Source organism: Schistocerca americana, chromosome 7 (genome assembly GCF_021461395.2).
Source record: "Schistocerca americana isolate TAMUIC-IGC-003095 chromosome 7, iqSchAmer2.1, whole genome shotgun sequence".
Classification (NCBI taxonomy): domain Eukaryota; kingdom Metazoa; phylum Arthropoda; class Insecta; order Orthoptera; family Acrididae; genus Schistocerca; species Schistocerca americana.
This window is the reverse complement of record NC_060125.1, coordinates 4,509,525-4,653,703: the sequence shown is the minus strand read 5'-3', so window position 1 is coordinate 4,653,703 and position 144,179 is coordinate 4,509,525.

Sequence of the window (144,179 nt, the reverse complement as noted above, 5' to 3'; positions counted from 1 at the left end):
GACAGTAAGAAGATACAGTTTTGTTGTACTTAAGTGGGCATTGTGCCTTTTGTAATTAATTCCGATGCAATTTCTGTGTTTCATCGTCAATAAGAAGGTCAGAGGGATACAGTAAACCTGAAGTATAGCATCGGAATCCATAACTAGTGCCACAGGAATGGTTCAAAACATAGTCAGTGAGAAGAGTCAGTCTTCTTGTCCTTAAGTCGGCATTGTGCCTTTTGTACTCAATTCCGATGCAATTTCTGTGTATCATCGTCAATATGAAGGTCCAAGGGATACAGTAAACCTGGAGTGAAGCATCGGAATCTATAACTAGTGTCACAGGAATGGTTCAAAATATAGACAGTAAGAAGATACAGTCTTCTTGTACTTAAGTCGGCATTGTGCCTTATGTATTTAATTCCGATGCAATTTCTGTGTTTCATCGTCAATAAGAAGGTCCAAGGGTTACAGTAAACCTGAAGTGAAGCTTCGGAATCTATAACTAGTGCCACAGGAATGGCTCAAAACATAGTCCGTAAGAAGAGTCAGTCTTCTTGTACTTAAGTCGGCATTATGCCTTTTCTATTTAATTCCGATGCAATTTCTGTGTTTCATCGTCAATAACAAGGTCCAAGGGATACAGTAAACCTGGAGTGAAGCATCGGAATCTATAACTAGTGTCAATGGAATGGTTCAAAACATAGACAGTAACAAGAGTCAGTCTTCTTGTACTTATGTCGGCATTGTGCCTTTTGTATTTAATTCCGGTGCAATTTCTGTGTTTCATCGTCAATAAGAAGGTCCAAGGGTTACAGTAAACCTGAAGTGAAGCATCGGATTCTATAACTAGTGTCACAGGAATGGTTCAAAACATAGACAGTAAGAAGATACAGTCTTCTTGTACTTAAGTCGGCATTGTGCCATCTGTATTTAATTCCGATGCAATTTCTGTGTTTCATCGTCAATAAGAAGGTCCAAGGGTTACAGTAAACCTGAAGTGAAGCATCGGAATCCATAACTAGTGTCACAGGAATGGTTCAAAACATAGTCCGTAAGAAGAGTCAGTCTTCTTGTACTTATGTCGGCATTGTGCCTTTTGTATTTAATTCCGATGCAATTTCTGTGTATCATCGTCAATATGAAGGTCCAAGGGATACAGAAAACCTGGAGTGAAGCATCGGAATCTATAACTAGTGTCACAGGAATGGTTCAAAATATAGACAGTAAGAAGATACAGTCTTCTTGTACTTAAGTCGGCATTGTGCCTTATGTATTTAATTCCGATGCAATTTCTGTGTTTCATCGTCAATAAGAAGGTCCAAGGGTTACAGTAAACCTGAAGTGAAGCTTCGGAATCTATAACTAGTGCCACAGGAATGGCTCAAAACATAGTCCGTAAGAAGAGTCAGTCTTCTTGTACTTAAGTCGGCATTATGCTTTTTCTATTTGATTCCGATGCAATTTCTGTGTTTCATCGTCAATAACAAGGTCCAAGGGATACAGTAAACCTGGAGTGAAGCATCGGAATCTATAACTAGTGTCAATGGAATGGTTCAAAACATAGACAGTAAGAAGAGTCAGTCTTCTTGTACTTATGTCGGCATTGTGCCTTTTGTATTTAATTCCGGTGCAATTTCTGTGTTTCATCGTCAATAAGAAGGTCCAAGGGTTACAGTAAACCTGAAGTGAAGCATCGGATTCTATAACTAGTGTCACAGGAATGGTTCAAAACATAGACAGTAAGAAGATACAGTCTTCTTGTACTTAAGTCGGCATTGTGCCATCTGTATTTAATTCCGATGCAATTTCTGTGTTTCATCGTCAATAAGAAGGTCCAAGGGTTACAGTAAACCTGAAGTGAAGCATCGGAATCCATAACTAGTGTCACAGGAATGGTTCAAAACATAGTCAGTAAGAAGAGTCGGTCTTCATGTACTTATGTCGCATTGTGCCTTTTGTATCTAATTCCGATGCAATATCTGTGTTTCATCGTCAATAAGAAGGTCCAAGGGATACAGTAAACCTGGAGTGAAGCATCGGAATCTATGACTAGTGTCACAGGAATGGTTCAAAACATAGTCAGTAAGAAAAGTGAGTCTTCTTGTACTTAAGTCGGCATTGTGCCTTTTGTATCTAATTCCGATGCAATATCTGTGTTTCATCGTCAATAAGAAGGTCCAAGGGATACAGTAAACATGAAGTGAAGCATCGGGACCTATAACTAGTGTCACAGGAATGGTTCAAAACATAGTCAGTAAGAAGAGTCAGTCTTCTTGTCCTTAAGGCGGCCTTGTGCCTTTTGTATTTAATTCCGATGCAATATCTGTGTTTCATCGTCAATAAGAAGGTCCAAGGGATGCAGTAAACCTGGCGTGAAGCATCGGAATCTATAACTAGTGTCAATGGAATGGTTCAAAACATAGTCAGTAAGAAGAGTCAGTCTTCTTGTCCTTAAGGCGGCCTTGTGCCTTTTGTATTTAATTCCGATGCAATTTCTGTGTTTTATCGTCAATAAGATGGTCAGAGGTATACAGTAAATCTGAAGTGAAGCATCGGAATCTATAACTAGTGCCACAGGAATGGTTCAAAACATAGTCAGTGAGAAGAGTCAGTCTTCTTGTCCTTAAGTCGGCATTGCGCCTTTTGTATTTAATTCCGATGCAATATCTGTGTTTCATCGTCAATACGAAGGTCCAAGGGTTACAGTAACCCTGAAGTGAAGCATCGGAATCTATAACTAGTGTCACAGGAATGGTTCAAAACTTAGTCAGTAAGAAGAGTCGGTCTTTATGTACTTAAGTTGGCATTGGCCTTTTGTATTTAATTCCGGCGCAATTTCTGTGTTTCATCGTCAATAAGAAGGTCAGAGGGATACAGTAAACCTGAAGTGAAGCATCGGAATATATAACTAGTGTCACAGGAATGGTTCAAAACATAGTCAGTAAGAAGAGTCGGTCTTCATGTACTTAAGTCGGCATTGGCTTTTTGTATTTAATTCCGGTGCAATTTCTGTGTTTCATCGTCAATAAGAAGGTCAGAGGGATACAGTAAACCTGAAGTGAAGCATCCGAATCTATAACTAGTGTCACAAGAATGGTTCAAATATAGTCAGTAAGAAGAGTCTGTCTTCTTGTCCTTAAGTCGGCATTGTGCTTTTTGTATTTAATTCCGATACATTTTCTGTGTTTCATCGTCAATACGAAGGTCCAAGGGATACAGTAAACCGGGAGTGAAGCATCGGAATCTATAACTAGTGTCAATGGAATGGATCAAAACATAGACAGTAAGAAGAGTCAGTCTTCTTGTACTTAAGTCGGCATTGTGCCTTTTGTATTTAATTCCGTTGCAATTTCTGTGTTTCATCGTCAATAAGAAGGTCAGAGGGATACAGTAAACCTGAAGTAAAGCATCGGAATCTATAACAAGTGTCACAGGAATGGTTCAAAATATAGACAGTAAGAAGATACAGTCTCCTTGTACTTAAGTCGGCATTGTGCCTTTTGTATTTAATTCCGATGCAATTTCTGTGTTTCATCGTCAATAAGAAGGTCCAAGAGTTACAGTAAACCTGAAGTGAAGCATCGGAATCTATAACTAGTGTCACAGGTAATGGTTCAAAACATAGTCAGTAAGAAGAGTCGGTCTTCATATACTTAAGTCGGCATTGGCCTTTTGTATTTAATTCCGGTGCAATTTCTGTGTTTCATCGTCAATAAGAAGGTCCAAGGGATACAGTAAACCTGAAGAGAAGCATCGGAATCTATAACTAGTGTCACAGGAATGGTTCAAAACTTAGACAGGAAGAAGAGTCAGTCTTCTTGTACTTGAGTCGGCATTGTGCCTTTTGTATTAAATTTCGATGCAATTTCAGTGTTTCATCGTCAACAAGAAGGTCCTAGGGACACAGTAAACCTGACGTCAAGCATCGGAATTTATAACTAGTGTCACAGGAATGGTTCAAACATAGACAGTAAGAAGAGTCAGTCTTCTTGCACTTAAGTCAGCATTGTGCCTTTTCGATTTAATTCCGATGCAATTTCTGGGTCTCATCGTCAATAAGAAGGTCAGAGCGATACAGTAAACCTGAAGTGAAGCATCGGAATCTATAACTAGTGTCACAGGAATGGTTCAAAACATAGTCAGTAAGAAAAGTGAGTCTTCTTGTACTTAAGTCGGCATTGTGCCTTTTCTATTTAATTCCGATGCAATTTCAGTGTTTCATCGTCTATAATAAGGTCCAAGGTATACAGTAAATCTGGAGTGAAGCATCGGAATCTATAACTAATGTCAATGGAATGGTTCAAAACAATGACAGTAATAAGAGTCAGTCTTCTTGTACTTAAGTCGGCATTGTGGCTTTTGTATTTAATTCCGGTGCAATTTCTGTGTTCATCGTTAATAAGAAGATCAGAGGGATACAATAAACCTGAAGTGAAGCATATGAACCTATAACTAGTGTCACAGGAATGGTTCAAAACATAGTCAGTAAGAAGAGTCAGTCTTCTTGTCCTTAAGGCGGCCTTGTGCCTTTTGTATTTAATTCCGATGCAATTTCTGTGTTTCATCGTCAATAAGAAGGTCCAAGGGATACAGTAAACCTGGAGTGAAGCATCGGAATCTACAAGTAGTGTCACAGGAATGGTTCAAACATAGACAGTACTTAAGTCGGCATTGTGCCTTTTGTATTTAATTCCGAAACAATTTCTGTGTTTCATCGTCAATAAGAAGGTCCAAGGGATACAGTAAACCTGAGGTGAAGCATCGGAACCTATAACTAGTGTCACAGGGGAGGTTCAAACATAGTCAGTGAGAAGAGTCGGTCTTCATGTACTTATGTCGCATTGTGCCTTTTGTATCTAATTCCGATGCAATATCTGTGTTTCATCGTCAATAAGAAGGTCCAAGGGATACAGTAAACATGAAAGTGAAGCATCGGGACCTATAACTAGTGTCACAGGAATGGTTCAAAACATAGTCAGTAAGAAGAGTCAGTCTTCTTGTCCTTAAGGCGGCCTTGTGCCTTTTGTATTTAATTCCGATGCAATATCTGCGTTTCATCGTCAATAAGAAGGTCCAAGGGATGCAGTAAACCTGGCGTGAAGCATCGGAATCTATAACTAGTGTCAATGGAATGGTTCAAAACATAGTCAGTAAGAAGAGTCAGTCTTCTTGTCCTTAAGGCGGCCTTGTGCCTTTTGTATTTAATTCCGATGCAATTTCTGTGTTTTATCGTCAATAAGAAGGTCAGAGGTATACAGTAAATCTGAAGTGAAGCATCGGAATCTATAACTAGTGCCACAGGAATGGTTCAAAACATAGTCAGTGAGAAGAGTCAGTCTTCTTGTCCTTAAGTCGGCATTGCGCCTTTTGTATTTAATTCCGATGCAATATCTGTGTTTCATCGTCAATACGAAGGTCCAAGGGTTACAGTAACCCTGAAGTGAAGCATCGGAATCTATAACTAGTGTCACAGGAATGGTTCAAAACTTAGTCAGTAAGAAGAGTCGGTCTTTATGTACTTAAGTCGGCATTGGCCTTTTGTATTTAATTCCGGTGCAATTTCTGTGTTTCATCGTCAATAAGAAGGTCAGAGGGATACAGTAAACCTGAAGTGAAGCATCGGAATCTATAACTAGTGTCACAGGAATGGTTGAAAACATAGTCAGCAAAAAGAGTCGGTCTTCATGTACTTAAGTCGGCATTGGCTTTTTGTATTTAATTCCGGTGCAATTTCTGTGTTTCATCGTCAATAAGAAGGTCAGAGGGATACAGTACACCTGAAGTGAAGCATCCGAATCTATAACTAGTGTCACAAGAATGGTTCAAAACATAGTCAGTAAGAAGAGTCTGTCTTCTTGTCCTTAAGTCGGCATTGTGCTTTTTGTATTTAATTCCTATACATTTTCTGTGTTTCATCGTCAATACGAAGGTCCAAGGGATACAGTAAACCTGGAGTGAAGCATCGGAATCTATAACTAGTGTCAATGGAATGGATCAAAACATAGACAGTAAGAAGAGTCAGTCTTCTTGTACTTAAGTCGGCATTGTGCCTTTTGTATTTAATTCCGTTGCAATTTCTGTGTTTCATCGTCAATAAGAAGGTCAGAGGGATACAGTAAACCTGAAGTAAAGCATCGGAATCTATAACAAGTGTCACAGGAATGGTTCAAAATATAGACAGTAAGAAGATACAGTCTCCTTGTACTTAAGTCGGCATTGTGCCTTTTGTATTTAATTCCGATGCAATTTCTGTGTTTCATCGTCAATAAGAAGGTCCAAGAGTTACAGTAAACCTGAAGTGAAGCATCGGAATCTATAACTAGTGTCACAGGTAATGGTTCAAAACATAGTCAGTAAGAAGAGTCGGTCTTCATGTACTTAAGTCGGCATTGGCCTTTTGTATTTAATTCCGGTGCAATTTCTGTGTTTCATCGTCAATAAGAAGGTCCAAGGGATACAGTAAACCTGAAGAGAAGCATCGGAATCTATAACTAGTGTCACAGGAATGGTTCATAACTTAGACAGGAAGAAGAGTCAGTCTTCTTGTACTTGAGTCGGCATTGTGCCTTTTGTATTAAATTTCGATGCAATTTCAGTGTTTCATCGTCAACAAGAAGGTCCTAGGGACACAGTAAACCTGACGTCAAGCATCGGAATTTATAACTAGTGTCACAGGAATGGTTCAAACATAGACAGTAAGAAGAGTCAGTCTTCTTGCACTTAAGTCAGCATTGTGCCTTTTCGATTTAGTTCCGATGCAATTTCTGGGTCTCATCGTCAATAAGAAGGTCAGAGCGATACAGTAAACCTGAAGTGAAGCATCGGAATCTATAACTAGTGTCACAGGAATGGTTCAAAACATAGTCAGTAAGAAAAGTGAGTCTTCTTGTACTTAAGTCGGCATTGTGCCTTTTCTATTTAATTCCGATGCAATTTCAGTGTTTCATCGTCTATAATAAGGTCCAAGGTATACAGTAAACCTGGAGTGAAGCATCGGAATCTATAACTAATGTCAATGGAATGGTTCAAAACAATGACAGTAATAAGAGTCAGTCTTCTTGTACTTAAGTCGGCATTGTGGCTTTTGTATTTAATTCCGGTGCAATTTCTGTGTTCATCGTTAATAAGAAGATCAGAGGGATACAATAAACCTGAAGTGAAGCATATGAACCTATAACTAGTGTCACAGGAATGGTTCAAAACATAGTCAGTAAGAAGAGTCAGTCTTCTTGTCCTTAAGGCGGCCTTGTGCCTTTTGTATTTAATTCCGATGCAATTTCTGTGTTTCATCGTCAATAAGAAGGTCCAAGGGATACAGTAAACCTGGAGTCAAGCATCGGAATCTACAAGTAGTGTCACAGGAATGGTTCAAACATAGACAGTACTTAAGTCGGCATTGTGCCTTTTGTATTTAATTCCGAAACAATTTCTGTGTTTCATCGTCAATAAGAAGGTCCAAGGGATACAGTAAACCTGAGGTGAAGCATCGGAACCTATAACTAGTGTCACAGGGGAGGTTCAAACATAGTCAGTGAGAAGAGTCGGTCTTCATGTACTTATGTCGCATTGTGCCTTTTGTATCAAATTCCGATGCAATATCTGTGTTTCATCGTCAATAAGAATGTCCAAGGGATACAGTAAACATGAAGTGAAGCATCGGGACCTATAACTAGTGTCACAGGAATGGTTCAAAACATAGTCAGTAAGAAGAGTCAGTCTTCTTGTCCTTAAGGCGGCCTTGTGCCTTTTGTATTTAATTCCGATGCAATTTCTGTGTTTTATCGTCAATAAGAAGGTCAGAGGTATACAGTAAATCTGAAGTGAAGCATCGGAATCTATAACTAGTGCCACAGGAATGGTTCAAAACATAGTCAGTGAGAAGAGTCAGTCTTCTTGTCCTTAAGTCGGCATTGCGCCTTTTGTATTTAATTCCGATGCAATATCTGTGTTTCATCGTCAATACGAAGGTCCAAGGGTTACAGTAACCCTGAAGTGAAGCATCGGAATCTATAACTAGTGTCACAGGAATGGTTCAAAACTTAGTCAGTAAGAAGAGTCGGTCTTTATGTACTTAAGTCGGCATTGGCCTTTTGTATTTAATTCCGGTGCAATTTCTGTGTTTCATCGTCAATAAGAAGGTCAGAGGGATACAGTAAACCTGAAGTGAAGCATCGGAATCTATAACTAGTGTCACAGGAATGGTTCAAAACATAGTCAGTAAGAAGAGTCGGTCTTCATGTACTTAAGTCGGCATTGGCTTTTTGTATTTAATTCCGGTGCAATTTCTGTGTTTCATCGTCAATAAGAAGGTCAGAGGGATACAGTACACCTGAAGTGAAGCATCCGAATCTATAACTAGTGTCACAAGAATGGTTCAAAACATAGTCAGTAAGAAGAGTCTGTCTTCTTGTCCTTAAGTCGGCATTGTGCTTTTTGTATTTAATTCCGATACATTTTCTGTGTTTCATCGTCAATACGAAGGTCCAAGGGATACAGTAAACCTGGAGTGAAGCATCGGAATCTATAACTAGTGTCAATGGAATGGATCAAAACATAGACAGTAAGAAGAGTAAGTCTTCTTGTACTTAAGTCGGCATTGTGCCTTTTGTATTTAATTCCGTTGCAATTTCTGTGTTTCATCGTCAATAAGAAGGTCAGAGGGATACAGTAAACCTGAAGTAAAGCATCGGAATCTATAACAAGTGTCACAGGAATGGTTCAAAATATAGACAGTAAGAAGATACAGTCTTCTTGTACTTAAGTCGGCATTGTGCCTTTTGTATTTAATTCCGATGCAATTTCTGTGTTTCATCGTCAATAAGAAGGTCCAAGAGTTACAGTAAACCTGAAGTGAAGCATCGGAATCTATAACTAGTGTCACAGGAATGGTTCAAAACATAGTCAGTAAGAAGAGTCGGTCTTCATGTACTTAAGTCGGCATTGGCCTTTTGTATTTAATTCCGGTGCAATTTCTGTGTTTCATCGTCAATAAGAAGGTCCAAGGGATACAGTAAACCTGAAGTGAATCATCGGAATCTATAACTAGTGTCACAGGAATGGTTCAAAACTTAGACAGGAAGAAGAGTCAGTCTTCTTGTACTTGAGTCGGCATTGTGCCTTTTGTATTAAATTTCGATGCAATTTCAGTGTTTCATCGTCAACAAGAAGGTCCTAGGGACACAGTAAACCTGACGTCAAGCATCGGAATTTATAACTAGTGTCACAGGAATGGTTCAAACATAGACAGTAAGAAGAGTCAGTCTTCTTGCACTTAAGTCAGCATTGTGCCTTTTCGATTTAATTCCGATGCAATTTCTGGGTCTCATCGTCAATAAGAAGGTCAGAGCGATACAGTAAACCTGAAGTGAAGCATCGGAAACTATAACTAGTGTCACAGGAATGGTTCAAAACATAGTCAGAAAGAGGAGTCAGTCTTCTTGTCCTTAAGTCTTCATTGTGCCTTTTGTATTTAATTCCGATGCAATTTCTGTGTTTCATCGTCAATAAGAAGGTCCAAGGAATAATGTAAACCTGGAGTGTAGCATCGGAATCTATAACTAGTTTCACAGGAATGGTTCAAAACATAGACAGTACTTAAGTCGGCATTGTGCCTCTTGTATTTCCGAAACAATTTCTGTGTTTCATCGTCAATAAGAAGGTCCAAGGGATACAGTAAACCTGAGGTGAAGCATCGGAATCTATAACTAGTGTCACAGGAATGGTTCAAACATAGTCAGTAAGAAGAGCCGGTCTTCATGTACTTATGTCGCATTGTGCCTTTTGTATTTAATTCCGATGCAATATCTGTGTTTCATCGTCAATAAGAAGGTCCAAGGGATACAGTAAACATGAAGCGAAGCATCGGAACCTATAACTGGTGTCACAGGAATGGTTCAAAACATAGTCACTAAGAAGAGTCAGTCTTCTTGTACTTAAGTCGGCATTTTGCCTAATCTATTTAATTCCAATGCAATTTCAGTGTTTCATCGTCAATGAGAAGGTCCAAGGGATGCAGTAAACCTGGCGTGAAGCATCGGAATCTATAACTAGTGTCAATGGAATGGTTCAAACATAGACAGTAAGAAGAGTCAGTCTTCTTGTACTTAAGTCGGAATTGTGCCTTTTGTATTTCATTCCGGTGCAATTTCTGTGTTTCATCGTCAATAAGAAGGTCAGAGGTATACAGCAAACCTGAAGTGAAGCATCGGAATCTATAACTAGTGTCACAGAAATGGTTCAAAACATAGTCAGTAAGAAGAGTCTGTCTTCTTGTCCTTATGTCGGCATTGTGCCTTTTGTATTTAATTCCGATGGAATTTCTGTGTCTCATCAACAATAAGAAGGTCCAAGGGATACAGTAAACCTGAAGTGAAGCATCGGAATCTATAACTAGTGTTACAGGAACGGTTCAAAACATAGTCAGTTTGAAGAGTCGGTCTTCATGTACCTAAGTCGGCATTGTGCCTTTTGTATTTAATTCCGGTGCAATTTCTGTGTTTCATCGTCAGTAAGAAGGTCAGAGGGATACAGTAAACCTAATGTGAAGCATCGGAATCTATAACTAGTGTCACAGGAATGGTTCAAATCATAGTCAGTAAGAAGAGTGAGTCTTCTTGTACTTAATTCGGCATTGTGTTTTTTCAATTTAATTCCGATGCAATTTCAGTGTTTCATCGTCTATAATAAGGTACAAGGTATATAGTAAACCTGGAGTGAAGCATCGGAATCTATAACTAGTGTCAATATAATGGTAAAAACATAGACAGTAAGAAGAGTCAATCTTCTTGTACTTAAGTCGGCATTGTGGCTTTTGTATTTAATTCCGGTGCAATTTCTGTGTTCATCGTCAATAAGAAGATCAGAGGGACACAATAAACCTGAAGTGAAGCATCGGAATCTATAACTAGTGTCACAGGAATGGTTCAGAACATAGTCAGTACGAAGAGTCAGTCTTCTTGTCCTTAAGGCGGCCTTGTGCCTTTTGTATTTAATTCCGATGCAATTTCAGTGTTTCATCGTCAATAAGAAGGTCCAAGGGATACAGTAAACCTGGAGTGAAGCATCGGAATCTACATGTAGTGTCACAGGAATGGTTCAAAACATAGACAGTACTTAAGTCGGTATTGTGCCTTTTGTATTTCAGAAACAATTTCTGTGTTTCATCGTCAATAAGAAGGTCCAAGGGATACAGTAAACCTGAGGTGAAGCATCGGAATCTATAACTAGTGTCACAGGAATGGTTCAAACATAGTCAGTAAGAAGTGTCGGTCTTCTTGTCCTTAAGTCGGCATTATGCTTTTTGTATTTAATTCCGATGCATTTTCTGTGTTACATTGTCAATTCGAAGGTCCAAGGGATACAGTAAACATGGAGTGAAGCATCGGAAACTATAACTAGTGTCACAGGAATGGTTCAAAACATAGTCAGAAAGAAGAGTCAGTCTTCTTGTCCTTAAGTCTTCATTGTGCCTTTTGTATTTAATTCCGATGCAATTTCTGTGTTTCATCGTCAATAAGAAGGTCCAAGGGATACTATAAACCTGGAGTGTAGCATCGGAATCTATAACTAGTGTCACAGGAATGGTTCAAAACATAGTCAGTAAGAAGAGTGAGTCTTCTTGTACTTAATTCGGCATTGTGCCTTTTCTATTTAATTCCGATGCAATTTCAGTGTTTCATCGTCTATAATAAGGTACAAGGAATACAGCAAACCTGGAGTGAAGCATCGGAATCTATAACTAGTGTCAATGGAATGGTAAAAACATAGACAGTAAGAAGAGTCAATCTTCTTGTACTTAAGTCGGCATTGTGGCTTTTGTATCTAATTCCGGTGCAATTTCTGTGTTCATCGTCAATAAGAAGATCAGAGGGATACAATAAACCTGAAGTGAAGCATCGGAATCTATAACTAGTGTCACAGGAATGGTTCAAAACATAGTCAGTACGAAGAGTCAGTCTTCTTGTCCTTAAGGCGGCCTTGTGCCTTTTGTATTTAATTCCGATGCAATTTCAGTGTTTCATCGTCAATAAGAAGGTCCAAGGGATACAGTAAACCTGGAGTGAAGCATCGGAATCTACAAGTAGTGTCACAGGAATGGTTCAAAGCATAGGCAGTAAGAAGAGTCGGTCTTCATGTACTTATGTCGCATTGTGCCTTTTGTATTTAATTCCGATGCAATATCTGTGTTTCATCGTCAATTAGAAGGTCAGAGGGATACAGTAATCCTGATGTGAAGCATCGGAATCCATAACTAGTGTCACAGGAATGGTTCAAATCATAGTCAGTAAGAAGAGTCAGTCTTCTTGTCCTTAAGTCGGCATTGTGCCTTTTGTATTTAATTCCGATGCAATTTCTGTGTTTAATCGTCAATAAGAAGGTCCTAGGGATACAGTCAAACTGGAGTGAAGAATCGGAATCTATAACTAGTGACACAGGAATGGTTCAAAACGTAGACAGTAAGAAGAGTCAGTATTCTTGTACTTAAGTCGGCATTGTGGCTTTTGTATTTAATTCCGATGCAATTTCTGCGTTTTATCGTCACTAAGAAGCTCCAAGGGATACAGTAAACCTGAAGTGAAGCATTGGAATCTATAACTAGTGTCACAGGAATGGTTCAAAACATAGTCAGTAAGAAGAGTCGGTCTTCATGTACTTAAGTGGGCATTGGCCTTTTGTATTTAATTCCGGTGCAATTTCTGTGTTTCATCGTCAATAAGAAGGTCAGAGGGATACAGTAAACCTGAAGTGAAGCATCCGAATCTGTAACTAGATTCACAGGAATGGTTCAAAACATAGTCAGTAAGAGGAGTCAGTTTCCTTGTCCTTAAGTCGGCATTGTGCTTTTTGTATTTAATTCCGATGCAATTTCTGTGTTTCATCGTCAATAAGAAGTTCCAAGGGATACAGTAAACCTGGAATTAAGCATCGGAATCTATAACTAGTGTCACAGGAATGGTTCAAAACATAGACAGTAAGAAGAGTCAGTATTCTTGTACTTAAGTCGGCATTGTGGCTTTTGTATTTAATTCCGGTGCAATTTCTGTGTTCATCGTCAATAAGAAGATCAGAGGGATACAATAAACCTGAAGTGAAGCATCGGAATCTATAACTAGTGTCACAGGAATGGTTCAAAACATAGTCAGTAAGAAGAGTCAGTCTTCTTGTCCTTAAGGCGGCCTTGTGCCTTTTGTATTTAATTCCGATGCAATTTCTGTAATTCATCGTCAATAAGAAGGTCCAAGGGATAAAGTAAACCTGGAGTGAAGCATCGGAATCTACAAGTAGTGTCACAGGAATGGTTCAAACATAGACAGTACTTAAGTCGGCATTGTGCCTTTTGAATTTTCTTCCGAAACAATTTCTGTGTTTCATCGTCAATAAGAAGGCCCAAGGGATACAGTAAACCTGAGGTGAAGCATCGGAATCTATAACTAGTGTCACAGGAATGGTTCAAACATAGTCAGTAAGAAGAGTCGGTCTTCTTGTCCTTAAGTCGGCATTATGCTTTTTGTATTTAATTCCGATGCATTTTCTGTGTTTCATCGTCAATACGAAGGTCCAAGGGATGCAGTAAACCTGGAGTGAAGCATCGGAATTTATAAGTAGTGTCAATGGAATGGTTCAAAACAAAGACAGTAAGAAGAGTCAGTCTTCTTGTACTTAAGTCGGCACTTTGCCTAACCTATTTAATTCCATAGCAATTTCAGTGTTTCATCGTCAATCAGGAGGTCCAAGGGATGCAGTAAACTTGGCGTGAAGCATCGGAATCTATAACTAGTGTCAGTGGAATGGTTCAAAACATAGACAGTAAGAAGAATCAGTCTTCTTGTACTTAAGTCGGAATTGTGCCTTTTGTATTTCATTCCGGTGCAATTTCTGTGTTTCATCGTCAATAAGAAGGTCAGAGGTATACAGTAAAAATGAAGTGAAGCATCGGAATCTACAACTAGTGTCACAGGAATGGTTCAAAACAAAGTCAGTAAGAAGAGTCTGTCTTCTTGTCCTTATGTCGGCATTGTGCCTTTAGTATTTAATTCCGATGCAATTTCTGTGTCTCATCGACAATAAGAAGATACAAGGGATACAGTAAACCTGGAGTGAATCATCGGAATCTATAACTAGTGTCACAGAAATGGTTCAAAACATAGACAGTAAGAAGAGCCAGTCTGCTTGTACTTGAGTAGGCATTGTGCCTTTTTTATTTAATTCCGATGCAATTTCTGTGTTTCATCGTCAATAAGAAGGTCCAAGGGATACAGTAAACCTGAAGTGAAGCATCGGAATCTATAACTAGTGTTACAGGAACGGTTTAAAACATAGTCAGTTTGAAGAGTCGGTCTTCATGTACTTAAGTCGGCATTGTGCCTTTTGTATTTAATACCGATGCAATTTCTGTGTTTCATCGTCAATAAGAAGGTCCAAGGGATACAGTAAACCTGGAGTGAAGCATTGGAATCTACAAGTAGTGTCACAGGAATGGTTCAAAACATAGACAGTACTTAAGTCGGCATTGTGCCTTTTGTATTTCCGAAACAATTTCTGTGTTTCATCGTCAATAAGAAGGTCCAAGGGATACAGTAAACCTGAGGTGAAGCATCGGAATCTATAACTAGTGTCACAGGAATGGTTCAAACATAGTCAGTAAGAAGAGCCGGTCTTCATGTACTTAAGTCGGCATTGTGCCTTTTGTATTTAATTCCGATGCAATATCTGTGTTTCATCGTCAATAAGAAGGTTCAAGGGATACAGTAAACATGAAGCGAAGCATTGGAACCTATAACCGGTGTCACAGGAATGGTTCAAAACTTAGTCACTAAGAAGAGTCAGTCTTCTTGTACTTAAGTCGGCATTTTGCCTAATCTATTTAATTCCAATGCAATTTCAGTGTTTCATCGTCAATAAGAAGGTCCAAGGGATGCAGTAAACCTGGCGTGAAGCATCGGAATCTATAACTAGTGTCAATGGAATGGTTCAAAACATAGACAGTAAGAAGAGTCAGTCTTCTTGTACTTAAGTCGGAATTGTGCCTTTTGTATTTCATTCCGGTGCAATTTCTGTGTTTCATCGTCAATAAGAAGGTCAGAGGTATACAGTAAACCTGAAGTGAAGCATCGGAATCTATAACTAGTGTCAATGGAATGGTTCAAAACATAGACAGTAAGAAGAGTCAGTCTTTTTGTACTTAAGTCGGAATTGTGCCTTTAGTATTTCATTCCGGTGCAATTTCAGTGTTTCATCGACAATAAGAAGGTCCAAGGGATGCAGTAAACCTGGCGTGAAGCATCGGAATCTATAACTAGTGTCAATGGAATGGTTCAAAACATAGTCAGTAAGAAGAGTCTGTCTTCTTGTCCTTATGTCGGCATTGTGCATTTTGTATTTAATTCCGATGCAATTTCTGTGTCTCATCAACAATAAGAAGGTCCAAGGGATACAGTAAACCTGGAGTGAATCATCGGAATCTATAACTAGTGTCACACAAATGGTTCAAAACATAGACAGTAAGAAGAGCCAGTCTGCTTTTACTTGAGTCGGCATTGTGCCTTTTTTATTTAATTCCGATGCAATTTCTGTGTTTCATCGTCAATAAGAAGGTCAGAGGGATACAGTAAACCTAATGTGGAGCATCGGAATCTATAACTAGTGTCACAGGAATGGTTCACAACATAGTCAGTAAGCAGAGTCGGTCTTCATGTACTTAAGTCGGCATTGTGCCTTTTGTATTTAATTCAGGTGCAATTTCTGTGTTTCATCGTCAATAAGAAGGTCAGAGGTATACAGTAAACCTGAAGTGAAGCATCGGAATCTATAACTAGTGTCACAGGAATGGTTCAAAACTTAGTCAGTAAGAAGAGTCAGTCTTCTTGTCCTTAAGTCGGCATTGTGCCATTTGGATTTAATTCCGATGCAATTTCTGTGTTTTATCGTCAATAAGAAGGTCCTAGGGATACAGTCAACCTGGAGTGAAGAATCGGAATCTATAACTAGTGTCACAGGAATGGTTCAAAACGTAGACAGTAAGAAGATACAGTTTTGTTGTACTTAAGTCGGCATTGTGCCTTTTGTATTTAATTCCGATGCAATTTCTGTGTTTCATCGTCAATAAGAAGGTCCATGGGATACAGTAAACCTGAAGTCAGGCATTGGAATCTATAACTATTGTCACATTAATGGTTCAATACATGGTCAGTAAGAAGTGTCAGTCTTCTTGTACCTAAGTCGGCATTGTGCCTTTTGTATTTAATTCCGATGCAATTTCTGTGCTTCATTGTCAATACGAAGGTCAAAGGGATACAGTAAACCTGAAGTAAAGTATCGGAATCTATAACTAATGTCACAGGAATGGTTCAAAAAATAGTCAGTAAGAAGTGTCGGTGTTCATGTACTTAAGTCGGCATTGGCCTTTTGTATTTAATTCCGATGCAATTTCAGTGTTTCATCGTCAATAAGAAGGTCCAAGGGATACAGTAAAGCTGGAGTGATGCATCGGAATCTATATCTAGTGTCACAGGAATAGTTCAAAACATAGACAGTAAGAAGATACAGTCTCCTAGTACTTAAGTCGGCATTGTGGCTTTTGTATTTAATTCCGATGCAATTTCTGTGTTTCATCGTCGATAAGAAGTTCCAAGGGATACAGTAAACCTGGAGTGAAGCATCGGAATCTACAAGTAGTGTCACAGGAATGGTTCAAACATAGACAGTACTTAAGTCGGCATTGTGCCTTTTGTATTTAATTCCGAAACAATTTCTGTGTTTCATCGTCAATAAGAAGGTCCATGGGATACAGTAAACCTGAGGTGAAGCATCGGAATCTATAACTAGTGTCACAGGAATGGTTCAAACATAGTCAGTAAGAAGAGTCGGTCTTCTTGTCCTTAAGTCGGCATTATGCTTTTTGTAATTAAATCCGATGCATTTTCTGTGTTTCATCGTCAATACGAAGGTCCAAGGGATACTGTAAACCTGGAGTGAAGCATCGGAATCTATAACTAGTGTCACAGGAATGGTTCAAAACATAGTCAGTAAGAAGAGTCAGTTTTCTTGTCCTTAAGGTGGCCTTGTGCCTTTTGTATTTAATTCCGATGCAATTTCTGTGTTTCATCGTCAATAAGAAGTTCCAAGGGATACAGTAAACCAGGAGTGAAGCATCGGAATCTACAAGTAGTGTCACAGGAATGGTTCAAACATAGACAGTACTTAAGTCGGCATTGTGCCTTTTGTATTTAATTCCGAAACAATTTCTGTGTTTCATCGTCAATAAGAAGGTCCATGGGATACAGTAAACCTGAGGTGAAGCATCGGAATCTGTAACTAGTGTCAATGGAATGGTTCAAAACATAGACAGTAAGAAGAGTCAGTCTTCTTGTACTTAAGTCGGAATTGTGCCTTTTGTATTTCATTCCGGTGCAATTTCTGTGTTTCATCGTCAATTAGGGGGTCAGAGGTATACATTAAACCTGAAGTGAAGCATCGGAATCTATAACTAGTGTCACAGGAATGGTTCAAAACATAGTCAGTAAGAAGAGTCTGTCTTCTTGTCCTTATGTCGGCATTGTGCCTTTTGTATTTAATTCCGATGGAATTTCTGTGTCTCATCAACAATAAGAAGGTCCAAGGGATACAGTAAACCTGAAGTGAAGCATCGGAATCTATAACTAGTGTTACAGGAACGGTTCAAAACATAGTCAGTTTGAAGAGTCGGTCTTCATGTACTTAAGTCGGCATTGTGCCTTTTGTATTTAATTCCGGTGCAATTTCTGTGTTTCATCGTCAGTAAGAAGGTCAGAGGGATACAGTAAACCTAATGTGAAGCATCGGAATCTATAACTAGTGTCACAGGAATGGTTCAAATCATAGTCAGTAAGAAGAGTGAGTCTTCTTGTACTTAATTCGGCATTGTGCCTTTTCTATTTAATTCCGATGCAATTTAAGTGTTTCATCGTCTATAATAAGGTACAAGGTATATCGTAAACCTAGAGTGAAGCATCGGAATCTATAACTAGTGTCAATGGAATGGTAAAAACATAGACAGTAAGAAGAGTCAATCTTCTTGTACTTAAGTCGGCATTGTGGCTTTTGTATTTAATTCCGGTGCAATTTCTGTGTTCATCGTCAATAAGAAGATCAGAGGGATACAATAAACCTGAAGTGAAGCATCGGAATCTATAACTAGTGTCACAGGAATGGTTCAGAACTCAGTCAGTATGAAGAGTCAGTCTTCTTGTCCATAAGGCGGCCTTGTGCCTTTTGTATTTAATTCCGATGCAATTTCAGTGTTTCATCGACAATAAGAAGGTCCAAGGGATACAGTAAACCTGGAGTGAAGCATCGGAATCTACAAGTAGTGTCACAGGAATGGTTCAAAACATAGACAGTACTTAAGTCGGCATTGTGCCTTTTGTATTTCAGAAACAATTTCTGTGTTTCATCGTCAATAAGAAGGTCCAAGGGATACAGTAAACCTGAGGTGAAGCATCGGAATCTATAACTAGTGTCACAGGAATGGTTTAAACATAGTCAGTAAGAAGAGTCGGTCTTCTTGTCCTTAAGTCGGCATTATGCTTTTTGTATTTAATTCCGATGCATTTTCTGTGTTTCATCGTCAATACGAAGGTCCAAGGGATACAGTAAACCTTGAGTGAAGCATCGGAATCTATAACTAGTGTCACAGGAATGGTTCAAAACATAGTCAGAAAGAAGAGTCAGTCTTCTTGTCCTTAAGTCTTCATTGTGCCTTTTGTATTTAATTCCGATGCAATTTCTGTGTTTCATCGTCAATTAGAAGGTCAGAGGGATACAGTAATCCTGATGTGAAGCATCGGAATCCATAACTAGTGTCACAGGAATGGTTCAAATCATTGTCAGTAAGAAGAGTCAGTCTTCTTGTCCTTAAGTCGGCATTGTGCCTTTTGTATTTAATTCCGATGCAATTTCTGTGTTTAATCGTCAATAAGAAGGTCCTAGGGATACAGTCAACCTGGAGTGAAGAATCGGAATCTATAACTAGTGTCACAGGAATGGTTCAAAACGTAGACAGTAAGAAGAGTCAGTATTCTCGTACTTAAGTCGGCATTGTGGCTTTTGTATTTAATTCCGATGCAATTTCTGTGTTTTATCGTCACTAAGAAGGTCCAAGGGATACAGTAAACCTGAAGTGAAGCATTGGAATCTATAACTAGTGTCACAGGAATGGTTCAAAACATAGTCAGTAAGAAGAGTCGGTCTTCATGTACTTAAGTGGGCATTGGCCTTTTGTATTTAATTCCGGTGCAATTTCTGTGTTTCATCGTCAATAAGAAGGTCAGAGGGATACAGTAAACCTGAAGTGAAGCATCCGAATCTGTAACTAGATTCACAGGAATGGTTCAAAACATAGTCAGTAAGAGGAGTCAGTTTTCTTGTCCTTAAGTCGGCATTGTGCTTTTTGTATTTAATTCCGATGCAATTTCTGTGTTTCATCGTCAATAAGAAGTTCCAAGGGATACAGTAAACCTGGAATTAAGCATCGGAATCTATAACTAGTGTCACAGGAATGGTTCAAAACATAGACAGTAAGAAGAGTCAGTATTCTTGTACTTAAGTCGGCATTGTGGCTTTTGTATTTAATTCCGATGCAATTTCTGTGTTTTATCGTCACTAAGAAGGTCCAAGGGATAAAGTAAACCTGGAGTGAAGCATCGGAATCTACAAGTAGTGTCACAGGAATGGTTCAAACATAGACAGTACTTAAGTCGGCATTGTGCCTTTTGTATTTAATTCCGAAACAATTTCTGTGTTTCATCGTCAATAAGTAGGCCCAAGGGATACAGTAAACCTGAGGTGAAGCATCGGAATCTATAACTAGTGTCACAGGAATGGTTCAAACATAGTCAGTAAGAAGAGTCGGTCTTCTTGTCCTTAAGTCGGCATTATGCTTTTTGTATTTAATTCCGATGCATTTTCTGTGTTTCATCGTCAATACGAAGGTCCAAGGGATACAGTAAACCTGGAGTGAAGCATCGGAATTTATAAGTAGTGTCAATGGAATGGTTCAAAACAAAGACAGTAAGAAGAGTCAGTCTTCTTGTACTTAAGTCGGCATTTTGCCTAACCTATTTAATTCCAATGCAATTTCAGTGTTTCATCGTCAATCAGGAGGTCCAAGGGATGCAGTAAACTTGGCGTGAAGCATCGGAATCTATAACTAGTGTCAGTGGAATGGTTCAAAACATAGACAGTAAGAAGAATCAGTCTTCTTGTACTTAAGTCGGAATTGTGCCTTTTGTATTTCATTCCGCTGCAATTTCTGTGTTTCATCGTCAATAAGAAGGTCAGAGGTATACAGTAAAAATGAAGTGAAGCATCGGAATCTACAACTAGTGTCCCAGGAATGGTTCAAAACATAGTCAGTACTTAAGTCGGCATTGTGCCTTTTGTATTTCCGAAACAATTTCTGTGTTTCATCGTCAATAGGAAGGTCCAAGGGATACAGTAAACCTGAGGTGAAGCATCGGAATCTATAACTAGTGTCACAGGAATGGTTCAAACATAGTCAGTACGAAGAGCCGGTCTTCATGTACTTATGTCGCATTGTGCCTTTTGTATTTAATTCCGATGCAATATCTGTGTTTCATCGTCAATAAGAAGATTCAAGGGATACAGTAAACATGAAGCGAAGCATCGGAACCTATAAGCGGTGTCACAGGAATGGTTCAAAACATAGTCACTAAGAAGAGTCAGTCTTCTTGTACTTAAGTCGGCATTTTGCCTAATGTATTTAATTCCAATGCAATTTCAGTGTTTCATCGTCAATAAGAAGGTCCAAGGGATGCAGTAAACCTGGCGTGAAGCATCGGAATCTATAACTAGTGTCAATGGAATGGTTCAAAACATAGACAGTAAGAAGAGTCAGTCTTCTTGTACTTAAGTCGGAATTGTGCCTTTTGTATTTCATTCCGGTGCAATTTCTGTGTTTCATCGTCAATAAGAAGGTCAGAGGTATACAGTAAACCTGAAGTGAAGCATCGGAATCTATAACTAGTGTCACAGGAATGGTTCAAAACATAGTCAGTAAGCAGAGTCGGTCTTCATGTACTTAAGTCGGCATTGTGCCTTTTGTATTTAATTCAGGTGCAATTTCTGTGTTTCATCGTCAATTAGAAGGTCAGAGGGATACAGTAATCCTGATGTGAAGTATCGGAATCCATAACTAGTGTCACAGGAATGGTTCAAAACATAGTCAGTAAGAAGAGTCAGTCTTCTTGTCCTTAAGTCGGCATTGTGCCATTTGGATTTAATTCCGATGCAATTTCTGTGTTTAATCGTCAATAAGAAGGTCCTAGGGATACAGTCAACCTGGAGTGAAATATCGGAATCTATAACTAGTGTCACAGGAATGGTTCAAAACGTAGACAGTAAGAAGATACAGTTTTGTTGTACTTAAGTCGGCATTGTGCCTTTTGTATTTAATTCCGATGCAATTTCTGTGTTTCATCGTCAATAAGAAGGTCCATGGGATATAGTAAACCTGAAGTCAGGCATCGGAATCTATAACTAGTGTCACATTAATGGTTCAATACATGGTCAGTAAGAAGAGTCAGTCTTCTTGTACCTAAGTCGGCATTGTGCCTTTTGTATTTAATTCCGATGCAATTTCTGTGCTTCATTGTCAATACGAAGGTCCAAGGGATACAGTAAACCTGAAGTAAAGTATCGGAATCTATAACTAGTGTCACAGGAATGGTTCAAAACATAGTCAGTAAGAAGTGTCGGTGTTCATGTACTTAAGTCGGCATTGGCCTTTTGTATTTAATTCCGATGCAATTTCAGTGTTTCATCGTCAATAAGAAGGTCCAAGGGATACAGTAAAACTGGAGTGATGCATCGGAATCTATATCTAGTGTCACAGGAATGGTTCAAAACATAGACAGTAAGAAGATACAGTCTTCTAGTACTTAAGTCGGCATTGTGGCTTTTGTATTTAATTCCGATGCAATTTCTGTGTTTTATCGTCACTAAGAAGGTCCAAGGGATACAGTAAACCTGAAGTGAAGCATTGGAATCTATAACTAGTGTCACAGGAATGGTTCAAAACATAGTCAGTAAGAAGAGTCGGTCTTCATGTACTTAAGTGGGCATTGGCCTTTTGTATTTAATTCCGGTGCAATTTCTGGGTTTCATCGTCAATAAAAAGGTCAGAGGGATACAGTAAACCTGAGGTGAAGCATCCGAATCTGTAACTAGATTCACAGGAATGGTTCAAAACTTAGTCAGTAAGAGGAGTCAGTTTTCTTGTCCTTAAGTCGGCATTGTGCTTTTTGTATTTAATTCCGATGCAATTTCTGTGTTTCATCGTCAATAAGAAGGTCCATGGGATACAGTAAACCTGAGGTGAAGCATCGGAATCTATAACTAGTGTCACAGGAATGGTTCAAACATAGTCAGTAAGAAGAGTCGGGCTTCTTGTCCTTAAGTCGGCATTATGCTTTTTGTAATTAAATCCGATGCATTTTCTGTGTTTCATCGTCAATACGAAGGTCCAAGGGATACAGTAAACCTGGAGTGAAGCATCGGAATCTATAACTAGTGTCATAGGAATGGTTCAAAACATAGTCAGAAAGAAGAGTCAGTCTTCTTGTCCTTAAGTCTTCATTGTGCCTTTTGTATTTCATTCCGATGCAATTTCTGTGTTTCATCGTCAATAAGAAGGTCCAAGGGATACTATAAACCTGGAGTGTAGCATCGGAATCTATAACCAGTGTCACAGGAATGGTTCAAAACATAGTCAGTAAGAAGAGTGAGACTTCTTGTACTTAATTCGGCATTGTGCCTTTTCTATTTAATTCCGATGCAATTTCAGTGTTTCATCGTCTATTATAAGGTACAAGGTATACAGTAAACCTGGAGTGAAGCATCGGAATCTATAACTAGTGTCAATGGAATGGTAAAAACATAGACAGTAAGAAGAGTCAGTCTTCTTGTACTTAAGTCGGCATTGTGGCTTTTGTATTTAATTCCGGTGCAATTTCTGTGTTCATCGTCAATAAGAAGATCAGAGGGATACAATAAACCTGAAGTGAAGCCTCGGAATCTATAACTAGTGTCACAGGAATGGTTCAAAACATAGTCAGTACGAAAAGTCAGTCTTCTTGTCCTTAAGGCGGCCTTGTGCCTTTTGTATTTAATTCCGATGCAATTTCAGTGTTTCATCGTCAATAAGAAGGTCCAAGGGATACAGTAAACCTGGAGTGAAGCATCGGAATCTACAAGTAGTGTCACAGGAATGGTTCAAAACATAGACAGTACTTAAGTCGGCATTGTGCCTTTTGTATTTCAGAAACAATTTCTGTGTTTCATCGTCAATAAGAAGGTCCAAGGGATACAGTAAACCTGAGGTGAAGCATCGGAAGCTATAACTAGTGTCACAGGAATGGTTCAAACATAGTCAGTAAGAAGAGTCGGTCTTCATGTACTTATGTCGCATTGTGCCTTTTTTATTTAATTCCGATGCAATATCTGTGTTTCATCGTCAATAAGAAGGTCCAAGGGATACAGTAAACCTGGAGTGAATCATCGTAATCTATAACTAGTGTCACAGAAACGGTTCAAAATATAGACAGTAAGAAGAGCCAGTCTGCTTGTACTTCAGTCGGCATTGTGCCTTTTTTATTTAATTCCGATGCAATTTCTGTGTTTCATCGTCAATAAGAAGGTCCAAGGGATACAGTAAACCTGAGGTGAAGCATCGGAATCTATAACTAGTGTCACAGGAATGGTTCAAACATAGTCAGTAAGAAGAGCCGGTCTTTATGTACTTATGTCGCATTGTGCCTTTTGTATTTAATTCCGATGCAATATCTGTGTTTCATCGTCAATAAGAAGGTCCAAGGGATACAGTAAATATGAAGCGAAGCATCGGAACCTATAACCGGTGTCACAGGAATGGTTCAAAACATAGTCACTAAGAAGAGTCAGTCTCCTTGTACTTAAGTCGGCATTTTGCCTAATCTATTTAATTCCAATGCAATTTCAGTGCTTCATCGTCAATAAGAAGGTCCAAGGGATGCAGTAAACCTGGCGTGAAGCATCGGAATCTATAACTAGTGTCAATGAAATGGTTCAAAACATAGACAGTAAGAAGAGTCAGTCTTCTTGTACTTAAGTCCGAATTGTGCCTTTTGTATTTCATTCCGGTGCAATTTCTGTGTTTCATCGTCAATAAGAAGGTCAGAGGTATACAGTAAACCTGAAGTGAAGCATCGGAATCTATATCTAGTGTCACAGGAATGGTTCAAAACATAGACAGTAAGAAGATACAGTCTTCTAGTACTTAAGTCGGCATTGTGGCTTTTGTATTTAATTCCGATGCAATTTCTGTGTTTTATCGTCACTAAGAAGGTCCAAGGGATACAGTAAACCTGAAGTGAAGCATTGGAATCTATAACTAGTGTCACAGGAATGGTTCAAAACATAGTCAGTAAGAAGAGTCGGTCTTCTTGTCCTTAAGTCGGCATTATGCTTTTTGTAATTAAATCCGATGCATTTTCTGTGTTTCATCGTCAATACGAAGGTCCAAGGGATACAGTAAACCTGGAGTGAAGCATCGGAATCTATAAATAGTGTCATAGGAATGGTTCAAAACATAGTCAGAAAGAAGAGTCAGTCTTCTTGTCCTTAAGTCTTCATTGTGCCTTTTGTATTTAATTCCGATGCAATTTCTGTGTTTCATCGTCAATAAGAAGGTCCAAGGGATACTATAAACCTGGAGTGTAGCATCGGAATCTATAACTAGTGTCACAGGAATGGTTCAAAACATAGTCAGTAAGAAGAGTGAGACTTCTTGTACTTAATTCGGCATTGTGCCTTTTCTATTTAATTCCGATGCAATTTCAGTGTTTCATCGTCTATTATAAGGTACAAGGTATACAGTAAACCTGGAGTGAAGCATCGGAATCTATAACTAGTGTCAATGGAATGGTAAAAACATAGACAGTAAGAAGAGTCAGTCTTCTTGTACTTAAGTCGGCATTGTGGCTTTTGTATTTAATTCCGGTGCAATTTCTGTGTTCATCGTCAATAAGAAGATCAGAGGGATACAATAAACCTGAAGTGAAGCATCGGAATCTATAACTAGTGTCACAGGAATGGTTCAAAACATAGTCAGTACGAAGAGTCAGTCTTCTTGTCCTTAAGGCGGCATCGTGCCTTTTGTATTTAATTCCGATGCAATTTCAGTGTTTCATCGTCAATAAGAAGGTCCAAGGGATACAGTAAACCTGAAGTGAAGCTTCGGAATCTATAACTAGTGTCACAGGAATGGTTCAAAACATAGACAGTAAGAAGAGTCAGTCTTCTTGTACTTATGTCGGCATTGTGCCTTTTCTATTTAATTCCGATGCAATTTCTGTGTTTCATCGTCAATAAGAAGGTCCAAGGGATACAGTAAACCTGAGGTGAAGCATCGGAATCTATAACTAGTGTCACAGGAATGGTTCAAACATAGTCAGTAAGAAGAGCCGGTCTTTATGTACTTATGTCGCATTGTGCCTTTTGTATTTAATTCCGATGCAATATCTGTGTTTCATCGTCAATAAGAAGGTCCAAGGGATACAGTAAATATGAAGCGAAGCATCGGAACCTATAACCGGTGTCACAGGAATGGTTCAAAACATAGTCACTAAGAAGAGTCAGTCTTCTTGTACTTAAGTCGGCATTTTGCCTAATCTATTTAATTCCAATGCAATTTCAGTGCTTCATCGTCAATAAGAAGGTCCAAGGGATGCAGTAAACCTGGCGTGAAGCATCGGAATCTATAACTAGTGTCAATGAAATGGTTCAAAACATAGACAGTAAGAAGAGTCAGTCTTCTTGTACTTAAGTCCGAATTGTGCCTTTTGTATTTCATTCCGGTGCAATTTCTGTGTTTCATCGTCAATAAGAAGGTCAGAGGTATACAGTAAACCTGAAGTGAAGCATCGGAATCTATAACTAGTGTCACAGGAATGGTTCAAAACATAGTCAGTAAGAAGAGTCTGTCTTCTTGTCCTTATGTCGGCATTGTGCATTTTGTATTTAATTCCGATGCAATTTCTGTGTCTCATCAACAATAAGAAGGTCCAAGAGATACAGTAAACCTGGAGTGAATCATCGGAATCTATAACTAGTGTCACAGAAATGGTTCAAAACATAGACAGTAAGAAGAGCCAGTCTGCTTGTACTTGAGTCGGCATTGTGACTTTTTTATTTAATTCCGATGCAATTTCTGTGTTTCATCGTCAATAAGAAGGTCCAAGGGATACAGTAAACCTGAAGTGATGCATCGGAATCTATAACTAGTGTTACAGGAACGGTTCAAAACATAGTCAGTTTGAAGAGTCGGTCTTCATGTACTTAAGTCGGCATTGTGCCTTTTGTATTTAATTCCGATGCAATTTCTGTGTTTCATCGTCAATAAGAAGGTCAGAGGGATACAGTAAACCTAATGTGAAGCATCGGAATCTATAACTAGTGTCACAGGAATGGTTCACAACATAGTCAGTAAGCAGAGTCGGTCTTCATGTACTTAAGTCGGCATTGTGCTTTTTGTATTTAATTCCGGTGCAATTTCTGTGTCTCATCGTCAATTAGAAGGTCAGAGGGATACAGTAATCCAGATGTGAAGCATCGGAATCCATAACTAGTGTCACAGGAATGGTTCAAAACATAGTCAGTAGGAAGAGTCAGTCTTCTTGTCCTTAAGTCGGCATTGTGCCATTTGGATTTAATTCCGATGCAATTTCTGTGTTTAATCGTCAATAAGAAGGTCCTAGGGATACAGTCAACCTGGAGTGAAGAATCGGAACCTATAACTAGTGTCACAGGAATGGTTCAAAACGTAGACAGTAAGAAGATACAGTTTTGTTGTACTTAAGTCGGCATTGTGCCTTTTGTATTTAATTCCGATGCAATTTCTGTATTTCATCGTCAATAAGAAGGTCCAAGGGATACAGTAAACCTGAAGTGAGGCATCGGAATCTATAACTAGTGTCACCGGAATGGTTCAAAAGATAGTCAGAAAGAAGAGTCAGTCTTCTTGTTCTTAGGTCGGCATTGTGCCTTTTGTATTTAATTCCGATGCAATTTCTGTGTTTCATCGTCAATAAGAAGGTCCATGGGATACAGTAAACCTGAAGTCATGCATCGGAATCTATAACTAGTGTCACATTAATGGTTCAATACATGGTCAGTAAGAAGAGTCAGTCTTCTTGTACCTAAGTCGGCATTGTGCCTTTTGTATTTTAATTCCGATGCAATTTCTGTACTTCATTGTCAATACGAAGGTCCAAGGGATAGAGTAAACCTGAAGTAAAGGATCGGAATCTATAACTAGTGTCACAGGAATGGTTCAAAACATAGTCAGTATCAAGTGTCGGTCTTCATGTACTTAAGTCGGCATTGGCCTTTTGTATTTAATTCTGATGCAATTTCAGTGTTTCATCGTCAATAAGAAGGTCCAAGGGATACAGTAAACCTGGAGTGAAGCATCGGAATCTACAAGTAGTGTCACAGGAATGGTTCAAACATAGACAGTACTTAAGTCGGCATTGTGCCTTTTGTATTTAATTCCGAAACAATTTCTGTGTTTCATCGTCAATAAGAAGGTCCACGGGATACAGTAAACCTGAGGTGAAGCATCGGAATCTATAACTAGTGTCACAGGAATGGTTTAAACATAGTCAGTAAGAAGAGTCGGTCTTCTTGTCCTTAAGTCGGCATTATGCTTTTTGTAATTAATTCCGATGCATTTTCTGTGTTTCATCGTCAATACGAAGGTCCAAGGGATACAGTTAACCTGGAGTGAAGCATCGGAATCTATAACTACTGTCAATGGAATGGTTCAAAACATAGACAGTAAGAAGAGTCAGTCTTCTTGTACTTAAGTCGGCATTGTGCCTTTTGTATTTAATTCCGGTGCAATGTGCTTCATCGTCAATAAGAAGGTCAGAGGGATGCAGTAAACCTGAAGTAAAGCATCGGAATCTATAACTAGTGCCACAGGAATGGTTCAAAACATAGACAGTCAGAAGAGTCAGTCTTCTTGTCCTTAAGTCGGCATTGTGCCTTTTGTATTTAATTCCGATGCAATTTCTGTGTTTCATCGTCAATATGAAGGTCCAAGGGATACAGTAAACCTGGAGTGAAGCATCGGAATCTATAACTAGTGTCACAGGAATGGTTCAAAATATAGACAGTAAGAAGATACAGTCTTCTTGTACTTAAGTCGGCATTGTGCCTTTTGTATTTAATTCCCATGCAATTTCTGTGTTTCATCGTCAATAAGAACGTCCAAGGGTTACAGTAAACCTGAAGTGAAGCATCAGAATCTATAACTAGTGTCACAGGAATGGTTCAAAACATAGTCAGTAAGAAGAGTCGGTCTTCATGTACTTAAGTCGGCATTGGCCTTTTGTATTTAATTCCGGTGCAATTTCTGTGTTTCATCGTCAATAAGAAGGTCCAAGGGATACAGTAAACCTGAAGTGAAGCATCGGAATCTATAACTAGTGTCACAGGAATGGTTCAAAAGCATAGACAGGAAGAAGAGTCAGTCTTCTTGTACTTGAGTCGGCATTGTGCCTTTTGTATTAAATTTCGATGCAATTTCAGTGTTTCATCGTCAACAAGAAGGTCCTAGGGACAGAGTAAACCTGACGTTAAGCATCGGAATTTATAACTAGTGTCACAGGAATGGTTCAAAACATAGACAGTAAGAAGAGTCAGTCTTCTTGTACTTAAATCGGCATTGTGCCTTTTCTATTTGATTCCGATGCAATATCTGTGTTTCATCGTCAATAAGAAGGGCAGAGCGATACAGTAAACCTGAAGTGAAGCATCGGAATCTATAACTAGTGTCACAGGAATGGTTCAAAACATAGTCAGAAAGAAGAGTCAGTCTTCTTGTCCTTAAGTCTTCATTGTGCCTTTTGTATTTAATTCCGATGCAATTTCTGTGTTTCATCGTCTATAAGAAGGTCCAAGGGATACTATAAACCTGGAGTGTAGCATCGGAATCTATAACTAGTGTCACGGGAATGGTTCAAAACATAGTCAGTAAGAAGAGTGAGTCTTCTTGTACTTAATTCGCCATTGTGCCTTTTCTACTTAATTCTGATGCAATTTCAGTGTTTCATCGTCTATAATAAGGTACAAGGTATACAGTAAACCTGGAGTGAAGCATCGGAATGTATAACTAGTGTCAATGGAATGGTAAAAACATAGACAGTAAGAAGAGTCAGTCTTCTTGTACTTAAGTCGGCATTGTGGCTTTTGTATTTAATTCCGGTGCAATTTCTGTGTTCATCGTCAATATGAAGGTCCAAGGGATACAGTAAACCTGGAGTGAAGCATCGGAATCTACAAGTAGTGTCACAGGAATGGTTCAAAACATAGACAGTACTTAAGTCGGCATTGTGCCTTTTGTATTTCAGAAACAATTTCTGTGTTTCATCGTCAATACGAAGGTCCAAGGGATACAGTAAACCTGAGGTGAAGCATCGGAATCTGTAACTAGTGTCACAGGAATGGTTCAAACATAGTCAGTAAGAAGAGTCGGTCTTCATGTACTTATGTCGCATTGTGCCTTTTGTATTTAATTCCGATGCAATATCTGAGTGTCATCGTCAATAAGAAGGTCCAAGGGATACAGTAAACATTAAGCGAAGCATCGGAACCTATAACTAGTGTCACAGGAATGGTTCAAAACATAGTCAGTAAGAAGAGTCAGTTTTCTTGTACTTAAGTCGGCATTTTGCCTAATCTATTTAATTCCAATGCAATTTCAGAGTTTCATCGTCAATATGGAAGTCCAAGGGATGCAGTAAACCTGGCGTGAATCATCGGAATCTATAACTAGTGTCAATGGAATGGTTCAAAACATAGACAGTTAGAAGAGTCAGTCTTCTTGTACTTAAGTCGGAATTGTGCCTTTTGTATTTCATTCCGGTGCAATTTCTGTGTTTCATCGTCAATAAGAAGGACAGAGGTATACAGTAAACCTGAAGTGAAGCATCGGAATCTATAACTAGTGTCACAGGAATGGTTCAGAACATAGTCAGTAAGAAGAGTCTGTCTTCTTGTCCTTATGTCGGCATTGTGCCTTTTGTATTTAATTCCGAAGCAATTTCTGTGTCTCATTAACAATGAGAAGGTCCAAGGGATACAGTAAACCTGGAGTGAATCATCGGAATCTATAACTAGTGTCACAGGAATGGTTCAAAACATAGACAGTAAGAAGAGCCAGTCTGCTTGTACTTGAGTCGGCATTGTGCCTCCTTTTATTTAATTCCGATGCAATTTCTGTGTTTCATCGTCAATAAGAAGGTCCAAGGGATACAGTAAACCTGAAGTGAAGCATCGGAATCTATAACTAGTGTTACAGGAACGGCTCAAAACATAGTCAGTTTGAAGAGTCGGTCTTCATGTACTTAAGTCGGCATTGTGCCTTTTGAATTTAATTCCGGTGCAATTTCTGTGTTTCATCGTCAATAAGAAGGTCAGAGGGATACAGTAAACCTAATGTGAAGCATCGGAATCTATAACTAGTGTCACAGGAATGGTTCACAACACAGTCAGTAAGCAGAGTCGGTCTTCATGTACTTAAGTCGGCATTGTGCCTTTTGTATTAAATTCCGGTGCAATTTCTGTGTTTCATCGTCAATTAGAAGGTCAGAGGGATACAGTAATCCTGAAGTGAAGCATCGGAATCCATAACTAGTGTCACAGGAGTGGTTCAAAACATTGTCAGTAAGAAGAGTCAGTCTTCTTGTCCTTAAGTCGGCATTGTGCCTTTTGTATTTAATTCCGATGCAATTTCTGTGTTTAATCGTTAATAAGAAGGTCCTAGGGATACAGTCAACCTGGAGTGAAGAATCGGAATCTATAACTAGTGTCACAGGAATGGTTCAAAACATAGTCAGTAAGAAGAGTCAGTCTTCTTGTACTTAAGTCGGCATTTTGCCTAATCTATTTAATTCCAATGCAATTTCAGTGTTTCATCGTCAATATGGAAGTCCAAAGGATGCAGTAAACCTGGCGTGAATCATCGGAATCTATAACTAGTGTCAATGGAATGGTTCAAAACATAGACAGTTAGAAGAGTCAGTCTTCTTGTACTTAAGTCGGAATTGTGCCTTTTGTATTTCATTCCGGTGCAATTTCTGTGTTTCATCGTCAATAAGAAGGACAGAGGTATACAGTAAACCTGAAGTGAAGCATCGGAATCTATAACTAGTGTCACAGGAATGGTTCAAAACATAGTCAGTAAGAAGAGTCTGTCTTCTTGTCCTTATGTCGGCATTGTGCCTTTTGTATTTAATTCCGAAGCAATTTCTGTGTCTCATTAACAATAAGAAGGTCCAAGGGATACAGTAAACCTGGAGTGAATTATCGGAATCTATAACTAGTGTCACAGGAATGGTTCAAAACATAGACAGTAAGAAGAGCCAGTCTGCTTGTACTTGAGTCGGCATTGTGCCTTCTTTTATTTAATTCCGATGCAATTTCTGTGTTTCATCGTCAATAAGAAGGTCCAAGGGATACAGTAAACCTGAAGTGAAGCATCGGAATCTATAACTAGTGTTACAGGAACGGCTCAAAACATAGTCAGTTTGAAGAGTCGGTCTTCATGTACTTAAGTCGGCATTGTGCCTTTTGTATTTAATTCCGGTGCAATTTCTGTGTTTCATCGTCAATAAGAAGGTCAGAGGGATACAGTAAACCTAATGTGAAGCATCGGAATCTATAACTAGTGTCACAGGAATGGTTCACAACACAGTCAGTAAGCAGAGTCGGTCTTCATGTACTTAAGTCGGCATTGTGCCTTTTGTATTAAATTCCGGTGCAATTTCTGTGTTTCATCGTCAATTAGAAGGTCAGAGGGATACAGTAATCCTGATGTGAAGCATCGGAATCCATAACTAGTGTCACAGGAGTGGTTCAAAACATTGTCAGTAAGAAGAGTCAGTCTTCTTGTCCTTAAGTCGGCATTGTGCCTTTTGTATTTAATTCCGATGCAATCTCTGTGTTTAATCGTTAATAAGAAGGTCCTAGGGATACAGTCAACCTGGAGTGAAGAATCGGAATCTATAACTAGTGTCACAGGAATGGTTCAAAACGTAGACAGTAAGAAGATACAGTTTTGTTGTACTTAAGTCGGCATTGTGCCTTTTGTATTTAATTCCGATGCAATTTCTGTGTTTCATCGTCAATAAGAAGGTCCAAGGGATACAGTAAACCTGAAGTGAGGCATCGGAATCTATAACTAGTGCCACAGGAATGGTTCAAAACATAGTCAGAAAGAAGAGTCAGTCTTCTTGTTCTTAAGTCGGCATTGTGCCTTTTGTATTTAATTCCGATGCAATTTCAGTGTTTCATCGTCAATAAGAAGGTCCAAGGGTACAGTAAACCTGAAGTGAAGCATCGCAATCTATAACTAGTGTCACAGGAATGGTTCAAAAGCATAGACAGGAAGAAGAGTCAGTCTTCTTGTACTTGAGTCGGCATCGTGCCTTTTGTATTAAATTTCGATGCAATTTCAGTGTTTCATCGTCAACAAGAAGGTCCTAGGGACACAGTAAACCTGACGTCAAGCATCGGAATTTATAACTAGTGTCACAGGAATGGTTCAAAACATAGACTGTAAGATGAGTCAGTCTTCTTGTACTTAAATCGGCATTGTGCCTTTTCTATTTAATTCCGATGCAATATCCGCGTTTCATCGTCAATAAGAAGGGCGGAGCGATACAGTAAACCTCAAGTGAAGCATCGGAATCTATAACTAGTGTCACAGGAATGGTTCAAAACATAGTCAGAAAGAAGGGTCAGTCTTCTTGTCCTTAAGTCTTCATTGTGCCTTTTGTATTTAATTCCGATGCAATTTCTGTGTTTCATCGTCAATAAGATGGTCCAAGGGATACTATAAACTTGGAGTGTAGCATCGGAATCTATAACTAGTTTCACAGGAATGGTTCAAAACATAGTCAGTAAGAAGAGTCTGTCTTCTTGTCCTTATGTCGGCATTGTGCCCTTTGTATTTAATTCCGAAGCAATTTCTGTGTTTCATCGTCAATAAGAAGGACAGAGGTATACAGTAAACCTGAAGTGAAGCATCGGAATCTATAACTAGTGTCACAGGAATGGTTCAAAACATAGTCAGTAAGAAGAGTCTGTCTTCTTGTCCTTATGTCGGCATTGTGCCTTTTGTATTTAATTCCGAAGCAATTTCTGTGTCTCATTAACAATAAGAAGGTCCAAGGGATACAGTAAACCTGGAGTGAATCATCGGAATCTATAACTAGTGTCACAGGAATGGTTCAAAACATAGACAGTAAGAAGAGCCAGTCTGCTTGTACTTGAGTCGGCATTGTGCCTTTTTTTATTTAATTCCGATGCAATTTCTGTGTTTCATCGTCAATAAGAAGGTCCAAGGGATACAGTAAACCTGAAGTGAAGCATCGGAATCTATAACTAGTGTTACAGGAACGGCTCAAAACATAGTCAGTTTGAAGAGTCGGTCTTCATGTACTTAAGTCGGCATTGTGCCTTTTGTATTTAATTCCGGTGCAATTTCTGTGTTTCATCGTCAATAAGAAGGTCAGAGGGATACAGTAAACCTAATGTGAAGCATCGGAATCTATAACTAGTGTCACAGGAATGGTTCAAAACACAGTCAGTAAGCAGAGTCGGTCTTCATGTACTTAAGTCGGCATTGTGCCTTTTGTATTTAATTCCGGTGCAATTTCTGTGTTTCATCGTCAATTAGAAGGTCAGAGGGATACAGTAATCCTGATGTGAAGCATCGGAATCCATAACTAGTGTCACAGGAGTGGTTCAAAACATTGTCAGTAAGAAGAGTCAGTCTTCTTGTCCTTAAGTCGGCATTGTGCCTTTTGTATTTAATTCCGATGCAATTTCTGTGTTTAATCGTTTATAAGAAGGTCCTAGGGATACAGTCAACCTGGAGTGAAGAATCGGAATCTATAACTAGTGTCACAGGAATGGTTCAAAACATAGTCAGAAAGAAGAGTCAGTCTTCTTGTCCTTAAGTCTTCATTGTGCCTTTTGTATTTAATTCCGATGCAATTTCTGTGTTTCATCGTCAATAAGATGGTCCAAGGGATACTATAAACTTGGAGTGTAGCATCGGAATCTATAACTAGTTTCACAGGAATGGTTCAAAACATAGTCAGTAAGAAGAGTCTGTCTTCTTGTCCTTATGTCGGCATTGTGCCTTTTGTATTTAATTCCGAAGCAATTTCTGTGTTTCATCGTCAATAAGAAGGACAGAGGTATACAGTAAACCTGAAGTGAAGCATCGGAATCTATAACTAGTGTCACAGGAATGGTTCAAAACATAGTCAGTAAGAAGAGTCTGTCTTCTTGTCCTTATGTCGGCATTGTGCCTTTTGTATTTAATTCCGAAGCAATTTCTGTGTCTCATTAACAATAAGAAGGTCCAAGGGATACAGTAAACCTGGAGTGAATCATCGGAATCTATAACTAGTGTCACAGGAATGGTTCAAAACATAGACAGTAAGAAGAGCCAGTCTGCTTGTACTTGAGTCGGCATTGTGCCTTTTTTTATTTAATTCCGATGCAATTTCTGTGTTTCATCGTCAATAAGAAGGTCCAAGGGATACAGTAAACCTGAAGTGAAGCATCGGAATCTATAACCAGTGTTACAGGAACGGCTCAAAACATAGTCAGTTTGAAGAGTCGGTCTTCATGTACTTAAGTCGGCATTGTGCCTTTTGTATTTAATTCCGGTGCAATTTCTGTGTTTCATCGTCAATAAGAAGGTCAGAGGGATACAGTAAACCTAATGTGAAGCATCGGAATCTATAACTAGTGTCACAGGAATGGTTCACAACACAGTCAGTAAGCAGAGTCGGTCTTCATGTACTTAAGTCGGCATTGTGCCTTTTGTATTTAATTCCGGTGCAATTTCTGTGTTTCATCGTCAATTAGAAGGTCAGAGGGATACAGTAATCCTGATGTGAAGCATCGGAATCCATAACTAGTGTCACAGGAGTGGTTCAAAACATTGTCAGTAAGAAGAGTCAGTCTTCTTGTCCTTAAGTCGGCATTGTGCCTTTTGTATTTAATTCCGATGCAATTTCTGTGTTTAATCGTTAATAAGAAGGTCCTAGGGATACAGTCAACCTGGAGTGAAGAATCGGAATCTATAACTAGTGTCACAGGAAAGGTTCAAAACGTAGACAGTTAGAAGATACAGTTTTGTTGTACTTAAGTCGGCATTGTGCCTTTTGTATTTAATTCCGATGCAATTTCTGTGTTTCATCGTCAATAAGAAGGTCCAAGGGATACAGTAAACCTGAAGTGAGGCATCGGAATCTATAACTAGTGTCACAGGAATGGTTCAAAACATAGTCAGAAAGAAGAGTCAGTCTTCTTGTTCTTAAGTCGGCATTGTGCCTTTTGTATTTAATTCCGATGCAATTTCTGTGTTTCATCGTCAATAAGAAGGTCCATGGGATACAGTAAATCTGAAGTCAAGCATCGGAATCTGTAACTAGTGTCACATTAATGGTTCAATACATGGTCAGTAAGAAGAGTCAGTCTTCTTGTACCTAAGTCGGCATTGTGCCTTTTATATTTAATTCCGATGCAATTTCTGTGCTTCGTCGTCAATAAGAAGGTCCAAGGGATACAGTAAACCTGAAGTAAAGCATCGGAATCTATAACTAGTGTCACGGGAATGGTTCAAAACATAGTCAGTAAGAAGTGTCGGTCTTCATGTACTTATGTCGGCATTGGCCTTTTGTATTTAATTCCGATGCAATTTCAGTGTTTCATCGTCAATAAGAAGGTCCAAGGGTACAGCAAACCTGAAGTGAAGCATCGGAATCTATGACTAGTGTCACAGGAATGGTTCAAAAGCATAGACAGGAAGAAGAGTCAGTCCTCTTGTACTTGAGTCGGCATTGTGCCTTTTGTATTAAATTTCGATGCAATTTCAGTGTTTCATCGTCAACAAGAAGGTCCTAGGGACACAGTAAACCTGACGGCAAGCATCGGAATTTATAACTAGTGTCACAGGAATGGTTCAAAACATAGACTGTAAGAAGAGTCAGTCTTCTTGTACTTAAATCGGCATTGTGCCTTTTCTATTTAATTCCGATGCAATATCCGCGTTTCATCGTCAATAAGAAGGGCGGAGCGATACAGTAAACCTGAAGTGAAGCATCGGAATCTATAACTAGTGTCACAGGAATGGTTCAAAACATAGTCAGAAAGAAGAGTCAGTCTTCTTGTCCTTAAGTCTTCATTGTGCCTTTTGTATTTAATTCCGATGCAATTTCTGTGTTTCATCGTCACTAAGATGGTCCAAGGGATACTATAAACTTGGAGTGTAGCATCGGAATCTATAACTAGTTTCACAGGAATGGTTCAAAACATAGTCAGTAAGAAGAGTGAGTCTTCTTGTACTTAATTCGCCATTGTGCCTTTTCTGCTTAATTCCGATGCAATTTCAGTGTTTCATCGTCTATAATAAGGTACAAGGTATACAGTAAACCTGGAGTGAAGCATCGGAATCTATAACTAGTGTCAATGGAATGGTAAAAACATAGACAGTAAGAAGAGTCAGTCTTCTTGTACTTAAGTCGGCATTGTGGCTTTTGTATTTAATTCCGGTGCAATTTCTGTGTTCATCGTCAATAAGAAGGTCCAAGGGATACAGTAAACCTGGAGTGAAGCATCGGAATCTACAAGTAGTGTCACAGGATTGGTTCAAAACATAGACAGTACTTAAGTCGGCATTGTGCCTTTTGTATTTCAGAAACAATTTCTGTGTTTCATCGTCAATACGAAGGTCCAAGGGATACAGTAAACCTGAGGTGAAGCATCGGAATCTATAACTAGTGTCACAGGAATGGTTCAAACATAGTCAGTAAGAAGAGTCGGTCTTCATGTACTTATGTCGCATTGTGCCATTTGTATTTAATTCCGATGCAATATCTGAGTGTCATCGTCAATAAGAAGGTCCAAGGGATACAGTAAACATGAAGCGAAGCATCGGAACCTATAACTAGTGTCACAGGAATGGTTCAAAACATATTCAGTAAGAAGAGTCAGTCTTCTTGTACTTAAGTCGGCATTTTGCCTAATCTATTTAATTCCAATGCAATTTCAGTGTTTCATCGTCAATAAGGAGGTCCAAGGGATGCAGTAAACCTGGCGTGAATCATCGGAATCTATAACTAGTGTCAATGGAATGGTTCAAAACATAGACCGTAAGAAGAGTCAGTCTTCTTGTACTTAAGTCGGATTTGTGCCTTTTGTATTTCATTCCGGTGCAATTTCTGTGTTTCATCGTCAATAAGAAGGACAGAGGTATACAGTAAACCTGAAGTGAAGCATCGGAATCAATAACTAGTGTCAAAGGAATGGTTCAAAGCATAGTCAGTAAGAAGAGTCTTTCTTCTTGTCCTTATGTCGGCATTGTGCCTTTTGTATTTAATTCCGATGCAATTTCTGTGTCTCATCGACAATAAGAAGGTCCAAGGGATACAGTAAACCTGGAGTGAATCATCGGAATCTATAACTAGTGTCACAGAAATGGTTCAAAACATAGACAGTAAGAAGAGCCAGTCTGCTTGTACTTGAGTCGGCATTGTGCCTTTTTTATTTAATTCCGATGCAATTTCTGTGTTTCATCGTCAATAAGAAGGTCCAAGGGATTCAGAAAACCTGAAGTGAAGCATCGGAATCTATAACTAGTGTTACAGGAACGGCTCAAAACATAGTCAGTTTGAAGAGTCGGTCTTCATGTACTTAAGTCGGCATTGTGCCTTTTGTATTTAATTCCGGTGCAATTTCTGTGTTTCATCGTCAATAAGAAGGTCAGAGGGATACAGTAAACCTAATGTGAAGCATCGGAATCTATAACTAGTGTCACAGGAATGGTTCACAACACAGTCAGTAAGCAGAGTCGGTCTTCATGTACTTAACTCGGCATTGTGCCTTTTTTATTTAATTCCGGTGCAATTTCTGTGTTTCATCGTCAATTAGGAGGTCAGAGGGATACAGTAATCCTGATGTGAAGCATCGGAATCCATAACTAGTGTCACAGGAGTGGTTGAAAACATAGTCAGTAAGAAGAGTCAGTCTTCTTGTCCTTAAGTCGGCATTGTGCCTTTTGTATTTAATTCCGATGCAATTTCTGTGTTTAATCGTTAATAAGAAGGTCCTAGGTATACAGTCAACCTGGAGTGAAGAATCGGAATCTATAACTAGTGTCACAGGAATGGTTCAAAACGTAGACAGTAAGAAGATACAGTTTTGTTGTACTTAAGTCGGCATTGTGCCTTTTGTATTTAATTCCGATGCAATTTCTGTATTTCATCGTCAATAAGAAGGTCCAAGGGATACAGTAAACCTGAAGTGAGGCATCGGAATCTATAACTAGTGTCACAGGAATGGTTCAAAACATAATCAGAAAGAAGAGTCAGTCTTCTTGTTCTTAAGTCGGCATCGTGCCTTTTGTATTTAATTCCGATGCAATTTCTGTGTTTCATCGTCAATAAGTAGGTCCATGGGATACAGTAAATCTGAAGTCAAGCAGCGGAATCTGTAACTAGTGTCACATTAATGGTTCAATACATGGTCAGTAAGAAGAGTCAGTCTTCTTGTACCTAAGTCGGCATTGAGCCTTTTATATTTAATTCCGATGCAATTTCTGTGCTTCGTCGTCAATAAGAAGGTCCAAGGGATACAGTAAACCTGAAGTAAAGCATCGGAATCTATAACTAGTGTCACGGGAATGGTTCAAAACATAGTCAGTAAGAAGTGTCGGTCTTCATGTACTTATGTCGGCATTGGCCTCTTGTATTTAATTCCGATGCAATTTCAGTGTTTCATCGTCAATAAGAAGGTCCAAGGGATACAGTAAATCTGGAGTGAAGCATCGGAATCTATAACTAGTGTCACAGGAATGGTTCAAAACATAGACAGTAAGAAGATACAGTCTTCTAGTACTTCAGTCGGCATTGTGGCTTTTGTATTTAATTCCGATGCAATTTCTGTGTTCCATCATCAATAAGAAGGTCCAAGGGATACAGTAAACCTGAAGTGAAGCATCGGAATCTATAACTAGTGTCACAGGAATGGTTCAAAACATAGTCAGTAAGAAGAGTTGGTCTTCGTGTACTTAAGTGGCCATTGGCCTTTTGTATTTAATTCCGGTGCAATTACTGTGTTTCACCGTTAATAAGAAGGTCAGAGGGATACAGAGAACCTGAAGTGAAGCATCCGAATCTGTAACTAGATTCACAGGAATGGTTCGAAACATAGTCAGTAAGAGGAGTCAGTTTTCTTGTCCTTAAGTCGGCATTGTGCTTTTTGTATTTAATTCCGATGCAATTTCTGTATTTCATCGTCAATAAGAAGTTCCAAGGGATACAGTAAACCTGGAATGAAGCATCGGAATCTGTAACTAGATTCACAGGAATGGTTCAAAACATAGTCAGTAAGAGGAGTCAGTTTTCTTGTCCTTCAGTCGGCATTGTGCTTTTTGTATTTAATTCCGTTGCAATTTCTGTGTTTCATCGTCAATAAGAAGTTCCAAGAGATACAGTTAACCGGTAATGAAGCATCGGAATCTATAACTAGTGTCACAGGAATGGTTCAAAACATAGACAGTAAGAAGATACAGTCTTCTTGTACTTAAGTCGGCATTGTGACTTTTGTATTTAATTCCGATGCAATTTCTGTGTTTTATCGTCAATTAGAAGGTCCAAGGGATACAGTAAACCTGAAGTGAAGCATCGGAATCTATAACTAGTGTCACTGGAATGGTTCAAACATAAACAGTAAGAAGAGTCAGTCTTTTTGTACTTAAGTCGGCATTGTGCCTTTTGTATTTAATTCCGATGCAATTTCTGCGTTTCATCGTCAATAAGAAGGTCAGAGGGATACAGTAACCCTGAAGTGAATCATCGGAATCTATAACTAGTGTCACAGAGATGGTTCAAAACATAGTCTGTAAGAAGAGTCAGTCTTCTTGTACTTAAGTCGGCATTGTGCCTTTTGTATTTAATTCCGATGATATTTCTGTGTTCCATCATCAATAAGAAGGTCCCAGGGATACAGTAACCCTGAAGTGAATCATCGGAATCTATAACTAGTGTCACAGAGATGGTTCAAAACATAGTCTGTGAGAAGAGTCAGTCTTCTTGTACTGAAGTCGGCAATGTGCCTTTTCTATTTAATTCCGGTGCAATTTCTGTGTTCATCGTCAATAAGAATATCAGAGGGATACAATAAAACTGAAGTGAAGCATCGGAATCTATAACTAGTGTCACAGGAATGGTTCAAAACATAGTCAGTAAGAAGAGTCAGTCTTCTTGTCCTTAAGTCGGCATTGTGCCTTTTGTATTTTATTCCGATGCAATTTCTGTGATTCATCGTCAATAAGAAGGTCCAAGGGATGCAGTAAACCTGAAGTGAAGCATCGGAATCTATAACTAGTGTCACAGGAAAGGTTCAAAGCAATGTCAGTAGGAAGAGTCAGACTTCTTGTCCTTAAGTCGGCATAATGCCTTTTGTATTTAATTCCGATGCAATTTTTGTGTTTCATCGTCAATAAGAAGGTCAGAGGGATACAGTAACCCTGAAGTGAAGCATCGGAATCTATAACTAGTGTCACAGAGATGGTTCAAAACATAGTCAGTAAGAAGAGTCAGCCTTCTTGTACTTAAGTCGGCATTGTGCCTTTTGTATTTAATTCCGATGATATTTCTGTGTTTCATCGTCAATAAGAAGGTCAGAGGAATACAGTAAACCTGAAGTGAAGCATAGGAATCTATAACTAGTGTCACAGGAATGGTTCAAAACATAGACAGGAAGAAGAGTCAGTCTTCTAGTACTTGAGTCGGCATTGTGCCATTTGTATTAAATTCCGATGAAATTTTTGTGTTTCATCGTCAACAAGAAGGTCCTAGGGACACAGTAAACCTGAAGTCAAGCATCGGAATTGATAACTAGTGTCACAGGAAAGGTTCAAAGCATAGTCAGTAAGAAGAGTCAGACTTCTAGTACTGAAGTCGGCATTGTGTTTTTTCTATTTAATTCCGATGCAATTTCTGTGTTTCATCGTCAATAAGAAGATCAGAGCGTACAGTAAACCTGAAGTGAAGCATCGGAATCTATAACTAGTGTCAATGGAATGGTTCAAAACACAGACAGTAAGAAGAGTCAGTCTTCTTGTACTTAAGTCGGCATTGTGGCTTTTGTATTTAATTCCGGTGCAATTTATGTGTTCATCGTCAATAAGAAGATCAGAGGGATACAATAAACCTGAAGTGAAGCATCGGAATCTATAACTAGTGTCACAGGAATGGTTCAAAACATAGTCAGTTAGAAGAGTCAGTCTTCTTGTCCTTAAGGCGGCCTTGTGCCCTTTGTATTGAATCCCGATGCAATTTCTGTGTTTCATCGTCAATAAGAAGGTCCAAGGGATGCAGTAAACCTGAAGTAAAGCATCGGAATCTATAACTAGTGTCACAGGAAAGGTTCAAAGCATAGTCAGTAGGAAGAGTCAGACTTCTTGTCCTTAAGTCGGCATAATGCCTTTTGTATTTAATTCCGATGCAATTTTTGTGTTTCATCGTCAATAAGAAGGTCCAAGGGATACTGTAAAGCTGGAGTGAAGCATCGGAATCCATAACTAGTGTCACAGGAATGGTTCAAAACATAGACAGTAAGAAGATACAGTCTTCTAGTACTTAAGTCGGCATTGTGGCTTTTGTATTTAATTCCGATGCAATTTCTGTGTTTCATCGTCAATAAGAAGGTCCAAGGGATACAGAAAACCTGAAGTGAAGCATCGGAATCTATAACTAGTGTCACAGGAATGGTTCAAAACATAGTCAGTAAGAAGAGTCGGTCTTCATGTACTTAAGTCGGCATTGGCCTTTTGTATTTCATTGCGGTGCAATTTCTGTGTTTCATCGTCAATAAGAAAATAAGAGGGATACAGTAAACCTGAAGTGAAGCATCCGAATCTGTAACTAGGTTCACAGGAATGGTTCAAAACATAGTCAGTAAGAGGAGTCAGTTTTCTTGTCCTTAAGTCGGCATTGTGCTTTTTGTATTTAATTCCGATGCAATTTCTGTGTTTCATCGTCAATAAGAAGTTCCAAGGGATACAGTAAACCTGGAATGAAGCATCGGAATCTATAACTAGTGTCACAGGAATGGTTCAAAACATAGACAGTAAGAAGAGTCAGTCTTCTTGTACTTAAGTCGGCATTGTGCTTTTGTATTTAATTCCGATGCAATTTCTGTGTTTCATCGTCAATAAGAAGGTCAGAGGGATACAGTAACCCTGAAGTGAAGCATCGGAATCTATAACTAGTGTCACAGAGATGGTTCAAAACATAGTCAGTAAGAAGAGTCAGCCTTCTTGTACTTAAGTCGGCATTGTGCCTTTTGTATTTAATTCCGATGATATTTCTGTGTTTCATCGTCAATAAGAAGGTCAGAGGAATACAGTAAACCTGAAGTGAAGCATAGGAATCTATAACTAGTGTCACAGGAATGGTTCAAAACACAGACAGGAAGAAGAGTCAGTCTTCTAGTACTTGAGTCGGCATTGTGCCATTTGTATTAAATTCCGATGAAATTTTTGTGTTTCATCGTCAACAAGAAGGTCCTAGGGACACAGTAAACCTGAAGTCAAGCATCGGAATTTATAACTAGTGTCACAGGAAAGGTTCAAAGCATAGTCAGTAAGAAGAGTCAGACTTCTTGTACTGAAGTCGGCATTGTGTTTTTTCTATTTAATTCCGATGCAATTTCTGTGTTTCTTCGTCAATAAGAAGATCAGAGCGTACAGTAAACCTGAAGTAAAGCATCGGAATCTATAACTAGTGTCAATGGAATGGTTCAAAACACAGACAGTAAGAAGAGTCAGTCTTCTTGTACTTAAGTCGGCATTGTGGCTTTTGTATTTAATTCCGGTGCAATTTATGTGTTCATCGTCAATAAGAAGATCAGAGGGATACAATAAACCTGAAGTGAAGCATCGGAATCTATAACTAGTGTCTTAGGAATGGTTCAAAACATAGTCAGTTAGAAGAGTCAGTCTTCTTGTCCTTAAGGCGGCCTTGTGCCCTTTGTATTGAATCCCGATGCAATTTCTGTGTTTCATCGTCAATAAGAAGGTCCAAGGGATGCAGTAAACCTGAAGTGAAGCATCGGAATCTATAACTAGTGTCACAGGAATGGTTCAAAGCATAGTCAGTAAGAAGAGTCAGACTTCTTGACCTTAAGTCGGCATAGTGCCTTTTGTATTTAATTCCGATGCAAATTCCAAGTTTCATCGTCAATAAGAAGGTATAATGGATACAGTAAAACTGGAGTGAAGCATCGGAAACTATAACTAGTGTCACAGGAATGGTTCAAACAAAGACAGTAAGAAGATACAGTCTTCTCGTACTTAAGTCGGCATTTTTACTTTTGTATTTAATGCCGATGCAATTTCTGTGTTTCACCGTTAATAAGTAGGTCCAAGGGATACAGTAAATCTGAAGTGAAGCAGCCGAATCTATAACTAGTGAAACAGAAATGGTTCAAAACATAAACAGTAAGAAGAGTCAGTCTTCTTGTACTTAAGTCGGCATTGTGCCTTTTCTATTTAATTTCGACGCAATTTCAGTGTTTCATCGTCAATAAGAAGGTCCATGGGATACAGTAAACCTGGAGTGAAGCATCGGAATCTATAACTAGTGTCAATGGAATGGTTCAAAACATAGACAGTGACAAGAGTCAGTCTTCGTGTACTTAAGTCGGCATTGTGCCTTTTGTATTTAATTCCGGTGCAATTTCTGTGTTTCATCGTCAATAAGAAGGTCAGATGGATACAGTAAACCTGAAGGAAAGCATCGGAATCTATAACTAGTGTCACATCAATGGTTCAAAGCATAGTCAGTAAGAAGAGTCAGTCATCTTGTACTGAAGTCGGCATTGTGCCTTTTGTATTTAATTTTGATGCTATTTCTGTTTTTCCTCGTCAATAAGAAGGTAAGAGGGATACAGTAAACCTGAAGTGAAGCACCGGAATCTAAATCTAGTGTCACAGGAAAGGTTCAAAACATAGACAGTAAGAAGAGTCAGTCTTCTTGTACATGAGTCGGCATTGTGCCTTTTCTTTTTAATTCCGATTCCATTTCTGTGTTTCGTCGTCAATAAGAAGGTCCAAGGGATACAGTAAACCTGAAGTGAAGCATCGGAATCTACAACTAGTGTCTCAGAAAAGGTTGAAAACATAGACAGTAAGAAGAGTCAGTCTTCTTGTACTTACGTCGGCATTGTGCCTTTTGTATTTAATTCCGATGCAATATCTGTGTTTCATCGTCAATAAGAAGGTCCAAGGGATACAGTAAACCTGAAGTGATGCATCTGAATCTATAACTAGTGTCACAGGAATGGTTCAAAAAATAGACAGTAGGAAGAGTCAGTCTTCTTGTACTTAAGACGGCATTTTGCCTTTTTTATTTAATTTTGATGCTATTTCTGTTTTTCGTCGTCAATAAGAAGGTAAGAGGGATACAGTAAACCTGATGTGAAGCACCGGAATCTATATCTAGTGTCACAGGAAAGGTTCAAAACATAGACAGTAAGAAGAGTCAGTCTTCCTGTACTTACGTCGGCATTGTGCCTTTTGTATTTAATTCCGATGCAATTTCTGTGTTTCATCGTCAATAAGAAGGTCAGAGGGATACAGTAAACCTGAAGTGATGCATCGGAATCTATAATTAGTCTCACAGAATGGTTCAAAACATACACAGCAAGAAAAGTCAGTCTTCTTGTACTTAAGTCGGCATTGTGCCTTTTGTATTTAATTCCGATGCAATATCTGTGTTTCATCGTCAATAACAAGGTTCAAGGGATACAGTAAACCAGACGTGAAGCATCGGAATCTATAACTAGTGTCACAGGTATGGTTCAAAACATAGACAGTAAGAAGAGTCAGTCATCTTGTACTTATGTCGGCATTGTGCCTTTTCTATTTAATTCCGCTGCAGTTTCTGTGTTTCGTCGTCAATAAGAAGGTCCAAGGGATACAGTAATCATGAAGTGAAGCATCGGTAAACTAAAACCGGTCTCACAGGAAAGGTTCAAAACATAGAGTGTAAGAAGAGCCAGTCATCTTGTATTTGAGTCAGCATTTTGCCTTTTGTATTTAATTCAGATGAAATTTATGTGTTTCATCGTCAATAAGAAGGTCAGAGGGATACAGTAAACCTGAAGTGAAGCATCGGAATCTATAACTAGTGTCACAGGAATGGTTAAAACGTAGGCAGTAGGAAGAGTCAGTTTTCTTGTGCTTAAGTCGGCATTGTGCCTTTTGTATTTAATCCCGATTCAATTTCTGTGTTTTGTCGTCAATAAGAAGGTCCAAGGGATACAGTAAACCCTAAGTGAAGCATCGGAATCTATAACTAGTGTCACAGGAATGGTTAAAACCATAGACAGTAAGAAGAATCTGTCTTCTTGTACCTAAGTCGGCATTGTGCCTTTTGTATTTAATTTCGATGCTATTTCTGTGTATCTTCGTCGATAAGAAGGTTCAAGGGATACAGTAAACCTGAAGTGAAGCATCGGAATCTGTAACTAGTGTCACAGGAATTGCTCAAAACATAGACAGTAAGAAGAGTCGGTCTTCTTGTACTTAAGTCGGCATTGTGCCTTTTGTATTTAATTCCGATGCAAATTCTGTGTTTCATCGTCGATAAGAAGGTCCAAAGGATACAGTAAACCTGAAGTGAAGCTTCGGAATCTATAACTGGTGTCACAGGAAAGGTTCAAAACATAGGCAGTAAGAAGAGTCAGTCTTCTTGTACATGAGCCGGCATTGTGCCTTTTCTATTTAATTCCGATTCAATTTCTGTGTTTCGTCGTCAATAAGAAGGTCCAAGGGATACACTAAACCTGAAGTGTAGCATCGGAATCTATAACTAGTGTCTCAGAAAAGGTTAAAACATAGACAGTAAGAAGAGTCAGTCTTCCTGTACTTACGTCAGCATTGTGCCTTTTGTATTTAATTCCGATGCAATTTCTGTGTTTCATCGTCAATAAGAAGGTCCAAGGGATACAGTAAACCTGAAGTGAAGCATCGGAATCTATAACTAGAGTCACAGGAATGGTTCAAAGCATAGTCAGGAGGAAGAGTCAGTATTCTTGTACTCAGGTTGGCATTGTGCCATTTCTATTTAATTCCGATACAATTTCTGTGTTTCGTCGTCAATAAGAAATTCAGAGGGATACAGTAAACCTGAAGTGATGCATCGGAATCTATAATTAGTCTCACAGAATGGTTCAAAACATACACAGCAAGAAGAGTCAGTCTTCTTGTACTTAAGTCGGCATTGTGCCTTTTGTATTTAATTCCGATGCAATTTCTGTGTTTCATCGTCAACAAGAAGGTCCAAGGGATACAGTAAACCGGAAGTGATGCATCGGAATCTATAACTAGTGTCACTGGAATGGTTCAAAGAATAGACAGTAGGAAGAGTCAGTCTTCTTGTACTTAAGTCGGCATTGTGCCTTTTGTATTTAATTCCGATGCAAATTCTGTGTTTCATCGTCGATAAGAAGGTCCAAAGGATACAGTAAACCTGAAGTGAAGCTTCGGAATCTATAACTGGTGTCACAGGAATGGTTCAAAACATAGACAGTAAGAAGAGTGAGTCTTCTTGTACTTAAGTCGGCATTGTGCCTTTCGCATTTAATTCCGATGCATTTTCTGTGTTTCTTCGTCAATAAGTGTGTCAGAGTGATACAGTAAACCTGATGTGAAGCATCGGAATCTATAACTAGTGTCACAGGAATGGTTCAAAACAAAGACAGTTGCAAGAGTCAGTCTTCTTGTACTTAAGTCGGCATTGTGCTTTTCTATTTAATTCCGGTGTAATTTCTGTGTTTCGTCGTCAATAAGAAGGTCCAAGGGATACAGTAAACCTGAAGTGAAGCATCGGAATCTAATACCGGTCTCACAGGAAAGGTTCAAATCATAGAGAGTAAGAAGTGGCAGTCATCTTGTATTTGTGTCATCATTATGCCTTTTGTATTTAATTCCAATGCAATTCTGTGTTTCATCGTCAATCAGAAGGTCAGAGGGATACAGTAAACCTGAAGTGAAGAATCGGAATCTGTAACTAGTGTCACAGGAATGGTTAAAACATAGACAGTAGGAAGAGTCAGTCTTCTTCTACTTAAGTCGGCATTGTGCCTTTTGTATTTAATTTCGATGCTATTTCTGTTTTTCGTCGTCAATAAGACGGTACGAGGGATACAGTAAACCTGAAGTGAAGCATCGGAATCTATATCTAGTGTCACAGGAAAGGTTCAAAACATAGACAGTAAGAAGAGTCAGTCTTTTTTTACCATGAGTCGGCATTGTGCATTTTGTATTTAATTCCGATGCAATTTCTGTGTTTCATCGTCAACAAGAAGGTCCAAGGGATACAGTAATCATATTGTGAAGCATCGGAATCAAAAACTGGTCTCACAGGAAATGTTCAAATCATAGTAAGTAAGAAGAGTCAGTCATCTTGTGCTTACGTCGGCATTGTGCCTTTTGTATTTAATTCCGATGCAATTTCTGTGTTTCGTCGTCAATAAGAGGGTCCAAGGGATACTGTAAGCCTGAAGTGAAACATCGGAATCTAAAACCAGTCTCACAGGAAAGGTTCAAAACATAGAGTGTAAGAGGAGCCAGTCATCTTGTATTTGAGTCGGCATTGTGCCTTTTGTATTTAGTTCCGAAGCAATTTCTGTGTTTCATCGTCAATAAGAAGGTCAGAGGGATACAGTAAACCTGAAGTGAAGCATCGGAATCTATAACTAGTGTCACAGGAATGGTTAAAACGTAGACAGTAGGATGAGTCAGTTTTCTTGTGCTTAAGTCGGCATTGTGCCTTTTGTATTAATCCCGATTCAATTTCTGTGTTTCGTCGTCAATAAGAAGGTCCAAGGGATACAGTAAACCTAAAGTGAAGCATCGGAATCTATAACTAGTGTCACAGGAATAGTTAAAAACATAGACAGTAAGAAGAATCTGTCTTCTTGTACCTAAGTCGGCATTGTGCCTTTTGTATTTAATTTCGATGCTATTTCTGTGTTTCTTCGTCGATAAGAAGGTTCAAGGGATACAGTAAACCTGAAGTGAAGCATCGGAATCTATAACTAGTGTCACAGGAATTGCTCAAAACATAGACAGTAAGAAGAGTCAGTCTTCTTGTACTTAAGTCGGCATTGTGCCTTTAGTATTTAATTCCGATGCAAATTCTGTGTTTCATCGTCGATAAACAGGTCAAAAGGATACAGTAAACCTGAAGTGATGCATCTGAATCTATAACTAGTGTCACAGGAATGGTTCAAAAAATAGACAGTAGGAAGAGTCAGTCTTCTTGTACTTAAGACGGCATTTTGCCTTTTTTGTTTACTATTGATGCTATTTCTGTTTTTCGTCGTCAATAAGAAGGTAAGAGGGATACAGTAAACCTGATGTGAAGCACCGGAATCTATATCTAGTGTCACAGGAAAGGTTCAAAACATAGACGGTAAGAAGAGTCAGTCTTCCTGTACTTACGTCGGCATTGTGCCTTTTGTATTTAATTCCGATGCAATTTCTGTGTTTCATCGTCAATAAGAAGGTCAGAGGGATACAGTAAACCTGAAGTGATGCATCGGAATCTATAATTAGTCTCACAGAATGGTTCAAAACATACACAGCAAGAAGAGTCAGTCTTCTTGTACTTAAGTCGGCATTGTGCCTTTTGTATTTAATTCCGATGCAATATCTGTGTTTCATCGTCAATAACAAGGTTCAAGGGATACAGTAAACCAGACGTGAAGCATCGGAATCTATAACTAGTGTCACAGGTATGGTTCAAAACATAGACAGTAAGAAGAGTCAGTCATCTTGTACTTATGTCGGCATTGTGCCTTTTCTATTTAATTCCGCTGCAATTTCTGTGTTTCGTCGTCAATAAGAAGGTCCAAGGGATACAGTAATCATGAAGTGAAGCATCGGTAAACTAAAACCGGTCTCACAGGAAAGGTTCAAAACATAGAGTGTAAGAAGAGCCAGTCATCTTGTATTTGAGTCAGCATTTTGCCTTTTGTATTTAATTCAGATGAAATTTATGTGTTTCATCGTCAATAAGAAGGTCAGAGGGATACAGCAAACCTGAAGTGAAGCATCGGAATCTATAACTAGTGTCACAGGAATGGTTAAAACGTAGACAGTAGGAAGAGTCAGTTTTCTTGTGCTTAAGTCGGCATTGTGCGTTTTGTATTTAATCCCGATTCAATTTCTGTGTTTTGTCGTCAATAAGAAGGTCCAAGGGATACAGTAAACCCTAAGTGAAGCATCGGAATCTATAACTAGTGTCACAGGAATGGTTAAAAAAATAGACAGTAAGAAGAATCTGTCTTCTTGTACCTAAGTCGGCATTGTGCCTTTTGTATTTAATTTCGATGCTATTTCTGTGTATCTTCGTCGATAAGAAGGTTCAAGGGATACAGTAAACCTGAAGTGAAGCATCGGAATCTATAACTAGTGTCACAGGAATTGCTCAAAACATAGACAGTAAGAAGAGTCGGTCTTCTTGTACTTATGTCGGCATTGTGCCTTTTGTATTTAATTCCGATGCAAATTCTGTGTTTCATCGTCGATAAGAAGGTCCAAAGGATACAGTAAACCTGAAGTGAAGCTTCGGAATCTATAACTGGTGTCACAGGAATGGTTCAAAACATAGACAGTAAGAAGAGTGAGTCTTCTTGTACTTAAGGCGGCATTGTGCCTTTCGTATTTAATTCCGATGCAATTTCTGTGTTTCTTCGTCAATAAGTGTGTCAGAGTGATACAGTATACCTGATGTGAAGCATCGGAATCTATAACTAGTGTCACAGGAATGGTTCAAAACATAGACAGTTGCAAGAGTCAGTCTTCTTGTACTTAAGTCGGCATTGTGCCTTTTGTATTTAATTCCGATGCAATTTCTGTGTTTCATCGTCAATAAGAAGGTCCAAGGGATACAGTAAACCTGAAGTGATGCATCGGAATCTATAACTAGTGTCACAGGAATGGTTCAAAAAATAGACAGTAGGAAGAGTCAGTCTTCTTGTACTTAAGACGGCATTGTGCCTTTTGTATTTAATTTTGATGCTATTTCTGTTTTTCGGCGTCAATAAGAATGTAAGAGGTATACAGTAAACCTGATGTGAAGCACCGGAATCTATATCTAGTGTCACAGGAAAGGTTCAAAACATAGGCAGTAAGAAGAGTCAGTCTTCTTGTACATGAGCCGGCATTGTGCCTTTTCTATTTAATTCCGATTCAATTTCTGTGTTTCGTCGTCAATAAGAATGTCCAAGGGATACACTAAACCTGAAGTGTAGCATCGGAATCTATAACTAGTGTCTCAGAAAAGGTTAAAACATAGACAGTAAGAAGAGTCAGTCTTCCTGTACTTACGTCAGCATTGTGCCTTTTGTATTTAATTCCGATGCAATTTCTGTGTTTCATCGTCAATAAGAAGGTCCAAGGGATACAGTAAACCTGAAGTGAAGCCTCGGAATCTATAACTAGAGTCACAGGAATGGTTCAAAGCATAGACAGGAGGAAGAGTCAGTCTTCTTGTACTCAGGTCGGCATTGTGCCATTTCTATTTAATTCCGATACAATTTCTGTGTTTCGTCGTCAATAAGAAGGTCAGAGGGATACAGTAAACCTGAAGTGATGCATCGGAATCTATAATTAGTCTCACAGAATGGTTCAAAACATACACAGCAAGAAGAGTCAGTCTTCTTGTACTTAAGTCGGCATTGTGCCTTTTGTATTTAATTCCGATGCAATTTCTGTGTTTCATCGTCAACAAGAAGGTCCAAGGGATACAGTAAACCGGAAGTGATGCATCGGAATCTATAACTAGTGTCACTGGAATGGTTCAAAGAATAGACAGTAGGAAGAGTCAGTCTTCTTGTACTTAAGTCGGCATTGTGCCTTTTGTATTTAATTCCGATGCAAATTCTGTGTTTCATCGTCGATAGGAAGGTCCAAAGGATACAGTAAACCTGGAGTGAAGCTTCGGAATCTATAACTGGTGTCACAGGAATGGTTCAAAACATAGACAGTAAGAAGAGTGAGTCATCTTGTACTTATGTCGGCATTGTGCCTTTCGCATTTAATTCCGATGCATTTTCTGTGTTTCTTCGTCAATAAGTGTGTCAGAGTGATACAGTAAACCTGATGTGAAGCATCGGAATCTATAACTAGTGTCACAGGAATGGTTCAAAACATAGCCAGTTGCAAGAGTCAGTCTTCTTGTACTTAAGTCGGCATTGTGCTTTTCTATTTAATTCCGGTGTAATTTCTGTGTTTCGTCGTCAATAAGAAGGTCCAAGGGATACAGTAAACCTGAAGTGAAGCATCGGAATCTAATACCGGTCTCACAGGAAAGGTTCAAAACATAGAGAGTAAGAAGAGGCGGTCATCTTGTATTTGTGTCATCATTATGCCTTTTGTATTTAATTCCGATGCAATTCTGTGTTTCATCATCAATCAGAAGGTCAGAGGGATACAGTAAACCTGAAGTGAAGCATCGGAATCTGTAACTAGTGTCACAGGAATGGTTAAAACATAGACAGTAGGAAGAGTCAGTCTTCTTGTACTTAAGTCGGCATTGTGCCTTTTGTATTTAATTTCGATGCTATTTCTGTTTTTCGTCGTCAATAAGACGGTACGAGGGATACAGTAAACCTGAAGTGAAGCATCGGAATCTATATCTAGTGTCACAGGAAAGGTTCAAAACATAGACAGTAAGAAGAGTCAGTCTTTTTTTTACATGAGTCGGCATTGTGCATTTTGTATTTAATTCCGATGCAATTTCTGTGTTTCATCGTCAACAAGAAGGTCCAAGGGATACAGTAATCATATTGTGAAGCATCGGAATCAAAAACTGGTCTCACAGGAAATGTTCAAATCATAGTAAGTAAGAAGAGTCAGTCATCTTGTGCTTACGTCGGCATTTTGCCTTTTGTATTTAATTCCGATGCAATTTCTGTGTTTCGTCGTCAATAAGAGATTCCAAGGGATACTGTAAGCCTGAAGTGAAACATCGGAATCTAAAACCAGTCTCACAGGAAAGGTTCAAAACATAGAGTGTAAGAGGAGCCAGTCATCTTGTATTTGAGTCGGCATTGTGCCTTTTGTATTTAATTCCGAAGCAATTTCTGTGTTTCATCGTCAATAAGAAGGTCAGAGGGATACAGTAAACCTGAAGTTAAGCATCGGAATCTATAACTAGTGTCACAGGAATGGTTAAAACGTAGACAGTAGGATGAGTCAGTTTTCTTGTGCTTAAGTCGGCATTGTGCCTTTTGTATTAATCCCGATTCAATTTCTGTGTTTCGTCGTCAATAAGAAGGTCCAAGGGATACAGTAAACCTAAAGTGAAGCATCGGAATCTATAACTAGTGTCACAGGAATGGTTAAAAACATAGACAGTAAGAAGAATCTGTCTTCTTGTACCTAAGTCGGCATTGTGCCTTTTGTATTTAATTTCGATGCTATTTCTGTGTTTCTTCGTCGATAAGAAGGTTCAAGGGATACAGTAAACCTGAAGTGAAGCATCGGAATCTATAACTAGTGTCACAGGAATTGCTCAAAACATAGACAGTAAGAAGAGTCAGTCTTCTTGTACTTAAGTCGGCATTGTGCCTTTAGTATTTAATTCCGATGCAAATTCTGTGTTTCATCGTCGATAAACAGGTCCAAAGGATACAGTAAACCTGATGTGAAGCTTCTTAATCTATAACTGGTGTCACAGGAATGGTTCAAAACATAGACAGTAAGAAGAGTGAGTCTTCTTGTACTTAAGTCGGCATTGTGCCTTTCGTATTTAATTCCGATGCAATTTCTGTGTTTCATCGTCAATAACAAGGTCCAAGGGATACAGTAAACCAGACGTGATGCATCGGAGTCTATAACTAGTGTCACAGGAATGGTTCAAAACATAGACAGTAAGAAGAGTCAGTCTTCTTGTACTTATGTCGGCATTGTGCCTTTTCTATTTAATTCCGATGCAATTTCTGTGTTTCGTCGTCAATAAGAGATTCCAAGGGATACTGTAAGCCTGAAGTGAAACATCGGAATCTAAAACCAGTCTCACAGGAAAGGTTCAAAACATAGAGAGTAAGAAGAGGCGGTCATCTTGTATTTGTGTCGGCATTGTGCCTTTTGTATTTACTTCAGATGCAATTTATGTGTTTCATCGTCAATAAAAGGTCAGAGGGATACAGTAAACCTGAAGTGAAGCATCGGAATCTATAACTAGTGTCACAGGAATGGTTAAAACTTAGACAGTAGGAAGAGTCAGTTCTCTTGTGCTTAAGTCGGCATTGTGCCTTTTGTATTTAATTCCGATTCAATTTTTGTGTTTCGTCGTCAATAAGAAGGTCCAAGGGATACAGTAAACCTAAAGTGAAGCATCGGAATCTATAACTAGTGTCACAGGAATGGTTAAAAACATAGACAGTAAGAATAATCTGTCTTCTTGTACCTAAGTCGGCATTGTGCCTTTTGTATTTAATTTCGATGCTATCTCTGTGTTTCTTCGTCGATAAGAAGGTTCAAGGGATACAGTAAACCTGAAGTGAAGCATCGGAATCTATAACTAGTGTCACAGGAATTGCTCAAAACATAGACAGTAAGAAGAGTCAGTCTTCTTGTACTTAAGTCGGCATTGTGCCTTTTGTATTTAATTCCGATGCAAATTCTGTGTTTCATCGTCGATAAGAAGGTCCAAAGGATACAGTAAACCTGAAGTGAAGCATCGGAATCTAAAACCGGTCTCACAGGAAAGGTTCAAAACATAGAGAGTAAGAAGAGGCGGTCATCTTGTATTTGTGTCGGCATTATGCTTTTTGTATTTAATTCCGATGCAATTTCTGTGTTTCATCGTCAATCAGAAGGTCAGAGGGATACAGTAAACCTGAAGTGAAGGATCGGAATCTGTAACTAGTGTCACAGGAATGGTTAAAACATAGACAGTAGGAAGAGTCTGTCTTCTTGTTCTTAAGTCGGCATTGTGCCTTTTGTATTTAATTTCGATGCTATTTCTGTTTTTCGTCGTCAATAAGACGGTACGAGGGATACAGTAAACCTGAAGTGAAGCATCGGAATCTATATCTAGTGTCACAGGAAAGGTTCAAAACATAGACAGTAAGAAGAGTCAGTCTTTTTTTTACATGAGTCGGCATTGTGCATTTTGTATTTAATTCCGATGCAATTTCTGTGTTTCATCGACAACAAGAAGGTCCAAGGGATACAGTAAACATATTGTGAAGCATCGGAATCAAAAACTGGTCTCACGGGAAATGTTCAAACCATAGTAAGTAAGGAGAGTCATTCATCTTGTGCTTACGTCGGCATTGTGCCTTTTGTTTGTAATTCCGATGCAATTTCTGTGTTTCGTCGTCAATAAGAAGGTCTGAGGGATACAGTATACCTGAAGTGAAGCATCGGAATCTATAACTAGTCTCACAGGAATGTTTCAAAACATACACAGCAAGAAGAGTCAGTCTTCTTGTACTTAAGTCGGCATTGTGCCTTTCGTATTTCATTCCGATGCAATTTCTGTTTCATCGTCAGGGATACAGTAAACCTGAAGTGATGCATCGGAATCTAAAACTAGTGTCATAGGAATGGTTCAAAACATAGACAGTAGGAAGAGTCAGTCTTCTTGTACTTAAGTCGGCATTGTGCCTTTTGTATTTAATTCCGATGCAATTTCTGTGTTCCATCGTCAATAACAAGGTCCAAGGGATACAGTAAACCTGAAGTGAAGGATCGGAATCTATAACTAGTGTCACAGGAATGGTTCAAAACATAGACAGTAAGATGAGTCAGTCTTCTTGTACTTAAGTCGGCATTGTGCCTTTTACATTTAATTCCGATGCAATTTCTGTGTTTCATTGTCAATATGAAGGTCCAAGGGATACAGTAAACATATAGTGAAGCATCGGAACATATACTGGTCCCACAGGAAATGTTCAAATAATAGTCAGTAAGAAGAGTTAGTCTTCTTATACTTAAGTCGGCATTGTGCCTTTTGTATTTAATTCCGATGCAATTTCTGTGTTTCATTATAAATAAGATGGTCCAAGGGATACAGTGAACATATAGTGAAGCATCGGATTCGATGTACGGGTCTCACAGGAAATGTTGACAACATAGTCAGTAAGAAGAGTCAGTCTTCTTGTACTTAAGTCGGCACTGTGCCGTTTGTATTTAATTCCGATGCAGTTTCTGTGTTTCATCGTCAATAAGAATGTCAGAGGGATACAGTAAACCTGAAGTGAATCATCAGAATCTATAACTAGTGTCACAGGAATGGTTCAAAACATACACAGCAAGAAGAGTCAGTCTGCTTGTACTTAAGTCGTTATTGTGCCTTTTGTATTTAATTCCGTTGCAATTTCTGTGCTACATCGTCAACAAGAAGGTCCAAGGGATACAGTAAACATATTGTGAAGCATCGGAATCTAAAACTGGTCTCACAGGAAATGTTCAAATCATAGTCAGTAAGAAGAGTCAGTCTTCTTGTACTTATGTCGGCATTGTGCCTTTTCTATTTAGTTCTGATGCAATTTCTGTATTTCGTCGTCAATAAGAAGGTCCAAGGCATACAGTACTCCTGAAGTGAAGCATGGGAATCTAAAACCGGTCTCACAGGAAAGGTTCAAAACATAGAAAGTAAGCAGAGCCAGTCATCTTGTATTTGAGTCGGCATTGTGCCTTTTGTATTTAATTCCGATGCAAATTCTGTGGTTCATCGTCAATACGAAGGTCCAAAGGATACAGTAAACCTGAAGTGAAGCTTCGGAAACTATAACTGGTGTCACAGGAATGGTTCAAAACATAGACAGTAAGAGGAGTGAGTCTTCTTGTCCTTAAGTCGGCATTGTGCCTTTCGTATTTAATTCCGATGCAATTTCTGTGTTTCTTCGTCAATAAGTGTGTCAGAGTGATACAGTAAACCTGATGTGAAGCATCGGAATCTGTAACTAGTGTCACAGGAATGGTTAAAACATAGACAGTAGGAAGAGTCAGTCTTCTTGTACTTAAGTCGGCATTGTGCCTTTTGTATTTAATTTCGATGCTATTTCTGTTTTTCGTCGTCAATAAGACGGTGCGAGGGATACAGCACACCTAAAGTGAAGAATCGGAATCTATAACTAGTTTCACAGGAATGGTTCAAATCATAGGCAGTAAGAAGAGTCAGTCTTCTTGTACTTAAGTCGGCATTGTGACTTTTGTATTTAATTTCGATGCTATTTCTGTGTTTCATCGCCGATAAGAAGGTCCAAAGGATACAGTAAACCTGAAGTGAAGCATCGGAATCTATAACTAGTGTCACAGGACTTGCTCAAAACATAGACAGTAAGAAGAGTCGGTCTTCTTGTACTTAAGTCGGCATTGTGCCTTTTGTATTTAATTCCGATGCAAATTCTGTGTTTCATCGTCAATAAGTACGTCCAAAGGATGCAGTAAACCTAAAATGAAGCTTCGGAATCTATGACTAGTGTCACAGGAATGGTTCAAAACATAGACAGTAAGAAGAGTGTGTCTTCTTGTACGTATGTCGGCATTGTGCCTTTTGTATTTAATTCCGATGCAATTTCTGTGTTTCATCGTCAAAAAGAGTGTCATAGTGATACAGTAAATCTGAAATGAAGCATTGGAATCTAGAACTAGTTTCACAGGAATGGTTCAAACATAGACAGTTGGAAGAGTCAGCCTTCTTGTACTTAAGTCGGCATTGTGCCTTTTCAATTTCATTCCGATGCAATTTCTGTGTTTCGTCATCAATAAGAAGGTCCAAGGGATACAATAGACCTGAAGTGAAGCATTGGAATCTAAAATCGGTCTCACAGGAAAGGTTCAAGACATAGAGAGCAAGAAGAGTCAGTCTTCTTGTACACGAGTCGGCATTGTGCCTTTTCTATTTAATTCCGATGCAATATCTGTGCTACATCGTCAACAAGAAGCTCCAAGGGATACAGTAAACCTGAAGTGAAGAATCGGAATCTAAAACCGGTCTCACAGGAAAGTTTCAATACATAGAGAGTAAGAAGAGGCGGTCATCTTGTATTTGTGTCGGCATTGTGCCTTTTGTATATAATTCCGATGCAATTTCTGTGTTTCATCGTCAATAAGAAGGTCAGAGGGATACAGTAAACCTGAAGTGAAGCATCGGAATCTGTAACTAGTGTCACAGGAATGGTTAAAACATAGACAGTGGGAAGAGTCAGTCTTCTTAAACTTAAGTCGGCATTGTGCCTTTTGTATTTAATTCCGATGCTTTTTCTGTTTTTCGTCGTCAATAAGAAGGAAAGAGGGATACAGTAAACCTGAAGTGAAGCATCGGAATCTATATCTAGTGTCACACGAAACGTTCAAAACATAGACAGTGAGAAGAGTCAGTCTTCTTGTACATGAGTCGGCATTGTGCCTTTTGTATTTAATTCCGATGCAATTACTGTGTTTCATCGTCAATAAGAAGGTCAGAGGGAAACAGTTAACCTGAAGTTAAGCATCGGAATCTATAACTAGTGTCACAGGAATGGTTAAAATCATACGCAGCAAGAAGAGTCAGTCTTCTTGTACTTAAGTCTGCATTGTGCCTTTTGTATATAATTCCGATGCAATTTCTGTGTTTCATCGTCAATAAGAAGGTTAGAGGGATACAGTAAACCTGAAGTGAAGCATCGGAATCTATAACTAGTGTCACAGGTATGGTTCAAAACATAGACACTAAGAAGGGTCAGTCTTCTTGTACTTAAGTCTGCATTGAGCCTTTTCTATTTAATTCCGATGCAATTTCTGTGTTTCGTCGTCGATAAGAAGGTCCAAGGGATACAGTAAACCTGAAGTGAAGCATCGGAATCTATAACTAGTGTCACAGGAATGGTTCAAAACATACACAGCAAGAAGAGTCAGTCTTCTTGTACTGAAGTCGACATTGTGGTTTTTGTATTTAATTCCGATGCAATTTCTGTCTTTCATCGTCAATAAGAAGGTCAGAGGGATACAGTAAACCTGAAGTGAAGCATCGGAATGTATAACTAGTGTCACAGGAATGCTTCAAAACGTAGACAGTATGAAGAGTCAGTCTTTTTGTAATTAAGTCGGCATTGTGCCTTTTGTATTTATTTCCGATGTAATTTCTGTGTTTCATCGTCAATACGAAGGTCAGAGGGATACAGTAAACCTGATGTGAAGCATCGGAATCTATAACTAGTGTCACAGGAATGGATAAAACATAGACAGTAGGAAGAGTCAGTCTACTTGTACTTAAGTCTGCATTAAGACTTTTCTATTTAATTCCGATGCAATTTCTGTGTTTCGTCGTCAATAAGAAGGTCCAAGGGATACAGCACACCTGAAGTGAAAAATCGGAATCTATAACTAGTGTCACAGGAATGGTTCAAATCATAGACAGTAAGAAGAGTCAGCATCTTGTACTTACGTCGGCATTGTGCCTTTTGTATTTAATTTCGATGCTATATCTGTGTTTCATCGTCGATAAGAGGGTCCAAGGGATACAGTAAACCTGAAGTGAAGCATCGGAATTTATAACTAGTGTCACAGGAATGGTTCAAAACATACACAGCAAGAAGAGTCAGTCTTCTTGTATTTGAGTCGGCATTGTGCCTTTTGTATTTAATTCCGATGCAATTTTTGTGTTCCATCGTCAACAAGAAGGTCCAAGAGATACAGTTAAGTTATAGTGAAGCATCGGAATCTAAATCTGGTCTCACAGGATAGGTTCAAAACATAGAGAGTAAGAAGAGCCAGTCATCTTGTATTTGAGTCGGCATTGTGGCATTTGTATTTAATTCCGATGCAATTTCTGTCTTTCATCGTCAATAAGAAGGTCAGAGGGATACAGTAAACCTGAAGTGAAGCATCGGAATCTATAACTAATGTCACAGGAATGGTTCAAAACGTAGACAGTAAGAAGAGTCAGTCTTTTTGTACTTAAGTCGGCATTGTGCCTTTTGTATTTAATTCCGATGCAATTTCTATGTTTCATCGTCAATACGAAGGTCAGAGGGATACAGTACACCTGAAGTGAAGCATCGGAATCTATAACTAGTGTCACAGGAATGGTTAAAACATAGACAGTAGGAAGAGTCAGTCTACTTGTACTTAAGTCGGCATTGTGCCTTTTGTGTTTAAGTCCGTTGTAATTTCTGTGTTTCATCATCAATAAGAAGGTCCAAGGGATACAGTGAACATATAGTGAAGCATCGGAATCTAATACTGGTCTCACAGGAAATGTTGACAACATAGTCAGTAAGAAGGGTCAGTCTTCTTGTACTTAAGTCGGCACTGTGCCGTTTGTATTTAATTCCGATGCAAATTCAGTGTTTCATAGTCAATAAGTAGGTCCCAGTGATACAGTAAACTTATAGTGAAGCATCGGTATCTAAAACTGGTCTCACAGGAAATGTTCAAATCATAGTCAGTAAGAAGAGACAGTCTTCTTGTACTTATGTCAGCATTGTGCCTTTTCTATTTAGTTCCGATGCAATTTCTGTGTTTCATCGTCAATAAGAAGGTCCAATGGATACAGTAATCCTGAAGTGAAGCATGGGAATCTAAAACCGGTCTCACAGGAAAGGTTCAAAACATAGAGAGTAAGAAGAACCAGTCGTCTTGTATTTGAGTCGGCATTGTGCCTTTTGTATTTAATTCCGATGCAATTTCTGTGTTCATCGTCAATAAGAAGGTAAGAGGGATACAGTAAACCTGAAGTGAGGCATCGGAATCTATAACTAGTGTCACAGGAATGGTTCAAAACATAGACAGTACGAAGAGTCAGTCTTCTTGTACTTAAGTCGGCATTGTGCCTTATGTATTTACTTCCGATGCAATTTCTGTGTTTCATCGTCAATAAGAAGGTCCAAGGGATACAGCACACCTGAAGTGAAAAATCGGAATCTATAACTAGTGTCACAGGAATGGTTTAAATCATAAACAGTAAGAAGAGTCAGCATCTTGTACTTACGTCGGCATTGTGCCTTTTGTATTTAATTTCGATGCTATTTCTGTGTTTCATCGTCGATAAGAAGGTCCAAGGGATACAGTAAACCTGAAGTGAAGCATCGGAATCTATACATAGTGTCACAGGAATGGTTCAAAACATACACAGCAAGAAGAGTCAGTCTTCTTGTACTTCAGTCGGCATTGTGCCTTTTGTATTTAATTCCGATGCAATTTTTGTGTTCCATCGTCAACAAGAAGGTCCAAGAGATACAGTAAAGTTATAGTGAAGCATCGGAATCTAAAACTGGTCTCACAGGAAAGGTTCAAAACATAGAGAGTAAGAAGAGCCAGTCATCTTGTATTTGAGTCGGCATTGTGATTTTCTATTTATATCCGAATCAATTTCTGTGCTTCATCGTCAATAAGAAGGACAGAGGGATACAGTAAACCTGAAGTGACGCATCGTTATCTATAACTAGTGTCACAGGAATGGTTAAAACATAGACAGTGGGAAGAGTCAGTCTTCTTGTACTTAAGTCGGCATTGTGCCTTTTGTATTTAATCCCGATGCAATATCTGTGTTTTGTCATCAATAAGATGGTCCAAGGGATACTGTAAACCTGAAGTGAAGCATCGGAATCTAAAACTGGTCTCACAGGATAGGTTCAAAACATAGAGAGTAAGAAGAGCCAGTCATCTTGTATTTGAGTCGGCATTGTGGCTTTTGTATTTGATTCCGAAGCAATTTCTAAGTTTCATCGTCAATAAGAAGGACAGAGGGATACAGTAAACCTGAAGTGAGGCATCGTAATCTATAACTAGTGCCACAGGAATGGTTAAAACATAGACAGTGGGAAGTGTCAGTCTTCTTGTACTTAAGTCGGCATTGTGCCTTTTGTATTTAATTCGGATGCAATTTCTGTGTTTCGTCGTCAATAAGAAGGTCCAAGGGATACAGTAAACTTGAAGTGTAGCATCGGAATCTGTAACTAGTGTCACAGAAAAGGTTAAAAACATAGACAGTGAGAAGAGTCAGTCTTCTTGTACTTAAGTCGGCATTGTGCATTTTGTATTTAATTCCGATGCAATTTCTGTGTTTCATCGTCAATAAGAAGGTCCAAGGGATACAGTAAACCTGAAGTAAAGCTCCAGAATCTATAACTAGAGTCACAGGAATGGTTCTAAACATAGACAGTAGGATGAGTCACTCTTCGTGTACTTAAGTCGGCATTGCGCCTTTTCTATTTAATTCCGATGCAATTTCTGTGTTTCGTCGTCAATAAGAAGGTCAGAGGGATACAGTAAACCTGAAGTGAAGCATCGGAATCTATAACTAGTGTCACAGGAATGGTTCAAAACATACACAGCAAGAAGAGTCAGTCTTCTTGTACTTACGTCGGCATTGTGTTTTTTGTATTTAATTCCGATGCAATTTCCGTGTTTTATCATCAATAAGAAGGTCCAAGGGATACAGTAAACCTGAAGTGATGCATCGGAATCTATAACTAGTGTCACAGGAATGGTTCAAAACATAGACAGTAGGAAGAGTCAGTCTTCTTGTACTTAAATCGCCATTGTGCCTTTTGTATTTAATTCCGATGCAATTCCTGTGTTTCATCGTCAATAACAAGGTCCAAGGGATACAGTAAACCTGAAGTGAAGCATCGGAATCTATAACTAGTGTCACAGGAATGGTTCAAATCATAGACAGTAAGAAGAGTCAGTCTTCTTGTACTTAAGTCGGCATTGTGCCTTTTGTATTTAATTCCGATGCAATTTCTGTGTTTCATTGTCAATACGAAGGTTAGAGGGATACAGTAAACCTGAAGTGAAGCATCGGAATCTATAACTAGTGTCACAGGAATGGTTCAATACATAGACAGTAAGAAGTGTCAGTCTTCTTGTACTTAAGTCGGCATTGTGCCTTTTTTATCTAATTCCGATGCAATTTATGTGTTTCGTAGTCAATAAGAAGGTCCAAGGGATACATTAAACCTCATGTGAAGCATCGGAATCTATAACTAGTATCACAGAAAAGGTTCAAAACATAGACATTGAGAAGAGTCAGTCTTCTTGTACTTAAGTCGGCATTGTGCCTTTAGTATTTACTTCCGATGCAATTTCTGTGCTTCGTCGTCAATAAGAACGTCTGAAGATTACAGTAAACTTGAAGTGAAGCATCGGAATCTATAACTAGTGTCACAGGAATAGTTCAAAACATACACAGCAAGAAGAGTCAGTCTTCTTGTACTTAAGACGGCATTGTGCCTTTTGTATTTCATTCCGATGCAATTTCTGTGTTTCATTGTCTATAAGAAGGTCCACGGGATACAGTAAACCTGAACTGATGCATCGGAATCTATAACTAGTGTCACAGGAATGGTTCAAAACATAGACAGTAGGAAGAGTCAGTCTTCTTGTACTCAAGTCGGCATTGTGCCTGTTGTATTTAATTCCGATGCAATTTTTGTGTTTCATCGTCAATAAGAAGGTCCAAGGGATACAGTAAACATATAGTGAAGCATCGGAACATAAACTGGTCTCACAAGAAATGTTCAAATCATAGTCAGTAAGAAGAGTCAGTCTTCTTATACTTAAGTCGGCATTGGGCCTTTTGTGTTTAATTCCGATGCAATTTCTGTGTTTCATCGTCAATAAGAAGGTCAGAGGGATACAGTAAACCAGAAGTGAAGCATCGGAATCTATAACTAGTGTCACAGGAATGGTTCAAAACGTAGACAGTAAGAAGAGTCAGTCTTTTTGTACTTAAGTCGGCATTGTGCCTTTTGTATTTAATTCCGATGCAATTTCTGTGTTTCATCGGTAATACGAAGGTCGGAGGGATACAGTAAACCTGAAGTGAAGCATCGGAATCTATAACTAGTGTCACAGGAATGGTTCAAAACATAGACAGTAAGAAGGGTCAGTCTTCTTGTACTTAAGTCGTCATTGAGACATTTCTATTTAATTCCGATGCAATTTCTGTGTTTCGTCGTCGATAAGAAGGTCCAAGGGATACAGTAAACCTGAAGTGAAGCATCGGAATCTATAACTAGTGTCACAGGAATGGTTCAAAGCATACACAGCAAGAAGAGTCAGTCTTCTTGTACTTAAGTCGGCATTGTGCCTTTTGTATTTAATTCCGATGCAATATCTGTCTTTCATCGTCAATAAGAAGGTCAGAGGGATACAGTAAACCTGAAGTGAAGCATCGGAATCCAGAACTAGTGTCACAGGAATGGTTCAAAACGTAGACAGTAAGAAGAGTCAGTCTTTTTGTACTTAAGTCGGCATTGTGCCTTTTGTATTTAATTCCGATGTTATTTCTGTTTTTCGTCGTCAATAAGAAGGTAAGAGGGATACAGTAAACCTGAAGTGAAACATCGGAATCTATATCTAGTGTCACAGGAAAGGTTCAAAACATAGGCAGTGAGAAGAGTCAGTCTTCTTATACTTAAGCCGGCATTGTGCCTTTTGTGTTTAATTGCGATGCAATTTCTGTGTTTCATTATCAATAAGAAGGTCCAAGGGATGCAGTGAACATATAGTGAAGCATCGGAATCTAATACTGGTCTCACAGGAAATGTTGACAACATAGTCAGTAAGAAGAGTCAGTCTTCTTGTACTTAAGTCGCACTGTGCCGTTTGTATTTAATTCCGATGCAAATTCAGTGTTTCGTCGTCAATAAGTAGGTCCCAGTGATACAGTAAACATATAGTGAAGCAACGGAATCTAAAACTGGTCTCACAGGAAATGTTCAAATCATAGTCAGTAAGAAGAGTCAGTCTTCTTGTACTTATGTCGGCATTGTGCCTTTTCTATTTAGTTCCGATGCAATTTCTGTGTTTCGTCGTCAATATGAAGGTCCAAGGGATACAGTAATCCTGAAGTGAAGCATGGGAATCTAAAACCGGTATCACAGGAAAGGTTCAAAACATAGAGAGTAAGAAGAACCAGTCGTCTTGTATTTGAGTCGGCATTGTGCCTTTTGTATTTAATTCCGATGCAATTTCTGTGTTCATCGTCAATAAGAAGGTCAGAGGGATACAGTAAACCCGAGGTGAAGCATCGGAATCTATAACTAGTGTCACAGGAATGTTTAAAACATAGACAGTACGAAGAGTCAGTCTTCTTCTACTTAAGTCGGCATTGTGCCTTTTGTATTTATTTCCGATGCAATTTCTGTGTTTCATCGTCAATAAGAAGGTCCAAGGGATACAGCACACCTGAAGTGAAAAATCGGAATCTATAACTAGTGTCACAGGAATGGTTCAAATCATAGACATTAAGAAGAGTCAGCATCTTGTACTTACGTCGGCATTGTGCCTTTTGTATTTAATTTCGATGCTATTTCTGTGTTTCATCGTCGATAAGAAGGTCCAAGGGATACAGTAAACCTGAAGTGAAGCATCGGAATCTATAACTAGTGTCACAGGAATGGTTCAAAACATACACAGCAAGAAGAGTCAGTCTTCTTGTACTTCAGTCGGCATTGTGCCTTTTGTATTTAATTCCGATGCAATTTTTGTGTTCCATCGTCAACAAGAAGGTCCAAGAGAAACAGTAAAGTTATAGTGAAGCATCGGAATCTAAAACTGGTCTCGCAGGAAAGGTTCAAAACATAGAGAGTAAGAAGAGCCAGTCATCTTGTATTTGAGTCGGCATTGTGATTTTCTATTTAATTCCGAAGCAATTTCTGTGCTTCATCGTCAATAAGAAGGACAGAGGGATACAGTAAACCTGAAGTGACGCATCGTTATCTATAACTAGTGTCACAGGAATGGTTAATACATAGACAGTGGGAAGAGTCAGTCTTCTTGTACTTAAGTCGGCATTGTGCCTTTTGTATTTAATCCCGATGCAATTTCTGTGTTTCGTCATCAATAAGATGGTCCAAGGGATACTGTAAACCTGAAGTGAAGCATCGGAATCTATATCTAGTGTCACAGGAATGGTTCAAAACATAGACAGTAAGAAGAGTCAGTCTTCTTGTACTTAAGTCGGCATTGTGCCTTTTGTATTTAATTCCGATGCAATTTCTATGTTTCGTCGACAATAAGAAGGTCCAAGGGATACAGTAAACCTGAAGTGTAGCATCGGAATCCATAACTAGTGTCACAGAAAAGGTTCAAAACATAGACAGTGAGAAGAGTCAGCCTTCTTGTACTTAAGTCGGCATTGTGCATTTTGTATTTAATTCCGATGCAATTTCTGTGTTTCATCGTCAATAACAAGGTCCAAGGGATACAGTAAACCTGAAGAGAGGCATCGGAATCTATTACTAGTGTCACGGGAATGGTTCAAAACATAGACAGTAAGAAGAGTCAGTCTTCTTGTACTTAAGTCGGCATTGTGCCTTTTGTATTTAATTCCGATGCAATTTCTGTGTTTCATCATCAATAAGAATGTCCAAGGGATACAGTGAACATATAGTGAAGCATCGGAATCTAAAAGTGGTCTCACAGGAAATGTTGACAACATAGTCAGTAAGAAGAGTCAGTCTTCTTGTATTTACGCCGGCACTGTGCCGTTTGCATTTAATTCCGATGCAATTTCTGTGTTTCATCATCAATAAGAAGGTCCAAGGTATACAGTTAACATATAGTGAAGCATCCGAATCTAAAACTGGTCTCACAGGAAATGTTCAAATCATAGCCAGTAAGAAGAGTCAGTCTTCTCGTACTTATGTCGGCATTGTGCCGTTTCTATTTAGTTCCGATGCAATTTCTGTGTTTCGTCGTCAATAAGAAGGTCCACGGGATACAGTAATCCTGAAGTGAAGCTTCGGAATCTATAACTACTGTCACAGGAATGGTTCAGAACATAGACAGAAGGAAGAGTCAGTCTTCTTGTACTTAAGTCGGCATTGCGCCTTTTGTATTTAATTCTGATGCAATTTGTGTGTTTCATCATCAATAACAAGGTCCAAGGGATACAGTAAACCTGACGTGAAGCATCGGAATCTGTAACTAGTGTACAGGAATGGTTTAAATTGAAGACAGTAAGAAAAGTCAGTCTCCTTGTACTTAAGTCGGCACTGTGCCTTTTGTATTTAATTCCGATGCAATTTCTGTGTTTCATCGTCAATAAGAAGGTCCAAGGTATACAGTAAACATATAGTGAAGCATCGGAATCTATAACTAGTGTCACAGGAATGGTTCAAAACATTGACCGTAAGAAAAGTCAGTCTTCTTACACTTAAGTCGGCATTGTGCCTTTTGTATTTAATTCCGATGCAATTTCTGTGTTTTATCGTCAATAAGAGTGTCAGAGGGATACAGTAAACCTGAAGTGAAGCATCGGAATCTATAACTAGTGTCACAGGAATGGTTCAACACCTAGACAGTTGGAAGAGTCTGTCTTCTTGTACTTAAGTCTTCATTGTGTCTTTTCTATTTGATTCCGATGCAATTTCTGTGTTCCGTCGTGAATAAGAAGTTCCAAGGGATACAGTAAACCTGTAGTGATGCACCGGATTCTATAACTAGTGTCACAGGAATGGTTCAAAACATAGACAGTAGGAAGAGGCAGTCTTCTTGTACTTAAGTCGGCATTGTGCCTTTTGTATTTAATTCCGATGCAATTTCTGTGTTTCATCGTCAACAACAAAGTCCAAGGGATACAGTAAACCTGAAGTGAAGCATCGGAATCTATAACTAGTGTCACAGGAATGGTTCAAATCATAGACAGAAAGAAGAGTCAGTCTTCTTGTACTTAGGTCGGCATTGTGGCTTTTGTATTTAATTCCGAAGCAATTTCTGTGTTTCATCGTCAATAAGAAGGTCAGAGGGATACAGTAAACCTGAAGTGAAGCATCGTAATCTATAACTAGTGCCACAGGAATGGCTAAAACATAGACAGTGGGAAGTGTCAGTCTTCTTGTACTTAAGTCGCCATTGTGCCTTTTGTATCTAATCCCGATGCAATTTCTGTGCATCGTCGTCAATAAGAAGGTCCAAGGGATACAGTAAACCTGAAGTGAAGCATCGGAATCTATATCTAGTGTCACAGGAATGGTTCAAAACATAGACAGTAAGAAGAGTCAGTCTACTTGTGCTTAAGTCGGCATTGTGCCTTTTGTATTTAATTCCGATGCAATTTCTGTGTTTCGTCGTCAATAAGAAGGTCCAAGGGATACAGTAAACCTGAAGTGTAGCATCGGAATCTATAACTAGTGTCACAAAAAAGGTTCAAAACATAGACAGTGAGAAGAGTCAGTCTTCTTGTACTTAAGTCGGCATTGTGCATTTTGTATTTAATTCCGATGCAATTTCTGTGTTTCATTGTCAATAAGAAGGTCCAAGGGATACAGTAAACCTGAAGTAAAGCTCCACAATCTATAACTAGAGTCACAGGAATGGTTCTAAACATAGACAGCAGGAAGAGTCAGTCTTCTTGTACTTAAGTCGGCATTGTGCCTTCTCTATTTAATTCCGATGCAATTTCTGTGTTTCGTCGTCAATAAGAAGGTCAGAGGGATACAGTAAACCTGAAGTGAAGCATCGGAATCTATAACTAGTGTCACAGGAATGGTTCAAAACATACACAGCAAGAAGAGTCAGTCTTCTTGTACTTACGTCGGCATTGTGTTTTTGTATTTAATTCCGATGCAATTTCCGTGTTTCATCATCTATAAGAAGGTCCAAGGGATACAGTAAACCTGAAGTGATGCATCGGAATCTATAACTAGTGTCACAGCAATGGTTCAAAACATAGACAGTAGGAAGAGTCAGTCTTCTTGTACTTAAATCGGCATTGTGCCTTTTGTATTTAATTCCGGTGCAATTTCTGTGTTTCATCGTCAATAACATTGTCCAAGGGATACAGTAAACCTGAAGTGAAGCATCGGAATCATAAACTAGTGTCACAGGAATGGTTCAAAACTTAGAATGTAAGAAGAGTCAGACTTCTTGTACTTAAGTCGGCATTGTGCCATTTGTATTTAATTCCGATGCAATTTCTGTGTTTCATCGTCAATACGAAGGTCCAAGGGATACAGTAAACGTATAATGAAGCATCGGAACATAAACTGGTCTCACAGGAAATGTTCAAATCATAGTCAGTAAGAAGAGTCAGTCTTCTTATACTTAAGACGGCATTGTGCCTTTTGTATTTAATTCCGATGCAATTTCTGTGTTTCATCATCAATAAGAAGGCCCAAGGGATACAGTGAACATATAGTGAAGCATCGGAATCTAAAAGTGGTCTCACAGGAAATGTTGACAACATATTCAGTGAGAAGAGTCAGTCTTCATGTATTTAAGGCTTCACTGTGGAGTTTACATTTAATTCCGATGCAATTTCTGTGTTTCATCATCAATAAGAAGGTCCAAGGTATACAGTAAACATATAGTGAAGCATCGGAATCTAAAACTGGTCTCACACGAAATGTTAAAATCATACTCAGTAAGAAGAGTCAGTCTTCTCGTTCTTATGTCGGCATTGTGCCTTTTCTATTTAGTTCCGATGCAATTTCTGTGTTTCGTCGTCAATAAGAAGGTCCAAGGGATACAGTAATCCTGAAGTGAAGCATCGGAATCTGTAACTAGCGCCACAGGAATGGTTCACATCATAGACAGTAAGAAAAGTAAGTCTTCTTGTACTTAAGTCGGCACTGTGCCTTTTGTATTTAATTCCGATGCAATTTCTGTGTTTCATCGTCAATAAGAAGGTCCAAGGGATACAGCAAACATATAGTGAAGCATCGGAATCTATAACTAGTGTCACAGGAATGGTTCAAAATAGAGACAGTAAGAAGAGTCAGTCTTCTTGTACTTAAGTCGGCATTGTGCCTTTTGTATTTAATTCCGATGCAATTTCTGTGTTTCATCGTCAACAACAAAGTCCAAGGGATACAGTAAACCTGAAGTGAAGCATCGGAATCTATAACTGGTCTCACAGGAAATGTTCAAATCATATTTAGTAAGAAGAGTCAGTCTCCTCATACTTAAGTCTACTTAGTGCCTTTTGTATTTAATTCCGATGCAATTTCTGTGTTTCATCTTCAATAAGAAGGTCCAAGGGATACAGTAAACATATAGTGAAGCATGGGAATCTAAAACTGGTCTCACTGGAAATGTTCACAACATAGTCAGTAAGAAGAGTCAAACATCTTGTACTTAACTCGGCACTGTGCCGTTTGTATTTAAATCTGATGCAATTTCTCTGTTTCATCGTCAATAAGAATTTCAGAGGGATACAGTAAACCTGAAGTGCAGCATCGAAATCTATAACTAGTGTCACGGGAATGGTTCAAAACATAGACAGTAGGAAAAGTCAGTCTTCTTGTACTTAAGTCGGCATTGTGACTTTTCTATTTAATTCCGATGCAATTTCTGTGTTTCATCGTCAATAAGAAGGTCTAAGGGATACAGTAAACCTGAAGTGAAGCATCGGAATCTATAGCTAGTGTCACAGGAGTGGTTCAAAACATACACAGCAAGAAGAGTCATTCTGCTTGTACTTAAATCGCCATTGTGCCTTTTGTATTTAATTCCGATGCAATTTCTGTGTTACATCGTCAACAAGAAGGTCCAAGGGATACAGTAAACATATAGTGAAGCATCGGAATCTACAACAAGCGTCACAGGAATGGTTCAAAACAAAGACGGTAGGAAGAGTCAGTCTTCTTGCACTTAAGTCGGCATTTTGCCTTTTCTATTTAATTGCGATGCAATCTCTGTGTTTCGTCGTCAATAAGCAGGTCTTAGGGATACAGTAAACATATAGTAAAGCATCGGAATCTACAACAGGTCTCACAGGAAATGTTCAAATCATAGACAGTAAGAAGAGTCAGGCTTCTTATACTTAAGTCGGCTTTGTGCCTTTTGTATTTAATTCCGATGCAATTTCTGTGTTTCATCGTCAATAAGAGTGTCAGAGGGATACAGTAAACCTGAAGTGAAGCATCGGAATCTATAACTAGAGTCACAGGAATGGTTCAAAACATAGACAGTAGGAAGAGTCAGTCTTCTTGTACTTAAGTCGGCATTGTGCCTTTTCTATTTAATTCCGATGCAATTTGTGTTTTTCGTCGTCAATAAGAAGGTCCAAGGGATTCAGTAAACCTGAAGTGAAGCATCGCAATCTATAACTAGTGTCACAGGAATGGTTCTAAACATACACAGCAAGAAGAGTCAGTCTTCTTGTACTTAAGTCGGCATTGTGCCTTTTGTATTTACTTCCGATGCAATTTCTGTGTTTCATCGTCAATAAGACTGTCAGAGGGATACAGTAAACCTGATGTGAAGCATCGGAATCTATAACTAGTGTCACAGGAATGGTTCAAAACATAGACAGTTGGAAAAGTCACTCTTCTTGTACTTAAGTCGGCATTGTGTCTTTTCTATTTAATTCCGATGCAATTTCTGTTTTCCGTCGTCAATAAGAAGGTCCATGGGATACAGTAAACCTGAAGTGAAGCATCGGAATCTATATCTAGTGTCACAGGAATGGTTCAAAACATAGACGCGGAAGAGTCAGTCTTCTTGTACTTAAGTCGGCATTGTGTCTTTTCTATTTAATTCCGATGCAATTTCTGTTTTCCGTCGTCAATAAGAAGGTCCAAGGGATACAGTAAACCTGAAGTGAAGCATCGGAATCTATAACTAGTGTCAAAGGAATGGTTCAAAACATAGACAGTAAGAAGAGTCAGTCTTCTTGTACTTAAGTCGGCATTGTGCCTTTTGTATTTAATTCCGATGCAATTTTTGTGTTTCATCATCAATCAGAAGTTCCAAGGGATACAGTGAACATATAGTGAAGCATCGGAATCTAAAAGTTGTCTCACTGGAAGTGTTGACAACATAGTCAGTAAGAAGAGTCAGTCTTCTTGTATTTAAGTCGGCACTGTGCCGTTTACATTTAATTCTGATGCAATTTCTGTGTTTCATCATCAATAAGAAGGTCCAAGGTATACAGTAAACATATAGTGAAGCATCGGAATCTAAAACTGGTCTCACAGGAAATGTTAAAATCATACTCAGTAAGAAGAGTCAGTCTTCTCGTACTTATGTCGGCATTGTGCCTTTTCTATTTAGTTCCGATGCAATTTCTGTGTTTCGCCGTCAATAAGAAGGTCCAAGGGATAGAGTAATCCTTAAGTGAAGCATCGGAATCTATAACTAGTGTCACAGGAATGGTTCAAAACATAGAGAGTAGGAAGAGTCAGTCTTCTTGTACTTAAGTCGGCATTGTGCCTTTTGTATTTAATCCCGATGTAATTTCTCTGTTTCATCATCAATAACAAGGTCCAAGGGATACAGTAAACCTGACGTGATGCATCGGAATCTGTAACTAGTGTCACAGGAATGGTTCAAATCATAGACAGTAAGAAAAGTCAGTCTTCTTGTACTTAAGTCGGCACTGTGCCTTTTGTATTTAATTCCGATGCAATTTCTGTGTTTCATCGTCAATAAGAGTGTCAGAGGGATACAGTAAAACTGACGTGAAGCATCGGAATCTATAAGTAGTGTCACAGGAATGGTTCAAAACATAGACAGTTGGAAGAGTCTGTCTTCTTGTACTTAAGTCGGCATTGTGTCTTTTCTATTTAATTCCGATGCAATTTCTGTGTTCCGTCGTCAATAAGAAGGTCCAAGGGATACGGTAAACCTGAAGTGAAGCATCGGAACCTATATCTAGTGTCACAGGAATGGTTCAAAACATAGACAGTAAGAAGAGTCAGTCTTCTTGTACTTATGTCGGCATTGTGCCTTTTGTATTTAATTCCAAAGCGATTTCTGTGTTTCATCATCAATAAGAAGGTCCAAGGGATACAGTAAACCTGTAGTGATGCACCGGATTCTATAACTAGTGCCACAGGAATGGTTAAAATCATAGACAGTAGGAACAGGCAGTCTTCTTGTACTTAAGTCGGCATTGTGCCTTTTGTATTTAATTCCTATGCAATTTCTGTGTTTCATCTTCAACAACAAAGTCCAAGGGATACAGTAAACCTGAGTGAAGCATCGGAATCTATAACTAGTGTCACAGGAATGGTTCAAATCATAGACAGAAAGAAGAGTCAGTCTTCTTGTACTTAAGTCGGCATTGTGCCTTTTGTATTTAATTCCGATGCAATTTCTGTGTTTCTTCGTCAATAAAAAGGTCCAAGGGATACAGTAAATATATAGTGAAGCATCGGAATCTATAACTGGTCTCACAGGAAATGTTCAAATCTTATTTAGTAAGAAGAGTCTGTCTCCTCATACTTAAGTCGGCTTTGTGCCTTTTGTATTTAATTCCGATGCAATTTCTGTGTTTCATCTTCAATAAGAAGCTCCAAGGTATACAGTAAACATATAGTGAAGCATGGGAATCTAAAACTGGTCTCACTGGAAATGTTCACAACATAGTCAGTAAGAAGAGTCAGTCTCCTTGTACTTAAGTCGGCATTGTGCCTTTTGTATTTAATTCCGATGCAATCTCTGTGTTTCGTCGTCAATAAGCAGGTCCAAGGGATACAGTAAACATATAGTAAAGCATCGGAATCTACAACTGGTCTCACTGGAAATGTTCAAATCATAGTCGGTAAGAAGAGTCAGTCTTCTTAAACTTATGTCGGCTTTGTGCCTTTTGTATTTAATTCCGATGCAATTTCTGTGTTTCATCGTCAATAAGAGTGTCAGAGGGATACAGTAAACCTGAAGTGAAGCATCGGAATCTATAACTAGAGTCACAGGAATGGTTCAAAACACAGACAGTAGGAAGAGTCAGTCTTCTTGTACTTAAGTCGGCATTGTGCCTTTTCTATTTGATTCCGATGCAATTTGTGTTTTTCGTCGTCAATAAGAAGGTCCAAGGGATACAGTAAACCTGAAGTGAAGCATCGGAATCTATAACTAGTGTCACAGGAATGGATCGAAACATACACAGCAAGAAGAGTCAGTCTTCTTCTACTTAAGTCGGCATTGTGCCTTTTGTATTTACTTCCGATGCAATTTCTGTGTTTCATCGTCAATAAGATTGTCAGAGGGATACAGTAAACCTGATGTGAAGCATCGGAATCTATAACTAGTGTCACAGGAATGGTTCAAAACATAGACAGTTGGAATAGTCAGTCTTCTTGTACTTAAGTCAGCATTGTGTCTGTTCTATTTAATTCCGATGCAATTTCTGTTTACCGTCGTCAATAAGAAGGTCCAAGGGATACAGTAAACCTGAAGTGAAGCATCGGAATCTATAACTTGTGTCACAGAAAAGGTAAAAAACATAGACAGTAAGAAGAGTCAGTCTTCTTGTCCTTAAGTCGGCATTGTGCCTTTTGTATTTAATTCCGATGCAATTTGTGTATTTCTTCGTCAATAAGAAGGTCCAAGGGATACAGTAAACATATAGTGAAGCATTGGAATCTATAACTGGTCTCACAGGAAATGTTCAAATCATAGTCAGTAAGAAGAGTCAGTCTCCTCATACTTAAGTCGGCTTTGTGCCTTTTGTATTTAATTCCGATGCAATTTCTGCGTTTCATCGTCAATAAGAAGGTCCAAGGGACACAGTAAACATATAGTGAAGCATCGGAATCTATAACTAGTGTCACAGGAATGGTTCAAAACATAGACAGTAAGAAGAGTCGGTCTTCTTGTACTGAAGTCGGCATTGTGCCTTTTGTATTTAATTCCGATGCAATTTCTCTGTTTCATCGCCAATAAGAATGTCAGAGGGATACAGTAAACCTGAAGTGAAGCACCGGAATCTATAACTAGTGTCACAGGAATGGTTCAAAACATAGACAGTAGGAAGAGTCAGTCTTCTTGTACTTATGTCGGCATTGTGCCTTTTCTATTTAGTTCCGATGCAATTTCTATGTTTCGTCGTCAATAAGCAGGTCCAAGGGATACAGTAAACCTGAAGTGAATCATCGGAAACTATAACTAGTGTCACAGAAAAGGTTCAAAACATAGACAGTAAGAAGAGTCGGTCTTCTTGTACATAAGTCTGCATTGTGCCTTTTGTATTTAATTCCGATGCAATTTCTGTGTTTCATCGTCAATAAGAAGGTCAGAGGGATACAGTAAACCTGAAGTGAAGCATCGGAATCTATAACAAGCGTCACAGGAATGGTTCGAAACATAGACAGTAGGAAGAGTCAGTCTTCTTGTACTGAAGTCGGCATTGTGCCTTTTCTATTTAATTCCGAAGCAATTTGTGTGTTTCATCGTCAATAAGAAGGTCCAAGGGATACAGTAAACCTGAAGTGATGCATCGGAATACATAACTAGTGTCACAGGAATGGTTCAAAACATAGACAGTAGGAGGAGTCAGTCTTCTTGTACTTAAGACGGCATTGTGCCTTTTGTATTTAATTCCGATGCAATTTCTGTGTTTCATCGTCAACAAGAAAGTCCACGGGATACAGTAAACTTATAGTGAAGCATCGGAATCTAAAACTGGTCTCACAGGAATTGTTCAAATCATAGTCAGTAAGAGGAGTCAGTCTTCTTGTACTTATGTCGGCATCGCGCATTTTCTATTTAATTCCGATGCAATTTCTGTGTTTCGTCGTCAATAAGAAGGTCGAAGGTATACAGTAAACCTGAAGTGAAGCATCGCAGTCTATAACTAGTGTCACAGGAATGGTTCAAATCATAGACAGTAAGAAGAGTCAGTTTTCTCGTACTTAAGTCGGCACTGTGCCTTTTGTATTTAATTCCGATGCAATTACTGTGTTTCATCGTCAATAAGAAGGTGCAAGGGATACAGTAAACATATAGTGAAGCATCGGAATCTATAACTAGTGTCACAGGAATGGTCAAAACATACACAGCAAGAAGAGTCAGTCTTCTTGTACTTAAGTCGGCATTGTGCCTTTTGTATTTAATTCCGATGCAATTTCTGTGTTTCATCGTCAATAAGAAGGTCCAAGGGATACAGTAAACTTGAAGTGATGCATCGGAATCTACAACTAGTGTCACAGGAATGGTTCAAAACATAGACAGTAGGAAGAGTCAGTCTTCTTGTACTTAAGTCGGCATTGTGCCTTTTGTATTTCATTCCAATGCAATTTCTGTGTTTCATCGTCAATAAGAAGGTCCAAGGGATACAGTAAACATATAGTAAAGCATCGGAATCTATAACTGGTTTCACAAAAAATGTTCAAATCATAGTCAGTAAGAAGAGTCAGTCTTCTTATACTTAAGTCGGCTTTGTGCCTTTTGTATTTAATTCCGATGCAATTTCTGTGTTTCATCGTCAATACGAGTGTCAGAGGGATACAGTAAACCTGAAGTGAAGCATCGGAATCTACAACTAGAGTCACAGGAATGGTTCAAAACATAGACAGTAGGAAGAGTCAGTCTTCTTGTACTTAAGTCGGCATTGTGCCTTTTCTATTTAAATCCGATGCAATTTGTGTTTTTCGTCGTCAATAAGAAGGTCAGAGGGATACAGTAAACCTGAAGTGAAGCATCGGAATCTATAACTAGTGTCACAGGAATGGTTCAAAACATACACAGCAAGAAGAGTCAGTCTTCTTGTACTTAAGTCGGCATTGTGCCTTTTGTATTTAATTCCGATGCAATTTTTGTGTTTCACCGTCAATAAGATGGTCCAAGGGATACAGTAAACCTGAAGTGATGCATCGGAATATATAACTAGTGTCACAGGAATGGTTCAAATCATAGACAGTAGGAAGAGTCAGTCTTCTTGTACTTATATCGGCATTGTGCCTTTTGTATTTAATTCCGATGCAATTTCTGTGCTTCATCGTCAATAACAAGGTCCAAGGGATACAGTAAACCTCAAGTGAAGCATCGGAATCTATAACTAGTGTCGCAGGAATGGTTCAAATCATAGACAGTAAGAAGAGTCAGTCTTCTTGTACTTAAGTCGGCATTGTGCCTTTTGTATTTAATTCCAATGTAATTTCGGTGTTTCATCGTCAATTAGAAGGTCCAAGGGATACAGTAAACATATAGTAAAGCATTGGAATCTATAACTGGTCTCACAGGAAATGTTCAAATCATAGTCAGTAAGAAGAGCCAGTCTTCTTATACTTAAGTCGGGTTTGTGCCTTTTGTATTTAATTCCGATGCAATTTCTGTGTTTCATCTTCAATAAGAAGGTCCAAGGGATAGAGTAAACATATAGTGAAGTATCGGAATCTAAAACTGGTCTCACAGGAAATGTTCAAATCATAGTCAGTAAGAGGAGTCAGTCCTCTTGTATTTATGTCGGCATTGTGCCTTTTCTATTTAATTCTGATGCAATTTCTGTGTTTCGTCGTCAATAAGAAGGTCTAAGGGATACAGTAACCCTGAAGTGAAGCATCGGAATCTATATCTAGTGTCACAGGAAAGTTTCAAACATAGACAGTAAGAAGAGTCAGTCTTCTTGTACATGGGTCGCCATTGTGCCTTTTGTATTTAATTCCGATGCAATTTCTGTGTTTCGTCGTCAACAAGAAGGTCCAAGGGATACAGTAAACATATAGTGAAGTATCGGAATCTAAAACTGGTCTCACAGGAAATGTTCAAATCATAGTCAGTAAGAGGAGTCAGTCCTCTTGTATTTATGTCGGCATTGTGCCTTTTCTATTTAATTCTGATGCAATTTCTGTGTTTCGTCGTCAATAAGAAGGTCCAAGGGACACAGTAAACCTGAAGTGAAGCATCGGAATCTAAAAGCGGTCTCACAGGAAAGGTTCAACACATAGAGAGTAAGAAGAGGCAGACATCTTGTATTTGAGTCGGCATTGTGCCTTTTGTATTTAATTCCGGTGCAATTTCTGTGTTTCATCGTCAATAAGAAGGTCAGAGGGATACAGTAAACCTGAAGTGAAGCATCGGAATCTATAAGTGGTCTCACAGGAAATGTTCAAATCATAGTCAGTAAGAAGAGCCAGTCTTCTTATACTTAAGTCGGGTTTGTGCCTTTTGTATTTAATTCCGATGCAATTTCTGTGTTTCATCTTCAATAAGAAGGTCCAAGGGATAGAGTAAACATATAGTGAAGTATCGGAATCTAAAACTGGTCTCACAGGAAATGTTCAAATCATAGTCAGTAAGAGGAGTCAGTCCTCTTGTATTTATGTCGGCATTGTGCCTTTTCTATTTAATTCTGATGCAATTTCTGTGTTTCGTCGTCAATAAGAAGGTCTAAGGGATACAGTAACCCTGAAGTGAAGCATCGGAATCTATATCTAGTGTCACAGGAAAGTTTCAAAACATAGACAGTAAGAAGAGTCAGTCTTCTTGTACATGAGTCGCCATTGTGCCTTTTGTATTTAATTCCGATGCAATTTCTGTGTTTCGTCGTCAACAAGAAGGTCCAAGGGATACAGTAAACATATAGTGAAGTATCGGAATCTAAAACTGGTCTCACAGGAAATGTTCAAATCATAGTCAGTAAGAGGAGTCAGTCCTCTTGTATTTATGTCGGCATTGTGCCTTTTCTATTTAATTCTGATGCAATTTCTGTGTTTCGTCGTCAATAAGAAGGTCCAAGGGACACAGTAAACCTGAAGTGAAGCATCGGAATCTAAAAGCGGTCTCACAGGAAAGGTTCAACACATAGAGAGTAAGAAGAGGCAGACATCTTGTATTTGAGTCGGCATTGTGCCTTTTGTATTTAATTCCGGTGCAATTTCTGTGTTTCATCGTCAATAAGAAGGTCAGAGGGATACAGTAAAGCTGAAGTGAAGCATCGGGATCTATAACTAGTGTCACAGGAATGGTTCAAAACATAGACAATAGGAAGAGTCAGTCTTCTTGTACTTAAGTCGGCATTGTGACTTTTCTATTTAATTCCGAAGCAATTTGTGTGTTTCGTCGTCAATAAGAAGGTCTAAGGGATACAGTAAACCTGAAGTGAAGCATCGGAATCTATAACTAGTGTCACAGGAAATGTTCAAATCATAGTCAGTAAGAGGAGCCAGTCTTCTTATACTTAAGTCGGGTTTGTGACTTTTGTATTTATTTCCGATGCAATTTCTGTGTTTCATCTTCAATAAGAAGGTCCAAGGGATAGAGTAAACATATAGTGAAGCATCGGAATCTAAAACTGGTCTCACAGGAAATGTTCACAACATAGTCAGTAAGAAGAGTCAGTCTTCTTGTACTTAAGTTGGCACTGTGCCGTTTGTATTTAATTCCGATGCCATTTCTGTGTTTCATCGTCAATAAGAATGTCAGAGGGATACAGTAAAGCTGAAGTGAAGCATCGGGATCTATAACTAGTGTCACAGGAATGGTTCAAAACATAGACAGTAGGAAGAGTCAGTCTTCTTGTACTTAAGTCGGCATTGTGCCTTTTGTATTTCATTCCAATGCAATTTCTGTGTTTCATCGTCAATAAGAAGGTCCAAGGGATACAGTAAACATATAGTAAAGCATCGGAATCTATAACTGGTTTCACAAAAAATGTTCAAATCATAGTCAGTAAGAAGAGTCAGTCTTCTTATACTTAAGTCGGCTTTGTGCCTTTTGTATTTAATTCCGATGCAATTTCTGTGTTTCATCGTCAATACGAGTGTCAGAGGGATACAGTAAACCTGAAGTGAAGCATCGGAATCTACAACTAGAGTCACAGGAATGGTTCAAAACATAGACAGTAGGAAGAGTCAGTCTTCTTGTACTTAAGTCGGCATTGTGCCTTTTCTATTTAAATCCGATGCAATTTGTGTTTTTCGTCGTCAATAAGAAGGTCAGAGGGATACAGTAAACCTGAAGTGAAGCATCGGAATCTATAACTAGTGTCACAGGAATGGTTCAAAACATACACAGCAAGAAGAGTCAGTCTTCTTGTACTTAAGTCGGCATTGTGCCTTTTGTATTTAATTCCGATGCAATTTTTGTGTTTCACCGTCAATAAGATGGTCCAAGGGATACAGTAAACCTGAAGTGATGCATCGGAATATATAACTAGTGTCACAGGAATGGTTCAAATCATAGACAGTAGGAAGAGTCAGTCTTCTTGTACTTATATCGGCATTGTGCCTTTTGTATTTAATTCCGATGCAATTTCTGTGTTTCATCGTCAATAACAAGGTCCAAGGGATACAGTAAACCTCAAGTGAAGCATCGGAATGTATAACTAGTGTCGCAGGAATGGTTCAAATCATAGACAGTAAGAAGAGTCAGTCTTCTTGTACTTAAGTCGGCATTGTGCCTTTTGTATTTAATTCCAATGTAATTTCGGTGTTTCATCGTCAATTAGAAGGTCCAAGGGATACAGTAAACATATAGTAAAGCATTGGAATCTATAACTGGTCTCACAGGAAATGTTCAAATCATAGTCAGTAAGAAGAGCCAGTCTTCTTATACTTAAGTCGGGTTTGTGCCTTTTGTATTTAATTCCGATGCAATTTCTGTGTTTCGTCTTCAATAAGAAGGTCCAAGGGATAGAGTAAACATATAGTGAAGTATCGGAATCTAAAACTGGTCTCACAGGAAATGTTCAAATCATAGTCAGTAAGAGGAGTCAGTCCTCTTGTATTTATGTCGGCATTGTGCCTTTTCTATTTAATTCTGATGCAATTTCTGTGTTTCGTCGTCAATAAGAAGGTCTAAGGGATACAGTAACCCTGAAGTGAAGCATCGGAATCTATATCTAGTGTCACAGGAAAGTTTCAAACATAGACAGTAAGAAGAGTCAGTCTTCTTGTACATGAGTCGCCATTGTGCCTTTTGTATTTAATTCCGATGCAATTTCTGTGTTTCGTCGTCAACAAGAAGGTCCAAGGGATACAGTAAACATATAGTGAAGTATCGGAATCTAAAACTGGTCTCTCAGGAAATGTTCAAATCATAGTCAGTAAGAGGAGTCAGTCCTCTTGTATTTATGTCGGCATTGTGCCTTTTCTATTTAATTCTGATGCAATTTCTGTGTTTCGTCGTCAATAAGAAGGTCCAAGGGACACAGTAAACCTGAAGTGAAGCATCGGAATCTAAAAGCGGTCTCACAGGAAAGGTTCAACACATAGAGAGTAAGAAGAGGCAGACATCTTGTATTTGAGTCGGCATTGTGCCTTTTGTATTTAATTCCGGTGCAATTTCTGTGTTTCATCGTCAATAAGAAGGTCAGAGGGATACAGTAAACCTGAAGTGAAGCATCGGAATCTATAAGTGGTCTCACAGGAAATGTTCAAATCATAGTCAGTAAGAAGAGCCAGTCTTCTTATACTTAAGTCGGGTTTGTGCCTTTTGTATTTAATTCCGATGCAATTTCTGTGTTTCATCTTCAATAAGAAGGTCCAAGGGATAGAGTAAACATATAGTGAAGTATCGGAATCTAAAACTGGTCTCACAGGAAATGTTCAAATCATAGTCAGTAAGAGGAGTCAGTCCTCTTGTATTTATGTCGGCATTGTGCCTTTTCTATTTAATTCTGATGCAATTTCTGTGTTTCGTCGTCAATAAGAAGGTCTAAGGGATACAGTAACCCTGAAGTGAAGCATCGGAATCTATATCTAGTGTCACAGGAAAGTTTCAAAACATAGACAGTAAGAAGAGTCAGTCTTCTTGTACATGAGTCGCCATTGTGCCTTTTGTATTTAATTCCGATGCAATTTCTGTGTTTCGTCGTCAACAAGAAGGTCCAAGGGATACAGTAAACATATAGTGAAGTATCGGAATCTAAAACTGGTCTCACAGGAAATGTTCAAATCATAGTCAGTAAGAGGAGTCAGTCCTCTTGTATTTATGTCGGCATTGTGCCTTTTCTATTTAATTCTGATGCAATTTCTGTGTTTCGTCGTCAATAAGAAGGTCCAAGGGACACAGTAAACCTGAAGTGAAGCATCGGAATCTAAAAGCGGTCTCACAGGAAAGGTTCAACACATAGAGAGTAAGAAGAGGCAGACATCTTGTATTTGAGTCGGCATTGTGCCTTTTGTATTTAATTCCGGTGCAATTTCTGTGTTTCATCGTCAATAAGAAGGTCAGAGGGATACAGTAAAGCTGAAGTGAAGCATCGGGATCTATAACTAGTGTCACAGGAATGGTTCAAAACATAGACAATAGGAAGAGTCAGTCTTCTTGTACTTAAGTCGGCATTGTGACTTTTCTATTTAATTCCGAAGCAATTTGTGTGTTTCGTCGTCAATAAGAAGGTCTAAGGGATACAGTAAACCTGAAGTGAAGCATCGGAATCTATAACTAGTGTCACAGGAAATGTTCAAATCATAGTCAGTAAGAGGAGCCAGTCTTCTTATACTTAAGTCGGGTTTGTGACTTTTGTATTTATTTCCGATGCAATTTCTGTGTTTCATCTTCAATAAGAAGGTCCAAGGGATAGAGTAAACATATAGTGAAGCATCGGAATCTAAAACTGGTCTCACAGGAAATGTTCACAACATAGTCAGTAAGAAGAGTCAGTCTTCTTGTACTTAAGTTGGCACTGTGCCGTTTGTATTTAATTCCGATGCCATTTCTGTGTTTCATCGTCAATAAGAATGTCAGAGGGATACAGTAAAGCTGAAGTGAAGCATCGGGATCTATAACTAGTGTCACAGGAATGGTTCAAAACATAGACAATAGGAAGAGTCAGTCTTCTTGTACTTAAGTCGGCATTGTGACTTTTCTATTTAATTCCGATGCAATTTCTGTGTTTCGTCGTCAATACGAAGGTCTAAGGGATACAGTAAACCTGAAGTGAAGCATCGGAATCTATATCTAGTGTCATAGGAAAGGTTCAAAACATAGACAGTAAGAAGAGTCACTCTTATTGTACATGAGTCGCCATTGTGCCTTTTGTATTTAATTCCGATGCAATTTCTGTGTTTCGTCGTCAACAAGATGGTCCAAGGGATACAGTAAACATATAGTGAAGTATCGGAATCTAAAACTGGTCTCACAGGAAATGTTCAAATCATAGTCAGTAAGAGGAGTCAGTCCTCTTGTACTTATGTCGGCATTGTGCCTTTTCTACTTAATTCCGATGCAATTTCTGTGTTTCGTCGTCAATAAGAAGGTCCAAGGGACACAGTAAACCTGAAGTGTAGCATCGGAATCTAAAAGCGGTCTCACAGGAAAGGTTCAACACATAGAGAGTAAGAAGAGGCAGTCATCTTGTATTTGAGTCGGCATTGTGCCTTTTGTATTTAATTCCGATGCAATTTCTGTGTTTCATCGTCAATAAGAAGGTCAGAGGGATACAGTAAACCTGAAGTGAAGCATCGGAATCTATAACAAGCGTCACAGGAATTGTTCAAAACAAAGACGGTAGGAAGAGTCAGTCTTCTTGTACTTAAGTCGGCATTGTGCCTTTTCTATTTAATTCCGATGCAATTTGTGTGTTTCGTTGTTATTAAGATGGTCAGAGGGATACAGTAAACCTGAAGTGAAGCATCGGAATCTATAACTAGTGTCACAGGAATGGTTCAAAGCATACACAGCAAGAAGAGTCAGTCTTCTTGTACTTAAGTCGGCATTGTGCCTTTTATATTTAATTCCGACGCAATTTCTGTGTTTCATCGTCAATAAGAAGGTCCAAGGGATACAGTAAACCTGATGTGATGCATCGGAATATATAACTAGTGTCACAGGAATGATTCAAAACATAGACAGTAGGAAGAGTCAGTCTTCTTGTACTTAAGTCGGCATTGTGCCTTTTGTATTTAATTCCGATGCAATTTCTGTGTTTCATCGTCAATAACAAGGTCCAAGGGATACAGTAAACCTGAAGTGAAGCATAGGAATCTATAACTAGTGTCACAGGAATGGTTCAAATCATAGACAATAAGAAGAGTCAGTCTTCTTGTACTTAAGTCGGCATTGTGCCTTTTCTATTTAATTCCGATGCAATTTGTGTGTTTCGTTGTCAATAAGATGGTCAGAGGGATACAGTAAACCTGAAGTGAAGCATCGGAATCCATAACTAGTGTCACAGGAATGGTTCAAAACATACACAGCAAGAAGAGTCAGTCTTCTTGTACTTAAGTCGGCATTGTGCCTTTTGTATTTCATTCCAATGCAATTTCTGTGTTTCATCGTCAATAAGAAGGTCCAAGGGATACAGTAAACATATAGTAAAGCATCGGAATCTATAACTGGTCTCACAAAAAATGTTCAAATCATAGTCAGTAAGAAGAGTCAGTCTTCTTATACTTAAGTCGGCTTTGTGCCTTTTGTATTTAATTCCGATGCAATTTCTGTGTTTCATCGTCAATACGAGTGTCAGAGGGATACAGTAAACCTGAAGTGAAGCATCGGAATCTATAACTAGAGTCACAGGAATGGTTCAAAACATAGACAGTAGGAAGAGACAGTCTTCTTGTACTTAAGTCGGCATTGTGCCTTTTCTATTTAAATCCGATGCAATTTGTGTTTTTCGTCGTCAATAAGAAGGTCCAAGGGATACAGTAAACCTGAAGTGAAGCAACGGAATCTATCAGTAGTGTCACAGGAATAGTTCAAAACATACACAGCAAGAAGAGTCAGTCTTCTTGTACTTAAGTCGGCATTGTGCCTTTTGTATTTAATTCCGATGCAATTTCTGTGTTTCATCGTCAATAAGAAGGTCCAAGGGATACAGTAAACTTGAAGTGATGCATCGGAATCTACAACTAGTGACACAGGAATGGTTCAAAACATAGACAGTAGGAAGAGTCAGTCTTCTTGAACTTAAGTCGGCATTGTGCCTTTTGTATTTAATTCCGATGCAATTTCTGTGTTTCATCGTCAATAACAAGGTCCAAGGCATACATTAAACCTGAAGTGAAGCACCGGAATCTGTAACTAGTGTCACAGGAATGGTTCAAATCATAGACAGTAAGAAGAGTCAGTTTTCTCGTACTTAAGTCGGCACTGTGCCTTTTGTATTCAATTCCGATGCAATTACTGTGTTTCATCGTCAATAAGAAGGTGCAAGGGATACAGTAAACATACAGTGAAGCATCGGAATCTATAACTAGTGTCACAGGAATGGTCAAAACATAGACAGTAAGAAGAGTCAGTCTTCTTGTACTTAAGTCGGCATTGTGCCTTTTGTATTTACTTCGGATGCAATTTCTGTGTTTCATCGTCAATAAGACTGTCAGAGGGATACAGTAAACCTGATGTGAAGCATCGGAATCTATAACTAGTGTCACAGGAATGGTTCAACTCATAGACAGTAGGAAGAGTCAGTCTTCTTGAACTTAAGTCGGCACTGTGCCTTTTGTATTTAATTCCGATGCAATTTCTGTGTTTCATCGTCAATAACAAGGTCCAAGGCATCCATTAAACCTGAAGTGAAGCACCGGAATCTGTAACTAGTTTCACAGGAATGGTTCAAATCATAGACAGTAAGAAGAGTCAGTTTTCTCGTACTTAAGTCGGCACTGTGCCTTTTGTATTTAATTCCGATGCAATTACTGTGTTTCATCGTCAATAAGAAGGTGCAAGGGATACAGTAAACATATAGTGAAGCATCGGAATCTATAACTAGTGTCACAGGAATGGTCAAAACATACACAGCAAGAAGAGTCAGTCTTCTTGTACTTAAGTCGGCATTGTGCCTTTTGTATTTAATTCCGATGCAATTTCTGTGTTTCATCGTCAATAAGAAGGTCCAAGGGATACAGTAAACTTGAAGTGATGCATCGGAATCTACAAATAGTGTCACAGGAATGGTTCAAAACATAGACAGTAGGAAGAGTCAGTCTTCTTGTACTTCTGTCGGCATTGTGCCTTTTCTATTTAATTCCGATGCAATTTGTGTGTTTCGTTGTCAATAAGAAGGTCAGAGGGATACAGTAAACCTGAAGTGAAGCATCGGAATCTATAACTAGTGTCACAGGAATGGTTCAAAACATAGACAGTAGGAAGAGTCAGTCTTCTTGTACTTAAGTCGGCATTGTGCATTTTGTATTTAATTCCGATGCTATTTGTGTATTTCTTCGTCAATAAGCAGGTCCAAGGGATACAGTAAACCTGAAGTGAATCATCGGAATCTATAACTAGTGACACAGAAAAGGTTCAAAACATAGACAGTAAGAAGAGTCAGTCTTCTTGTACTTAAGTCTTCATTGTGCCTTTTGTATTTAATTCCGATGCAATTTCGTTTTTTCATCGTCAATATGAAGGTCAGAGGGATACAGTAAACCTGAAGTGAAGCATCGGAATCTATAACAAGCGTCACAGGAATGGTTCAAAACATAGACAGTAGGAAGAGTCAGTCTTCTTGTACTTAAGTCGGCATTGTGCCTTTTCTATTTAATTCCGATGCAATTTGTGTGTTTCGTTGTCAATAAGAAGGTCAGAGGGATACAGTAAACCTGAAGTGAAGCATCGGAATCTACAACTAGTGTCACAGGAATGGTTCAAAACGTACACAGCAAGAAGAGTCAGTCTTCTTGTACTTAAGTCGGCATTGTGCCTGTTGTATTTAATTCCGATGCAATTTCTGTGTTTCATCGTCAATAAGAAGGTCCAAGGGATACAGTAAACCTGAAGTGATGCATCGGAATATATAACTAGTGTCACAGGAATGGTTCAAAACATAGACAGTAGGAAGAGTCAGTCTTCTTGTACTTAAGTCGGCATTGTGCCTTTTGTATTTAATTCCGATGCAATTTCTGTGTTTCATCGTCAATAACAAGGTCCAAGGGATACAGTAAACCTGAAGTGAAGCATCGGAATCTATAACTAGTGTCACAGGAATGGTTCAAATCATAGACAGCAAGAAGAGTCAGTCTTCTTGGACTTAAGTCGGCATTGTGCCTTTTGTATTTAATTCCAATGCAATTTCTGTGTTTCATCGTCAATAAAAAGGTCCAAGGGATACAGTAAACATATAGTAAAGCAATGTCATCTATAACTGGTCTCACAGGAAATGTTCAAATCATAGTCAGTAAGTAGAGTCAGTCTTCTTATACTTAAGTCGGCATTGTGCCTTTTGTATTTAATTTCGATGCAATTTCAGTTTTTCATCTTCAATAAGAAGGTCCAAGGGATAGAGTAAATATATAGTGAAGCATCGGAATCTAAAATTGGTCTCACAGGAAATGTTCACAACATAGTCAGTAAGAAGAGTCAGTCTTCTTGTACTTAAGTCTGCACTGTACCGTTTGTATTTAATTAAGATGCAATTTCTGTGTTTCATCGTCAATAAGAATGTCAGAGGGATACAGTAAAGCTGAAGTGAAGCATCGGAATCTATAACTAGTGTCACAGGAATGGTTCAAAACATAGACAGTAGGAAGAGTCAGTCTTCTTGTACCTAAGTAGGCATTGTGACTTTTCTATTTAATTCCGATGCAATTTCTGTGTTTCGTCGTCAATAAGAACGTCTAAGGGATACAGTAAACCTGAAGTGAAGCATCATAATCTATATCTAGTGTCACAGGAAAGGTTGAAAACGTAGACAGTAAGAAGAGTCTGTCTTCTTGCACTTAAGTCGGCATTGTGCCTTTTGTATTTAATTCCGACGCAATTTCTGTGTTTCGTCGTCAACAAGAAGGTCCAAGGGATACAGTAAACATATTGAGAAGCATCGGAATCTAATACTGGTCTCACCGGAAATGTTCAAATCATAGTCAGTAAGAGGAGTCAGTGCTCTTGTACTCATGTCGGCATTGTGCCTTTTCTATTTAATTCCGATGCAATTTCTGTGTTTCGTCGTCAATAAGAAGGTCCAAGGTATGCAGTAAACCTGAAGTGAAGCATCGGAATCTAAAAGCGGTCTCACAGGAAAGGTTCATCACATAGAGAGTAAGAAGAGGCAGTCATCTTGTATTTGAGTCGGCATTGTGCCTTTTGTATTTAATTCCGATGCAATTTCTGTGTTTCATCGTCAATAAGATGGTCAGAGGGATACAGTAAACCAGAAGTGAAGCATCGGAGTCTATAACTAGTGTCACAGGAATGGTTAAAACATAGACAGTAGGAAGTGTCAGTCTTCTTGTAATTAATTCTGCATTGTGCCTTTTGTATTTAATCCTAATTCAATTTCTGTGTTTCGTCGTCAATAAGAAGGTCCAGGGGATACAGTAAACCTGAAGTGAAGCACCGGAGTCTATAACTAGTGTCACAGGAATGGTTAAAACATAGACAGTAGGAAGGGTCAGTCTTCTTGTAATTAATTCGGCATTGTGCTCTTGTATTTAATTCCGATGCAATTTCTGTGTTTCATGGTCGATAAGAAGGTCCAAGGGATACAGTAAACCTGAAGGGAAGCATCGGAATCTATAACTAGTGTCACAGGAGTGGTTCAATACATACACAGCAAGAGGAGTCTGTCTTCTTGTACTTAAGTCGACATTGTGCCTTTTTTATTTAATTCCGATGCAATTTCTGTGTTTCATCGTCAACAAGAAGGTCCACGGGATACAGTAAACATATAGTGAAGCATCGGATTCTAAAACTGGTCTCAAAGGAAATGTTCATATCATAGTCAGTAAGAGGAGTCAGTCTTCTTGTACTTATGTCGGCATTGTGCCTTTTCTATTTAATTCCGATGCAATTTCTGTGTTTCGTCGTCAGTAAGAAGGTCCAAGGGACACAGTACACCTGAAGTGAAGCACCGGAGTCTATAACTAGTGTCACAGGAATGGTTAAAACATAGACAGTAGGAAGGGTCAGTCTTCATGTAATTAATTCGGCATTGTGCCTTTTGTGTTTAATCCTAATTCAATTTCTGTGTTTCGTCGTCAATAACAAGGTCAAAGGGATACTGTAAACCTCGAGGTGAAGCATCGGAATCTATAACTAGTGTCACAGGTATGGTTCAAAACATAGACAGTAAGAAGAGTCAGTCATCTTGTACTTAAGTCGGCATTGTGCCTTTTGAATTTAATTCCGATGCAAATTCTGTGTTTCATCGTCAATAAGAAGGTCCAAAGGATACAGTAAACCTGAAGTGAAGCATCGGAATCCAAAACCTGTCTCACAGGAAAGGTTCAAAACATAGAGAGTAAGAAGAGCCAGTCATCTAGTAATTGAGTCGGCATAGTACCCTTTGTATTTAATTCCGATGCAATTTCTTTGTTTCATCGTCAATAAGAAGGTCAGAGGGATACAGTAAACGTGAAGTGAAGCATCGGAAACTACAACTAGTGTCACATCAATGGTAAAAACATGGACAGTAGGAAGAGTCAGTCTTCTTGTACTTAAGTCCGCTTTGCGCCTTTTGTATATAATCCCGATGTAATTTCTGAGTTTCGTCATCAATAAGAAGGTCCAAGGGATACAGTAAACCTGAAGTGAAGCATCGGAATCCATAACTAGTATCACAGGAATGGTTCAAAACATAGACAGTTGGAAGAGTCAGTCTTCTTGTACTTAAGTCGGCATTGTGCCTTTTCTATTTAATTCCGATGCAACTTCTGTGTTTCATCGTCAATAAGACGGTCCAAGGGATACAGTAAACCTGAAGTGATGCATCGGAATCTATAACTAGTGTCACAGGAATGGTTCAAAACATAGACAGTCGGAAGTCAGTCTTTTTGTACTTAAGTCGGCATTGTGCCTTTTGTATTTAATTCCGCCGCAATTTCTGTGTTTCGTCGTCAATAAGAAGGTCCACGGTATACAGTACACCTGAAGTGAAGCATCGGAATCTAAAACCGGTCTCACAGGAAAGGTTCAAAACATAGAGAGTAAGAAGAGCCAGTCATCTTGTATTTGAGTCGGCATTGTGCCTTTTGTATTTAATTCCGATGCAATTTCTGTGTTTCATCGTCAATAACAAGGTCCAAGGGATACAGTAAACCTGAAGTGAAGCATCGGAGTCTATAACTAGTGTCACAGGAATGGTTAAAACATAGAGAGTAGGAAGATTCAGTCTTCTTGTAATTAATTCGACATTGTGCCTTTTGTATTTAATCCTAATTCAATATCTGTGTTTCGTCGTCAATAAGAAGGTCCAAGGGATCCAGTAAACCTGAAGTGATGCATCGGAATCTATAACTAGTGTCACAGGAATGGTTCAAAACATAGACAGTAAGAAGAGTCAGTCTTCTTGTACTTAAGTCGGCATTGTGCATCTTGTATTTAATTCCGATGCAAATTCTGTGTTTCATCGCCGATAAGAAGGTCCAAGGGCTACAGTAAACCTGAAGGGAAGCATCGGAATCTATAACTAGTGTCACAGGAGTGGTTCAAAACATACACAGCAAGAAGAGTCTGTCTTCTTGTACTTAAGTCGGCATTGTGCCTTTTGTATTTAATTCCGATGCAATTTCTGTGTTTCATCGTCAACAAGAAGGTCCACGGGATACAGTAAACTTATAGTGAAGCATCGGAATCTAAAACTGGTCTCACAGGAAATGTTCAAATCATAGTCAGTAAGAGGAGTCAGTCTTCTTGTACTTATGTCGGCATTGTGCCTTTTCTATTTAATTCCGATGCAATTTCTGTGTTTCGTCGTCAATAAGAAGGTCGAAGGGATACTGTAAACCTGAAGTGAAGCATCGCAGTCTATAACTAGTGTCACAGGAATGGTTAAAACATAGACAGATGGAAGGGTCAGTCTTCTTGTAATTAATACGGCATTGTGCCTTTTGTATTTAAACCTAATTCAATTTCTGTGTTTCGTCGTCAATAAGAAGGTCCAAGGGATACAGTAAACCTGAAGTGAAGCATCGGAATCTATAACTAGTGTCACAGGAATGGTTCAAATCATAGACAGAATGATGAGTCAGTCTTCTTGTACTTAAGTCGGCATTTTGCCTCTTGTATTTAATTCCGATGCAATTTGTGTGTTTCTTCGTCAATAAGAAGGTCCAAGGGATGCAGTAAACATATAGTGAGGCATCGGAATCTATAACTGGTCTCACAGGAAATGTTCAAATCATTGTCAGTAAGAAGAGTCAGTCTCCTCATATTTAAGTCGGCTTTGTGCCTTTTGTATTTAATTCCGATGCAATTTATGTGTTTCATCTTCAATAAGAAGATCCAAGGAATACAGTAAACATATAGTGAAGCATGGGAATCTACAACTGGTCTCACAGAAAATGTTCACAACATACTCAGTAAGAAGAGTCAGACTTCTTGTACTTAAGTCGGCACTGTGCCGTTTGTATTTAATTCCGATGCAATTTCCCTGTTTCATCGTCAATAATAATCTCAGAGGGATACAGTAAACCTGAAGTGAAGCATCGGAATCTATAACAAGCGTCACAGGAATGGTTCAAAACATAGACAGTAGGAAGAGTCAGTCTTCTTGTACTTAAGTCGGGATTGTGCCTTTTCTATTTAATTCCGATGCAATTTGTGTGTTTCGTTGTCAATAAGAAGGTCAGAGGGATACAGTAAACCTGAAGTGAAGCATCGGAATCTGTAACTAGTGTTACAGGAATGGTTCAAAGCATACACAGCAAGAAGAGTTAGTCTTCTTGTACTTAAGTCGGCATTGTGCCTTTTGTATTTAATTCCGATGCAATTTCTATGTTTCATCGTCAATAAGAAGGTCCAAGGGATACAGTATAGCTGAAGTGATGCATCGGAATATATAACTAGTGTCACAGGAATGGTTCAAAACATAGACAGTAGGAAGAGTCAGTCTTCTTGTACTTAAGTCGGCATTGTGCCTTTTGTATTTAATTCCGATATAATTTCTGTGCTTCATCGTCAATCACAAGGTCCAAGGGATACAGTAAACCTGAAGTGAAGCACCGGAATCTATAACTAGTGTCACAGGAATGGTTCAAATCATAGACAGTAAGAAGAATCAGTCTTCTTGTACTTAAGTCGGCATTGTGAATTTTGTATTTAATTCCAATGTAATTTCTGTGTTTCATCGTCAATAAGAAGGTCCAAGCGATACAGTAAACATATAGTAAAGCATCGGAATCTATAACTGGTCTCACAGGACATGTTCAAATCATAGTCAGTAAGAACCGCCGGTCTTCTAATACTTAAGTCGGCTTTGTGCCTTTTGTATTTAAGTTCCGATGCAATTTCTGTGTTTCATCTTCAATAAGAAGGTCCAAGGGATACAGTAAACATATAGTGAAGCATCGGATTCTAAAACTGGTCTCACAGGAAATGTTCAAATCATAGTCAGTAAGAGGAGTCAGTCCTCTTGTACTTATGTCGGCATTGTGCCTTTTCTATTTAATTCCGATGCAATTTCTGTGTTTCGTCGTCAATAAGAAGGTCCAAGGGATACAGTAAACCTGAAGTGAAGCATCGGAATCCAAAACCTGTCTCACAGGAAAGGTTCATAACATAGAGAGTAAGAAGAGCCAGTCATCTAGTAATTGAGTCGGCATAGTACCCTTTGTATTTCATTCCGATGCAATTTCTGTGTTTCATCGTCAATAAGAAGGTGAGAGGGATACAGTAAACGTGAAGTGAAGCATCGGAATCTATAACTAGTGTCACAGCAATGGTAAAAACATGGACAGTAGGAAGAGACAGTCTTCTTGTACTTAAGTCCGCATTGCGCCTTTTGTATTTAATCCCGATGTAATTTCTGAGTTTCGTCATCAATAAGAAGGTCCAAGGGATACAGTAAACCTGAATTGAAGCATTGGAACCTATAACTAGTGTCACAGGAATGGTTCAAAACGTAGACAGTAAGAAGAGTCAGTCTTCTTGTAATTAAGTCGGCATTGTGCCTTTTGTATTTATTTCCGATGCAATTTCTTTGTTTCATAGTCAATAAGAGTGTCAGAGGGATACAGTAAACCTGAAGTGAAGCATCGGAATCCATAACTAGTATCACAGGAATGGATCAAAACATAGACAGTTGGAAGAGTCAGTCTGCTTGTACTTAAGTCGGCATTGTGCCTTTCCTATATAACTCCGATGCAATTTCTGTGTTTCGTCGTCAATAAGAAGGTCCAAGGGATACAGTAAACCTGAAGTGGGGCATCGGAATCTATATGTAGTGTAACAGGAATGGTTGAAAACATAGACACCTAAGAGTCAGTCTTCTTGTACTTAAGTCCGCATTGTGCCATTTGTATTTAATCCCGATGCAATTTCTGTGTTTCGTCGTCAATAAGAAGGTCCAAGGGATACAGTAAACCTGAAGTGAAGCATCGGAATCTGTAACTAGTGTCACAGAAAAGGTTCAAAACATAGACAGTAAGAAGAGTCAGTCTTCTTGTACTTAAGTGGGCATTGTGCCTTTTGTATTTATTTCCGATGCAAGTTCTGTGTTTCAGCGTCAGTAAGAAGGTCAGAGGGATGCTGTAAACGTGAAGTGATGCATCGGAATCTATAACTAGTGTCACAGGAATGGTTCAAAACATAGACAGTAAGAAGAGTCAGTCTTCTTGTACTTAAGTCGGCATTGTGCCTCTTGTATTTAATTCCGATGCAATTTCTGTGTTTCATCGCCGATAAGAAGGTCCAAGGGCTACAGTAAACCTGAAGGGAAGCATCGGAATCTATAACTAGTGTCACAGGAGTGGTTCAAAACATACACAGCAAGAAGAGTCTGTCTTCTTGTACTTAAGTCGGCATTGTGCCTTTTGTATTTAATTCCGATGCAATTTCTGTGTTTCATCGTCAACAAGAAGGTCCACGGGATACAGTAAACTTATAGTGAAACATCGGAATCTAAAACTGGTCTCACAGGAAATGTTCAAATCATAGTCAGTAAGAGGAGTCAGTCTTCTTGTACTTATGTCGGCATTGTGCCTCTTGTATTTCATTCCGATGCAATTTCTGTGTTTCATGGTCGATAAAAAGGTCCAAGGGATACAGTAAACCTGAAGATAAGCATCGGAATCTATAACTAGTGTCACAGGAGTGGTTCAAAACATACACAGCAAGAAGGGTCTGTCTTCTTGTACTTAAGTCGGCATTGTGCCTTTTGTATTTAATTCCGATGCAATTTCTGTGTTTCATCGTCAACAAGAAGGTCCACGGGATACAGTAAACATATAGTAAAGCATCGGAATCTATAACTGGTCTCACATTAAATGTTCAAATCATAGTCAGTAAGAAGAGCCAGTCTTCTTATACTTAAGTCGGCTTTGTGCCTTTTGTATTTAATTCCGATGCAATTTCTGTGTTTCATCTACAATAAGAAGGTCCAAGGGATACAGTAAACATATAGTGAAGCATCGGAATCTAAAACTGGTCTCACAGGAAATGTTCAAATCATAGTCAGTAAGAGGAGTCAGTCCTCTTGTACTTATGTCGGCATTGTGCCTTTTCTATTTAATTCCGATGCAATTTCTGCGTTTAGTCGTCAATAAGAAGGTCCAAGGGATACAGTAAACCTGAAGTGAAGCATCGGAATCTAAAAGCGGTCTCACAGGAAAGGTTCAACACATAGAGAGTAAGAAGAGCCAGTCATCTCGTATTTGAGTCGGCATTGTGAATTTTGTATTTAATTCCGATGCAATTTCTGTGTTTCATGGTCGATAAAAAGGTCCAAGGGATACAGTAAACCTGAAGGGAAGCATCGGAATCTATAACTAGTGTCACAGGAGTGGTTGAAATCATACACAGCAAGAAGAGTCAGTCTTCTTGTACTTAAGTCGGCATTGTGCCTTTTGTATTTAATTCCGATGCAATTTCTGTGTTTCATCGTCAACAAGAAGGTCCACGGGATACAGTAAACATATAGTGAAGCATCGGAATCTAAAACTGGTCTCACAGGAAATGTTCAGATCATAGTCAGTAAGAGGAGTCAGTCTTCTTGTACTTATGTCGGCATTGTGCCTTTTGTATTTAATTCCGATGCAATTTCTGTGTTTCATCGTCCATAAGAGTGTCAGAGGGATACAGTAAACCTGAAGGTAAGCATCGGAATCTATAACGAGTGTCACAGGAATGGTTCAAAACATAGACAGTTGGAAGAGTCAGTCTTCTTGTACTTCAGTCGGCATTGTGACTTTTCTATTTAATTTCGATGCAATTTCTGTGTTTCGTCGTCAATAAGAAAGTCCAAGGGAGACAGTAAACCTGAAGTGAAGCATCGGAATCCAAAACCTGTCTCACAGGAAAGGTTTAAAACATAGAGAGTAAGAAGAGCCAGTCATCTAGTATTTGAGTCGGCATAGTACCCTTTATATTTAATTCCGATGCATTTTCTGTGTTTCATCGTTAATAAGAAGGTCAGAGGGATACAGTAAACGTGAAGTGAAGCATCGGAATCTATAACTAGTGTCACAGCAATGGTTAAAACATGGACAGTAGGAAGAGTCAGTCTTCTTGTACTTAAGTCCGCATTGCGCCTTTTGTATTTAATCCCGATGCAATTTCTGAGTTTCGTCGTCAATAAGAAGGTCCAACGGATACAGTAAACCTGAAGTGCAGCATCGGAATCTATAACTAGTGTCACAGGAATGGTTCAAATCATAGACAGTAAGAAGAGTCAGTCTTCTTGTAATTAGGTCGGCATTGTGCCTTTTGTATTTAATTCCGATGCAATTTCTGTGTTTCATAGTCAATAAGAGTGTCAGAGGAATACAGAAAACCAGAAGTGAAGTTTCGGAATCCATAACTAGTATCACAGGAATGGTTCAAAACATAGACAGTTGGAAGAGTCAGTCTTCTTGTACTTAAGTCGGCATTGTGCCTTTTCTATTTAATTCCGATGCAATTTCTGTGTTCGTCGTCAATAAGAAGGTCCAAGCGATACAGTACAGGAATGGTTGAAAACATAGACACGGAAGAGTCAGTCTTCTTGTACCTAAGTCCGCATTGTGCCATTCGTATTTAATCCCGATGCAATTTCTGTGTTTCGTCGTCAATAAGAAGGTCCAAGGGATACAGTAAACCTGAAGTGAAGCATCGGAATCTGTGTCTAGTGTCACAGTTAAGGTTCAAAACATAGACAGTAAGAAGAGTCAGTCTTCTTGTACTTAAGTCGGCATTGTGCCTTTTGTATTTAATTCCGATGAAAGTTCTGTGTTTCGTCGTCAGTAAGAAGGTCAGAGGGATACTGTAAACGTGAAGTGAAGCATCGGAATCTATAACTAGAGTCACAGGAATGGTTGAAAACGTAGACAGTAGGAAGAATCAGTCTTCTTGTACTTAAGTCGGCATTGTGCCTTTTCTAATTAATTCCGATGCAACTTCTGTGTTTCATCGTCAATAAGAAGGTCCAAGGGATACAGTAAACCTGAAGTGATGCATCGGAATCTATAACTAGTGTCACAGGAGTGGTTCAAAACATACACAGCAAGAAGAGTCTGTCTTCTTGTACTTAAGTCGGCATTGTGCCTTTCCTATATAACTCCGATGCAATTTCTGTGTTTCGTCGTCAATAAGAAGGTCCAAGGGATACAGTAAACCTGAAGTGGGGCATCGGAATCTATATGTAGTGTAACAGGAATGGTTGAAAACATAGACACCTAAGAGTCAGTCTTCTTGTACTTAAGTCCGCATTGTGCCATTTGTATTTAATCCCGATGCAATTTCTGTGTTTCGTCGTCAATAAGAAGGTCCAAGGGATACAGTAAACCTGAAGTGAAGCATCGGAATCTGTAACTAGTGTCACAGAAAAGGTTCAAAACATAGACAGTAAGAAGAGTCAGTCTTCTTGTACTTAAGTGGGCATTGTGCCTTTTGTATTTATTTCCGATGCAAGTTCTGTGTTTCAGCGTCAGTAAGAAGGTCAGAGGGATGCTGTAAACGTGAAGTGATGCATCGGAATCTATAACTAGTGTCACAGGAATGGTTCAAAACATAGACAGTAAGAAGAGTCAGTCTTCTTGTACTTAAGTCGGCATTGTGCCTCTTGTATTTAATTCCGATGCAATTTCTGTGTTTCATCGCCGATAAGAAGGTCCAAGGGCTACAGTAAACCTGAAGGGAAGCATCGGAATCTATAACTAGTGTCACAGGAGTGGTTCAAAACATACACAGCAAGAAGAGTCTGTCTTCTTGTACTTAAGTCGGCATTGTGCCTTTTGTATTTAATTCCGATGCAATTTCTGTGTTTCATCGTCAACAAGAAGGTCCACGGGATACAGTAAACTTATAGTGAAACATCGGAATCTAAAACTGGTCTCACAGGAAATGTTCAAATCATAGTCAGTAAGAGGAGTCAGTCTTCTTGTACTTATGTCGGCATTGTGCCTCTTGTATTTCATTCCGATGCAATTTCTGTGTTTCATGGTCGATAAAAAGGTCCAAGGGATACAGTAAACCTGAAGATAAGCATCGGAATATATAACTAGTGTCACAGGAATGGTTCAAAACATAGACAGTACGAAGAGTCAGTCTTCTTGTACTTAAGTCGGCATTGTGCCTTTTGTATTTAATTCCGATGCAATTTCTGTGTTTCATCGTCAATCACAAGGTCCAAGGGATACAGTAAACCTGAAGTGAAGCATCGGAATCCATAACTAGTGTCACAGGAATGGTTCAAATCATAGACAGTAAGAAGAGTCAGTCTTCTTGGACGTAAGTCGGCATTGTGCCTTTTGTATTTAATTCCAATGTAATTTCTGTGTTTCATCGTCAATAAGAAGGTCCAAGCGATACAGTAAACATATAGTAAAGCATCGGAAACTATAACTGGTCTCACAGGAAATGTTCAAATCATAGTCAGTAAGAAGAGCCAGTCTTCTTATACTTAAGTCGGCTTTGTGCCTTTTGTATTTAATTCCGATGCAATTTCTGTGTTTCATCTTCAATAAGAAGGTCCAAGGGATACAGTAAACATATAGTGAAGCATCGGAATCTAAAACTGGTCTCACAGGAAATGTTCAAATCATAGTCAGTAAGAGGAGTCAGTCCTCTTGTACTTATGTCGGCATTGTGCCTTTTCTATTTAATTCCGATGCAATTTCTGTGTTTAGTCGTCACTAAGAAGGTCCAAGGGATACAGTAAACCTGAAGTGAAGCATCGGAATCTAAAAGCGGTCTCACAGGAAAGGTTCAACACATAGAGAGTAAGAAGAGCCAGTCATCTCGTATTTGAGTCGGCATTGTGAACTTTGTATTTAATTCCGATGCAATTTCTGTGTTTCATCGTCAATAAGAAGGTCAGAGGGAAACAGTAAACCAGAAGTGAAGCATCGGAGTCTATAACTAGTGTCACAGGAATGGTTAAAACATAGACAGTAGGAAGGGTCAGTCTTCTTGTAATTGATTCTGCATTGTGCCTTTTGTATTTAATCCTAATTCAATATCTGTGTTTCGTCGTCAATAAGAAGGTCCAGGGGATACAGTAAACCTAAAGTGATGCATCGGAATCTATAACTAGTGTCACAGGAATGGTTCAAAACATAGACAGTAAGAAGAGTCAGTCTTCTTGTACCTAAGTCGGCATTGTGCCTCGTGTATTTAATTCCGATGCAATTTCTGTGTTTCATGGTCGATAAAAAGGTCCAAGGGATACAGTAAACCTAAAGGGAAGCATCGGAATCTATAACTAGTGTCACAGGAATGGTTGAAAACATACACAGCAAGAAGAGTCTGTCTTCTTGTACTTAAGTCGGCATTGTGCCTTTTGTATTTAATTCCGATGCAATTTCTGTGTTTCATCGTCAACAAGAAGGTCCACGGGATACAGTAAACGTATAGTGAAGCATCGGAATCTAAAACTGGTCTCACAGGAGATGTTCAAATCTTAGTCAGTAAGAGGAGTCAGTTTTCTTGTACTTATGTCGGCATTGTGCCTTTTGTATTTAATTCCGATGCAATTTCTGTGTTTCATCGTCCATAAGAGTGTCAGAGGGATACAGTAAACCTGAAGTGAAGCATCGGAATCTATAACGAGTGTCACAGGAATGGTTCAAAACATAGACAGTTGGAAGAGTCAGTCTTCTTGTACTTCAGTCGGCATTGTGACTTTACCATTTAATTTCGATGCAATTTCTGTGTTTCGTCGTCAATAAGAAAGTCCAAGGGAGACAGTAAACCTGAAGTGAAGCATCGGAATCCAAAACCTGTCTCACAGGGAAGGTTCAAAGCATAGAGAGTAAGAAGAGCCAGTCATCTGGTTTTGAGTCGGCATAGTACCCTTTATATTTAATTCCGATGCAATTTCTGTGTTTCATCGTTAATAAGAACGTCAGAGGGATACAGTAAACGTGAAGTGAAGCATCGGAATCTATAACTAGTGTCACAGCAATGGTTAAAACATGGACAGTAGGAAGAGTCAGTCTTCTTGTACTTAAGTCCGCATTGCGCCTTTTTTATTTATTCCCGATGCAATATCTGAGTTTCGTCGTCAATAAGAAGGTCCAACGGATACAGTAAACCTGAAGTGCAGCATCGGAATCTATAACTAGTGTCACAGGAATGGTTCAAAACATAGACAGTAAGAAGAGTCAGTCTTCTTGTAATTAGGTCTTCATTGTGCCTTTTGTATTTAATTCCGATGCAATTTCTGTGTTTCATAGTCAATAAAAGTGTCAGAGGAATACAGTAAACCAGAAGTGAAGTTTCGGAATCCATAACTAGTATCACAGGAATGGTTCAAAACATAGACAGTTGGAAGAGTCAGTCTTCTTGTACTTAAGTCGGCATTGTGCCTTTTCTATTTAATTCCGATGCAATTTCTGTGTTCGTCGTCAATAAGAAGGTCCAAGCGATACAGTACAGGAATGGTTGAAAACATAGACACGGAAGAGTCAGTCTTCTTGTACCTAAGTCCGCATTGTGCCATTTGTATTTAATCCCGATGCAATTTCTGTGTTTCGTCGTCAATAAGAAGGTCCAAGGGATACAGTAAACTTGAAGTGAAGCATCGGAATCTGTGTCTAGTGTCACAGTTAGGGTTCAAAACATAGACAGTAAGAAGAGTCAGTCTTCTTGTACTTAAGTCGGCATTGTGCCTTTTGTATTTAATTCCGATGAAAGCTCTGTGTTTCGTCGTCAGTAAGAAGGTCAGAGGGATACTGTAAACGTGAAGTGAAGCATCGGAATCTATAACTAGAGTCACAGGAATGGTTCAAAACATAGACAGTAGGAAGAGTCAATCTTCTTGTACCTAAGTCGGCATTGAGCCTTTTCTAATTAATTCCGATGCAACTTCTGTGTTTCATCGTCAATAAGAAGGTCCAAGGGATACAGTAAACCTGAAGTGAAGCATCGGTATTTATAACTAGTGTCACAGGAATGGTTCAAAACATAGACAGTAAGAAGAGTCAGTCTTTTTGTACTTAAGTCGGCATTGTGCATTTTGTATTTAATTCCGTAGCAATTTCTGTGTTTAATCGTCTATAAGAAGGTCCAAGGGATACAGTAAACTCATAGTGAAGCATCGGAATGTAAAACTGGTCTCACAGGAACTGTTCACAACATAGTCAGTATGAAGAGTCAGTCTTCTTGTACTTAAGTCGGCATTGTGCCGTTTGTAGTTAATTCCGATGCAATTTCTGTGTTTCACGTCAATAAGAATGTCAGAGGGATACAATAAAACTTAAGTGAAGCATCGGAATCTATAACTAGTGTCACAGGAATGGTTCAAAACATAGACAGTAGGAAGAGTCATTCTTCTTGTACTTATGTCCGCATTGTGCCGTTTCTATTTAATTCCGATGCAACTTCTGTGTTTCATCGTCAATATGAAGGTCCAAGGGATACAGTAAACCTGAAGTGATGCATCGGAATCTATAACTAGTGACACAGGAATGGTTCAAAACATAGACAGTCGGAAGTCAGTCTTTTTGTACTTAAGTCGGCATTGTGCCTTTTGTATTTAATTCCGCTGCTATTTCTGTGTTTCGTCGTCAATAAGAAGGTCCACGGTATACAGTAAACCTGAAGTGAAGCATCGGAATCTAAAACCGGTCCCACAGGAAAGGTTCAAAACATAGAGAGCAAGAAGAGCTAGTCTTCTTGTATTTGAGTCGGCATTGTGACTTTGTATTTAATTCCGAAGCAATGTCTGTGTTTCATCGTCAATAAGAAGGACAGAAGGATACAGTAAACCTGAAGTAAAGCATCGTAATCTATAACTAGTGTCACAGGAATGGTTAAAACATAGACGGTGGGAAGAGCCAGTCTTCTTGTACTTAAGTCGGCATTGTGCCTTTTGTATTTAATCCCGATGTAATTTCTGTGTTTCGTCATCAATAACAAGGTTCAAGGGATACTGTAAACCTGAAGTGAAGCATCAGAATCTAAAACTGGTATCACAGGAAAGGTTCAAAACATAGACAGTAGGAAGAGTCAGTCTTCTTCTACTTGAGTTGGCATTGTGCCTTTTGTATTTAATTCCGATGCAATTTCTGTGTTTCATCGTCAATAACAAGGTCCAAGGGATACAGTAAACCTGGAGTGAAGCATCGGAATCTATGACTAGTGTCACAGGAATGGTTCAAAACATAGACAGTAAGAAGAGTCAGTCTTCTTGTACTTAAGTCGGCATTGTGCCTTTTGTATTTAATTCCGATGCAATTTCTGTGTTTCATCGTCAATACGAGTGTCAGAGGGATACAGTAAACCTGAAGTGAAGCATCGGACTCTATAACTAGTATCACAGGAATGGTTCAAAACATAGACACTTGGAAGAGTCAGTCTTCTTGTACTTAAGTCGGCATTGTGCCTTTTCTATTTAATTCCGATGCAATTTCTGTGTTTCGTCGTCGATAAGAAGGTCCAAGGGATACAGTAAACCTGAAGTGAAGCATCGGAATCTGAAGCTAGTGTCACAGAAAAGGTTCAAAACATAGACAGCAAGAAGAGTCAGTTTTCTTGTACTTAAGTCGGCATTGAGCCTTTTCTATTTAATTCCGATGCAATTCTGTGTTTCATCGTCAATAAGAAGGTCAGAGGGATACTGAAAACGTGAACTGAAGCATCGGAATCTATAACTAGAGTCACAGGAATGGTTCAAAACATAGACAGTCGGAAGTCAGTCTTCATGTACTTAAGTCGGCATTGTGCCGTTTGTATTTTATTCCAATGCAATTTCTGTGTTTCGTCGTCAATAAGAAGGTCCACGGTATACAGTAAACCTGAAGTGAAGCATCGGAATCTAAAACCGGTCTCACAGGAAAGGTTCAAAACATAGAGAGTAACTAGAGCCAGTCATCTTGTATTTGAGTCGGCATTGTGCCTTTTGTATTCAATTCCGATGCAATTTATGTGTTTCATCGTCAATAAAAAGGTCCATGGGATGCAGTAAACCTGAAGTGAAGCATCGAAATCTATAACTAGTGTCACAGGAATGGTTCAAAACATAGACAGCAAGAAGAGTCAGTCTTTTCGTACCTAAGTCAGCATTGTGCCTTTTGTATTTAATTCCGTAGCAACTTCTGTTTTTGATCGTCAACAAGAAGGTCCAAGGGATACGGTAAACTTATAGTTAAGCATCGGAATATAAAACTGGTCTCACAGGAAATGTTCTAATCATAGTCAGTAAGAAGAGTCAGTCTTCGTATACTTAAGTCCTCTTTGTGCCTTTTGTATTTAATTCCGGTGCAATATCTGTGTTTCTTCGTCAACAAGAAGGCCCAAGGGATACAGTAAACATATAGTGAAGCATCGGAATCTAAAACTGGTCTCACAGGAAATGTTCACAACACAGTCAGTATGAAGAGTCAGTCTTCATGTACTTAAGTCGGCATTGTGCCGCTTGTAGTTAATTCCGATGCAATTTCTGTGTTTCACGTCAATAAGAATGTCAGAGGGATACAATAAAACTCAAGTGAAGCATCGGAATCTATAACTAGTGTCACAGAAATGGTTCAAAACATAGACAGTCGGAAGTCAGTCTTTTTGTACTTAAGTCGGCATTGTGCCTTTTCTATTTAATTCCGATACAATATCTGTGTTTCGTCGTCAATAAGAAGGTCCAAGGGATACAGTAAACCTGAAGTGAAGCATCGGAATCTATATCTAGTGTCACAGGAAAGGTTCAAAACATAGACAGTAAGTAGAGTCAGTCTTCTTGTACATGTGTCGGCATTGTGCCTTTTGTATTTAATTCCGATGCAATTACTGTGTTTCATCGTCAATAAGATGGTCAGAGGGATACAGTAAACGTGAAGTTAAGCATCGGAATCTATAACTAGTGTAACAGGAATGGTTCAAAACATACACAGCAAGGAGAGTCAGTCTTCTTGTACTTATGTCGGCATTATGCCTTTTGTATTTAATTCCGATGCAATTTCTGTGTTTCATCGTCAACAAGAAGGTCCAAGGGAAACAGTAAACTTATAGTGAAGCATCGGAATCTAAAACTGGTCTCACAGAAAAGGTTCAAAACGTAAAGAGTAAGAAAAGCCAGTCATCTCGTATTTGAGTCGGCATGTGACTTTGTATTTAATTCCGAAGCAATTTCTGTGTTTCATCGTCAATAAGAAGGACAGAAGGATACAGTAAACCTGAAGTGAAGCATCGTAATCTATAACTAGTGTCACAGGAATGGTTAAAACATAGACAGTGGGAAGAGCCAGTCTTCTTGTACTTAAGTCGGCATTGTGCCTTTTGTATTTAATCCCGATGTAATTTCTGTGTTTCGTCATCAATAACAAGGTACAAGGGATACTGTAAACCTGAAGTGAAGCATCAGAATCTAAAACTGGTCTCACAGGAAAGGTTCAAAGCGTAGAGAGTAAGAAGAGCCAGTCATCTTGTATTTGGGTCGGCATTGTGGCTTTTGTACCTAATTCCGAAGCAATTTCTGTGTTTCATTGTCAATAAGAAGGTCAGAGGGATACAGTAAACCTGAAGTGAAGCATCGTAATCTATAACTAGTGCCACAGTAATGGTTAAAAAATAGACAGTGGGAAGAGTCAGTCTTCTTATACTTAAGACGGCATTGTGCCTTTTCTATTTAATTCCGATGCAATTTCTGTGTTTCGTCGTCAATAAGAAGCTCCAAGGGATACAGTAAACCTGAAGTGTAGCATCGGAATCTGTAACTTGTGTCACAGAAAAGGTTCAAATCATAGACAGGGAGAAGAGTCAGTCTTCTTATACTTAAGTCGGCATTGTGCCTTTTGTATTTAATCCCGATGCAATTTCTGTGTTTCGTCGTCAATAAAAAGCTCCAAGGGATACAGTAAACCTGAAATGAAGCATCGGGATCTATAACTAGAGTCACAGGAATGGTTCTAAACATAGACAGTAGGAAGAGTCAGTCTTCTTGTACTTAAGTCGGCATTGTGCCTTTTCTATTTAATTCCGATGCAATATCTGGGTTTCGTCGTCAATAAGAAGGTCAGAGGGATACAGTAAACCTGAAGTGAAGCATCGGAATCTATGACTAGTGTCACAGGAATGGTTCAAAACATACACAGCAAAAAGAGTCAGTCTTCCTGTACTTAAGTCGGCATTATGTTTTTTGTATTTAATTCCGATGCAATTTCCGTGTTTCATCGTCAATAAGAAGGTCCAAGGGATACAGTAAACCTGAAGTGATGCATCGGAATCTATAACGAGTGTCACAGGAATGGTTCAAAACATAGACAGTAGGAAGAGTCAGTCTTCTTGTACTTAAGTCGGCATTGAGCCTTTTATATTTAATTCCGATGCAATTTCTGTGTTTCGTCGTCAATAAGAAGGTTCACGGTGTACAGTAAACCTGAAGTGATGCATCGGAATCTATAACTAGTGTCACAGGAATGGTTCAAAACATAGACAGTCGGAAGTCAGTCTTCTTGTACTTTAGTCGGCATTGTGGAGTTTGTATTTTATTCCGATGCAATTTCTGTGTTTCGTCGTCAATAAGAAGGTTCACGGTGTACAGTAAACCTGAAGTGAAGCATCGGAATCTAAAACCGGTCTCACATAAGAGGTTCAAAACATAGAGAGTAAGAAGAGCCAGTCATCTTGTATTTGAGTTGGCATTGTGCCTTTTGTATTTAATTCCGATGCAATTTATGTGTTTCATCGTCAATAACATGGTCCATGGGATACAGTAAACCTGAAGTGAAGCTTCGGAATCTATAACTAGTGTCACTGGAATGGTTCAAAACATAGACAGCAACTAGAGTAAGTCTTCTTGTACTTAAGTCGGCATTGTGCCTTTTGTATTTAATTCCGTAGCAACTTCTGTGTTTAATCGTCAATAAGAAGGTCCAAGGGATACGGTAAACTTATAGTTAAGCATCGGAATCTAAAACTGGTCTCACAGGAAATGTTCTAATCATAGTCAGTAAGAAGAGTCAGTCTTCTTATACTTAAGTCGGCTTTGTGCCTATTGTATTTAATTCCGATGCAATTTCTGTGTTTCTTCGGCAACAAGAAGGCCCAAGGGATACAGTAAACATATAGTGAAGCATCGGAATCTAAAACTGGTCTCACAGGAAATGTTCACAACATAGTCAGTATGAAGAGTCAGTCTTCTTGTACTTAAGTCGGCATTGTGCCGTTTGTAGTTAATTCCGATGCAATTTCTGTGTTTCACGTCAATAAGACTGTCAGAGGGATACAATAACACTGAAGTGAAGCATCGGAATCTATAACTAGTGTCACAGGAATGGTTCAAAACATAGACAGTAAGAAGAGTCAGTCTTTTTGTACTTAAGTGGGCATTGTGCCTTTTCTATCTAATTCCGATGCAACATCTGTGTTTCATCGTCAATACGAAGGTCCAAGGCATACAGTAAACCTGAAGTGATGCATCGGAATCTATAACTAGTGTCACAGAAATGGTTCAAAACATAGACAGTCAGAAGTCAGTCTTTTTGTACTTAAGTGGGCATTGTGCCTTTTCTATCTAATTCCGATGCAACATCTGTGTTTCATCGTCAATACGAAGGTCCACGGTATACAGTAAACCTGAAGTGAAGCATCGGAATCGAAAACCGGTCTCACTGGAAAGGTTCAAAACATAGAGAGTAAGAAGAGCCAGTCATCTTGTATTTGAGTCGGCATTGTGCCTTTTGCATTTAATTCCGATTCAATTTCTGTGTTTCATCGTCAATAACAAGGTCCAAGGGATACAGTAAACCTGAAGTGAAGCATCGGAATCTATAACTAGTGTCACAGGAATGGTTCAAAACATAGACAGTAAGAAGAGTCAGTCTTCTTGTACTTCTGTCGGCATTGTGCCTTTTGTATTTAATTCCGTAGCAATTTCTGTGTTTCTTCGTCTATAAGAAGGTCCAAGGGATACAGTAAACTTATAGTGAAGCATCGGAATCTAAAACTGGTCTCACAGGAAATGTTCACAACTTAGTCAGTAAGAAGAGTCAGTCCTGCTGTACTTAAGTCTGCATTGTGCCGTTTGTATTTAATTCCGATGCAAGTTCTGTGTTTCACGTCAATAAGAATGTCAGAGGGATACTGTAAAACTGATGTGAAGCATCGGAATCTATAACTAGTGTCACAGGAATGGTTCAAAACATAGACAGTAGGAAGAGTCAGTCTTTATGTACTTAAGTCGGCATTATGCCTTTTCTATTCAATTCCTATGCAATATCTGTGTTTCGTCGTCAATATGAAGGTCCAAGGGATACAGTAAACCTGAAGTGAAGCATCGGAATCTATATCTAGTGTCACAGGAAAGGTTCATAACATAGACATTAAGTAGAGTCAGTCTTCTTGTACATGTGTCGGCATTGTGATTTTTGTATTTAATTCCGATGCAATTACTGTGTCTCATCGTCAATAAGTAGGTCAGAGGGATACAGTAAACGTGAAGTTAAGCATCGGAATCTATAACTAGTGTCACAGGAATGGTTCAAAACATACACAGCAAGAAGAGTCAGTCTTCTTGTACTTAAGTCGGCATTATGCCTTTTGTATTTAATTCCGATGCAATTTCTGTGTTTCATCGTCTACAAGAAGGTCCAATGGAAACAGTAAACTTATAGTGAAGCATCGGAATCTAAAACTGGTCTCACAGGAAAGGTTCAAAACATAGAGGGTATGAAAAGCCAGTCATCTTGTATTTGAGTCGGCATTGTGACTTTGTATTAAATTCCGAAGCAATTTCTGTGTTTCATCGTCAATAAGAAGGACAGAAGGATATAGTAAACCTGAAGTGAAGCATCGTAATCTATAACTAGTGTCACAGGAATGGTTAATACATAGACAGTGGGAAGAGCCAGTCTTCATGTACTTAAGTCGGCATTGTGCCTTTTGTATTTAATCCCGATGCAATTTCTGTGTTTCGTCATCAATAACAAGGTACAAGGGATACTGTAAACCTGAAGTGAAGCATCAGAATCTAAAACTGGTCTCACAGGAAAGGTTCAAAACATAGAGACTAAGAAGAGCCAGTCATCTTGTATTTGAGTCGGCATTGTGGCTTTCGTATTTAATTCCGAAGCAATTTCTGTGTTTCATCGTCAATAAGAAGGTCAGAGGGATACAGTAAACCTGAAGTGAAGCATCGTAATCTATAACTAGTGCCACAGGAATGGTTAAAACATAGACAGTGGGAAGAGTCAGTCTTCTTATACTTAAGTCGGCATTGTGCCTTTTGTATGTAATCCCGATGCAATTTCTGTGCATCGTCGTCAATAAGAAGGTCCAAGGGATACAGTAAACCTGAAGTGAAGCATCGGAATCTATAACTAGTGTCACAGGAATGGCTCAAAACATAGACACGGAAGAGTCTGTCCTCTTGTTCTTAAGTCGGCATTGTGCCTTTTCTATTTAATTCCGATGCAATTTCTGTGTTTCGTCGTCAATCAGAAGGTCCAAGGGATACAGTAAACCTGAAGTGTAGCATCGGAATCTATAACTTGTGTCACAGAAAAGGTTCAAAACATAGACATTGAGAAGAGTCAGTATTCTTGTACTTAAGTCGGTATTGTGTCTTTTGTATTTAATTCCGATGCAATTTCTGTGTTTCATCGTCAATAAGAAAGTCCAAGGGATACAGTAAACCTGAAGTGAAGCATCGGGATCTATAACTAGAGTCACAGGAATGGTTCTAAACATAGACAGTAGGAAGAGTCAGTCTTCTTGTACTTAAGTTGGCATTGTGCCTTTTGTATTTAATTCCATGCAATTTCTGTGTTACATCGTCAATAACAAGGTCCAAGGGATACAGTAAACCTGGAGTGAAGCATCGGAATCTATGACTAGTGTCACAGGAATGGTTGAAAACATAGACAGTAAGAAGAGTCAGTCTTCTTGTACTTAAGTTGGCATTGTGCATTTTGTATTTAATTCCGATGCAATTTCTGTGTTTCATCGTCAATAAGAGTGTCAGAGGGATACAGTAAACCTGAAGTGAAGCATCGGAATCTATAACTAGTACCACAGGAATGGTTCAAAACATAGACAGTCGGAAGAGTCAGTCTTCTTGTACTTAAGTCGGCATTGTACCTTTTCTATTTAATTCCGATGCAATTTCTGTGTTTCGTCGTCAATAAGAAGGTCCAAGGGATGCAGTAAACCTGAAGTGGAGCAACGGAATCTATATATAGTGTCACGGGAATGGTTGATAACATAGACACGGAAGAGTCAGTCTTCTTGTACTTAAGTCGGCATTGTGCCTTTTGTATTTAACTCCGTAGCAACTTCTGTGTTTAATCGTCAATAAGAAGGTCCAAGGAATACGGTAAACTTATAGTTAAGCATCGGAATCTAAAACTGGTCTCACAGGAAATGTTCTAATCATAGTCAGTAAGAAGAGTCAGTCTTCTTATACTTAAGTCGGCTTTGTGCCTTTTGTATTTAATTCCGATGCTATTTCTGTGTTTCTTCGTCAACAAGAAGGCCCAAGGGATACTGTAAACATATAGTGAAGCATCGGAATGTAAAACTGGTCTCACATGAAATGTTCACAACATAGTCAGTATGAAGAGTCAGTCTTCTTGTACTTAAGTCGGCATTGTGCCGTTTGTAGTTAATTCCGATGCAATTTCTGTGTTTCACGTCAATAAGAATGTCAGAGGGATACAATAAAACTTAAGTGAAGCATCGGAATCTATAACTTGTGTCACAGGAATGGTTCAAAACATAGACAGTAGGAAGAGTCAGTCTTCTTGTACTTATGTCGGCATTGTGCCTTTTCTATTTAATTCCGATGCAACTTCTGTGTTTCATCGTCAATATGAAGGTCCAAGGGATACAGTAAACCTGAAGTGATGCATCGGAATCTATAACTAGTGTCACAGGAATGGTTCAAAACATAGACAGTCGGAAGTCAGTCTTTTTGTACTTAAGTCGGCATTGTGCCTTTTGTATTTAATTCCGCTGCAATTTCTGTGTTTCGTCGTCAATAAGAAGGTCCACGGTATACAGTAAACCTGAAGTGAAGCATCGGAATCTAAAACCGGTCTCACAGGAAAGGTTCAAAACATAGAGAGCAAGAAGAGCTAGTCATCTTGTATTTGAGTCGGCATTGTGACTTTGTATTTAATTCCGAAGCAATGTCTGTGTTTCATCGTCAATAAGAAGGACAGAAGGATACAGTAAACCTGAAGTAAAGCATCGTAATCTATAACTAGTGTCACAGGAATGGTTAAAACATAGACAGTGGGAAGAGCCAGTCTTCTTGTACTTAAGTCGGCATTGTGCCTTTTGTATGTAATCCCGATGCAATTTCTGTGTTTCGTCATCAATAACAAGGTCCAAGGGATACTGTAAACCTGAAGTGAAGCATCAGAATCTAAAACTGGTATCACAGGAAAGGTTCAAAACATAGACAGTAGGAAGAGTCATTCTTCTTCTACTTGAGTTGGCATTGTGTCTTTTGTATTTAATTCCGATGCAATTTCTGTGTTTCATCGTCAATAACAAGGTCCAAGGGATACAGTAAACCTGGAGTGAAGCATCGGAATCTATGACTAGTGTCACAGGAATGGTTCAAAACATAGACAGTAAGAAGAGTCAGTCTTCTTGTACTTAAGTCGGCATTGTGCCTTTTGTATTCAATTCCGATGCAATTTCTGTGTTTCATCGTCAATACGAGTGTCAGAGGGATACAGTAAACCTGAAGTGAAGCATCGGAATCTATAACTAGTATCACAGGAATGGTTCAAAACATAGACAGTTGGAAGAGTCAGTCTTCTTGTACTTAAGTCGGCATTGTGCCTTTTCTATTTAATTCCGATGCAATTTCTGTGTTTCGTCGTCAATAAGAAGGTCCAAGGGATACAGTAAACCTGAAGTGAAGCATCGGAATCTGTAGCTAGTGTTACAGAAAAGGTTCAAAACATAGACAGTAAGAAGAGTCAGTCTTCTTGTACTTAAGTCGGCATTGAGCCTTTTCTATTTAATTCCGATGCAATTCTGTGTTTCATCGTCAATAAGAAGGTCAGAGGGATACTGAAAACGTGAAGTGAAGCATCGGAATCTATAACTAGAGTCACAGGAATGGTTCAAAACATAGACAGTCGGAAGTCAGTCTTCATGTACTTAAGTCGGCATTGTGCCGTTTGTATTTTATTCCAATGCAATTTCTGTGTTTCGTCGTCAATAAGAAGGTCCACGGTATACAGTAAACCAGAAGTGAAGCATCGGAATCTAAAACCGGTCTCACAGGAAAGGTTCAAAACATAGAGAGTAACTAGAGCCAATCATCTTGTATTTGAGTCGGCATTGTGCCTTTTGTATTCAATTCCGATGCAATTTATGTGTTTCATCGTCAATAACAAGGTCCATGGGATGCAGTAAACCTGAAGTGAAGCATCGAAATCTATAACTAGTGTCACAGGAATGGTTCAAAACATAGACAGCAAGAAGAGTCAGTCTTTTCGTACTTAAGTCGGTATTGTGCCTTTTGTATTTAATTCCGTAGCAACTTCTGTTTTTGATCGTCAACAAGAAGGTCCAAGGGATACGGTAAACTTGTAGTTAAGCATCGGAATCTAAAACTGGTCTCACAGGATATGTTCTAATCATAGTCAGTAAGAAGAGTCAGTCTTCTTATACTTAAGTCGGCTTTGTGCATTTTGTATTTAATTCCGGTGCAATTTCTGTGTTTCTTCGTCAACAAGAAGGCCCAAGGGATACAGTAAAACATATAGTGAAGCATCGGAATCTAAAACTGGTCTCAGAGGAAATGTTCACAACACAGTTAGTATGAAGAGTCAGTCTTCATGTACTTAAGTCGGCATTGTGCCGCTTGTAGTTAATTCCGATGCAATTTCTGTGTTTCACGTCAATAAGAATGTCAGAGTTATACAATAAAACTGAAGTGAAGCATCGGAATCTATAACTAGTGTCACAGGAATGGTTCAAAACATAGACAGTAGGAAGAGTCAGTCTTTTTGTACTTAAGTGGGCATTGTGCCTTTTCTATTTAATTCCGATGCAACTTCTGTGTTTCGTCGTCAATAAGAAGGTCCACGGTATACAGTAAACCTGAAGTGAAGCATCGGAATCGAAAACCGGTCTCACTGGAAAGGTTCAAAACATAGAGAGTAAGAAGAGCCAGTCATCTTGTATTTGAGTCGGCATTGTGCCTTTTGCATTTAATTCCGATTCAATTTCTGTGTTTCTTCGTCAATAACAAGGTCCAAGGGATACAGTAAACCTGAAGTGAAGCATCGGAATCTATAACTAGTGTCACAGGAATGGTTCAAAACATAGACAGTAAGAAGAGTCAGTCTTCTTGTACTTCTGTCGGCATTGTGCCTTTTGTATTTAATTCCGTAGCAATTTCTGTGTTTCTTCGTCTATAAGAAGGTCCAAGGGATACAGTAAACTTATAGTGAAGCATCGGAATCTAAAACTGGTCTCACAGGAAATGTTCCGATCATAGACAGTAAGAAGAGTCAGTCTTCTTATACTTAAGTCGGCTTTGTGCCTTTTGTATTTAATTCCGATGCAATTTCTATGTTTCTTCGTCAATAAGAAGGTCCAAGGGATACAGTAAACATATAGTGAAGCATCGGAATCTAAAACTGGTCTCACAGGAAATGTTCACAACATAGTCAGTAAGAAGAGTCAGTACTGCTGTACTTAAGTCTGCATTGTGCCGTTTGTATTTAATTCCGATGCAAGTTCTGTGTTTCACGTCAATAAGAATGTCAGAGGGATACAGTAAAACTGATGTGAAGCATCGGAATCTATAACTAGTGTCACAGGAATGGTTCAAAACATAGACAGTAGGAAGAGTCAGTCTTCATGTACTTAAGTCGGCATTGTGCCTTTTCTATTCAATTCCGATGCAATATCTGTGTTTCGTCGTCAATATGAAGGTCCAAGGGATACAGTAAACCTGAAGTGAAGCATCGGAATCTATATCTAGTGTCACAGGAAAGGTTCATAACATAGACATTAAGTAGAGTCAGTCTTCTTGTACATGTGTCGGCATTGTGCCTTTTGTATTTAATTCCGATGCAATTACTGTGTCTCATCGTCAATAAGAAGGTCAGAGGGATACAGTAAACGTGAAGTTAAGCATCGGAATCTATAACTAGTGTCACAGGAATGGTTCAAAACATACACAGCAAGAAGAGTCAGTCTTCTTGTACTTAAGTCGGCATTATGCCTTTTCTATTTAATTCCGATGCAATTTCTGTGTTTCATCGTCTACAAGAAGGTCCAATGGAAACAGTAAACTTATAGTGAAGCATCGGAATCTAAAACTGGTCTCACAGGAAAGGTTCAAAACATAGAGGGTAAGAAAAGCCAGTCATCTTGTATTTGAGTCGGCATTGTGACTTTGTATTAAATTCCGAAGCAATTTCTGTGTTTCATCGTCAATAAGAAGGACAGAAGGATACAGTAAACCTGAAGTGAAGCATCGTAGTCTATAACTAGTGTCACAGGAATGGTTAAAACATAGACAGTGGGAAGAGCCAGTCTTCATGTACTTAAGTCGGCATTGTGCCTTTTGTATTTAATCCCGATGCAATTTCTGTGTTTCGTCATCAATAACAAGGTACAAGGGATACTGTAAACCTGAAGTGAAGCATCAGAATCTAAAACTGGTCTCACAGGAAAGGTTCAAAACATAGAGACTAAGAAGAGCCAGTCATCTTGTATTTGAGTCGGCATTGTGGCTTTCGTATTTAATTCCGAAGCAATTTCTGTGTTTCATCGTCAATAAGAAGGTCAGAGGGATACAGTAAACCTGAAGTGAAGCATCGTAATCTATAACTAGTGCCACAGGAATGGTTAAAACATAGACAGTGGGAAGAGTCAGTCTTCTTATACTTAAGTCGGCATTGTGCCTTTTGTATGTAATCCCGATGCAATTTCTGTGCATCGTCGTCAATAAGAAGGTCCAAGGGATACAGTAAACCTGAAGTGAAGCATCGGAATCTATAACTAGTGTCACAGGAATGGCTCAAAACGTAGACACGGAAGAGTCTGTCCTCTTGTTCTTAAGTCGGCATTGTGCCTTTTCTATTTAATTCCGATGCAATTTCTGTGTTTCGTCATCAATCAGAAGGTCCAAGGGATACAGTAAACCTGAAGTGTAGCATCGGAATCTATAACTTGTGTCACAGAGAAGGTTCAAAACATAGACATTGAGAAGAGTCAGTCGTCTTGTACTTAAGTCGGTATTGTGTCTTTTGTATTTAATTCCGATGCAATTTCTGTGTTTCATCGTCAATAAGAAAGTCCAAGGGATACAGTAAACCTGAAGTGAAGCATCGGGATCTATAACTAGAGTCACAGGAATGGTTCTAAACATAGACAGTACGAAGAGTCAGTCTTCTTGTACTTAAGTTGGCATTGTGCCTTTTGTATTTAATTCCGATGCAATTTCTGTGTTACATCGTCAATAACAAGGTCCAAGGGATACAGTAAACCTGGAGTGAAGCATCGGAATCTATGACTAGTGTCACAGGAATGGTTCAAAACATAGACAGTAAGAAGAGTCAGTCTTCTTGTACTTAAGTTGGCATTATGCATTTTGTATTTAATTCCGATGCAATTTCTGTGTTTCATCGTCAATAAGAGTGTCAGAGGGATACAGTAAACCTGAAGTGAAGCATCGGAATCTATAACTAGTACCACAGGAATGGTTCAAAACATAGACAGTTGGAAGAGTCAGTCTTCTTGTACTTAAGTCGGCATTGTACCTTTTCTATTTAATTCCGATGCAATTTCTGTGTTTCGTCGTCAATAAGAAGGTCCAAGGGATGCAGTAAACCTGAAGTGGAGCAACGGAATCTATATATAGTGTCACGGGAATGGTTGATAACATAGACACGGAAGAGTCAGTCTTCTTGTACTTAAGTCGGCATTGTGCCTTTTGTATTTAATTCCGTAGCAACTTCTGTGTTTAATCGTCAATAAGAAGGTCCAAGGAATACGGTAAACTTATAGTTAAGCATCGGAATCTAAAACTGGTCTCACAGGAAATGTTCTAATCATAGTCAGTAAGAAGAGTCAGTCTTCTTATACTTAAGTCGGCTTTGTGCCTTTTGTATTTAATTCCGATGCTATTTCTGTGTTTCTTCGTCAACAAGAAGGCCCAAGGGATACTGTAAACATATAGTGAAGCATCGGAATGTAAAACTGGTCTCACATGAAATGTTCACAACATAGTCAGTATGAAGAGTCAGTCTTCTTGTACTTAAGTCGGCATTGTGCCGTTTGTAGTTAATTCCGATGCAATTTGTGTGTTTCACGTCAATAAGAATGTCAGAGGGATACAATAAAACTTAAGTGAAGCATCGGAATCTATAACTTGTGTCACAGGAATGGTTCAAAACATAGACAGTAGGAAGAGTCAGTCTTCTTGTACTTATGTTGGCATTGTGCCTTTTCTATTTAATTCCGATGCAACTTCTGTGTTTCATCGTCAATATGAAGGTCCAAGGGATACAGTAAACCTGAAGTGATGCATCGGAATCTATAACTAGTGTCACAGGAATGGTTCAAAACATAGACAGTCGGAAGCCAGTCTTTTTGTACTTAAGTCGGCATTGTGCCTTTTGTATTTAATTCCGCTGCAATTTCTGTGTTTCGTCGTCAATAAGAAGGTCCACGGTATACAGTAAACCTGAAGTGAAGCATCGGAATCTAAAACCGGTCTCACAGGAAAGGTTCAAAACATAGAGAGCAAGAAGAGCTAGTCATCTTGTATTTGAGTCGGCATTGTGACTTTGTATTTAATTCCGAAGCAATGTCTGTGTTTCATCGTCAATAAGATGGACAGAAGGATACAGTAAACCTGAAGTAAAGCATCGTAATCTATAACTAGTGTCACAGGAATGGTTAAAACATAGACAGTGGGAAGAGCCAGTCTTCTTGTACTTAAGTCGGCATTGTGCCTTTTGTATTTAATCCCGATGCAATTTCTGTGTTTCGTCATCAATAACAAGGTCCAAGGGATACTGTAAACCTGAAGTGAAACATCAGAATCTAAAACTGGTATCACTGGAAAGGTTCAAAACATAGACAGTAGGAAGAGTCATTCTTCTTCTACTTGAGTAGGCATTGTGTCTTTTGTATTTAATTCCGATGCAATTTCTGTGTTTCATCGTCAATAACAAGGTCCAAGGGATACAGTAAACCTGGAGTGAAGCATCGGAATCTATGACTAGTGTCACAGGAATGGTTCAAAACATAGACAGTAAGAACAGTCAGTCTTCTTGTACTTAAGTCGGCATTGTGCCTTTTGTATTCAATTCCGATGCAATTTCTGTGTTTCATCGTCAATACGAGTGTCAGAGGGATACAGTAAACCTGAAGTGAAGCATCGGAATCTGTAGCTAGTGTCACAGAAAAGGTTCAAAACATAGACAGTAAGAAGAGTCAGTCTTCTTGTTCTTAAGTCGGCATTGAGCCTTTTCTATTTAATTCCGATGCAATTCTGTGTTTCATCGTCAATAAGAAGGTCAGAGGGATACTGAAAACGTGAAGTGAAGCATCGGAATCTATAACTAGAGTCACAGGAATGGTTCAAAACATAGATAGTCGGAAGTCAGTCTTCATGTACTTAAGTCGGCATTGTGCCGTTTGTATTTTATTACAATGCAATTTCTGTGTTTCGTCGTCAACAAGAAGGTCCACGGTATACAGTAAATCAGAAGTGAAGCATCGGAATCTAAAACCGGTCTCACAGGAAAGGTTCAAAACATAGAGAGTAACTAGAGCAAATCATCTTGTATTTGAGTCGGCATTGTGCCTTTTGTATTCAATTCCGATGCAATTTATGCGTTTCATCGTCAATAACAAGGTCCATGGGATGCAGTAGACCTGAAGTGAAGCGTCGAAATCTATAAGTAGTGTCACAGGAATGGTTCAAAACATAGACAGCAAGAAGAGTCAGTCTTTTCGTACTTAAGTCGGCATTGTGCCTTTTGTATTTAATTCCGTAGCAACTTCTGTTTTTGATCGTCAACAAGAAGGTCCAAGGGATACGGTAAACTTGTAGTTAAGCATCGGAATCTGAAACTGGTCTCACAGGATATGTTCTAATCATAGTCAGTAAGAAGAGTCAGTCTTCTTATACTTAAGTCGGCTTTGTGCATTTTGTATTTAATTCCGGTGCAATTTCTGTGTTTCTTCGTCAACAAGAAGGCCCAAGGGATACAGTAAACATATAGTGAAGCATCGGAATCTAAAACTGGTCTCACAGGAAATGTTCACAACACAGTTAGTATGAAGAGTCAGTCTTCATGTACTTAAGTCGGCATTGTGCCGCTTGTAGTTAATTCCGATGCAATTTCTGTGTTTCACGTCAATAAGAATGTCAGAGGGATACAATAAAACTGAAGTGAAGCATCGGAATCTATAACTAGTGTCACAGAAATGGTTCAAAACATAGACAGTAGGAAGAGTCAGTCTTCTTGTACATGTGTCGGCATTGTGCCTTTTGTATTTAATTCCGATGCAATTACTGCGTTTCATCGTCAATAAGATGGTCAGAGGGATACAGTAAACGTAAAGTTAAGCATCGGAATCTATAACTAGTGTAACAGGAATGGTTCAAAACATACACAGCAAGGAGAGTCAGTCTTCTTGTACTTATGTCGGCATTATGCCTTTTGTATTTAATTCCGATGCAATTTCTGTGTTTCATCGTCAACAAGAAGGTCCAAGGGAAACAGTAAACTTATAGTGAAGCATCGGAATCTAAAACTGGTCTCACAGGAAAGGTTCAAAACATAGAGAGTAAGAAGAGCTAGTCATCTTGTATTTGGGTCGGCATTGTGGCTTTTGTACTTAATTCCGAAGCAATTTCTGTGTTTCATCGTCAATAAGAAGGTCAGAGGGACACAGTAAACCTGAAGTGAAGCATCGTAATCTATAACTAGTGCCACAGGAATGGTTAAAAAATAGACAGTGGGAAGAGTCAGTCTTCTTATACTAAAGTCGGCATTGTGCCTTTTGTATTTAATCCCGATGCAATTTCTGTGCATCGTCGTCAATAACAAGGTCCAAGGGATACAGTAAACCTGAAGAGAAGTATCGGAATCTATAACTAGTGTCACAGGAATGGTTCAAAACATAGACACGGAAGAGTCTGTCCTCTTGTTCTTAAGTCGGCATTGTGCCTTTTCTATTTAATTCCGATGCAATTTCTGTGTTTCGTCGTCAATAAGAAGCTCCAAGGGATACAGTAATCCTGAAGTGTAGCATCGGAATCTATAACTTGTGTCACAGAAAAGGTTCAAATCATAGACAGGGAGAAGAGTCAGTCTTCTTGTACTTAAGTCGGCATTGTGCCTTCTGTATTTAATTCCGATGCAATTTCTGTGTTTCATCGTCAATAAGAGAGTCGAAGGGATACAGTAAACCTGAAATGAAGCATCGGGATCTATAACTAGAGTCACAGGAATGGTTCTAAACATAGACAGTAGGAAGAGTCAGTCTTCTTGTACTTAAGTCGGCATTGTGCCTTTTCTATTTAATTCCGATGCAATATCTGGGTTTCGTCGTCAATAAGAAGGTCAGAGGGATACAGTAAACCTGAAGTGAAGCATCGGAATCTATAACTAGTGTCACAGGAATGGTTCAAAACATACACAGCAAAAAGAGTCAGTCTTCCTGTACTTATGTCGGCATTATGTTTTTTGTATTTAATTCCGATGCAATTTCCGTGTTTCATCGTTAATAAGAAGGTCCAAGGGATACAGTAAACCTGAAGTGAAGCATCGGAATCTGTAGCTAGTGTCACAGAAAAGGTTCAAAACATAGACAGTAAGAAGAGTCAGTCTTCTTGTACTTAAGTCGGCATTGAGCCTTTTATATTTAATTCCGATGCAATTTCTGTGTTTCGTCGTCAATAAGAAGGTTCACGGTGTACAGTAAACCTGAAGTGATGCATCGGAATCTATAACTAGTGCCACAGGAATGGTTAAAACATAGACAGTGGGAAGAGTCAGTCTTCTTATACTTAAGTCGGCATTGTGCCTTTTGTATGTAATCCCGATGCAATTTCTGTGCATCGTCGTCAATAAGAAGGTCCAAGGGATACAGTAAACCTGAAGCGAAGCATCGAAATATATAACTAGTGTCACAGGAATGGCTCAAAACATAGACACGGAAGAGTCTGTCCTCTTGTTCTTAAGTCGGCATTGTGCCTTTTCTATTTAATTCCGATGCAATTTCTGTGTTTCGTCGTCAATCAGAAGGTCCAAGGGATACAGTAAACCTGAAGTGCAGCATCGGAATCTATAACTTGTGTCACAGAAAAGGTTCAAAACATAGATAGGGAGAAGAGTCAGTCTTCTTGTACTTAAGTCGGTATTGTGTCTTTTGTATTTAATTCCGATGCAATTTCTGTGTTTCATCATCAATAAGAAAGTCCAAGGGATACAGTAAACCTGAAGTGAAGAATCGGGATCTATATATAGAGTCACAGGAATGGTTCTAAACATACACAGTAGGAAGAGTCAGTCTTCTTGTACTTAAGTCGGCATTGTGCCTTTTGTATTTAACTCCGTAGCAACTTCTGTGTTTAATCGTCAATAAGAAGGTCCAAGGAATACGGTAAACTTATAGTTAAGCATCGGAATCTAAAACTGGTCTCACAGGAAATGTTCTAATCATAGTCAGTAAGAAGAGTCAGTCTTCTTATACTTAAGTCGGCTTTGTGCCTTTTGTATTTAATTCCGATGCAATTTCTGTGTTTCTTCGTCAACAAGAAGGCCCAAGGGATACAGTAAACATATAGTGAAGCATCGGAATCTAAAACTGGTCTCACAGGAAATGTTCACAGCATAGTCAGTATGAAGAGTCAGTCTTCTTGTACTTAAGTCGGCATTGTGCCGTTTGTAGTTAATTCCGATGCAATTTCTGTGTTTCACGTCAATAAGACTGTCAGAGGGATACAATTAAACTGAAGTGAAGCATCGGAATCTATAACTAGTGTCACAGGAATGGTTCAAAACATAGACAGTAGGAAGAGTCAGTCTTTTTGTACTTAAGTGGGCATTGTGCCTTTTCTATTTAATTCCGATGCAACTTCTGTGTTTCATCGTCAATAAGAAGGTCCAAGGGATACAGTAAACCTGAAGTGATGCATCGGAATCTATAACTAGTGTCACAGAAATGGTTCAAAACATAGACAGTCAGAAGTCAGTCTTTTTGTACTTAAGTCGGCATTGTGCCTTTTGTATTTAATTCCGCTGCAATTTCTGTGTTTCGTCGTCAATAAGAAGGTCCACGGTATACAGTAAACCTGAAGTGAAGCATCGTAATCTATAACTAGTGCCACAGGAATGGTTAAAACATAGACAGTGGGAAGAGTCAGTCTTCTTATACTTAAGTCGGCATTGTGCCTTTTGTATGTAATCCCGATGCAATTTCTGTGCATCGTCGTCAATAAGAAGGTCCAAGGGATACAGTAAACCTGAAGCGAAGCATCGAAATATATAACTAGTGTCACAGGAATGGCTCAAAACATAGACACGGAAGAGTCTGTCCTCTTGTTCTTAAGTCGGCATTGTGCCTTTTCTATTTAATTCCGATGCAATTTCTGTGTTTCGTCGTCAATCAGAAGGTCCAAGGGATACAGTAAACCTGAAGTGCAGCATCGGAATCTATAACTTGTGTCACAGAAAAGGTTCAAAACATAGATAGGGAGAAGAGTCAGTCTTCTTGTACTTAAGTCGGTATTGTGTCTTTTGTATTTAATTCCGATGCAATTTCTGTGTTTCATCATCAATAAGAAAGTCCAAGGGATACAGTAAACCTGAAGTGAAGAATCGGGATCTATATATAGAGTCACAGGAATGGTTCTAAACATACACAGTAGGAAGAGTCAGTCTTCTTGTACTTAAGTTGGCATTGTGCCTTTTGTATTTAATTCCGATGCAATTACTGTGTTTCATCGTCAATAACAAGGTCCAAGGGAAACAGTAAACCTGGAGTGAAGCATCGGAATCTATAACTAGTGTCACAGGAATGGTTCAAAACATAGACGGTAAGAAGAGTCAGTCTTCTTGTACTTAAGTTGGCATTGTGCATTTTGTATTTAATTCCGATGCAATTTCTGTGTTTCATCGTCAATAAGAGTGTCAGAGGGATACAGTACACCTGAAAAGAAGCATCGGAATCTATAACTAGTATCACAGGAATGGTTCAAAACATAGACAGTTGGAAGAGTCAGTCTTCTTGTACTTAAGTCGGCATTGTACCTTTTCTATTTAATTCCGATGCAATTTCTGTGTTTCGTCGTCAATAAGAAGGTCCAAGGGATGCAGTAAACCTGAAGTGGAGCAACGGAATCTATATATAGTGTCACGGGAATGGTTGAAAACATAGACACGGAAGAGTCAGTCTTCTTGTACTTAAGTCGGCATTGTGCCTTTTGTATTTAATTCCGTAGCAACTTCTGTGTTTCATCGTCAATAAGTAGGTCCAAGGGATACGGTAAACTTATAGTTAAGCATCGGAATCTAAAACTGGGGTCACAGGAAAAGTTCCAATCATAGTCAGTAAGGAGAGACAGTCTTCTTATACTTAAGTCGGCTTTGTGCCTTTTGTATTTAATTCCGATGCAATTTCTGTGTTTCTTCGTCAACAAGAAGGCCCAAGGGATACAGGAAACATATAGTGAAGCATCGGAATCTAAAACTGGTCTCACAGGAAATGTTCACAACATAGTCAGTATGAAGAGTCAGTCTTCTTGTACTTAAGTCGGCATTGTGCCGTTTGTAGTTAATTCCGATGCAATTTCTGTGTTTCACGTCAATAAGAATGTCAGAGGGATACAATAAAACTGAAGTGAAGCATCGGAATCTACAACTAGTGTCACAGGAATGGTTCAAAACATAGATAGTAGGAAGAGTCAGTCTTCTTGTACTTAAGTCGGCATTGTGCCTTTTGTATTTAATCCCGATGCAATTTCTGTGTTTCGTCATCAATAAGAAGATCCAAGGGATACTGTAAACCTGAAGTGAAGCATCGGAATCTAAAACTGGTCGCACAGGAAAGGTTCAAAACATAGAGAGTAAGAAGAGCCAGTCATCTTGTATTTGAGTCGGCATTGTGGCTTTTGTATTTAATTCCGAAGCAATTTCTGTGTTTCATCGTCAATAAGAAGGTCAGAGGGATACAGTAAACCTGAAGTGAAGCATCGTAATCTATAACTAGTGCCACAGGAATGGTTAAAACATAGACAGTGGGAAGAGTCAGTCTTCCTGTACTTAAGTCGGAATTGTGCCTTTTGTATTTAATCCCGATGCAATATCTGTGCATCGTCGTCAATAAGAAGGTCCAAGGGATACAGTAAACCTAAAGTGAAGCATCGGAATCTATATCTAGTGTCACAGGAATGGTTCAAAACATAGACACGGAAGAGTCTGTCTTCTTGTACTTAAGTCGGCATTGTGCCCTTTCTATTTAATTCCGATGCAATTTATGTGTTTCGTCGTCAATAAGAAGGTCCAAGGGATACAGTAAGCCTGAAGTGTAGCATCGGAATCTTTAATTAGTGTCACAGAAAAGGTTCAAAACATAGACAGTGAGAAGAGTCAGTCTTCTTGTACTTAAGTCGGCAAATTGCCTTTTCTATTTAATTCCGATGCAATTTCTGTGTTTCGTCGTCAATAAGAAGGTCAGAGGGATACAGTAAACCTGAAGTGAAGCTTCGTAATCTATAACTAGTGTCACAGGAATGGTTAAAACATAGACAGTGGGAAGAGTCAGTCTTCTTGTACTTAAGTCGGCATTGTGCCTTTTGTATTTAATCCCGATGCAATTTCTGTGTTTCGTCATCAATAAGAAGATCCAAGGGATACTGTAAACCTGAAGTGAAGCATCAGAATCTAAAACTGGTCTCACAGGAAAGGTTCAAAACATAGAGACTAAGAAGAGCCAGTCATCTTGTATTTGAGTCGGCATTGTGGCTTTCGTATTTAATTCCGAAGCAATTTCTGTGTTTCATCGTCAATAAGAAGGTCAGAGGGATACAGCAAACCTGAAGTGAAGCATCGTAATCTATAACTAGTGCCACAGGAATGGTTAAAACATAGACAGCGGGAAGAGTCAGTCTTCTTATACTTAAGTCGGCATTGTGCCTTTTGTATGTAATCCCGATGCAATTTCTGTGCATCGTCGTCAATAAGAAGGTCCAAGGGATACAGTAAACCTGAAGTGAAGCATCGGAATCTATAACTAGTGTCACAGGAATGGCTCAAAACATAGACACGGAAGAGTCTGTCGTCTTGTTCTTAAGTCGGCATTGTGCCTTTTCTATTTAATTCCGATGCAATTTCTGTGTTTCATCATCAATAAGAAAGTCCAAGGGATACAGTAAACCTGAAGTGAAGCATCGGGATCTATAACTAGAGTCACAGGAATGGTCCTAAACATAGACAGTAGGAAGAGTCAGTCTTCTTGTACTTAAGTTGGCATTGTGCCTTTTGTATTTAATTCCGATGCAATTACTGTGTTTCATCGTCAATAACAAGGTCCAAGGGAAACAGTAAACCTGGAGTGAAGCATCGGAATCTATGACTAGTGTCACAGGAATGGTTCAAAACATAGACGGTAAGAAGAGTCAGTCTTCTTGTACTTAAGTTGGCATTGTGCATTTTGTATTTAATTCCGATGCAATTTCTGTGTTTCATCGTCAATAAGAGTGTCAGAGGGTATACAGTAAACCTGAAAAGAAGCATCGGAATCTATAACTAGTATCACAGGAATGGTTCAAAACATAGACAGTTGGAAGAGTCAGTCTTCTTGTACTTAAGTCGGCATTGTACCTTTTCTATTTAATTCCGATGCAATTTCTGTGTTTCGTCGTCAATAAGAAGGTCCAAGGGATGCAGTAAACCTCAAGTGGAGCAACGGAATCTATATATAGTGTCACGGGAATGGTTGAAAACATAGACACGGAAGAGTCAGTCTTCTTGTACTTAAGTCGGCATTGTGCCTTTTGTATTTAATTCCGTAGCAACTTCTGTGTTTCATCGTCAATAAGTAGGTCCAAGGGATACGGTAAACTTATAGTTAAGCATCGGAATCTAAAACTTGGGTCACAGGAAAAGTTCCAATCATAGTCAGTAAGGAGAGACAGTCTTCTTATACTTAAGTCGGCTTTGTGCCTTTTGTATTTAATTCCGATGCAATTTCTGTGTTTCTTCGTCAACAAGAAGGCCCAAGGGATACAGTAAACATATAGTGAAGCATCGGAATCTAAAACTGGTCTCACAGGAAATGTTCACAACATAGTCAGTATGAAGAGTCAGTCTTCTTGTACTTAAGTCGGCATTGTGCCGTTTGTAGTTAATTCCGATGCAATTTCTGTGTTTCACGTCAATAAGAATGTCAGAGGGATACAATAAAACTGAAGTGAAGCATCGGAATCTTTAACTAGTGTCACAGGAATGGTTCAAAACATAGATAGTAGGAAGAGTCAGTCTTCTTGTACTTAAGTCGGCATTGTGCCTTTTCTATTTAATTCCGATGCAATTTCTGTGTTTCGTCGTCAATAAGAAGGTCCTAGGGATACAGTAAACCTGAAGTGAAGCATCAGAATCTATATCTAGTGTCACAGGAAAGGTTCAAAACATAGACAGTAAGAAGAGTCAGTCTTCTTGTACATGTGTCGGCATTGTGCCTTTTGTATTTTATTCCGTTGCAATTACTGTGTTTCATCGTCAATAAGAAGGTCAGAGGGATACAGTAAACCTGAAGTTAAGCATCGGATTCTAAAACCAGTTTCACAGGAATGTTTCAAAGCATACACAGCAAGAAGAGTCAGTCTTCTTGTACTTAAGCCGGCATTGTGCCTTTTGTATTTAATTCCGGTGCAATTTCTGTGTTTCATCGTCAACAAAAAGGTCCAAGGTATACAGTAAACTTATAGTGAAGCATCGGAATCTAAAACTGGACTCACAGGAAAGGTTCAAAGCATAGAGAGTAAGAAGAGCCAGTTATCTTGTATTTGAGTCGGCTTTGTGATTTTGTATTTAATTCCGAAGCAATTTCTGTGTTTCATCGTCAATAAGAAGGACAGAGGGATACAGTAAACCTGAAGTGAAGCTTCGTAATCTATAACTAGTGTCACAGGAATTGTTAAAACATAGACAGTGGGAAGAGTCAGTCTTCTTGTACTTAAGTCGGCATTGTGCCTTTTGTATTTAATCCCGATGCAATTTCTGTGTTTCGTCATCAATAAGAAGATCCAAAGGATACTGTAAACCTGAAGTGAAGCATCGGAATCTAAAACTGGTCGCACAGGAAAGGTTCAAAACATAGAGAGTAAGAAGAGCCAGTCATCTTGTATTTGAGTCGGCATTGTGGCTTTTGTATTTAATTCCGAAGCAATTTCTGTGTTTCATCGTCAATAAGAAGGTCAGAGGGATACAGTAAACCTGAAGTGAAGCATCGTAATCTATAACTAGTGCCACAGGAATGGTTAAAACATAGACAGTGGGAAGAGTCAGTCTTCCTGTACTTAAGTCGGCATTGTGCCTTTTGTATTTAATCCCGATGCAATTTCTGTGCATCGTCGTCAATAAGATGGTCCAAGGGATACAGTAAACCTGAAGTGAAGCATCGGAATCTATATCTAGTGTCACAGGAATGGTTCAAAACATAGACACGGAAGAGTCTGTCTTCTTGTACTTAAGTCGGCATTGTGCCCTTTCTATTTAATTCCGATGCAATTTATGTGTTTCGTCGTCAATAAGAAGGTCCAAAGGATACAGTAAACCTGAAGTGTAGCATCGGAATCTTTAATTAGTGTCACAGAAAAGGTTCAAAACATAGACAGTGAGAAGAGTCAGTCTTCTTGTACTTAAGTCGGCAATGTGCCTTTTCTATTTAATTCCGATGCAATTTCTGTGTTTCGTCGTCAATAAGAAGGTCAGAGGGATACAGTAAACCTGAAGTGAAGCATCAGAATCTATAACTAGTGTCACAGGAATGGTTCAAAACATACACAGCAAGAAGAGTTAGTCTTCTTGTACTTAAGTCGGCTTTGTGTTTTTTGTATTTAATTCCGATGCAATTTCTGTGTTTCATCGTCAATAAGAAGGTCCAAGGTATACAGTAAACATATAGTGAAGCATCGGAACATAAACTGGTCTCACAGGAAATGTCTAAATCATAGTCAGTAAGAAGAGTTTCTCTTCTTATACTTAGGTCGGCTTTGTGCCTTTTGTATTTTATTCCGATGCAATTTCTGTGTTTCATCATCAACAAGAAGGTCCAAGGGATACAGTGAACATATAGTGAAGCATCGGAATCTAAAACTGGTCTCACAGGAAATGTTGACAACATAGTCAGTAAGAAGAGTCAGTCTTCTTGTATTTAAGTCGGCACTGTGCCGTTTGCATTTAATTCCGATGCAATTTCTGGGTTTCATCGTCAATAAGAATGTCAGAGGGATACAGTAAACCTGAAGTGAAGCATCGGAATCTATAACTAGTGTCACAGGAATGGTTCAAAGCATACACAGCAAGAAGAGTCAGTCTGCTTGTACTTAAGTCGCCATTGTGCCTTTTGTATTTAATTCCGATGCAATTTCTGTGTTACATCGTCAACAAGAAGGCCCAAGGGATACAGTAAACAAATAGTGAAGCATCGGAATCTAAAACTGGTCTCACAGGAAATGTTCACAGCATAGTCAGTATGAAGAGTCAGTCTTCTTGTACTTAAGTCGGCATTGTGCCGTTTGTAGTTAATTCCGATGCAATTTCTGTGTTTCACGTCAATAAGACTGTCAGAGGGATACAATTAAACTGAAGTGAAGCATCGGAATCTATAACTAGTGTCACAGGAATGGTTCAAAACATAGACAGTAGGAAGAGTCAGTCTTTTTGTACTTAAGTGGGCATTGTGCCTTTTCTATTTAATTCCGATGCAACTTCTGTGTTTCATCGTCAATAAGAAGGTCCAAGGGATACAGTAAACCTGAAGTGATGCATCGGAATCTATAACTAGTGTCACAGAAATGGTTCAAAACATAGACAGTCAGAAGTCAGTCTTTTTGTACTTAAGTCGGCATTGTGCCTTTTGTATTTAATTCCGCTGCAATTTCTGTGTTTCGTCGTCAATAAGAAGGTCCACGGTATACAGTAAACCTGAAGTGAAGCATCGTAATCTATAACTAGTGCCACAGGAATGGTTAAAACATAGACAGTGGGAAGAGTCAGTCTTCTTATACTTAAGTCGGCATTGTGCCTTTTGTATGTAATCCCGATGCAATTTCTGTGCATCGTCGTCAATAAGAAGGTCCAAGGGATACAGTAAACCTGAAGTGAAGCATCGAAATATATAACTAGTGTCACAGGAATGGCTCAAAACATAGACACGGAAGAGTCTGTCCTCTTGTTCTTAAGTCGGCATTGTGCCTTTTCTATTTAATTCCGATGCAATTTCTGTGTTTCGTCGTCAATCAGAAGGTCCAAGGGATACAGTAAACCTGAAGTGCAGCATCGGAATCTATAACTTGTGTCACAGAAAAGGTTCAAAACATAGATAGGGAGAAGAGTCAGTCTTCTTGTACTTAAGTCGGTATTGTGTCTTTTGTATTTAATTCCGATGCAATTTCTGTGTTTCATCATCAATAAGAAAGTCCAAGGGATACAGTAAACCTGAAGTGAAGAATCGGGATCTATATATAGAGTCACAGGAATGGTTCTAAACATAGACAGTAGGAAGAGTCAGTCTTCTTGTACTTAAGTTGGCATTGTGCCTTTTGTATTTAATTCCGATGCAATTACTGTGTTTCATCGTCAATAACAAGGTCCAAGGGAAACAGTAAACCTGGAGTGAAGCATCGGAATCTATAACTAGTGTCACAGGAATGGTTCAAAACATAGACGGTAAGAAGAGTCAGTCTTCTTGTACTTAAGTTGGCATTGTGCATTTTGTATTTAATTCCGATGCAATTTCTGTGTTTCATCGTCAATAAGAGTGACAGAGGGATACAGTACACCTGAAAAGAAGCATCGGAATCTATAACTAGTATCACAGGAATGGTTCAAAACATAGACAGTTGGAAGAGTCAGTCTTCTTGTACTTAAGTCGGCATTGTACCTTTTCTATTTAATTCCGATGCAATTTCTGTGTTTCGTCGTCAATAAGAAGGTCCAAGGGATGCAGTAAACCTGAAGTGGAGCAACGGAATCTATATATAGTGTCACGGGAATGGTTGAAAACATAGACACGGAAGAGTCAGTCTTCTTGTACTTAAGTCGGCATTGTGCCTTTTGTATTTAATTCCGTAGCAACTTCTGTGTTTCATCGTCAATAAGTAGGTCCAAGGGATACGGTAAACTTATAGTTAAGCATCGGAATCTAAAACTGGGGTCACAGGAAAAGTTCCAATCATAGTCAGTAAGGAGAGACAGTCTTCTTATACTTAAGTCGGCTTTGTGCCTTTTGTATTTAATTCCGATGCAATTTCTGTGTTTCTTCGTCAACAAGAAGGCCCAAGGGATACAGGAAACATATAGTGAAGCATCGGAATCTAAAACTGGTCTCACAGGAAATGTTCACAACATAGTCAGTATGAAGAGTCAGTCTTCTTGTACTTAAGTCGGCATTGTGCCGTTTGTAGTTAATTCCGATGCAATTTCTGTGTTTCACGTCAATAAGAATGTCAGAGGGATACAATAAAACTGAAGTGAAGCATCGGAATCTACAACTAGTGTCACAGGAATGGTTCAAAACATAGATAGTAGGAAGAGTCAGTCTTCTTGTACTTAAGTCGGCATTGTGCCTTTTGTATTTAATCCCGATGCAATTTCTGTGTTTCGTCATCAATAAGAAGATCCAAGGGATACTGTAAACCTGAAGTGAAGCATCGGAATCTAAAACTGGTCGCACAGGAAAGGTTCAAAACATAGAGAGTAAGAAGAGCCAGTCATCTTGTATTTGAGTCGGCATTGTGGCTTTTGTATTTAATTCCGAAGCAATTTCTGTGTTTCATCGTCAATAAGAAGGTCAGAGGGATACAGTAAACCTGAAGTGAAGCATCGTAATCTATAACTAGTGCCACAGGAATGGTTAAAACATAGACAGTGGGAAGAGTCAGTCTTCCTGTACTTAAGTCGGAATTGTGCCTTTTGTATTTAATCCCGATGCAATATCTGTGCATCGTCGTCAATAAGAAGGTCCAAGGGATACAGTAAACCTAAAGTGAAGCATCGGAATCTATATCTAGTGTCACAGGAATGGTTCAAAACATAGACACGGAAGAGTCTGTCTTCTTGTACTTAAGTCGGCATTGTGCCCTTTCTATTTAATTCCGATGCAATTTATGTGTTTCGTCGTCAATAAGAAGGTCCAAGGGATACAGTAAGCCTGAAGTGTAGCATCGGAATCTTTAATTAGTGTCACAGAAAAGGTTCAAAACATAGACAGTGAGAAGAGTCAGTCTTCTTGTACTTAAGTCGGCAAATTGCCTTTTCTATTTAATTCCGATGCAATTTCTGTGTTTCGTCGTCAATAAGAAGGTCAGAGGGATACAGTAAACCTGAAGTGAAGCTTCGTAATCTATAACTAGTGTCACAGGAATGGTTAAAACATAGACAGTGGGAAGAGTCAGTCTTCTTGTACTTAAGTCGGCATTGTGCCTTTTGTATTTAATCCCGATGCAATTTCTGTGTTTCGTCATCAATAAGAAGATCCAAGGGATACTGTAAACCTGAAGTGAAGCATCAGAATCTAAAACTGGTCTCACAGGAAAGGTTCAAAACATAGAGACTAAGAAGAGCCAGTCATCTTGTATTTGAGTCGGCATTGTGGCTTTCGTATTTAATTCCGAAGCAATTTCTGTGTTTCATCGTCAATAAGAAGGTCAGAGGGATACAGCAAACCTGAAGTGAAGCATCGTAATCTATAACTAGTGCCACAGGAATGGTTAAAACATAGACAGCGGGAAGAGTCAGTCTTCTTATACTTAAGTCGGCATTGTGCCTTTTGTATGTAATCCCGATGCAATTTCTGTGCATCGTCGTCAATAAGAAGGTCCAAGGGATACAGTAAACCTGAAGTGAAGCATCGGAATCTATAACTAGTGTCACAGGAATGGCTCAAAACATAGACACGGAAGAGTCTGTCGTCTTGTTCTTAAGTCGGCATTGTGAGTTTTCTATTTAATTCCGATGCAATTTCTGTGTTTCATCATCAATAAGAAAGTCCAAGGGATACAGTAAACCTGAAGTGAAGCATCGGGATCTATAACTAGAGTCACAGGAATGGTCCTAAACATAGACAGTAGGAAGAGTCAGTCTTCTTGTACTTAAGTTGGCATTGTGCCTTTTGTATTTAATTCCGATGCAATTACTGTGTTTCATCGTCAATAACAAGGTCCAAGGGAAACAGTAAACCTGGAGTGAAGCATCGGAATCTATGACTAGTGTCACAGGAATGGTTCAAAACATAGACGGTAAGAAGAGTCAGTCTTCTTGTACTTAAGTTGGCATTGTGCATTTTGTATTTAATTCCGATGCAATTTCTGTGTTTCATCGTCAATAAGAGTGTCAGAGGGTATACAGTAAACCTGAAAAGAAGCATCGGAATCTATAACTAGTATCACAGGAATGGTTCAAAACATAGACAGTTGGAAGAGTCAGTCTTCTTGTACTTAAGTCGGCATTGTACCTTTTCTATTTAATTCCGATGCAATTTCTGTGTTTCGTCGTCAATAAGAAGGTCCAAGGGATGCAGTAAACCTCAAGTGGAGCAACGGAATCTATATATAGTGTCACGGGAATGGTTGAAAACATAGACACGGAAGAGTCAGTCTTCTTGTACTTAAGTCGGCATTGTGCCTTTTGTATTTAATTCCGTAGCAACTTCTGTGTTTCATCGTCAATAAGTAGGTCCAAGGGATACGGTAAACTTATAGTTAAGCATCGGAATCTAAAACTGGGGTCACAGGAAAAGTTCCAATCATAGTCAGTAAGGAGAGACAGTCTTCTTATACTTAAGTCGGCTTTGTGCCTTTTGTATTTAATTCCGATGCAATTTCTGTGTTTCTTCGTCAACAAGAAGGCCCAAGGGATACAGTAAACATATAGTGAAGCATCGGAATCTAAAACTGGTCTCACAGGAAATGTTCACAACATAGTCAGTATGAAGAGTCAGTCTTCTTGTACTTAAGTCGGCATTGTGCCGTTTGTAGTTAATTCCGATGCAATTTCTGTGTTTCACGTCAATAAGAATGTCAGAGGGATACAATAAAACTGAAGTGAAGCATCGGAATCTTTAACTAGTGTCACAGGAATGGTTCAAAACATAGATAGTAGGAAGAGTCAGTCTTCTTGTACTTAAGTCGGCATTGTGCCTTTTCTATTTAATTCCGATGCAATTTCTGTGTTTCGTCGTCAATAAGAAGGTCCTAGGGATACAGTAAACCTGAAGTGAAGCATCAGAATCTATATCTAGTGTCACAGGAAAGGTTCAAAACATAGACAGTAAGAAGAGTCAGTCTTCTTGTACATGTGTCGGCATTGTGCCTTTTGTATTTTATTCCGTTGCAATTACTGTGTTTCATCGTCAATAAGAAGGTCAGAGGGATACAGTAAACCTGAAGTTAAGCATCGGATTCTAAAACCAGTTTCACAGGAATGTTTCAAAGCATACACAGCAAGAAGAGTCAGTCTTCTTGTACTTAAGCCGGCATTGTGACTTTTGTATTTAATTCCGGTGCAATTTCTGTGTTTCATCGTCAACAAGAAGGTCCAAGGTATACAGTAAACTTATAGTGAAGCATCGGAATCTAAAACTGGACTCACAGGAAAGGTTCAAAGCATAGAGAGTAAGAAGAGCCAGTTATCTTGTATTTGAGTCGGCTTTGTGATTTTGTATTTAATTCCGAAGCAATTTCTGTGTTTCATCGTCAATAAGAAGGACAGAGGGATACAGTAAACCTGAAGTGAAGCTTCGTAATCTATAACTAGTGTCACAGGAATTGTTAAAACATAGACAGTGGGAAGAGTCAGTCTTCTTGTACTTAAGTCGGCATTGTGCCTTTTGTATTTAATCCCGATGCAATTTCTGTGTTTCGTCATCAATAAGAAGATCCAAAGGATACTGTAAACCTGAAGTGAAGCATCGGAATCTAAAACTGGTCGCACAGGAAAGGTTCAAAACATAGAGAGTAAGAAGAGCCAGTCATCTTGTATTTGAGTCGGCATTGTGGCTTTTGTATTTAATTCCGAAGCAATTTCTGTGTTTCATCGTCAATAAGAAGGTCAGAGGGATACAGTAAACCTGAAGTGAAGCATCGTAATCTATAACTAGTGCCACAGGAATGGTTAAAACATAGACAGTGGGAAGAGTCAGTCTTCCTGTACTTAAGTCGGCATTGTGCCTTTTGTATTTAATCCCGATGCAATTTCTGTGCATCGTCGTCAATAAGATGGTCCAAGGGATACAGTAAACCTGAAGTGAAGCATCGGAATCTATATCTAGTGTCACAGGAATGGTTCAAAACATAGACACGGAAGAGTCTGTCTTCTTGTACTTAAGTCGGCATTGTGCCCTTTCTATTTAATTCCGATGCAATTTATGTGTTTCGTCGTCAATAAGAAGGTCCAAAGGATACAGTAAACCTGAAGTGTAGCATCGGAATCTTTAATTAGTGTCACAGAAAAGGTTCAAAACATAGACAGTGAGAAGAGTCAGTCTTCTTGTACTTAAGTCGGCAATGTGCCTTTTCTATTTAATTCCGATGCAATTTCTGTGTTTCGTCGTCAATAAGAAGGTCAGAGGGATACAGTAAACCTGAAGTGAAGCATCAGAATCTATAACTAGTGTCACAGGAATGGTTCAAAACATACACAGCAAGAAGAGTTAGTCTTCTTGTACTTAAGTCGGCTTTGTGTTTTTTGTATTTAATTCCGATGCAATTTCTGTGTTTCATCGTCAATAAGAAGGTCCAAGGTATACAGTAAACATATAGTGAAGCATCGGAACATAAACTGGTCTCACAGGAAATGTCTAAATCATAGTCAGTAAGAAGAGTTTCTCTTCTTATACTTAGGTCGGCTTTGTGCCTTTTGTATTTTATTCCGATGCAATTTCTGTGTTTCATCATCAACAAGAAGGTCCAAGGGATACAGTGAACATATAGTGAAGCATCGGAATCTAAAACTGGTCTCACAGGAAATGTTGACAACATAGTCAGTAAGAAGAGTCAGTCTTCTTGTATTTAAGTCGGCACTGTGCCGTTTGCATTTAATTCCGATGCAATTTCTGGGTTTCATCGTCAATAAGAATGTCAGAGGGATACAGTAAACCTGAAGTGAAGCATCGGAATCTATAACTAGTGTCACAGGAATGGTTCAAAGCATACACAGCAAGAAGAGTCAGTCTGCTTGTACTTAAGTCGCCATTGTGCCTTTTGTATTTAATTCCGATGCAATTTCTGTGTTACATCGTCAACAAGAAGGTCCAAGGGATACAGTAAACATATAGTGAAGCATCGGAATCTATATCTAGTGTCACAGGAATGGTTCAAAACATAGACAGTGAGAAGAGTCAGTCTTCTTGTACTTAAGTCATCATTGTGCCTTTTGTATTTAATTCCGATGCAATTTCTGTGTTTCTACATCTACATTCTACATTGTTACTCCGCAAGCCACCCAACGGTGTGTGGCGGAGTTCACTTTACGTGCCACTGTCATTACCTCCCTTTCCTGTTCCAGTCGCGTATGGTTCTCGGGAAGAACGACTGTCTGAAAGCCTCCGTGCGCGCTCTAATCTCTCTAATTTTACATTCGTGATCTCCTCGGTAAGTATAAGTAGGGGGAAGCAATATATTCGATACCTCATCCAGAAACGCACCCTCTCGAAACCTGGCGAGCAAGCTACACCGCGATGCAGAGCGCCTCTCTTGCAGAGTCTGCCACTTGAGTTTATTAAACATCTCCGCAACGTTATCACGGTTACCAAATAACCCAGTGACGAACGCGCCGGTCTTCTTTGGATCTTCTCTATCTCCTCCGTCAACCCGACCTGGTACGGATCCCACACTGATGAGCAATACTCAAGTATAGGTCGAACGAGTGTTTTGTAAGCCACTTCCTTTGTTGATGGACTACATTTTCTAAGCACTCTCCCAATGAATCTCAACCTGGTACCCGCCTTATCAACAATTAGTTTTATAAGATCATTCCACTTCAAATCGTTCCGTACGCATACTCCCAGATATTTTACAGAAGTAACTGCTACCAGTGTTTGTTCCGCTATCATATAATCACACAATAAAGGATCCTTCTTTCTATGTATTCGCAATACATTACATTTGTCTATGTTAAGGGTCAGTTGCCACTCCCTGCACCAAGTGCCTATCCGCTGCAGATCTTCCTGTATTTCGCTACAATTTTCTAATGCAGCAACTTCTCTGTATACTACAGCATCATCCGCGAAAAGCCGCATGGAACTTCCGACACTATCTACTAAGTCATTTATATATATTGTGAAAAGCAATGGTCCCATAACACTCCCCTGTGGCACGCCAGAAGTTACTTTAACGTCTGTAGACGTCTCTCCATTGATAACAACATGCTGTGTTCTGTTTGCTAAAAACTCTTCAATCCAGCCACACTGCTGGTCTGATATTCCGTTGGCTCTTACTTTGTTTATCAGGCGACAGTGCGGAACTGTATCGAACGCCTTCCGGAAGTCAAGAAAAATAGCATCTACCTCGGAGCCTGTATCTAATATTTTCTGGGTCTCATGAACAAATAAGGCGAGTTGGGTCTCACACGATCGCTGTTTCCGGAATCCATGTTGATTCCTACATAGTAGATTCTGGGTTTCCAGAAATGACATGATACGCGAGCAAAAAACATGTTCTAAAATTCTACAAGAGATCGACGTAAGAGATATAGGTCTATAGTTTTGCGCATCTGCTCGACGACCCTTCTTGAAGACTGGGACTATCTGTGCTCTTTTCCAATCATTTGGAACCCTCCGTTCCTCTAGAGACTTGCGGTACACGGCTGTTAGAAGGGGGGCAAGTTCTTTCGCGTACTCTGTGTAGAATCGAATTGGTATCCCGTCAGGTCCAGTGGACTTTCCTCTATTGAGTGATTCCAGTTGCTTTTCTATTCCTTGGACACTTATTTCGATGTCAGCCATTTTTTCGTTTGTGCGAGGATTTAGAGAAGGAATTGCAGTGCGGTCTTCCTCTGTGAAACAGCTTTGGAAAAAGGTGTTTAGTATTTCAGCTTCACGCGCGTCATCCTCTGTTTCAATGCCATCATCATCCCGTAGTGTCTGGATATGCTGTTTCGAGCCACTTACTGATTTAACGTAAGACCAGAACTTCCTAGGATTTTCTGTCAAGTCGGTACATAGAATTTTACTTTCGAATTCAATGAACGCTTCACGCATAGCCCTCCTTACGCTAACTTTGACATCGTTTAGCTTCAGTTTGTCTGAGAGGTTTTGGCTGCGTTTAAACTTGGAGTGGAGCTCTCTTTGCTTTAGCAGTAGTTTCCTAACTTTGTTGTTGTACCACGGTGGGTTTTTCCCGTCCCTCACAGTTTTACTCGGCACGTACCTGTCTAAAACGCATTTTACGATTGCCTTGAACTTTTTCCACAAACACTCAACATTGTCAGTGTCGGAACAGAAATTTTCGTTTTGATCTGTTAGGTAGTCTGAAATCTGCCTTCTATTACTCTTGCTAAACAGATAAACCTTCCTCCCTTTTTTTATATTCCTATTAACTTCCATATTCAGGGATGCTGCAACGGCCTTATGATCACTGATTCCCTGTTCTGTACATACAGATTCAAAAATTTCGGGTCTGTTTGTTATCAGTAGGTCCAAGATGTTATCTCGACGAGTCGGTTCTCTGTTTAATTGCTCGAGGTAATTTTCGGATAGTGCACTCAGTATAATGTCACTCGATGCTCTGTCCCTACCACCCGTCCTAAACATCTGAGTGTCCCAGTCTATATCTGGTAAATTGAAATCTCCACCTAAAACTATTTTCGTCGTCAATAAGAAGGTCAGAGGGATACAGTAAACCTGAAGTGAAGCATCGGAATCTATAACTAGTGTCACAGGAATAGTTCAAAACATACACAGCAAGAAGAGTTAGTCTTCTTGTACTTAAGTCGGCATTGTGTTTTTTGTATTTAATTCCGATGCAATTTCCGTGTTTCATCGTCAATAAGAAGGTCCAAGGAATACAGTAAACCTGAAGTGATGCATCGGAATCTATAACTGGTGTCACAGGAATGGTTCAAAACATAGACAGTAGGAAGAGTCAGTCTTCTTGTACTTAAGTCGGCATTGTGCCTTTTGTATTTAATTCCGATGCAATTTCTGTGTTTCATCGTCAATAACAAGGTCCAAGGGATACAATAAACCTGAAGTGAAGCATCGGAATCTATAACTAGTGTCACAGGAATGGTTCAAAACATACACAGCAAGAAGAGTCAGTCTGCTTGTACTTGAGTCGCCATTGTGCCTTTTGTATTTAATTCCGATGCAATTTCTGTGTTACATCGTCAACAAGAAGGTCAAAGGGATACAGTAAACATATAGTGAAGCGTCGGAATCTAAAACTGGTCTTACAGGAAATGTTAAAATCATAGTCACTAAGAAGAGTCAGTCTTCTTGTACTTATGTCGGCATTGTGCCTTTTCTATTTAGTTCCGATACAATTTCTGTGTTTCGTCGTCAATAAGAAGGTCCAAGGGATACAGTAATCCCGAAGTGAAGCATCGGAATCTAAAACCGGTCTCACAGGAAAGGTTCAAAACATAGAGAGTAAGAAGAGCTAGTCATCTTGTATTTGAGTCGGCCTTGTGCCCTTTGTATTTAATTCAGATGCAATTTCTGTGTTTCATCGTCAATAAGAAGGTCGGAGGGATACAGTAAACCTGAAGTGAAGCATCGGAATTTATAACTAGTGTCACAGGAGTGGTTAAAACATAGACAGTAGGAAGAGTCAGTCTTCTTGTACTTAAGTCGACATTGTGCCTTTTGTATTTAATCCCGATTCAATTTCTGTGTTTCGTCGTCAATAAGAAGGTCCAAGGGATACAGAAAACCAGAAGCGAAGCATCGGAATCTATAACTAGTGTCACAGGAATGGTTCAAACATAGACAGTAAGAAGAGTCAGTCTTCTTGTACTTTAGTCGTCATTGTGCCTATTGTATTTAATTCCGATACAATTTCTGTGTTTCATCATCTAGAAGAGTGTCAGAGGGATACAGTAAACCTGAAGTGAAGCATCGGAATCTATAACTAGTGTCACAGGAATGGTTCAAAACATAGACAGTAGGAAGAGTCAGTCTTCTTGTACTTAAGTCGGCATTGTGTCTTTTCTATTTAATTCCGATGCAATTTCTGTGTTCTGTCGTCAATAAGAAGGTCCAAGGGATACAGCAAACCAGAAGTGAAGCATCGGAATCTTTATCTAGTGTCACAGGAATGGTTCAAAACATAGACACGGAAGAGTCTGTCTTCTTGTACTGAAGTCGGCATTGTGCCTTTTCTATTTAATTCCGATGCAATTTCTGTGTTTCGTCGACAATAAGAAATTCCAAGGGATACAGTAAACCTGAAGTGGAGCATCGGAATCTATATATAGTGTCACAGGAATGGTTGAAAACATAGACACGGAAGAGTCAGTCTTCTTGTACTTATGTCGGCATTGTAGCTTTTGTAATTAATTTCCGATGCAATTTCTGGGTTTCGTCGTCAATAAGAAGGTCCAATGGATACAGTAAACATGAAGTGAAGCATCGGAATCTGTAGCTAGTGTCACAGAAAAGGTTCAAAACATAGACAGTGAGAAGAGTCAGTCTTCTTGTACTTAAGTCATCATTGTGCCTTTTGTATTTAATTCCGATGCAATTTCTGTGTTTCTACATCTACATTCTACATTGATACTCCGCAAGCCACCCAACGGTGTGTGGCGGAGGGCACTTTACGTGCCACTGTCATTACCTCCCTTTCCTGTTCCAGTCGCGTATGGTTCGCGGGAAGAACGACTGTCTGAAAGCCTCCGTGCGCGCTCTAATCTCTCTAATTTTACATTCGTGATCTCCTCGGGAAGTATAAGTAGGGGGAAGCAGTATACTCGATACCTCATCCAGAAACGCACCCTCTCGAAACCTGGCGAGCAAGCTACACCGCGATGCAGAGCGCCTCTCTTGCAGAGTCTGCCACTTGAGTTTATTAAACATCTCCGTAACGCTATCACGGTTACCAAATAACCCAGTGACGAAACGCGCCGCACTTCTTTGGATCTTCTCTATCTCCTCCGTCAACCCGACCTGGTACGGATCCCACACTGATGAGCAATACTCAAGTATAGGTCGAACGAGTGTTTTGTAAGCCACCTCCTTTGTTGATGGACTACATTTTCTGAGCACTCTCCCAATGAATCTCAACCTGGTACCCGCCTTACCAACAATTAGTTTTATATGATCATTCCACTTCAAATCGTTCCGTACGCATACTCCCAGATATTTTACAGAAGTAACTGCTACCAGTGTTTGTTCCGCTATCATATAATCACACAATAAAGGATCCTTCTTTCTATGTATTCGCAATACATTACATTTGTCTATGTTAAGGGTCAGTTGCCACTCCCTGCACCAAGTGCCTATCCGCTGCAGATCTTCCTGTATTTCGCTACAATTTTCTAATGCAGCAACTTCTCTGTATACTACAGCATCATCCGCGAAAAGCCGCATGGAACTTCCGACACTATCTACTAAGTCATTTATATATATTGTGAAAAGCAATGGTCCCATAACACTCCCTTGTGGCACGCCAGAGGTTACTTTAACGTCTGTAGACGTCTCTCCATTGATAACAACATGCTGTGTTCTGTTTGCTAAAAACTCTTCAATCCAGCCACACAGCTGGTCTGATATTCCGTAGGCTCTTACTTTGTTTATCAGGCGACAGTGCGGAACTGTATCGAACGCCTTCCGGAAGTCAAGAAAAATAGCATCTACCTCGGAGCCTGTATCTAATATTTTCTGGGTCTCATGAACAAATAAGGCGAGTTGGGTCTCACACGATCGCTGTTTCCGGAATCCATGTTGATTCCTACATAGTAGATTCTGGGTTTGCAGAAATGACATGATACGCGAGCAAAAAACATGTTCTAAAATTCTACAAGAGATCGACGTAAGAGATATAGGTCTATAGTTTTGCGCATCTGCTCGACGACCCTTCTTGAAGACTGGGACTATCTGTGCTCTTTTCCAATCATTTGGAACCCTCCGTTCCTCTAGAGACTTGCGGTACACGGCTGTTAGAAGGGGGGCAAGTTCTTTCGCGTACTCTGTGTAGAATCGAATTGGTATCCCGTCAGGTCCAGTGGACTTTCCTCTATTGAGTGATTCCAGTTGCTTTTCTATTCCTTGGACACTTATTTCGATGTCAGCCATTTTTTCGTTTGTGCGAGGATTTAGAGAAGGAACTGCAGTGCGGTCTTCCTCTGTGAAACAGCTTTGGAAAAAGGTGTTTAGTATTTCAGCTTCACGCGCGTCATCCTCTGTTTCAATGCCATCATCATCCCGTAGTGTCTGGATATGCTGTTTCGAGCCACTTACTGATTTAACGTAAGACCAGAACTTCCTAGGATTTTCTGTCAAGTCGGTACATAGAATTTTACTTTCGAATTCAATGAACGCTTCACGCATAGCCCTCCTTACGCTAACTTTGACATCGTTTAGCTTCAGTTTGTCTGAGAGGTTTTGGCTGCGTTTAAACTTGGAGTGGAGCTCTCTTTGCTTTAGCAGTAGTTTCCTAACTTTGTTGTTGTACCACGGTGGGTTTTTCCCGTCCCTCACAGTTTTACTCGGCACGTACCTGTCTAAAACGCATTTTACGATTGCCTTGAACTTTTTCCATAAACACTCAACATTGTCAGTGTCGGAACAGAAATTTTCGTTTTGATCTGTTAGGTAGTCTGAAATCTGCCTTCTATTACTCTTGCTAAACAGATAAACCTTCCTCCCTTTTTTTTATATTCCTATTAACTTCCATATTCAGGGATGCTGCAACGGCCTTATGATCACTGATTCCCTGTTCTGTACATACAGATTCAAAAATTTCGGGTCTGTTTGTTATCAGTAGGTCCAAGATATTATCTCGACGAGTCGGTTCTCTGTTTAATTGCTCGAGGTAATTTTCGGATAGTGCACTCAGTATAATGTCACTCGATGCTCTGTCCCTACCACCCGTCCTAAACATCTGAGTGTCCCAGTCTATATCTGGTAAATTGAAATCTCCACCTAAAACTATTTTCGTCGTCAATAAGAAGGTCAGAGGGATACAGCAAACCTGAAGTGAAGCATCGGAATCTATAACTAGTGTCACAGGAATGGTTCAAAACATACACAGCAAGAAGAGTTAGTCTTCTTGTACTTAAGTCGGCATTGTGTTTTTTGTATTTAATTCCGATGCAATTTCCGTGTTTCATCGTCAATAAGAAGGTCCAAGGAATACAGTAAACCTGAAGTGATGCATCGGAATCTATAACTGGTGTCACAGGAATGGTTCAAAACATAGACAGTAGGAAGAGTCAGTCTTCTTGTACTTAAGTCGGCATTGTGCCTTTTGTATTTAATTCCGATGCAATTTCTGTGTTTCATCGTCAATAACAAGGTCCAAGGGATACAATAAACCTGAAGTGAAGCATCGGAATCTATAACTAGTGTCACAGGAATGGTTCAAAACATAGACAGTAAGAAGAGTCAGTCACCTTGTACTTATGTCGACATTGTGCCTTTTGTATTTAATTCCGATGCAATTTCTGTGTTTCATCGTCAATAACAAGGTCCAAGGGATACAGAAATCCTGAATTGAAGCATCGGAATCTAATACCGGTCTCACAGGAAAGGTTCAGAACATAGAGAGTAAGAAGAGCCAGTCATCTTGTATTTGAGTCGGCCATGTGCCTTTTCTATTTAATTCCGATGCAATATCTGTGTTTCATCGTCAATAAGAAGGTCGGAGGGATACAGTAAACCTGAAGTGAAGCATCGGAATCTATAACTAGTGTCACAGGAGTGGTTAAAACACAGACAGTTGGAAGAGTCAGTCTTCTTGTACTTAAGTCGGCATTGTGCCTTTTGTATTTAATCCCGATTTAATTTCTGTGTTTCGTCGTCAATAAGAAGATCCAAGGGATACAGTAATTCAGAAGTGAAGCATCGGAATCTATAACTAGTGTCACAGGAATGGTTCAAAACATAGACAGTAAGAAGAGTCAGTCTTCTTGTACTTAAGTCGTCATTGTGCCTTTCGCATTTAATTCCGATACAATTTCTGTGTTTCATCATCAATAAGAGTGTCGGAGGGATACAGTAAACCTGAAGTGAAGCATCGGAATCTATAACTAGTGTCACAGGAATGGTTCAAGGCATTGACAGTTGGAAGAGTCAGTCTTCTTGTACTTAAGTCGGCATTGTGTCTTTTCTATTTAATTGCGATGCAATTTCTGTGTTCCGTCGTCAATAAGAAGGTCCAAGGGATACAGCAAACCAGAAGTGAAGCATCGGAGTCTACGTCTAGTGTCACAGGAATGGTTCAAAACATAGACACGGAAGAGTCGGTCTTATTGTACTTAAGTCGGCATTGTGCCTTTTCTATATAATTGAGATGCAATTTCTGTGTTTCGTCGTCAATACGAAGGTCCAAGGGATACAGTAAACCTGAAGTGAAGCATCGGAATCAATAACTAGTGTCACAGAAAAGGTTCAAAATATAGACAGTAAGAAGAGTCAGTCTTCTTGTATTTAAGTCGCTATTGTGCCTTTTGTATTTAATACCGATGCAATATCTGTGTTTCATCGTCAATAAGAAGGTCAGAGGGATACAGGTAATAAGAAGTGAAGGATCGGAATCTATAACTAGAGTCACAGGAATGGTTCAAAGCATAGACAGTAGGAAGAATCAGTCTTCTTGTACTTATTTCGGCATTGTGCCTTTTCTACTTAATTCCGATGCAATTTCTGTGTTTCATCGTCAATAAGAAGTTCCAAGTAATACAGTAAACATATAGTGAAGCATCGGAATCTATAAACAGTGTCACAGGAATGGTTCAAAACATAGACAGTAAGAAGAGTCAGTCTTCTTGTACTTAAGTCGGCATTGTGCCTTTTGTATTTAATTCCGATGCAATTTCTGTGTTTCATCGTCAATAAGAAGGTCCAAGTAATACAGTAAACATATAGTGAAGCATCGGAATCTATAAACAGTGTCACAGGAATGGTTCAAAACATAGACAGTAAGAAGAGTCAGTCTTCTTGTACTTAAGTCGGCTTTGTGCCTTTTGTATTTAAATCCGATGCAATTTCTGTGTTTCATCTGCAATAAGAAGCTCCAAGGGATGCAGAAAACATATAGTGAAGCATCGGAATCTAAAACTGGTCTCACAGGGATTTTCACAACATAGTCAGTAAGAAGAGTCAGACTTCTTGTACTTAAGTCGGCACTGTGCCGTTTGTATTTAATTCCGATGCAATTTCTCTGTTTCATCGTCAATAAGAATGTCAGAGGGATACAGTAAACCTGAAGTGAAGCATCGGAATCTATAACTAGTGTCACAGGAATGGTTCAAAACATACACAGCAAGAAGAGTCATTCTGCTTGTACTTAAGTCGCCATTGTGCTTTCTGTATTTAATTCCGATGCAGTTCTGTGTTACATCGTCAACAACAAGGTCCAAGGGATACAGTAAACATATAGTGAAGCATCGGAATCTAAAACTGGTCTCAAAGGAAATGTTCAAATTATAGTCAGTAAGAAGAGTCAGTCTTCTTGTACTTATGTCGGCATTGTGCCTTTTCTATTTAGTTCCGAAGCAATATCTGTGTTTCCTCGTCAATAAGCAGGTCCAAGGGATACAGTAAACCTAAAGTGAATCATCGGAATCTATAACTATTGTCACAGAAAAGGTTCATAACATAGACAGTAAGAAGAGTCAGTCTTCTTTTACTTAAGTCGGCATTGTGCCTTTTGTATATAATTCCGATGCAATTTCTGTGTTTCATCGTCAATAAGAAGGTCAGAGGGATACAGTAAATCTGAAGTGAAGCAACGGAATCTATAACTAGAGTCACATTAATGGTTCAAAACATAGACAGTAGGAAGAGTCAGTCTTCTTGTACTTAAGTCGGCATTGTGCCTTTTCTATTTAATTCCGATGCGGTTTTTGTGTTTCGTTGTCAATAAGAAGGTCAGAGGGATACGGTAAACCTGAAGTGAAGCATCGGAATCTATAACTAGTGTCACACGAAATGTTCAAATCATACACAGCAAGAAGAGTCAGTCTTCTTGTACTTAAGTCAGCATTGTGCCTTTTGTATTTAATTCCGATGCAATATCTGTGATTCATCGTCAATAACAAGGTCCAAGGGATACAGTAAACCTGAAGTGAAGCAACGAAATCTATAACTAGTGTCACAGGAAAGGTTCAAACCATAGACAGTAAAAAGAGTCAGTCTTCTTGTACTTAAGTCGGCATTGTGCCTTTTGTATTTAATTCCGATGCAATTTCTGTGTTTCGTCGTCTATAAGAAGAACCTCGGGATACAGTAAACCTGAAGTGAAGCATCCGAATCTAAAACCGGTCTCACAGGAAATGTTCAAATTATAGAGAGTAAGAAGAGCCAGTCATCTTGTATTTGAGTCGGCATTGTGCTTTTTGTAATTAATTCCGATGCAATTTCTCTGTTTCATCGTCAATACGAAAGTCAGAGGGATAGAGTAAACCTGAAGAGAAGCATCGGAATCTAAAACTAGTGTCACAGGAATGGTTAAAACATAGACAGTAGGAAGAGTCAGTCTTCTTGTACTTAAGTCGGCCTTGTGCCTTTTGTATTTAATTCCGATGCAATTTCTGTGTTTCATCGTCAATAACAAGGTCCAAGGGATACAGTAAACCTGAAGTGAAGCATCGGAATCTATAACTTGTGTCACAGGAATGATTCAAAACATAGACAGTAAGAAGAGTCAGTCTTCTTGTACTTAAGTCGGCCTTGTGCCATTTGCATTTAATTCCGATGCAATTTCTGTGTTTCATCGTCAATAAGAAGGTCCAAGGGATACAGTAAACATATAGTGAAGCATCGGAATCTAAAACTGGTCACACAGGAAATGTTCAAATCATAGTCAGTAAGAAGAGTCAGTCTTCCTATACTTAAGTCGGCCTTGTGCCTTTTGTATTTAATTCCGATGCAATTTCTGTGTTTCATCGTCAATAACAAGGTCCAAGGGATACAGTAAACGTGAAGAGAAGCATCGGAATCTAAAACTAGTGTCACAGGAATGGTTAAAACATAGACAGTAGGAAGAGTCAGTCTTCTTGTACTTAAGTCGGCCTTGTGCCTTTTGTATTTAATTCCGATGCAATTTCTGTGTTTCATCGCCAATAACAAGGTCCAAGGGATACAGTAAACCTGAAGTGAAGCATCGGAATCTATAACTAGTATCACAGGAATGACTCAAAACATAGACAGTTGGAAGAGTGAGTCTTCTTGTACTTAATTTGGCATTGTGCATTTTCTATTTAATTCCGATGCAATTTCTGTGTTTCGTCGTCAATAAGAAGTTCCAAGGGATACAGTAGACCTGGAGTGAAGCATCGGAATCTATTTCTAGTGTCAAAGGAATGGTTCAAATCATAGACACGGAAGAGTCAGTCTTCTTGTACTTAAGTCGGCACTGTGCCTTTTGTATTTAATTCCGATGCAATTTCTGTGTTTCATCGTCAATAAGAGTGTCATAGGTATACAGTAAACCTGAAGTGAAGCATCGGAATCTATAACTAGTGTCACAGGAATGGTTAAAACATAGACAGTACGAAGAGTCAGTCTTCTTGTACTTAAGTCCGCATTGGGCCATGTGTATTTAATCCCGAAGCAATTTCTGTGTTTCGTCGTCAATAAGAAGGTCCAAGGGATACAGTAAACCTGAAGTGAAGCATCGGAACCCATAACTAGTGTCTCAGGAATGGTTCAAATCATAGACAGTAAGAAGGGTCAGTCTTCTTGTACTTAAGTCGCCATTGTGCCTTTTGTATTTAATTCCGATGCAATTTCTGTGTTTCATCGTCAATAAGAGTGTCATAGGGATACAGTAAATCTGAAGTGAAGCATCGGAATCTATAACTAGTGTCACAGGAATGGTTAAAACATAGACAGTACGAAGAGTCAGTCTTCTTGTACTTAAGTCCGCATTGGGCCATGTGTATTTAATCCCGAAGCACTTTCTGTGTTTCGTCTTCAATAAGAAGGTCCAAGGGATACAGTAAACCTGAAGTGAAGCATCGGATTCTATAACTAGTGTCACAGGAATGGTTCAAAACATAGACAGTAAGAAGAGTCAGTCTTTTGTACTTAAGTCGGCCTTGTGCCTTTTGTATTTAGTTCCGATGCAATTTCTGTATTTCATCGTCAATAAGAAGGTCCAAGGGATACAGTAAACATATAGTGAAGCATCGGAATCTAAAACTGGTCTCACAGGAAATGTTCAAATCATAGTCAGTAAGAAGAGTCAGGCTTCTTATACTTAAGACGGCATTGTGCCTTTTCTGCTTAATTCCGATGCAATTTCTGTGTTTCGTCGTCAATGAGAAGGTCCACGGGATACTGTAAACCTGAAGTAAAGCATCGGAATCTACAACCGGTCTCACAGGAAAGGTTCAAAACATAGAGAGTAAGAAGAGCAAGTCATCTTGTATTTAAGTCGGCATTGTGCCTTTTGAATTTAATTCCGATGCAATTTCTGTCTTGCATCGTCAATAAGAAGGTCCAAGGGATACAGTAAACCTGAAGTGAAGCATCGGAATCTATAACTAGTGTCACAGGAATGGTTCAAAACATAGACAGTAAGAAGAGTCAGTCTTCTTGAACTTAAGTCGGCATTGTGCCTTTTGTATTTAATTCCGATGCAATTTCTGAGTTTCATCGTCGATAAGAAGGTCCAAGGGATACAGGAAACCTGAAGTGAACCATCGGAATCTATAACTAGTGTCACAGGACTGGTTCAAATGATAGACAGTAAGAAGAGTCAGTCTTCTTGTACTTAAGTCGGCATTGTGCCTTTTGTATTTAATTCCGATGCAATTACTGTGTTTCA